We start from the raw sequence: 144,179 nt of genomic DNA, 5'->3' as shown, positions 1-144,179 counted from the left end.
AAAGTAAAAACTTCGATTGATCAGTGCTGATCCCAGTCCCTATGAAAGATGCCTAACATCTCATTTGGATTAACTTACGAATAAGATAACTAGGTTAGGATTGAGGATGCATAATTTAATTGGGCTCCAATTGCTCCTTTATAATTATATTATTTCGGACGAAGAGGCAACATCGTGCAGGCATGCTCCTTGTAGTCAGTCATGGGTGATATGCTGATGTGATATATTCTGACCATAATACTCGATCTCTGGAGCCAAGAAGGACTACACATTTCTGATCATGTGCTGCCATTAACACGGCTTGTACTATTTTGTGGGGTTTTTTCCAGAGCATACAACGTGAAACTAAACTCAATAACCGTTCTCAAGATAGTGATGTGGGGGGGGGGGGAGGCTGCCCCAGAAATTGCGAAGATTTGCATTTTTACTGAAAAAATATAATTGACCAAAAGTATGCACGGTATCTTTAAATTTCACTTTATAAAATGCAAAAGGGCTCCCATGATAAACTCAGAACATGCACCAGAAATTGTGTCCTTCTTGGCTCCAGAGATCGAGTAATTAATGGTCAGAATATATCACGAGTAATTAATGGTCAGAATATATCACATCAGCATAATGGACACCCATGACTACAATGAGCATGCCTGCACGATGTTGCCTCTTTGTCAGAAATAATATAACCGTCACACATAAGAATTAATTGAGGAGCAATTTAAGCCCATACTTGCACTTTTAAGGGATTTTAAGGGATTTTAAGGGCATAAGGGCTTGTCAAGTCGTCAATACCATGATACCACACTGAATGTATTCGACGCCTATCTCTGTTGATCTATTTTGTTCCTAAATATGTCTTCTTAGATAGAGACTTTTAAAAATAAAGAACCCACGAAAAATAAGACTTCTAAAATTCTAACCGCTTTTAGTGTATTTTGGCTTCCAATGAAAGTTTGTTGACCTTTTGACCTATCCCTGACCTTGTCTTGACCCTTTATATCTTCTGGATAAGGACTTCTGACGAATATCAAAATCGAAAATAAACAAGTACACACATGCATAAAAACACCGTAAAATGAGCTTGCTTAACACATTTAGCGTAATTTGCCATTTACTGAAAGTTCGTTGACCTTTTGACATTTCTGGTCATTACTTTTTAACGGGAGGTCAAGAGTATATGGTTGTGTACACTTTCTTGTTCAGTATATCAAGACAAACAATTTGATGTATGACTCAACACAATCACGGCAATTTCAAAAATTGACCCCTATTGACCCCATTTTGACCCCTAAAATGGTCAGGATGACCATTAGAAATTTGTCACCAAGTTGAAAGTTGTCCTTTGTGATATCATCAATCACATGAAAGTGAAAAATCAGACGTAGCCAATTTTTCGAAGTAGCTGGTAAATAATGACATATGCTGCCTTAGTATACATGGCATATCTGCATGTCAATGGCAACCTGAACCCAATGGGGTTATAGGCTTTATAATCTGCGAGTGAGGCATTTTCTTTACATTATGTTTTCTCTCCCCCTCATGCCTGTAGGCCTATTCTAAAATGATGTGTATTCGTGCGAATGATGTTTTATCATTGCACTATTTTTATATCAAAATTAAAGCCCCTTTCACAATTGTTGCCAAACAGACTACAACGGCTTGCGACTCGAAATTGTTCCCGTTGTACGACTCGTTGTAGCCGTTGTACCACTTATTGTACGATCCAGATGCGACAAAATGGTCGCATCTCGGTCGGGAAAAAAAACCGTGCTGCTCCGATATTTTGAGCGACTAACGCGATGAAAAATAATTGCACGACAGGCAGTACGAGTGTTGTGCGACTTTGCACGCACTCGTAAGACCCCGAACGAGTGTTGCACGAGTATTTTCATGTCGTACGATGATGCATCCTGTCGTACGAGTCCGTTGTACCACCCTAAGACTATTGGAAGACCTGTCTTGCCCCCTTTGCAACGTTGTACGATTTTTTTTTCACCCCCAATATAAGCTCGAGAACTCCTGAGCTTTCATCCCAAATGTCTGGACCATCCATACTGTAAACATGGCTGCTGCTCGACCAATAGCTCCTGGGAGGCTCTTGCATTTGCTTAGTCTGAGAAGGCAAATCCAAAACGTTCAAGACAGACATGTCATATTGATGGCCTTACTCATCCGTAGACGTCAAAGACATGCAAGGCAAAGAAGAAGGTGGTGGGTCAAACCCTGGATTGAGAGACGTGTGCTGTTTGGACAGTATGATAATCTGATGACGGAGTTGCAGAGAGAATGTCAGGGTGACTTCCTGAACTACATGAGGATGCCACCAGAAACGTTCCTGGAACTGTTGCAGCGCATCACTCCGAGGATAGAGAAGTCCTATCGATACCGGCAGCCACTGGATCCTGGGCTCAAACTGGCCATCACCTTGAGATATCTTGCGACCGGCAACAGCTACAAAACCCTGCAGTATGCCTTCCGTGTTGCCCATAATACCATCTCTCTGTTTATACCAGAGGTGTGCCAGGCCATCATCAGTGAATGCCAAGATGAAGTATTTTCCTGTCCAACTACCCCAGATGAATGGAGAGAAGTGGCACGGACTTACGCTGACAGATGGAACTTTCATCATGTCTGCGGAGCCTTGGACGGAAAACACGTGGCCATCAGAAATCCACCAGGCTCTGGTACGATCTACTACAACTACAAGGGTTTCTACAGCCTCATCCTCTTGGCCCTAGTTGATGGCAATTACAAGTTCCTCTGGGCTGACGTTGGTAATCCCGGTTCATCATCGGATGCCCAGGTCTTCAACCACAGCCCGCTGAGACGTGGACTGGAGAATGGTACTCTTGGCCTGACCGAGACACCCCTTACTTCTTAATTGGGGACGACGCCTTCCCTCTCAGGACATGGATGCAGAAGCCGTACTCCAACCGTGAGCAGACCGACGAGGAGAGAATCTTCAACTATCGTCTCTCGAGGGCTCGCCGTGTGGTGGAGAACAGCTTTGGCATCCTTGCCCATCGCTGGAGATGCTTGTTGAGTACCCTACAGCTTGATCCAGAAAAAGCCAGGACAGTCATTATGGCCTGCATGTGCCTCCACAACCTAATGAGAGATCGTTTTCCCGGGCTTCAGAACATTGACGTTGACCATTAAGATGAGTTGGGCAACCACATCCCTGGGGCATGGAGAAACGCAGTTCTGCAGGAACGAGTTGGCGGAGGCTACCAGGCAAACAAAGAGGGCAAGAAGCTGAGAACTTACCTGAAGCACTACTACAACAGTCCAGTTGGAAGCCTGCCCTGGCAACAACACATGATATAGACTGCCACTTGGCGCACTACTTGGGATACAGCACAGACTCTGCCATAAAAATGGCATGTAAACTTCGATCATGATTTTGTGGAATGAATCATTTCAAAGTAGAAATGAATGACCATGTCAACAGTTATTTTAAACATACATTACTTTTACATCGAAAGGTAGTTTGAAATTTAAAAAGTTAACTCTCCTTAATAACATGTGTTTGAAATAAAATAATGAAGGAGAACATGTTTGAAAAAATGTGATTTATGAGAATAAAAAAGATGTACAGATATAACATATTTTCTTTTGTCATTAATCATGTTGTTTTAAACATGATATATATTTTTCAAAGACATTTTATTAACGATAATTAATTTTATTGACCATGTTAATGTTTAAAATAAAGTTTGAAATAAATGTTCCAAAATGGGTCAGTTGTAAATTAAATTGAGAGAGTTCATCAAGTAACAATAACAATCCAAACAAAAGTTCACTGTTCATTTTCTTTATTTGACAAGTCTGACAAGTTCAAATGGATGATGATTGATGTGACGGCGCTGTTGCTGCCTCCTTGATTTAGTGGAATGAATCATTTCAAAGAAGAAATGAATGATCATGTCAACATTTATTTTAAACAAAAATTTCTTTGACAATGATAGCATGTATTTGAAAAAAAAAAGAAGAACATTTTTGAAAAAACGTGATTTATGAGAATAAAAAAGATGTACAGATATAACAAATTTTATATTGTCATTAATCATGTTGTTTTAAAAATTATATATTTTTTCCAAGACATTTTGTTAACGAAAATGAATTCTAATTCACCGAGTAAATGTTTAAAAAAGTTTGAATTAAATGTTCCAAAATAGTCAAATTATAATTTGAGTTGAGAGAGTTCGTCAAGTAACAATAAAAACAATCCTAACAAAAGTTCACTGTTCATCTTCTTCATCTGACAAGTTCAACTGGGTGATGATTGATGTGTTGGCGCTGTTGCTGCCTCCTTGCTGCTGCTGCTGAAAGGGGGCCTGCTGTTTTTGCTGGAAGTGGGGGTGCTGCTGCTGGAAGGGGGCACGCTGCTGCTGGAAGGGGGCCTGCTGCTGGAAGGGGGCCTGTAAATTGGGCTGCTGAAATCCTCCCTGATGGTTCTGAGGGGTCCAGGTGCTGCTTGGCCCGAGCATCCCAAGGAAGGAAGCAGGTGGAGCGTCCTGGGTGAAGCCGATCGGCGCTGACTGAGGCCTGAGTGGCTGGATCATCTGGGGAGTGCTGGGGCGAGATACTGGGGTGGTCCGCCCGATCCTGGTAGCGGCTCACCAAGTTGAAAGTGTCCCTGGTGAACTCTCGCCAGAGGGGTCTTGGGAGTGGGTGGACGGCCTGCAGCATCCATTCTAGCCAGGCCTGCCTCTCGTCAGCGCCTTGGGTGAGTGCCGCATCCACCTGGCTCCGGATGGCCGTCTGCTCGGTGGATGTTCTGATGAATTCCAGGAGGGCCTTGTCCACATCGGTGGGCGACCCCCTCTTCTGCCTCTTCTTGGGAGGTGCAGCCCCCTGGCTGGAGACTTGGTTGGAGCTGGGTGCTTGGCTGGCATCTGGACCCTCCTCATCTAAACCCTCTTCGTCGGAGGCGGCTACAGTAATTCGGCCACTGAGGTGGCCCAGTTGGCAGCCCTGTGACCGATGGTCTATGTGCTTCGTCAGAAAACCAAGGTTGTTATTGACCCATCTCTGCCTGGGGGTAAGGACGATGGCCTTCTGACCACTCTTCTTTCCAGCGGTCTTCATCTTCCCCAGGATGGTCCTCTGGCTTTTATACCATAGTCTGATGTCGGCCACTGAAAATATACAAAATGTAGAAGCAAGAAATTAGTCAACATCCAAAAAATTGGCATGTTTAACTAATAAACATCATCAATAAATCGGAATGTGCATATTTTTCAGTTACTACTTACCGGTGACTCCCAGCTTTTCCGCCATCTCCATGTACTTGCGCTCCTTCTTCTTAGAGTTTTTGAAGTCCACCTTGCTCTTGTCGTAGATGAACTCATTGTCAGCGAAACACTCGGCCAGCTCCTGCTCCATGGCTTTGGTGATACCGCAGGTAGCATGGCCATCTGTCACGTTGTTCTCATCATTGGCGGCGGCTGGTGGATCTTGGCCCCCTCCCTGCAGCATTTCATCATCCTCGGTCTGGTCTTCACCAAATTCATCACCCTCATCACCAGCTATGACAGAAGCAGTAGCTTACTCCTCGGCCACGGGTATAGGCTGGGGCCCTTCCTCCTCATCAGGCTGATTTTTCCTCTTTTTCCTTGACTTCTTTGGGGCCATGCCGATGCTTGTATTTTGGTTGTGTCTTGTTCACTGTAGCAGCGTCTCGTCAGGCATCAGCGGTTGTAATGAAGAAAGTCGCATCGCGTGTCGTATTTATAGGCCAACACCTCGCGCGACAGGTGGTGCGGTGTGTCGCACAATGGGTCGTAGCCTTGTACGATCGGTTGTAGTAGTCGTACAACGGGTCGCTAGGTCGCGCGACATATGGCGCTACAAAACGCATATGTCGTGCGACTTGGTCGCATCATCGTTCAACCGTTGCAGCCGTTGTACGACTGTTGCACCCGGAAACATGAAAATAATCGCACAATTACGTCTCACGACTGTTGTATCCTGGTGCAGTGGTCGTTCACCTTTCGTACGATTTTAGATATTGCTTGCGACTCAAAGACAACACTTCTACAACAGGACGGAAAAAAATATTTTCGAAAAAAAAAATATCGCACGAGTGAGGCGCCAATTGTGAAAGGGGCTTAAAGTTGAATTAAGAAGGGGGTGAGTTTCCATAAATATAGGTTCTACATACAATATATAGTATATCTAAGTTGTTCAAACACATAGCATGTCACAATAATCCTCTGCCTTCTCGATATTTTGCTTTGAAAGTCTATGAAATTAGCCACCTGTCAGAGCCCGAGAGACGAGTGTACAGAAAAGTCACTCGGAGTGTGACGTCACCGGGGGGAATTTAGTATAAGAGGTGCCTGAATGTCATACAGAAATGCTATGCAGAGAGAGAAAGATATTTTACTTTTTTTTTTCAAAGCAACTCAAATCAAACAAATAGGACTGATATGTACAAATCTTTACTTTCCCTGTATAAAAAACAGTATGAATAACCACCATGAACTCTTCAATCATGATGTAAGATAGCAAACAGTGAGTTATTGAATGATATTTTCACTATTTCTCATTTATTTTATCACGATGTTCAATCAAGTGAGTAGCTGGAAAGTAATTCCGGCGGCTAGCTCAGCGCGCGCTGAACGCATAATACTAATACACACAACACCCAGGCATTGAGTGTACTGGTATGTCGACTTAGTTCATGGCCGTGCAGCGATCCCCTGGCGTTTTTTCTTCTTTTCTTTTGTCTTTGACTCCACTTTTATATCCTCTGGATCATTTCCACTCATAGCTCATTCCACAGAACAATCTTGAACCAAACGTATAGTATTCTTTCTCGGCCTTCTGAGTTGTTTTCTATATTTAATTACGCTAGGGGTCACCGTCACACATACAAACGCAATTCGGAAGTGAGTTGAAGACAGAAAGATATATAGTAAAACATCTCTATGGTTGAAGACAACAAGAACGGTACGGTAGCTCGACAGCTAGCTGCGCCTGAGCGGGCGGCCGGTCGGCACAAAGCAATTCCGCAACCAACTGTGTTTTTTTGCAAGAGCCGCGTCACACGCGGATAAATATGTCATAATAACACGTCTGCTACGTTATCGACTGGTGAGAAGATCTCGATCAAATTTCATATTATTCACCTTGAAATTATTCCTTTAGGGTCTATGGTATCATTCTGAGGGAATTCACATATTTGGAATAATAGTACGGCCACAAATATTTTAATCATTTCCTCTTTGCAAGTTCTATGGCTCGCAGATACAACTTCAACTGCAGTTATTCCATATGAAGGAGTACGTGCATAGTACACAAAACGGCACTGCCTTGTTTACCGAATACCCCCCGGTGACGTCACACTCAAAGAACACCCGTCTCGGTAGGCATTGCAGGAGCGAACTCAGGGAAAATGGGTAGGGATAAATCGTTCAAATTCACTATTTTGAAAAAAGAAAATGGGGGGTCGAATCACCTATTAGTGTTTGGGGGATTGTAAGGTTGCTATTAATGTAAATATCTCAATATTTGGAATCGTCTTCTTAATTCAACTTTAAGGAAACGAAATGGAGGTGGACATGTATTGTGAAGTCAAAACAAAGTTTTACGTTATGTAAAAATATAAAGATGTAAAGACCACATCCAATTAGTTGACTTTCGATGTTGACATTCAACATTCGGGTTCATTGGGTTTCTGATTAGATTTTGCAATAGGAAATGGGGCGTATGTGAGCACAATATTTTCGACTTCTTTTGTGCCTCTTTCAAAAAGTGCATAGGGACGCATTTGGCAGTGATATGCGCTAGATATGTTGGTATTATTAGTATTATTATTATTAGACATGTCAGACGCTCCATCGAACGTACAGCCTTTCTTTTTGAACATCATGTTAAAAGTAAAACCTAAGACACATGATTGATATGAGAATGTGATCGTCATTCGATTATTTCTTCTTTTGCCTTGTGAAGGATTTACCTTGTTTGATGTAATAATTCTGATGTTCTTTTGATGTGTTTTCGTCAGTTGATCAATAGGTCACAACTCTAGAACATGACCAGGTCCCGGGGCCAGGTATTTTCGCCCACTCGGTTGCTAGCCCCTTGCTAATAGAAACAAACAAACCCTTCATTGCAATACCTTATTGAATTAGGTAACATACCATGTCTTTGTCGGAGGTTTGCACCGCCGCTAAATTTCATAGGTGACTTCCAAACTTTCAAACTTCCATTCACTTCAACATCCTATATCATATTATTTTTTTCTGGTTCATAACACAATGTTTCACCACTGAAACAGCCTCCCCCCCCCCCTCCTCAAAAAATAATAATATATAATGAAAATAATAATAATAACAATAACAAAAATGATACATTTCTTTGACTTAGAAATAAATATATCATCGAATTTTCGTTTTTATTTTCACGAATCTTTTGCTCATCGCTCATCACAAGCTGAAAGGCCCCTATCTTGATTGAAATGTTTTGAAGTTTTCATGGCTTGGTCTTGCCTTGATCTTGGAATTGGTTTGAAGGGCTTATGCATTGACTAGATACTCTGACATATATATGTGCCAGATAGAATGGGGGGTCTGAGATAGTTGTCATTATGACACGAAGTGTTGTAAAAATCTTTCATTTCAATTTAGATGAGAATTTATTTGGAATCATCGGTTACTCTCTATATATCTTGCTTGATCATTAATTGGTTTTACCCAGAATGATAAACAAAGACATTTACAAAGCATTGTTGGATATCATGAATGACGTAAAGGATTCATGGGTGATTGCCCAAAATACTAATATATAAATATTTCACCGCCCCACTTTGAACTTATTTATATTTCATTGTAATCTTCTTACACCATTAAAGATACCTTTCAAAATGTGAGTGTTCTTGAAATAATTAAATTCTTTCATTATTCAATTCATTTATTCTTTCATAATATTCTTTCATTATTTTTGTTTCTCATCTTAATGTTTCATGATTATATTTGTTTATTTATGTTTAAATGTATGATATTTGTATGTTTTTACATGTACATGTATATATTACTGAGAGAAATAACTCAACTCAAATCCTTGTCAGATCGATACACTCTTAAAAATGTTGGGCTACATACTGTCCACACTACAATTGGTTAAAACTTTATCCAATTCTGGGTAGTTTTAGATCAATAATGTGTGCTTTGGGTGAAAATACACAATATTGGTTGAAAACTACCCAGAGTTGGATAGATTTTTAACCAATTGCTGTGGACAGTATGTTGCCCAAAATTTTAAGAGTGTATATTTATCTCTACTATTATTTCTTTATAACTATACGAACCTGGTTTATCTGTATGTCAATGGCAACCTGTATGCAACGGGGTTATAGGCTTCATCATCTGTACGTGTAATCAGTGGGGTAAATACGGGGGCACGTGCCCCCCAAAAAAACGGGGAAAGGGGGAAAAGAGGGAGAAAGAAAGAGAAACGTAGTGGGGAAGAAGAATGATATTATATTATACTATATTATATTATAATAATATTATACTACACAAGAATTTTTCACCACTTTGTGAAACATCATTTGCTTAGGGTCTATGTGTTCATCATTCCTGGTGCTCACATTATCTGTTTAATGAGATATAAAATCCTGTTCATGCGTACCGTGGGTCACGGCATTGGGGGGACACCAGCAAAGATTTTGAGTCACTTAGTGAGCGCGCGAAGCGCGCTCAGTTGCCAGGCATACTGATCTAATAGACACATTTTAAGGACAGTGCCATATATTAAACAGATATGTATCTCACTGATCAAATAATGCAAGCGCGAAGCGCGAGGTGAAATTTTTGTATATATTGACCCCAAACAGGGAGATTTTAAGGACTATATTCAAGGAATCCATTACATATCTCACCACAGTCATCTAATGCGAGTGCTAAGCGCTTGCTGATTTTGTTAGAATTACACATGAAGCACTTGTAGTCATTGTAATCATGATTATTAACATACGCATCTCAATAATCAAATATTGCGAGCGCGAAATGCGAGCTGAAAATTTAGGAAATTCAGACCTGAAAAGGGGTATTCTAAAGCTTTTTTTTAGGAATTCACTAAGACCATACATATTTCATTAACCAAATGATGCGAGCGCGAAGCGCGAGCTGAAAATTTTTGATATTGAGATCAGAAAAAGTTTTATATTAAGACCTTAAAATGTGGCAATCACTTTAAGTAGTCATGAAAAAAAAGAATACTATTGTACATAAAACAATATCCTCGAAGTGCAAGGAAGAATATTGAAAACGGGAGGTTTTAGTACAACAGGATTGTATATCTCGTTAAAGTTTAACAGACAATGCGAGCACCAGGAACAATGAAGACATAGGCCCTAATCAAATCATGTTTCATAAAGTTATGAAGAGTGTGTCTTATGTAATATAACAGAATTATAGTATAATATAATATCATGATGAATAATAATTTCTTCTTTCCCATTATGTTTCTCTTCCCCTCTCCCTCTCTTTCTCATTTCCCCTGGCTTTTTTTGGTCAGCCGATGGGGGGGGGGGGGGCACGTGCCCCCCATGCCCCCCGTAGTTACGCACTAAAACATCCAGTTTTTAAGTCAATATACACCAAACATATTTCCTACGCACTTCTAGTTATTATTTTATGTAGTGACATATGCTTCTTTTCATGACTACTTTCAGTGATTCACCCCTTGAAAGGTCTGAATAAACAACATTTCTAGTCCGTGCTGACGTTCGCGTTAATGGATTGGCGAGATATGTCCTTAAAACAGTCATTAAGATGTCCCCTTTTCTGGTCTGAATAAAAAAAAATCAGCTCGGGCTTCGCACTCGCATCATTTGGTCAGCGAAATAAGTATGGCTTTAGTGAATTCCTACAAACAAGTCTTAGAATGCCCCTCTTCATGTCTGAATTTTAATAATTTCTCATTTCGAAACGGAAAAACCAAAAATGAAATATTGAGTGAAAATTGATTCTATTTTCGAGATTTAAAACAGAAGAACAGTAATTTTTCAATATTTTGATTCAAGAATGAAATATGTAAACACGGGAAACAGAAAAACGGTTCATTTTTGCGATATTGTAATTGTTAGTTTTTCATTTGAAAAACACAAAATTGAAATGAAATTTTCCTTTCCTTCTTCTGTTTCGCGTTCACGAAACAAAAAAATTGAATCGAAACTCTCGTTTCCTTTTTCTGCTTTGCGTTCACAAAATAGAAAATTGAATTGAAATCTCGTTTCCTTTTTCTGTTTCGCCTTCACAAAACAGAAAATTGACGGCGCCTTCTTGTTTCCTTTATCCATTTCGAAATCAGAAACACGAATTATCTTATCATACCGCCGTCAAGGTACGATTAGATAATTCCTTTTCCTTCGGCCAAAGGGAATAAACGGAAAATTTCAATTTAATTTTGTGTTTTTCAAAAGAAAAACTAACAATGAAAATATGTAAAAAACGGTAAAACGGCAAAATGCACCCCCCCCCCTCCGTTTGCACGTATGTCATTCTTGAATCAAAATACTGAAAAATAACCGTTTTTCTGTTTTAAATCTAAAAAATAGAATCAATTTTCACTGAATGTTTTGTTTTGCTCTTTCCGTTTCGAAATCAGAAAAACGAATTTTCTAACAGTACCTTGATTAATTTTTATTCCATTACAATTTTCCTTGTATTATTTTCTTTGGCCAACAAGAATGTTTTAAGTCTTAATGATATTCTGAAAAGATTTGGTAAACTTGAACACAATCTTCTATTGTGTCATATCCAAATGAGCTATGTGAATGGCATGATGAGCCAAAAATTTTAGGGGACAAGCATGGTATATAGAACAAAATTTCTGCCAAAAAGTTGAAAGGGATTGAAGCGAGCTAGCGAGCAAAATTTGTCACCCTCTTACTTTAAGAAAAGCTAATTTTGTGATACATCGTGACATGTTTAGAAAATAATATCACATTTTCTCCTTTTCCTTTCCTCTTTATTCTTGGTTGTGGAAATTCTTCTCTCTCTCTCTCTCTTTATTTATTTATTTATTCATTTATTTATTATTATTATTATTTTTTTTTTTTTGGGGGGGGGTCTAATATCTTTAAACAGGCGAGAAAGAGGAATGGGAAGAGAGAGAGGAGAAGGGGAGAAATATGTGAGGGCGTAAGAAAGATGGGAGTGACACATTTGGCTGGTTAGGAAGAATAAACTGCAAAATCAGTTAAGATGTTGATAGGCAGTACATCTTTTCTAATATTGTTTAGGGTCTAGTGTCTCAGACGACAAAACAGTAAAAAAAGTGTTGACTTCTTTTTAATCATAGTGACAGTGAATTTCATTTCACTACAGTTTCAAGTAAATAAACAAGGTATTTGTTTTTGTGTCAATATGGTTTAAGAGAGAACTTTATTATACTGTTTCAGGAAAATAATTAAGATTACCCGGGGACTTACCCTCCCCCGACTATAGTATATGTGATGTGCCCCGTTTATTTTAAATCCTTTTAAATATAACTTTATTTTGTTTGTGTTCTTTATTCCGGTTTTTTAGCTAAAAATAAGTGTAGAATATACAAGGAATGAGAATTGAAATCTAAAAGTGGTTTTAAGCAGGAAAAAACCCATGAAAACTAGAAAACTAACAATTAGGAGTCCTGAAAATGACCCATTCTCAGGTCAGCATTTGAAAATTTCAACTTGCACTTTGTGCTGTCTTGCCTTCCTCCCCCCTCCCGAAAAATTCCCATTTAGGAAAAAAATGCCCCTTTTCCAAAATCGAAAATGCCTTTTTTTCAGATGAAATATGCAATTTTTCAAAATGAAATTCCTTTTTTTATAGTAAAACATAATACATTTTAGGTTCGAAATTCACAAAATTTTGGATCGCGCTATAGCATTAATTATTGTTTAGTACGGTACTAATCCTGTTCATGGTTACAAAGATGTTTAGAATGTCCAGTTTTCAGGTTGGAATATCACAAATCTTTGGCTCGCATTCTGCACTCGCATTGTTTAGTACGGTACTCATTCTATTCCTGTTTCAAAAAAATACTTGTCCAGTTTTCAGGTTGAAATACCACAAAATTTTGAGCTCGCGCTTTGCGCTCGCATTATTGATTGGTGAGTAATATATCCTATTTATGGATCACTAAATGCAGTCCTAACAGCTTCCTTTTCTGGTCAGTATATTAAAAATTTCAGTTCGCGCTTCGAGCTCGCGTTAATTCTTTAGTTAGATACACATCTTTTCAGTCGGAATATCTAATATTCATGTCTAGTAATACGAAATGTCCATAAGTTTAAGCTCGTGATTCGCACGGGCAACATCTCGCAAGGATGCCCTTTTAACAGTGATTAGTGCCATAATTGACCCAAAATCGAGTTTTACAACTCAGAATTAATTTTTTTTTTCAAAACCGCTTCAAAAAAACGCTTTCTCGCAGAAAAGTAAAACCTAAATAAAATAATCACTCAAATAAGGCTTTGCTCAACTTATTTTCTACAAAACACACAATTACCATGACTACTTCACGCAGTTGATAATCTCATTTTGAAAATATCTGTTTGCACCAAAATGCCCATTTTGACATAAAAGTGCCCTTTTTGGATTTGACCCCCCCCCCCAACAAAAATACGTTCTGCCACCCCTGTCCCAGGGAGTGGAGAAAGACATACGTTGAGAATGGGCATGCCAGGATCAGATGACCGGGGTAGTAATAATTATTGCAATGTAAATCGCTTAGAAAAATAATGTATTAAATTTACAAAGGTAAATACTATTATTTTAATATTATGTCTAAATCTATCATGAAATTAGTTTTGTTTTGTTGCCCTGTGTGCCATGTTGTTGGCTCATTGTTCCATATATCTATATCAATAGTTTTCATGCCTTGGCCTTGGCCTAGGGCATTGAAGCCTTGGCTTTTGGGTATTAAAGCTTTGGCCTTGGCCTTGGAGGTTTGAGCCTTGACTTCAACACTGCTAGACATGTCAGTTGCAAACCATCTGACTACTGATCTAGTCAGTTTGACTGATTTGTTTTAAGGGTGAAGTTCACCCTGACCAAATTTTGTAAAAAAATAACAGAAAAAATATATTGATGAGGGGTTGAGGAAAATCCATCAAAGATAAAGAAAATCATTAATATTTAAAGTGTTTGACCTTTAACGTTATAAACGAGCAGCTGTACCATATTTATGCATTTTTTGTGGACTCTTCCATCTTTTAATGGTTTATGATGGCTAAAAACATTGTTCTTTAACGATCGGAGGTGAAATGATTGTCTGTTGATATACTGACGGTATAATAAAAACCATTTTCATTATTTTAAAGAAAATGACATTTAATTTTTTTTATTTCGGGATATATGACGCTCGCATATGACGTCCCCATTAAAAATGAAATTCTAACAATTCTTTTGAATTTTTGATGGATTTCCTCAAACATTCATCAATATTTTTTCAAATCTGATTATTTCTGCTATTATCTACAATAAGCTTTATGTCAGGTGAACCTCTCCTTTAATGAACTAATACAATACTTGGGAGCCAAAGTGTGCTTCAAATGTTAATATTTTGTAAAGCGATTTGACAAGAGAATGCCGTAAGTCCAGGGAAAAAATAAAATATACCAACCCAAGGGTTATCAGTTTGGTGCAGTCGTTCTATAATGATTTAAAAATATTAGTTCAAGTTCAAGTTTTTTTTAATTTCATTTCCATCATTAACGTTAAAAACAAATACAAGTAGAATTTCATGCAATTTGTACAGATTTCTGCAGTCCTCCCCCTTGAGTTTTTATCTTTTATGTTTGAATTGTATTTATATTTTTGTTTATCTATATATTTCTTGTTATAAATGAATTAAATTGAACATACAACCAAACACAAAATCAAATCAAATATGATTACAATGATATTACAAATAAACTATAAATTCCAAAACATTTGTGAAAAAATAAGATAATAAATAAATCAAACGATAATAAACTGGGGACTATTTGCATATGTAGGTATAAAGAAATAAAATATGTTAAATGAAATAATAGAAATTGAAAAAAAGATGATGAGTAATGGCGAGAGATGATAGTAAAATGACAGAAATACGGGAAGATACTAAAAGCGCACAAGAAGACAAAGACATGACGAAGAATAAATATGTTTAGTTTTCCCCAAAGGAATGGATGGAATATATCGTTAGGGAGGGAATTTCAAAATTTTGGGCCTGCGAAAATAATAATATTTTGAGCAAATCGAGTTCTTACCTGTGATAATAGTTATTTTGAAGAAAAAAAAACATATCATGAAATGCAGAAGGTACCATTTTGTTCTTATCCATGTACACAAACTGTCCTGTATAGCTGGAATTGGTATAAATCTTGAATTATGGGAATCGCTACATTGACGATGATAATCATTAATATTATCAATATCATTATTGTCATTAAAATTGTTTTTATTATCATTATTATTACTACGATGATGAAAATAATACAAAAATAATGATTATAATAATGATGATGATGATAATCATCATAATCCACATAATCCACATAATCGATGTGGATTTGGCGCTTTAGAAATACTCTGTATTATTATTATTATTATAATGATAATTGTATTGATATTAGTATTAAGGTCCTACTCGTTATATGATTCATTGTATCAAAATATGATGTTCGACCTTAAAAACACAGAGCATGCCCCATCTGAAATATGGGGGGATATATATACCCCCCTCCCCGATTGACGCCCAATGCATGTAAACGTTTTCTTGTTTTGTGAAAATACGCGAAAATTTAATGTGTTATGTATTTTTATCCGATTTTGATGATATGTTAGCATTACGTTTGTTAGATTTCTCTCCTTGTATTCAAATAATTTTTAGGGTGGACATTCCCTTTGAAATTCGATCGCAATTATTATCATCATCTGTAATTTTTCCTCTTCAGGGCTGGCAATTATCCTGCCACGTACACCTTTGACGATGACACAGATATGCCAGGTAAGGACATACTGGAAACATTCATCAAAACCAAGTTGCATCCTTGGAACGGCAGGACGGTACAATGGCCGACCTATACGATAGCCGTTTGCCGTATAACCAATCATGACGATACTCGCTCGGTTATTATAAGAAAAAATGAGAGCAGTGCCAACGAGCATGTCCATGCAGAAATGGTGCTGTTCAACGAAATCGAGAAAATGGCAAATCTATCCAAATCAGAAATCAAGATTTTCCTTACTTATTCGCCGTGCATCAACTGTTCCTTTAAACTGCTTGGTACCGACGAGAAACCAGGACGCCTAGTCGCACTACAACATACATTTCCGAAATTAAAGGGAGATCTGATCATGACGTTCAGTGGCTTTTATGAAATCAGATTACCAACTTGCGGTACAATGCGGCCTGACTGTAAGTGCCCCCTGGATAATAAAACATTAAGGAATCTGATGGATCTGGGTGCTTCACCTATGGAGAAGGAAGACTGGGATGAGCTGATAGAGCTACTGACCGAGTACGACAAGCAAAAGACAGCCGAGACGCATACCCTGACGGACCTGAAAGGCATTCGTTATGGAGATAATTACAAAGAGTGGCGTGACTTGGAAGATAAACGGATGATGGAGGATTACACGGAAATGAAAGGAAAGCTACAGCCATGCACACCTTCTGGTCGTCATCCTCCACAAACAGATCCACCCACGGGTCGTAAGGATAATTCTAAGGCATATCGAGGGAAAACAGCTGTCCGAAGGAATTTACTTGCAGAATTTGAAGAACAGGACCGTAACCAGGGAAGTTCCCGCGGAACCCCGCCGCCCCCAGCAAAAAAAGAAAAGAAAAGTGAATGAAACAAGGGGCCTATAAGATATCATGGCAGTATGCACAAATTATTCTGATCGCGATTTGAGTTTCATTAATTGTTATTTTTGTTTCAGCGAGATACGCAATTACGCATCCTGTTCATGATTGCAAATGGCTATAGCTAAAATTCAGCTTACGGTTCGCACTCCCACTGTTTGATTAGCGAAATGTGTATCCCATTCCTATATCCCAAACGGACGATGTTTGAAATATACTGTAGTCCTATACAAATTGACTTCAGGCTGAATATTATGTGATTTGAAAAAATAGAGAATTCAGCCAAGCAAAACAACGAAAATATGATCAAATCGGATAAGGAATAACAGAGTTATGCCATTCTATATGCAATATTTTTCGGTGCCCTCCCCCCAGACATTTTGAAAAAAAAATTGTGTTATGACTGCTGTCATAATCCTGTAAGCTGTGAGTGCTCCAAAATAGCATTTTCCAGTCTTCAGATTGTCCAAATTCTCTCGTCCGGTCATTGTTAGCTCGCAACAAAAGTCTAATGACTTGACTTTATCGAACTATGAGAACTATGTATTACGTTCAATGATGTGTCCGAGTCCGGCACATTTTGCAAATGTATTATTTAATCAATGAGAAACAAGTTTGTCATCAAGCAAAATATGTGTACTTTGATATATATAGTGCGTCCCAGAAAAACGAAACCGAGATTTAGCGATGATTTATCATAACTTAATCATAAATAAAATAGACAAATGACCTACCAATGTAAAGCTTAGAATCTCCTCTTTCATCTGATATTACGTAGATAATTCCTCATTCACGCATGAGTGAGCAAAAACAATTTGAAGAAAGGATACCAAAAATTCATTTGGCGGGGGGTATCTGAATTTCAAAGAGAAAATCACATGACTGAAAAGTTCAATATCTGCTCTTTTATTTGATACCTTAATCACAGAAAATGGTCAAGAAGTAAAAAAGTTATGATCCCTCGAAACAATGCTTGTATTTCCATAATTTCATTAAATAAACGTGTTTTCACTGGCTTCCCACAGAAGCTATCGCACGGTAACAAAAGACTTAATGCAAAACGGAATGTCGAGAGAGTTTGAACGCTAGCCTGTAAAACCTCTTCATTTTATGAAATTATTGAAATTCAAGCCTTATTTCAAATAACCAGAACTTTGTTATTTCTTGACCATTTTCTGTAATTGAGGTATCAAATTAAAGAACAGATATTGAACGTTTTAGTCATGTGGTTTTCTTTTTAAAACCCAGATACGGCCCGCCAAATGAGTTTTTGGTATCCTTTCTTCAAATTGTTTTTGCTCACTCATGCGTGAATGAGGAATTATCTAAGTAATACCAGATGAAAGAGGAGAATATAAGCTTTAAAATGGTAGGTCATTTGTCTGTTGTATTTGTGATTAAGTTATGATAAATCATCGATAAATCTCGGTTTCGTTTTTTTGTGGGACGCACTGTATATATATATATATATATATATATGTATATATATATGTATAAATTCACAAAATGATTATAAGACGAAACTTGGTATACTGTAAAAAATGAAATGCTAAATTAACACTTACAATGCAGTCGCTATACATATAGAACCACTGTAATTGCTAAATTAGCACTTCATTTTTTACAGTGTATGTAGTTGATTTTAATTTTAAAATCACATGTTGTTTATTGAGAAAGTACTTAGAAACATACCAAGATTAATTTTTCACTTGTTTCTCAGCACCCTCCCTGTCAAGCGTTAACAGACTCGAATCCAAGACCGGACTAGAGTCACACATCACTGATCATGTTCTAGGTTTAGAACTGCTTTATAAATTATAATGCTGAGTTATACCATAAACAATAACTAATCTCCTGCTCTAGCATATCTGGAGTACCAATCCCTTGTAGAAATGCAACTAAAATTACATTTTCGTATGTATGACATGTATGATGTGCCACAAGCTCCTTTTCCTGATTACCCGATGTTATAACATGATCTACATCAAAATCACAAAAGAAAATGTTCTGATGTATGGTTTGATTCATCCATGCAGGAAAAGTCAAATTACGATGGAAAAAATAAGTTTATTCATCTGGACTTACTTTGATTGAAACAGAGGGCAGTTTCACGTCCGATCCGGGACGCTTCTTCAGCTCTTCTGAATTGAAACTATCCTGTTTCAATCAAAGTAAGTCCAGATGAATAGATTTAGAAAATGTTGTGATCTAGTGGATATGACTATACCCGTGTTTCAATCAGAGGTACATGGTTCGAATCCCAACCATGGTGTGTTTTCCTTCAGCAAGAAATTTACCGACATTATGTTGCACTCAACCCAGGTGAAGTAAATGGCTACCCGGCATGATTAATCCCTTGAATGCACCAAGCACCTTTTAACAACTGGGGTTATTGCCGGGGTAACACATGTATGTAGTGCACCACAATCGTTGCCTGATACATGTTATTTATTATTTTATTATTTTTATATTCCCCGAGTTTTGGCGAGGGTATTTTTATAATGAAAGAAAGGATTAGTGGGCTTCACATATCGACTGAAACTACGTCATCTACGGTCAAGATGTATGAAGAAATACATGTATATGGTATGATGTTGCAGAATGCATTAAAAGTCTTCATAATGTATACATTTTTACAAAGGAATTGGGAGTTGATCCCCCTCCCCGATACTGCAATGGTACGTTACAAGGAAGAAAATAATAATTATAATAATATCATAACGTTTTGTTTTAAGATGTAGTTGTCTTTGAGATTAATATGAAATATTAACATGTCAATATCAATAGTGAATACTAGTCTTCTATACCTCAATTACTTTTAGAAATTGGTGAGTTTATAAGTCTATAAGCGTTATGCTGAATACATAATGATGTGATAACAAAAATGAACTAGACTTTATTATTTTTTATATGATTTGATAAAGAACAATATAGATTTATCTGAAATATTTATGAATTATTTGGTATATAGTAAATGCAATTTTGTATGCAAATACATTTTCCGTGTAATAGCTAAAATTTAATATTTGAAAGTACTTGAAATGTATGTATTTCAATGAAATTATATTTGACCGTAGAACTTGTACATGTATATAATACAGAATCGAACAATGTCTTATTATCATTGTATTTTTAACAGCTATATATTTACATATATATGTAGACCTAGGCCTGTACACAGTTGAAGATTCTAATAATGTCGATTAATCAATTTAATATTAAAAATATAATTTGTTCTTTTGTGTAGCATAAGGTCTTAATAAAGAAACTAGAAATTAGATTTTTCTTCATAAGTTTTAATAAAATATATGATTTTATCTAAGAAATCTATAAAAAAAAACATGTTTATGAATTATAGGCATTGTTTGCAGCCACGGTAGCATAACATGTTTCCAATACTCATTGCTGTTTGTAGCTGATGGAGGCAGGCCTGTAATGTATCAAGGAAACTAATAACATTAGAACAGAATGTACATATTTCAGAATTAGCTTCTCATATAAATGCACAATTGTTTTTGTTTTTTTAATTATTATTCAGTACAGAATCTGAATGATTCGTACTGGATTCCTTTGCATCAGGAAAGTGAGAGAGGGACCCTGTTTGCATAAAGAGAGGAAATAAAAAAACAACTCTAAAATTCAAACTCAATCTGATTTCCAACCAATCACAAGAGTGCATTCGGGACTCGATTTAAAATGTTCACTGGGCCTTATTCTAAAATCCGGTTTACCGGGCTAGCTCTGTGCAATAATTATGGAAATCCGGGGTTGTAAAAACACATTTACATTGAAATAAGATTGAATTCAATATTTTGAGGTTAGAGGAAGATCCATGAAAAAATACAAAAAGAAAGTTAATAGAATTTTAATTATTTGATTTATGATGTCATATGCGAGCAGTTTTCCTATACAAATCGTATGGCAAAATAAAGCAATGAAATGTCATTTTCTCAGAAATTCAAAAATGGTTTTCATTGTACCATCAGTATAACAACACAAAAATTATTTCACACCAGCTCCTAAAATGTAACTGAGGTGTTAGCTGCTGTTTCTAACCGTAATTGAACTGGGGGACACAACGACACCTCTTGATGTTTCGCGTCACCCCCCCCCCCCTCCTGAATCGCACCATGATAATGCCTTGCCAATGATACAATTTGCTACGCAGTCTAACACAACTTTTAAGATCGATTTTATTATATAGCTTCAAAACTTCACTGCACAAAAAGTTATAGATTCACATTTTTTTACCTCAATTACGAGTAGTGTATTCGTCTGCATTCATTTTTTATCACTGATATCAATTTAGTAGTACTAAGCGGATATTATTGTAATAAAATGTGTGAAATATATCCAAGAAATGTGAAAAGATGTGTTTTAAAGGTATACGTCTTTGCTTAGTTAATACAAATAAATCTTCTACTGATTAATAGAAGATGTTTCAACAAAATCCTTATTGCATTTGAGTCAGTTTAATGTATACATACTGCATTGCAGGCTGTATTATAATGGGCTCTTGAGGATGTGAAAATTATTCTGGAAAGTACACAGTGTATTCACAGTGTGTTCCAAGATAATTCAGACTGTGGATACCTTTACATTGTAGGTGTTCGCAGTGTGTTCATGTTTTGATTTCACTGTGTTCTTACAGTATATTCACAGTGTGTTCATAGTGTGTTTCAGTGTGTTCATGGTATATTCATAGTGTGTTCACAGTGTGTTCACAGTGTGTTCATAATGTGTTCACAGTGTGTTCATAGTGTGTTCATAGTGTGTTCACAGTGTGTTCATAGTGTGTTCATATTGTGTTCACAGTGTGTTCATAGTGTGTTCACAGTGTGTTCATAGTGTGTTCATAGTGTGTTCACAGTGTGTTCAGAGTGAGGTCCAGTGTGTAAATAGCGAGGTCCAGTGTGTCAATAGTGTGTTCTTCGTGTGTTCATAGTGTGTTCATAGTATAATCATAGTGTGTTCACAGTGTGTTCACAGTGTGTTCATAGTGAGGTCCAGTGTGTTCATAGAGTGTTCACAGTGTGTTCATAGTGAGGTCCAGTGTGTTAATAGTGTGTACTTAGTGTGTTCATAGTGTGTTCATAGTGTTCATAGTGAGGTCCAGTGTGTTAATAGTGTGTTCACAGTGTCTTCATATATATTCATAGTGTGTTAATAGTATGATAAGAATGAGAATGCAGATTTGTGCGGCACGTAACTAACATGCGGTCAGAAGTGCTCACGTGAATGAGTATGATGTGAATGTCACCGGCCAGCCCGTCGTACACATCGTCAGGCGATGCTGCGATTTCCATTGCCTATGTGCATCGCATCCGGTGTCCCGTGTTTTGGTTGTTCGACCAACTTGTTGCAGAAATTGTAGTCGTCTTATGAAAGGGGTATAATACCCCTTTCATAAACCTATCCTCCAATTAGCCGCCTAAGAGTAATGCGGATAATTCAATAAAAATTGCGTTCACAAACTCCGAAAATAATCCGCATTATTTTTACGAGCGCTCGTCCTGAAAAAGGCGGATAATCGTCAAGACAACTGGACACGCCCCCTCCGATGTGGTTGTGTTGGAAAAGGGTGACCTTGTGACCGCACCATGGCAATTATCCGCATTATTTGGAAATGCGTTCATAAACTCAAAATCTTGTCCCGATGCTGCTATTATGCGGATAATTGCAGCATCAAAATAATGCGGATAACTCTGGTCCTCCTCCGATTTTACGACCAAATTATGCTGCTATTAGCCGCATAATTGGGTTTATGAAAGGGGTATTATAATCTCTACAAAATATTCTCAGAACCTCAACGACACTTTTTTATGGATATCAAAACGAACTACAATAAAGACACACACACTATATATAAATGCATATATATAAGTCTGAGTGATGGCATTAGCGTAGCGTAGCTAAGTCTACAACAGATAATTACTCCAATTTCTCTGGCTCTAAACAAACCAGCTTTACGGCAGTGGCTGCTCGGCGTTTCCCCGGCCATGCTCCGGCGCTCACTCGCGGTGAAATTTGGATGCCAAGGCATTGCATGCATCGCGTGTAACCTAACGATAGCAGACGATGCGCGGAAGAATTTTATTTTCCAGTAAAGTGGATATCGGTCACGTGAAAAACAAATGCTCAGTCATGGACGAAAGTGGGCGCTGTGGAAAGTGACAATTTTTTAACATTGCGAATACGTAGATTAAGTAAGATTTTTTTTTAAATCCAGCCGAGGATGATGATTTCGTTTTCTGAGTTTATTTAAATTTTAGACATTTTCAAGTAGAAATTTTGCCACTCTCATATTGCATTATGATCAGTTCTTGTTATTCAATAGCCATGAACCATACAACTGGATTTTGTGAATCCTTCACCAAAACTATCCTCGAGCTTTAACAATTATTATTACCCGGTCACTGGATTCATAGCATTTCAAGCAGCTAGAACCAGAATCAAGGAATCAGATAGTTCAACCAGTGAATATCAATGAGGTTGAACCTTATCCTGAAGAGCATTGCTAACTGACTGTGATGTTATCTAAGCTCTTTTTAACATAAACACTTGATTGACGATCATATAGTTGCCAATCACATACCTAGCACTATTCCGCTTGACTTGTTCTACTTCCTTGATGTTTGTGGTGTAATTTTGTTCATGGCTTCATGTTTTGAACGCATTACAGGCACAATTTAGAATTTTAAAAGTTAAACAAGTCAATGTAACTGTAGTAAGTACATGAGGGCGACAGGCGATTTTGTCCTCATGACTTCTCAAATCGCCCGTAAAAAAAATTCCTCCAAAATGCATGATTTGGGGCGACCATTCTGTCAATAATCGCCCAAAGATCTGTCACAAACAACAGTCAAGTTTATTTTGAAAATCAATATTCTAAAGTACGGCAGAATAGTGATTTTTGCTTTTACTGCGTAATTGCCTGAGTGTTACTTCGAATAGGAAGCCCTTGAAATGAAAGAAATAACCCCAAAAATTCTGCAATAACCCAATTCGTAAAAAAAAAGGATAAAATAACATTATTTCTTACAATGCTTGCTATTGGTCTTGTTTATGTATTTGATTATTTAAAGGGGAATCCAGCCTTGGCCATAAAATTTTGTGTTGGGAAGGAGAAAAATAGATTAAACAGAATGGTGAAAGTTTGAAAGAAATCGGACAAACAATAAGAAAGTTATAGCTGCTTTAAAATTGAGATCACTAATAGTATGTAGATTTCAAATTGGCAACTGGGTAAGTAAATTATGACAAGGGGCTAGGACAACTTTCCCATAGGCCATGTACTTTATTATCAGGATTTGTGGTTTTCTGCTAAGTACCCATTCCCCTGGGGCAGTAATCTAAATATAACCCAGGTAGTATATTGTTTAATGTCCTCATGAAAGAAAAATATAATTTGAAATAAAACTTTTGGGAAAAATGACATTTTAGCCATAATATGTATTGGAGTACTTGGAAGAGTAGTCCTTGCCTTACATCACTATGACATCCCATATGCGGCCAATTTGAAGTCTCCATGGGTATAGTGATTACCAATATTTACAACTTTTAAAAATTCATAACTTTCTTGTTGTTTGTCCAATATTGTTCAAACTTTCACCTATCAACTTGTCTGAATTTTCATTTTCTTATAAAAACAAGTTTTTATTTGGGTTGGATTCCCCTTTAACTTTAGGTTGTAAGATGGAGACATGGTCTGGTAGAAATCATCCGAGCTGTTCACTATGAAGTTTATTTAGGGAGACAGTTGATGGCAGTCAAGCTAGGTCAAGAAGGAGAAGAACTTTATGACTGTCTCCTATTTGAATGTACTCACCACGTATGTCGCCCAAACACACCCTCTACTCCCCTACCACCAGGGTGACCAGATTTCTCAAAATGAAATACGGGACAGTTGAAAAGTAAAGATCAACAAAGAAGGCTACACAGTGTTAGACTTGTGAAAAAAAATATAAAGAATTGTAAGGGAGGGTGAACGAAAGAATGAAGGAGAGAAAGAAAAGACGAAAGAAAAGAGATGAATTGAGAAGAAAGAAAGAAAATATGAAGGGTAAAATTAAGGGGGAAAAAATTAGAATAAAAGAATAAAAGAGAGAAAAAAAGGTTTCCGTCATTCTTTGAAATGGATATCGGAAAGAAAGAAAAAGAAAGGAAAAAAAGATGAATAAATGTGTGAAAGACAAAATGAAAGAGAGAAAGGAAAAAAGAAAGTAAGCAAAAAGGAGGAGGAAAGAAAGAATGAATGAAGGAAATAAAAATGTTTCCTTCATTCTTTGACAGAAACAAACAAAGATAGAAGAAAACAGGGAGGAAAGAAGGAAGGAAGGGAAAGAAAGAATAAGGGAAAAGAATTAGAAGGAAAAAAAATAAAGAATGAAAGAAATGAGGAGAGAGGAAGGGAAGAATGAAGGGAGGAGCAGAATGAAAAAAAAAAAGAAAATAATGGAAGGAGAGAAAGAGCGAAAAGAAAAGGGAGACTGAGCACGGGAGAAGGAAGAAAGAGAGAAAAGTTTAAGGAAAGAAAGAATGAAGGAAATAAAAAGGAAATTTAATAAGTAAGAGAAAGAAGGAGAGAAAGAAAAATGAACAGAGAGAGAGATAGAAAGGTTCAGGAAAGAAAGATAGGAAATGAAGATAGTTGGAACAAAAAAGGGCTAGCAGGAAGGATAGAAGGATGAAGAACATGAAGAAAGAACGATAAAAAAGAAAGAGGAAAAAAGTTCGAACGTCAAGCAAAAAAAATCCTATCATCTAACAAAAATCATAATGATATTTGGTGTTATTTTAAATACATTTTTTAAATCTTAAAAAACTAAAATGTTTTAGAAATGAATAACATTTCAAAGTGAAACATTGTCAAACTTAAAATCTGCTCCGATCCATGACTGGCTATGGTAGCCTGGCCACACACAGGCAGTTAGTAGGCCAGTTCGTTTGCAGTGTATTTAATTGGGTTAGCAAGAAAATCACCGCGGAACTTGCAAAAGTTTACAGTAAACGATTTTATTGTTGTCTCTGCTTCGTCATCTGTTGGTTGTTTGATGAAAATTCGTCACTTTTAAATGTATTAACTACCCTTTGTTAAATATTCTGTAATACGGGACAAATAGGCGTCCTGGGGAGGGTTTGTCGGGACTCCGGGACAAAGGAGCGAAATACGGGACGATCCCGGGAAATACGGGACGTCTGGTCACCCTGCCTACCACACCCCTATCCACCTGTTCCATACACCTCACACCCCTCTATGTCTTCATAAACTGTTCATAATGAAGATAGTTTAGGGAGACAGTTGATGACAGTCAAGCTAGGTCAAGAAGGAGAAGAAGGAGAAGACCTTTATGACTGTCTCCTATTTGAATGTACATGTACTCACCAGGTATGTTCCCCAAACGTACATCCACCCCACACCCCATACCCTGTATGCTGTCCTACACCGCTTACTATGAATATATGTGAGAGATTCAGTTAATTATTTTTTTAGTGTACCATTATTAAAAGGTACATTACACAACATGAAATAGTTCTTGATAAATTAAACACACTGCCGGCTTTCCATAGTTCAGAGTGATTGGATCAATCACTCCCTTTCAGAAGACAACCTGGGGCTTGTAACACAAAGGGTAGTAATTCATTGTATGCTTGATTTTAACAATTGATTGTACACAGTAGTCAATGCAATCAATCATAAAGATATTCCTTTAACCCTAAAAAGACGGGGGGGGGGGGGCTGATTCAGCCCCCCCCCCCTCGACATTCTTCGCGATAAATCCGCTGCTTGAAATTTTTTGACCGCGTTGCTCGCTGACTTTTTACTTTCAAGTCTCGCGCAACTTTTGAGACCAAAATTGTGACCCCCGGGTACGCGGTTCTAAAATTACGCAACATTTCGTAAGTGCATGCAGACCCAAAATTACTCAAAAACGTGAATTTGTGTACAAATCCAATGCAAATAGTGTTTTTAGCCAAAATTCATACATGTATCATTATATTTCCTTTTAATGCTTAAAATCAATTAATTTTATCTCTTTTATGGTTAAAATAAAGTCCCCGACAATTTGCATTGAAAAAACAATAAAAAACTAAAAGTCGAAAAACACAGAAATACATAAGAAATTAAGAAAACAATAGAATACATAAGAAAATAAATGTGATGTTGAATTAAAAAAAAAAAAATTTGATCAGATGCCTATCTAGAGTATGTGAAACAAAAATTAGCGCTTTAGGGGCATTATTTTATCAATTAGAGCAAACTTATGATTTTACGCATAAATTAGCATAATTAATGAGCAATGAGATTTTTTGCAGAATTTGATTTTTTAGTTTTAGTAGATAATGCCATGGGTAATGCGCGTGCACAGCTGCCAAGTAGTAAGGATTTTCTGCATTTAGTACTGAAAAATGAGAAGAATACTGATGGTTTCATGCAAAAACTGATTTCTCAAGTTACAGTTTTGTGTTGTCCTATGGTATTTCTTTGAAAATACTGATTTCCTCACCAAAATACTGATTTTCAGCTTTATAAATACTGAAATGGTCTTGTTCAGGTTGGCAGCTCTGTGCGTGCCAATTTTCGTCGCGATCGAGCGGTCAACGGCCGAGATCCCCCCAGTCTTCTTAGGCGTCAAAATAGCCCAGTCTGTTTAGGGTTAAAGTGATTGCTGAACTTTGTGTTACAGTCCCCTGGTACTCTATATGCAGATTGATATCTTTCTAATAAGTCCAAGATCGAAGTTTACAAAATACCTTCAGGGCAGTTTGGATCAATTTTATCTCCATTATAGTTTGTTGGTATTTCTGTAAAGGTCATAGATGACTCATACTGCCTACCTGGAGAGTCTTTCGTGAAGCATCTTGTCACAGATTCTCACTGCCAAATTTGCTCTTAGCCAATCAGATGCAAGGATTTCAGTAGTTTATAACAGTGGTGTTCACATGCCTCGGGGATTTGCAGTGTTGGTGTGGCTGTGCCAAACCAAAGCTCAGAAAACTCTTTGTGTTTTTATTGGGTCACCATTTGACAGGTTGACTGTCAATGGATATTTCAACAAATTCAGAATAACCATCTTTTGATCACAAGTATATTTTTAGAGTACAACGATTTCAACAGTGATGATTATTCTGATGATAGGATATTAATAGTAGAATGAGGTAAAGATGTAAACATGAGATTATTGTGAAACCCCCCCCCCCGTTACTTTTTTTGCAAAGAATATTGCTTCGACTGTATATATTGTTTGAATATATTTTCTTGTTTCTTCACAATACCATAAGTTGCATAACTGAATATGAGTAAATGAACAAATGCACACATTATATGAAGATATGATGTGCTCTGTATTTGATCATCAGCTTGCAGCAAATTGATTTATTTACATTCTATCTTTTCTGTTTTTCCTCTCTTATGCAGCCCCAAGCAACACAGATTTGCAAGTGCCTTGAACTGCTATTCAATGCTGTGTGCCAGTTTACACCTCTGTGACACATCTTGACTCTTTCCTGAGGGTTACTAATTGTAATTTCAAGCTCGGTGTTTGTGATAACACCTGCTTCACCAATCCATGTCATCTTGCCCTACACTCATTTGTAGTGTAATAGCTGATGTTTAATATATCACCATCATCGGAGCCTTCTGTGACACCAATCCAGTTACACTATACTCCGATGTTAGTGTCAGATTCATTTTGTACCTTGACAAGACACCTCTATCTACTATGGTGTTCCTGGACATTTCAAGATTGGTGTTACATTAGTAAATTTCACTTCTTCCTTTAATAACACTCTGCTCTGGTGTTTGAGCCTGCTGATGTATTATTGAGGATCCTGACACGAACCAACTCATCTGACAATGCCAACACCAAGACTAACACCATAGAAAACAGTATTACTTGCGATACATGTAGCTTTATTTTATATTCCTTATTCTATCACCTCGTGTCTTAGCTCATCTTTAGTGCTTCCAACCAATTGCGCTTCCAGTTTCTGCATGTGCAGTAGAAAACACTTGATGATTCGATCTTCCATGTATGAGAAAAGTTTGATAATGTCATAAATAATTCATTTTAAGCATCACCCAATTATATGTGATGCGTCTATCAAACAGCCTGAATCTGGCTGCATGTATATGGTTTGTTCTATGTGTATTCATCATGCCTTTTACTTAAAAATCTCAGCCAAACCTTGCTCAATATAGGGGAGTGTTTCGTGATGTCATTTTCACTGACAGAATGTTTATAAGCTACTGTAACACTGTTGAAAATGGGTGATCACAAGAAACCAAGGGTAGTAGTAAGTAGTTACAATCATATAATGCTTTTAATTTGTGTTTCTAAATTCTGTACTTATTCAAAGTAAACTGAAATCTCAAATAATGGTTATTGTTAGGCAGTGTGACTATAATGCTTGACTTGCTGAAGTTAAATCTCATGTAGGAAGACCTCAGAAATTCTACCTGAAAAGATGTAATATCACATTTTACGTATTCTCGTCCAAAAAAAGTGTTTGACTTTGACGATTAATCAACCCAATGGCCCATATTCTGGAGTCGGGTTTAAATTAAACTCAGGTTTAAAATTGTGGTCTAAGTATGGGTAGCCAATTGTTACATAAATCACTAACAGTAGAGATAGCATACTTCAGCTCATTTGGCTCTCAAATCATTCATAATTGTCTAGCAAGTATAAATAGATGATTGTCTTCACCATCGATGAATCAGGAAAGAGCACAGTAAATATGAGAAACATACAACTTAATACAAATTTTGATACTTTTTGGCTTCCCATACTTAAACCACAACTTTAAACCTGAGTTTAAGTTAAACCTGCCATCAGAATACGGGCCAATAAGGTTATTTTCTGCAGACTCTGCTGAATATTGGAAAGTTGGACAATTTGTCTTCTGCTTAAGCAAATTTTTGCCCATTTAAATGAAGCAACATTGACAGTATAATGGGTACCTCTATCCTGTCACACAATGCAAAATATGAAAGAGCAATTTTGATTTGTCCCTGCTCGGTGTTGTCATCAATACTGGCATACAACACTGATTTTCATTGGCTAAGGCCATTATAGTGATAAGAACAGACCTTTGTGTTACAAGATCCTTGTTTATATTTGTAAGAATAATATGTACATGTACCCTTGAGTTTGGTGATCACGGGTAATTTGGAGATCAGCACAACACTAGACCTAAAATGTAGTTGGTTCTTGGATGAATCTCACAAGGTGTAAATTAAACCTTTCTGAACCTTCAGAAGTTTACACCGGCAGGGCAGTAGACTGTGTAACGCCAGGCTGCTCAGCTGTCATATTTTTCATGTCAGAATCCACTGACTTCCAAGATCCGATTATTCTTGGAAAGAATGTTTGTTGATTTATCATCAATGTACTTTGATGTGATGGGAACGTTGTGGTGTAGTGGTTATGATTCATCTTTCAATCTGAGGGATTTAGATTCGATTCCCAGCCTTTGCTTTTTTTCCTTCAGCAAGAAATTTACCCACATCATGCTGCAGTCAACCCAGGTGAGGTGAATGGGTACCCGGTAGGATTAATACCTTGAAAGCATTGAGCACTCGAAGGTAGCTCTAGACTAGCTAAATCCGGGGTAATAATGATAATAGAAATACTTCTTTGAACAGATTATTTTTTGATAGATTTGCCAACAAAATGCCTATTATTTTTATTTGGCTCAAGTGTTTTTTAGGGCATGTAAGGTGTTGATGCTAGGGAAGGGAGTGTTCTGTGCTTCTAACACCAATACTAACACTGAACTTGAAATCTCCCATTTACTTAGATGTCCCTTCACCTTGTATTTGTGTTGAGACTTGAAAAAGTGTAAATATGATCGAGAAGTACTCTAGTAAACTTGTAAATAGTTGTTCTTTATTGATTGAAATGTACATTGTAATCATGAATGCTACTTAAACATATTCAATTCACATAATATTCTTCTTTGTGAAAATATATTGGTAAATTATTACGTGTTGCTAGATATATCTTTATTTTTTATGAATATAGAACAATTTACTATGGTAGAATTGAATGTGTGCTTGATAGTTATTTGACAGAAAGTCTGAAATATTCAAGATAATTTAAAGGGGAAGTTCATCATGGAATTTTTTTTGGGTAAAAACAGCAGAAAATATAATGAAAAATATTGGTTAAGGTTTGAAGAAAATCCATCAATGATATCAAAAGTTATTAGAATGAGAATTTTTTGTATTTGTGACCTCCCATGTCATTTCCTCAACAAATTTAAAATGGTTTTATTTGTTCCTTCAATATGTCTGCAGCCAAATTTTTCACACCCACTCCAGAAAGAACAGAATTTTATAGTCTTCAACTGAAATTTATGCATTTTGTAAAATACACAACATACATGTATGGGGCAGCTGCTCGTATGTGACGTCACAAATCCAAATCTTAAAATTCTATTAACTTTATCTTTGCTGGATTTTCCTCAAACCTTCACCAATATCTTTGATCATTTTTTGGGGGGGTATTTTTACAATGTATTTTTCTTCCAGGTGAGCTTCCCGTACATTGTTTTAGGAGCTAGAATGGTGCTTTTATGCAGATGTAGTAGTTTGTATCCATTTTATTTTTGTACCCTTTTTGCCGAAGGCTCCCCTATCTACTCAGTGTGGCATATCTTAATGAAACAGTACCCATGATTTCATCATAGGAGGGCGCTGTTCTGTAAAATGTTTCTAAGCTACAGCCAGCTTCATGCATAACTGGCGTCACTTTCTTGTGCTAATATGAGATACACAAAATAAGGACATGGATTAATCATTCAAAGTGCCAAATCCATTTTCAATGAGGTATTCAAAAGGATGGGAAAACAGGGCTTTGGGACACCCATTATCATTAAAAAGGGCATCAATAATAAATGTTCGTCTCAATGGGACACATGCACTGGGTTACTGTACACTGGGTAGCATGGCCATAGGCAAAAACTGTACTTATTTTGGCTTTGAGTGTAAACATATTTGGAAGGGCATCAAGGAAATTTCTCAGGGCATCGAAGGCCTTTCCCTTAGGTGGTCTTCAGTTACTTTGAACCCCACTATTTTGCCCCTATTCTTAAGGACATAATTCCACAGTTGTTTGTGCGCATCATGATCGCATGATGCGCATATTTTACATGTGCTGACGTCACAATGGATGAACAGGTGATTAATCAGCTGTAGGTTTGAGCCGATTTTTCTCATTGTCTGCACTCTAACTGCAGATCCAATGTGTCATTTTATGAAGCTAATAAACTGGAATTGTTCCATGTTCACTTCTATTAATCTATTTTATATCTGATCATTGTGATAACGATATACATGTAGGTTACATGACATTCTTCAATTATATCAGGATGTGATCGTGCCAATTCAAATCACTTCCTGAATTTGTGATTCTGCAATTACATCATTTTTCAATCCATTATTTGATTGAGTAAAAAGAGTATGCATTCTTTCATTCAATGAAATGATTTATACTTGTATATTATTTTATACACTGCATAGCTAATTGTTGTGGAATCCAGCGAGTTACCAATTTGTTGTTTTACCAATTTTGAATTGCACTATTCAGTTTAAATGAATCTTATTGTGATATTATGTTACTATGAATGTCTGTATCAATGTCTTCCAAAGAATTGCCTTCCATCGGAGGGGGGGGGGGGTGTTTCACAAAGATTAATTGTGACTTAGAGTCATGCTTAAATGTCACCGCATTGGTCAAATCATGCCGAACGGACGCATGCTATTGTGTTGATGTCTTAAAGAGAAGTACATACAGAGGGGAAGTTCATTCTTCAATACTTGATATTGTTGTTAAAATTTAATTGAAGTACAAGGCCTTTTTAAACGTTGGATATTTTTAAATACCAACTTAAGGATTTCAGTGCCATCTAAAGTAGTTTTATACCAGTTAAAATTATTTCAAGTCTGTATTAAATGATAAAAGACACAAGAAATTAGTGTGTATTGTTAATTTATTTTAGTATTTTAGAATTATGCTTATTCAGAGTTTTTCCCCCAAACAGGAATGACTTAGTTTTATACCATGTTAGATAATTCTTGCTAAATTTATTTTGTTCCAAGGCAGATGTGTTCCTACACATGGCCATATGCAGCGGGGGCAGTTGCCCCCCCCCCAAAAAAAAAAAAAAAAAAAAAAAAAAAATATATATATATATATATAATCAGGATAATCAAAACAGCAATAAGTGTATTCCAGCATGACTGATCCTTAATAACGTTAGCCAAATTGTGTCAATTTAATAGTCACCTACACTAAAACCTCTCACACAATAAGAGCCCCAATTACCGTCATGAAGTGTGCCATGTTTTTACTTTTTGACACGGGCGTAAATCCCAGGGGGATGATGGAGGGGGGATACATCCCCTCCACTTTTCGGAGAGGGGGTGGCATGTACAATCATCCCCCCACTAGACAAAAATGATACTTTTTTAATCATCAAATAATGAATGCTACTGTTAATGCATGGATTTATCTTTAAATGTGGTCCGAAGTGCTTAAATTTGCCCGGGGGGGGGGGCAGTCAAATATATTGCCGTACACACGCGTGACCCCTCCCCCCCCCCAAAAAAAAAAAAAAAAAAAAAAAATCAAAAACGCGTTTAAAGGGGTATGTTTTCTTTCAGTTTTGGACGCGGGCCGCACGTGCACTCGTTAAGGGTATCAAAAACATCAATTTTCAAATATAAAGGAGGTTTTAAAAGACTGGTCAGTGGCAGGGTCAAACGTATTTAGTGTATGTTTTTTTTTCCAAAGCTTTTTTTTTTTTTCTAAGACTAGCCAAACCTATTAGGTTATGTTTTTTTCCCCAAGGTTTTTTCCCCGGGGCTTTTTCCTCCTCGTTTCTGAAAAGTTTTCCGGTTCTTCCTGATTGTGTATTTTAACCCTAACTGCACGGGGGGGGGGGGGGGGGGGGTATGCAATGCCCATAAATATAGTTTTGTCTTTTATATTTAAATATATTATTATCAAGAAGGCAAAATGTGTTTAGGGGTCATATTCTGGTTCTGGCGACAACTCGTTGGGCCAAAATGTGTTAATGAAGCTTGCGAAAAACTTGTTTAGGGGGTAGTTTTGCACACAGGAAAAAACTCGTTTAGGGGGTGTTTGGAAATAATTTGGTCATGCGTGTGTACAGTAATACATTTGGCTCCTCACCCCCACCCCCCCCCCCCTCCCTTCCCCCGGAAATATGCCCATTTTTGCATTCTAAAAATTTCTCGCGCGGTCGCTTCGCTCCTGCGCTCAATCTAATCTTACAAGATTTGGGCCATGACAAAGTGGTATGTTCCGCTTGCATCATGATAGTTTGGTTATAATACGTCCATTTATGAATTGTATGATACCAATGTCTTTTACATATGGTTATAACTTTGATCATAAACCAATAAAAAATCATTTGAATACACTGGCGTGAATGTACTATCCTAGCATCTTTGTGGACGCGGGGACTTTATATTACGTGTAAGAAGTTAGATGAGTTACTGAAGACAAAATGACAAAATCATTGCCGTTAATGAAACATAGAGGCAAAATATGACAGCAATATTTGCCCGACACTTTACATTTTCATCCGTTTATAGGGGACTTTAAATCACATATATTATTCCATAACAATCTAATAATTTTTTTCAAATATGAATTTCGTTCCAAATTTTGAATGATGCATCACCCCAAAATAATTTTATACTTTTCTTTTAATTTGCATCATTGTGCTATTACCACCTTTTTAGAAGTTTATATTGTTGCCTGTGATGACCTAAAATTATAATCCCGATAATGATGATTCAGATCATTAGATGGCTATCACCCCCCCCCCACATACACACATAGTGCTTGGCCCGATGTTAGGCCAGTGCGTTCAGCTTCAAAATAACCCTGGTAACAACTGGAAATAAATCTCACTACGCTCGCTCGTCGACATGTACACCTCATTTGCTCTTGCCTTTTGTATACCGTTTTACCGATTAAAATTGTCTGTTTCGCCCACTCAGTCGCTATATTGTCCCTTGCTAATTAACAAACTCCATTTCACTGTATTTCGTATTGAATTAGGCAACGGATCATGTCTTTGTCTTAGTTAAGTTTCATAGATGAGCTCTCACTCCAACAGTGGCGGACCGTGACCCGGAGGAGACAAAGCATTGGAGGGGCACAGCATTGTTCACAAAGAATACAGTGCCCCTCCAATCATATGTCTCCTTCAGGTCACGGTCCGCCACTGCACTCCAATATCCTATTTTAAATTATATTTTTGGGGTTCATAACGCGAAGTTTCACCATGCACTAAAAAGATCGAGCCCCCCCCCCTCCAAAAAAATATAGATAAAAAAAGATGTTACCTTCATTTGACTTGGGAATATATATCCCATCGGATGTTGGTTCATATTTTCATGAATCTGTTGCTCAGCACTCATCATTTTAATGTAGGCCTACAGGCCTATATCTTGATATTTAGAAATTTTGAGGTTTTCATGCCTTGGTCTTGTCTTGTGGTTAACATGTCTTGGACTTGGCTTGGATTTTCATTTCTTTGGACTTTGGACCTGGTCTCGAGGGCTACAGGCCTATATACCTTGATTGAGAGGTTTTAAGGTTTTCATCCCTTGGTCTTGACTGGTTGCTTTCATTTATTCATCTTTCCTTGGCCTTGGTCTTGCCTTGGATTTTCATCCCTCGGTCTTTCCTTGGCCTTGGTCTTGCCTTGGTCTTTGCCTTGGTCTTGGGAGCTTATATATTGACTATAACACTGACATAGGGCCTATAGGCCTATGCACTTAAAAAAATATTGGGTAAAAGTGCTCCAGGAGGGAAATTATATGTCCAACCAACCTTGGGCATTTCCTTTGGGCATTTTTATTTATCCAGTGTGATGAAAATTTTGCCCATTCTAAAGTAATTGCTGCTTATTTTTTAACCTTACTGAACAATATGCTTCCCACATTGGGTAAAATACTGCCCAAATTGGATGGACACATAATTACCATCGTGGTGGTAAAACTTTTACCAATATTTTTACAGTGTATGTGCCAAAGAGAAAGAGAAAGATAAAGAGGGGGAAGGGGGCAGTCTGAGAAAATTGTCATTATGACACTGAGTGTTGAAAAAACCTCTAATTTCAACTTTGATGAGAACCTTTTATATTGTTTATTCTTTATATTCGTTGTTTGGTTTTCCCCCAGACTGAACAAAAGACATTCCAAAGCATTGTGGGATGTCATGAATGACGTTTAGTATTCATGGGTGATTGCCCAAAACAATAACAAATATTTCACAGCCCAATTAGCCCAATTAGAGTATATAATTTTATATTGTGAATAGGTCTGTTATCTTACACCAAAAAAGAGACCTAACGATACATATTGTTTATACTATTCTTTCTTTTTTATTATTATATGAACCTGGTATACACGGTATATCTGCATGTCAATGGCAACCTGAGCGTAATGGGGTTATAGGCTTTATAATCTGCGAGTGAGGCATCTTCTTTACATTATATTTTCTCTCCCCGTCTTGCCTGTAGGCCTTTACTAAAATGATGTGTATTCGTGCGAATGTTTTATAATTGCACTATTTGATATCAAAATTAAGGAAACGAAATGGGGGTGGACATGCACTGTGAAGTCAAAACAAAGTCTTACATTATGTGAAAATATAAAGGCATAAAGAGGTGAGGACCACATCCAATTAATTTACTTTCGAGGTTTACTATGTTGACATTCGACATCCAGATTTATTTGGGTTCTAATTAGGTTTTACAATAGGAAATTGGGCGTAGGACCCTATGTGAGCACAATATTTTCGACTTCTTTTCTGTCTCCTTGAAAAAGTGCAAAGGGACGCATTTGGCAGTGATATGCGCTGTATATTAGGAGTGGGCTATAAATGGGTGATTTTTGGTTTTACTGTGGGAACAGTTATTTTGTGTTCCTTTTACCTTATCTCAACATGAAATGACAATATTTTTTTGTCTCGGGTCCGAGAAAAAAGTGTGCCGGGCCAAAATCCAAAATGGCCGCAAAGCCCCCCCCCCCCCCAAAAAAAAAAAAAAAAAAAAAAAAGTCACAGTTTTGACCACAACTTTTTTATTTGATGGTCAATTCCTCTGGTTTCGGTGTCTATTTATATGTTTTGGGGGGCAGGCAATTTGTTTTTCCTATAATTGATACTTTTAAACCATTATTTGTAGAGTTAAAAGGTAATTATACCAAAATTTTCCCGTTTTTGTAGCCTTTTTTCAACCAAAATGTAGGTTTTATCATCCTGGGGTTGGTACGAAGTCAACAATAGCAAGCAGCTTCATGTAGCTATATTGCTTTTATTCCTCCACTTTGGGTTTTACGGATATTTGTGAAATATATCTTATCAAATAAAAGAAAATGTCATCCATAGGGGCTATACGGTGTACAATGGACTGTACATACTACACTGCATATATCCATGCATTGACCACCATGGCATGTGACAAGGCCTGTATATAAACTATAGTGTCATAGAAATGAGCTTCAAATGCTTAGAATTAGATTGTGAATTTGATTCCGTGTAAGCTGATGTACATGATGAAACCAGCAACGTAAATTGCACTTAAATATCACATACATGTATATATCATATACGTACATCACATTTTTAGCCATATCTTCTTCATTTGGAGGCTTTTTTTACCTGGTTCTGGTGTCTAACTGGCCTATGTTTATGGGGTCGTGTTGCCTTGGTCACGACAAAACGTGTTTAGGGGTCATATTCTGGCGACAACTTGTTGGGCCAAAATGTGTTAATGAAGCTTGCGAAAAACTTGTTTAGGGGGTAGTTTTGCACACAGGAAAACTTGTTTAGGGGTCGTTTGGAAATGATTTGGTCATGCGTGTGTACAGTAATACATTTGGCTCCTCACCCCCCCCCCCCCCCCCTTCCCCCGGAAATTTGCCAATTTTTGCATTCTAAAAATTTCTCGCGCGGTCGCTTCGCTCCTGCGCTCAATCTAATCTTACAAGATTTGGGCCATGACAAATCAAACCCTAAGTTTAGCATTTTGCAAGTGGTATGTTCCGCCTGCATCATGAGAGTTTGATTATACGTCCATTTATGAATTGTATGATACCTGTTACGATACTGCAACAAATAACAAGTAAATAATTTGAAATTTAGATTTGATTTCCTCTTTTTTTATTACAGGAAATATAACACTCAAAAACTAATAAAACATAAATAAATATATATATTGGTCTTACATGTACATTTCTTGAAGTGCTAGAGGTAAAATTCCGAAGTGGTGATACTAAATCCAAGTAATAATCCAAATGATAGTATCCAGATAAAAGTCCACAATGATGGCGATGATGAAACTGATGTTGAAGCACGATGAATAACAAGAGTCACTGTAACGAGTTGAAATGTCCGTGAAGACGATGTTGATGATGATTAACAGTCAAATTCAGCAATCCATGGGTTGGAGAGTGTTCATTAAAAGAGGTTGATGATCTCGATGAGAACTGAGAATTCCTCTCTCAAAATAACTGCAAACAGTTCATTGATGGCGTGCAAATAATTCCACAGAAGATAAATATTCCACGTGGAAATAAACACTGCTCTGACATGAAGTCTGGCGTGAAACTCTAAGTTCTGATCTGATATGATGAAGTGATCTGATATGATCAAGTGATCTAATGTGATGAAGTCCTTGTAGTCCAGGATAGAAGGGGCCGAACCTTGTTTTTTTATATATACAATGTTTTATTATGGTTTCTTGTCAATTCGAGGGTGCTGATTCCGAATCTGAATGATGCCACTCGTGTAACCTTGAGCATTTTCTGCAAATTGGCAAAATCCAATATGACCGCCAAAATATTCAAATTACCCATGAAAATCATAAAATTGTCCACACATTGGCTGTAAAGTACATGCAATTGTGCTGCCGGAGTGAAATAATATCTGAAAAAATGATTTTTGTCAAAATATTTATTTTCTTGATATCAAAGTGGCCGCCATCATAGACCCCTGTACAATATGAATGGGGAAAATTAATTTGTACAAAATTGAGCACTGAAATGCAAGTAATTATGATCTATGAGTGAAGCAATGTCTGAAAACATGATTGCTAACGATATATATCATTTGTTATGTCAGTTATGTGATAAATCCTGTATTTTGATATTCAAAATGGCCTCCAAAAGCCCTAACCCTATTATGTACAATGTGAATGGTGACACAAAAAAATCACAAGAGTGAGCACTAAAATGCATTTTGTTAAGATAAACGAGTGGAATACTGACTAAAAACATTATTGTAAACGAAATTTATTATTTAACATGCCATGTATGTGATAAACCCTGTATTTTGATATTTAATATGGCCGCCAAAGGCCCTAAAATTATGATCTACGATGTGAGAGAGGACAAAAATAATCACAAGGTGAGCACTAAAAGAAATTTTTTGTGGTAAATTAGTGGAATACTGTCTTCAAATATAATTTGCAACGAAATATATTATTCTGGTTTCATATTTGTGTTAAATATTGTATTTTGACTTTCAAAATGGCCGCCAAAAGACATTGACTGTATTATGTACAATCGATCTGGGAAACCAATTTTCACAGGAGTCAGCACCATAACATGCATATAATTGTGATTTAAGATTAAAATATTGTCTGAAAACATAATTTCTAACAAGATGTATCATTCATTCTGCCAGGTAGGTGATAAATAATCTATTTTGAAAGTCAAAATGGCCGCTACAGGCCCTAACGGTAGGCATATTATGTACTTTGTGAATGGGAACATATAATTTTAACAGAATTTGGCTTTGCTTGACTAAATGGTGTTGCATGTATGAGTGAAATATCGTCTGAAAATATGATTTCTAACCAAATAGATAATTTCTTATGTTATTTAGGTAATAAATGCTATATTTAAATTTCAAAATGGCTGCAATATGTTTCTTTGTGGAAATTATCTTTCCCCATTCAAATTTTACATATTAAGATAAGGGACTATGGCGGCTATTTTTCATTTTTAAAAGGCATCATTCATCACCTTTATGACACAAGCTATGATATATTTCGTTAGAAATCATTGGGTTTAGACAATACTTAACACTTACATCAAAATTAAGCCATTTTCATAGTAAAAATTTTGTCAAAATTATCGGTCCCCAGTTACAATGTACATACTACTTTGGGCTATGGCAGCAATACCTTCTCAACCATTATGTGATGTATTTAGTCAGAAATCATGTTCAAGACCAAATTTTACCTACATCACATAGTTACGTGCGTTTTTGGTTCTCATTCTGGTGATTATTAGTTTCCCTATACGCATGTTACAGAATTTGTAGGGGCTTGTGCGGCCGTTTTGAAATTCAAAATACAGTATTTATCACCTACATGGGAGAGGAAATGTTATATTTCATTAAAAAAAACCACGTTTTCAAACAATATTTTCCTGATACAACAGAATTATATGGATTTCATAGTCAGGCAAATCCTAATTCTTTCAAAAGTATTTGTCCCCATTTACATTGTAGATAATACTGTGAGGGCCCATAGGGGCCATTTTGAATTTTACAATACAGCATTTATCTCATGCATGAAAAAGGAAATGATATGTTTCGCCAGAAAACATGTTTTTAGACAATATTTCACTCGTAGATTACAATTACATTCATTTTATTGTTTTTACTCTTGTGAAAATTAGTTTCTTCATTCGCTTTGTTCATAATACAGATAGGGCCTATGGCAGCCATTTTGAATGTCAACATGCAGCATAATTACCGAAATTGCAAGGGAAATGATATGTTTCGTTAGAAATCCTTGTTGTCAGACAGTGTTACACCAATATTTCGCGGTTATTGGCATTTTAAAGTCAAACAAATTCAAAGGTTGTGAAAATTATTTGTCCCCTTTTATATATTGTACACAGTATAAGGGGTCTATGACAGCCATTTTGAATATCATAATACAGTATATATCACATTAGATAGTATACAAATGACATAGTTTTGTTAATAGTCATGTTTTCAGACAGTAGTCCACTCGCAGGTCACAATCACATGCAATAATAGTGCTCTTGTTTGAAAAAAATATTTTTCCCCATTCATATTCTACATAATAAAGTATACAGGGGTTATGGCGGCCATTTTGAATATCAATAAAATAAATATTTTGTCAAATATCGCTTTTCCAATTGGTATTTCACTTTTGCACAACAACTACATGCATTCTATAGCTAATGTGTGGGCAATTTTATGATTTTCATGGGTAATTTGCATATATTGGCGGCCATATTGGATTTTGCCAATTTGCGGAAAATGCTCAAGGTTACAAAAGTGGCATCATTCAGATTCGGAATCAGCACCCTCGAATTGACAAGAAACCATCAAAAAATATTGTATATCTAAAAAAACAAGGTTCGACCCCTTGTCTATGGGGCCTATCCTGGACTATTTATAGAGACTTCTAGTATTCACTATTATTTAGAACATTCTCTTTCTTTCTGGAGCATTCTACATATCTAAAACATTCTTGAATGACCTCAGTGAAATCAAGAACATAGCTAATCATATTGTTCATTTCCACTACCACTGGAATCCTATTGTTTGATTTTCCTATTCAAAAATAAAATTCCTTGGCCTTTAAATAGGCAAGAGGCCTGCAGAACAAAAGCTTTTACAAACAAGTTCTCGAATGTTCTTTATCATTCTTGGCTATGGATATCCTTAAAGAGGAAATAACTAAATAAATTAATGTCATTGCTCTTACAATTCTTATATATAACACCTCCCCCACCGGGGAAAAGAAAGCTTTACCGTAGTAAAGGTTTCTTTAAGATTACATTTTTTTTTTAACTTTCCAAAATCATCTTGATAAATCATTTATATTATCGTGTACAAAGATATAATACTAACAAACATGTTTAAATAAATGGACATCAAAGACATTTTCTTCAAATGACACACTTGGTCAAAAGCATAGATAATTTCACTTTTTATACTCTTGAAAGAGCATCAGCAATTACATTATTCTTTCCCTTTATGTGTACAATTTTCAAAGGGAATGGTTGGAGCATAAGGCTCCATCTGTACAGTCTTTGATTCTTTGTTTTGAATTTCTCCAAAAACACAAGAGGGTTGTGGTCTGTATAGACTGTAATCTCTCCATTGGTTAGATACACCTCAAACTGCTGAAGGGCTAGTACGAGACTCAGGGCCTCTTTTTTCAATAGTTGAGTACTTCTTCTGAAACCGATTGAGTTTCTTAGAGAAGTAGCACACTGGTATTTCGATGTCTTCTTCATCTTCTTGGAGCAATACTGCTCCTACTCCAATATCACATGCGTCAATAGCTACTTTGAGCGGCTTTGTGAATTTTAGAGCAGCCAAAACAGGCTCATTCACCAAAATGGCCTTTAATTTCTCAAATGATCTCTGACATTCGTCAGACCAAACATACTTCACTTTTGCCTTCACCAGGTTTGTTAGAGGGCTAACCACTGTACTGTAATTTGGAACAAATTTACTGTAGAAGCCACTCATACCTAAGAATCTGAGCAATTCTTTCTTAGTTGTGGGAGTTGGGAAGTCTAAGATAGCTTGTATCTTGGCTTCTCTAGGTAGCGCTTGCCCTTGACCAACCACATGACCGAGATATGTGACCTTTGCCTTGGCAAATTCACTCTTCATCAGATTCACTACTAGATTGGCTTTGTCCAGCCTGTCAAACAGTGCTCTCAGATGATCCAGATGATCATTCCAAGTATCACTGTACACTAGGATGTCGTCTATGTATACGAAAAAATTGTCAAGTCCGGCAATCACTTGATTTGTTAACCTTTGGAAGGTTGCTGGTGCATTTTTCATTCCAAAAGGCATGACTTTGCATTGAAATAAGCCTTCAGGTGTATTTACAAAGGCTGATATATCTTTGGTTCGGTCAGTCAGTGGCACTTGCCAATATCCTTTAAGCAAGTCTATCTTTGTGATATAGGCAGAATTTCCAACCCTATCAATACAATCTTCTAACCTAGGAATTGGATACGAGTCAGTCTTAGTTACTGCATTTACCTTCCGGTAATCAATGCAAAATCTCTGAGAGCCGTCTGGCTTTGGAACCATTACAATTGGATAACTCCAGCTACTCTGACTCGGTTCGATTATGTCATTATCTAACATAAACTGTATTTCCTTATTCACCATTTCTAACTTGCTTGGATTGAGCCTATAAGGATTCTGTTTGACAGGTCTTACATCACCTACGTCTACATCATGTACAGTTAAAGGTGTACGACCTGGTTTGTCTTTACATATATTCTCATATTCTCTTAACAGGCCAGATATATAATTTCTCTGAACTTCAGGCAGGTGTTTCAATGCTAGCTCATCCATATTTCCTAACATCTCTGAGTTAGACAACTTTACACCACATGGTTCGTTCTTAGATACATCTGTATAAGACAATTCTTTATCTGTCTTTCCATAGCATTCTTCTTCATGTACATTTACATGTCTTACATGTCTTGTCTTCTTTGACCTGTGTTGTACCTATTGACTGACTAGCCTCTCGCTCAAAGGTTTGTTTCAACATGTTTACATGACAAACTCTTTGAGACTTTCTTCGATCAGGGGTACTGATCACATAGTTGACATCATTCAATTTCTTTTTGACTATGTAGGTACCACTAAACCTTGCTTTCAAGGACTGACCTTGCAAAGGCAACAACACTAACACTTTGTCTCCAGGCTTGAAACTTCGCTCTTTTGCATTTCTGTCAGCTTTCATTTTTCTCTGCGACACTTTCAAGTGTTCCTGAGCCACATCACAAGCTTTTGAGAGCCTTTCTCTAAAATTTGACACATAGTCTAGAAGGTTTACATCATCATCCTGAACCATAAACCTCTCTTTGATAAGCTTTAGGGGACCCCTAACCTCGTGACCATAGACCAATTCAAATGGACTGAAACCTGTGGACTCATTAGGGGAATCCCTAGTTGCAAACAGTAGGAATGAGATCCCTTTATCCCAATCATCGGGATAGTCTTCACAATAAGCCCTAATCATGGTCTCCAGGGTCTGATGATAGCGTTCTAACGCTCCTTGGGACTGTAGGTGATAAGCAGAGGACTTCATCTGCTTTATTCCCAACTCCTTCATAACTTGCTGAAATATTCCTGACATGAAATTTGACCCTTGATCAGACTGAATTTCCTTAGGCAGACCATACCGAGTGAAAAACTGCACTAACGCCTGTACCACTGTCTTTGCAGTGATACTCCTCAAATAGGTATCGCCTCTGGAAACCGTGTAGACAAGTCCATAATTGTCATGAGAAATCTGTGACCCAACCTCGTTCTGGGTAAGTGTCCAACACAATCAACAAGAACCCTTGTAAAAGGTTCATCAAATGCAGGAATGGGTACCAATGGAGCAGGCTTGATAGAAGGCTGTGCCTTACCAATAATCTGACATGTATGACATGTCTTACATAAATGCACAACATCTTTGTGCATCTTAGGCCAATAGAAATGCCTCATAATTCTATCTTCTGTCTTCCGAATACCGACATGACCTGCCATAGGTAACTCACGAGCCATTTTCAGAATATCCGTGCGGTAACAAGGAGGAACTACTACCTGGTGAATTATACACCAATCTTCATCAGCTGGTCTGCGGGGAGGTCTCCACTTCCTCATCAAAATGTCATCTTTGACATAAACGCACTCAGGAACCTTATCAGCCTCAGCCTCAGAACATGCTTTCTGTGACAAGCACTTCAACTCTGGGTCTGCCTGTTGTGCCTGTACAAGGGAGGACTTACTCAACAAACTATCATTGTTAGCAACAGAGCCTTCAACACTATCCCCATTCAAATCCTTGAAAAAGGTTTCAGCTAACCAGACATCAGTACTCTCCTCTACATCAGCAGATTCCGCATCATCCTTTTCAGCTCTACGAGTCTGAGACCTAGTAACAACACAATCCGGGAAAATCCCTGGAAAATCTTCCTGCAACAGTTCAGTTTCAGCTACCTCAATCGGCTTCTCCGAAACCACTGGAGATGCAACAACTCTATCTCCAGCCAAGTCGTTACCTAACAAGAAATCAACACCTTCCATTGGTAATTCTGGAACGACACCAACAGTCACAGGACCACTAACTAGGTCACACTTTAAGTCGACCTTATGCAAAGGAACCGACATGAAATTTGGGCCAATACCTTGAATTAAGACTTTGGCATTCTCTGAACTCTCCGGAGAAAGAGCCAAATCCCCTGGCACCATCAGGGACTGTGCAGCCCCTGTATCCCTAAGAATCACCACTGACATACCAGCAACACCAGTCGAACAAGGGGATACTTCACCATCATACAAAAAACTTCTAAAGGTTTCATCAACCTGCTTGACTTTATCAGCAAATACTAGAGAAACACTCTTAACATCTCGAATGGGCTCTGATGGAACAAACTCCATCGAGGGAACACTTGTTTGCTTGACAAAACCCATGTCTTTCTTAACCTTGGTTGGCATTCCAACCAATTTCCAACATAGTTCTTTCAAATGTCCCGATTTGTGACAATGAGTACAAATTTTGGAACTACGACTCTCAGACCTTTTGGTTGATTCTGTGCCCCCACTAGCCTGATTCTTGTTAGTGTCCTTGTCCTTGTTAGCATATTTTCCCTCACCAGGTTTATTGTGGGATTCAAATGACCCTTTACCTTTCTTTTTCCAATAATTCTTGAAAGGAGGCCTATCTCCACTCGTATACATTCGTAATTCCGAAGCTTCGTTATTCCAAAGGTTCGGATATCCGAAGGTTCGTTAATCCGAAAGCGAAATAAGGTTCATTGTTCCGAAGGTTCGACAATCCAAAAACGAAATGAGGTTCGTTGTTCCGAAGGTTCGTTAATCCGAAAGCGAAATAAGGTTCGTTGTTCCGAAGGTTTGTTTATCCGAAAACGAAATGAGGTTCGTTGTTCCTTTCGTTTTCGGACTAACGAACCTTCGGAATTACGACTCTCATTTCCTTTTCGGATTAACGAACCTTCGGAATTGCGCCACAAATGTTCGGATTAACGAACCCTTTTTCGTTTTCGGATTAACGAACATCGAGGTAGAGGCAATTTACGTGTTTCGGAATTACGAAGTGTAACCATCTCCACTATCCTTATGTGTGACCTCAAATTCATCAGCTACTATGGCTGCTTTACTGACTTCAGTAACTCTATGGTCATCTAGGTGGGATTTAATGCCAAAAGGAAGATTCTTTTTTAATTCTTCTAGGAGGACAACTTCCCTAAGGTGAACAAAATCTTTGTCAACTTTCAGTGATCTATACCACTTATCGAACATCATTTCTTGTTCCCTAGCAAGTTCAACATACGTCTGGCCTGATTGTCTTTGCATGTTCCTAAATTTATGTCTGTACGCTTCTGGTACCAACTCATATGCATTTAGAATTGTTTCTTTCACTCTAGCATAGTCACATGATTGCATTTCAGAGAGTGAAGAATAGACTTTTGCAGCCTTTCCAACAAAAACACTTTGGAGGAGGAGAGTCCAGTATTCCTCGGGCCAATTCAGTCTCTTGGCCACTTTTTCAAATGACACGAAATATGTATCAACTCCCTCTTCATCAAATTTTGGCACAAGGCGAATGTTTTTCGCCATATCAAAGCCTTGGGGAGATTAAATATTAGTACTTGCATGAGCTAACTCCATTTCTTTCAACTTTAACTGGTACTCCAATCTCATTTTCTCTTTTTCAATGTTTATTTTCTCCATTTCAAGTTTGATTTTCTCTTTCTCAACATTCTCTTTCATTTTCATTTCCATTTCAAACTTTGCCAGTTGAATCTGAGCATCATCTGAAACAACAGAAGTTTCAGACTCCTCTATACGCTTCATGTGACTAGCTAACAAGTCAATTATCTCTGCCATCTTTAAACCTGTGGCTAGAGATACATCCAAATGATCACACACTGTTATCAAATCATCTTTCTTCAGTGACTTCAAATGATCATATGACAATTCTGTCATTGCAAGAAATTCTTCAACATCAAATGAAGCCATGGTGGAATATACAGAAATACAAGCAAGTAATAACACAGTACAGTATATATTCTAGAACTTTCCAAAAATTTCCAAAATTTTTTCAATTCAAATTGGCTTTTGTTTTAAATTGACTTTCGTCTCAAATTGGGGTTTGATTTCAAATCGGCTTTCTGTGCAAATTGGCTTTCGTTTCCCGGACAAGCCCCCAAAATTATTAGTTACGATACTGCAACAAATAACAAGTAAATAATTTGAAATTAAGATTTGATTTACTCTTTTTTTATTACAGGAAATATAACACTCAAAAACTAATAAAACATAAATAAATATATATATTGGTCTTACATGTACATTTCTTGAAGTGCTAGAGGTAAAATTACGAAGTGGTGATACTATATCCAAGTAATAATCCAAATGATAGTATCCAGATAAAAGTCCACAATGATGGCGATGATGAAACTGATGTTGAAGCACGATGAATAACAAGAGTCCCTGTAACGAGTTGAAATGTCCGTGAAGACGATGTCGATGATGATTAACAGTCAAATTCAGCAATCCATGGGTTGGAGAGTGTTCATTAAAAGAGGTTGATGATCTCGATGAGAACTGAGAATTCCTCTCTCAAAATAACTGCAAACAGTTCATTGATGGCGTGCAAATAATTCCACAGAAGATAAATATTCCAGGTGGAAATAAACACTGCTCTGACACAAAGTCTGGCGTGAAACTTCAAGTTCTGATCTGATATGATGAAGTGATCTGATATGATCAAGTGATCTAATGAAATGAAGTCCTTGAAGAAACTGCAGTTTATAGAAGACTTCTAGTATTCCCTTTTATGTAGAACATTCTCTTTCTTTCTGGAGCATTCTACATTTCTAAAACATTCTTGAATGACCTCAGTGAAATCAAGAACATAGCTAATCCTATTGTACATTTCCACTACCACTGGAATCCTATTGTTTGCTTTTCCCTATTCAAAAATAAAACTCCTTGGCCTTTAAATAGGCAAGACGCCTGCAGAACAAAAGCTTTTACAAACAAGTTCTCGAATGTTCTTTATCATTCTTGGCACTAGCGTACCTACGGGGGGTGCAGGGGGGGGCAGTCTGCCCCCCCTGACGAGCAACAACCCATACAAAAGACATATACCTGCCCCCCCTGACGAGCTTAAAAGACCTTTTTTGCCCCCCCCCCCCCTGACGAGCTTAAAGACCTTTATTGCCCCCCTGACGAGCTTGAAGACCTTTTTTTTTTTTTTTTTTTTTTTTTTTTTGCTTGTCAAATTTTCTGGTACGAAAACCTATTTTATTTTATTGAAGACCTTTTTTTTTTTTTTTTTTTTTTTTTTTTGCTTGTCAATTTTTTTTCTGGTACGAAAACCTATATATTTTTATTGAAGACCTTTTTTTTTTTTTTTTTTTGCTTGTCAAATTTTTTGGCGGCCGATTTTGCCCCCCCTGTGGAAAATCCTAGGTACGCCACTGATTCTTGGCTATGGATATCCTTAAAGAGGAAATAACTAAATAAATGAATGTAATTGCTCTTACAATTCTTATATATATCATACAAATGTCTTTTAAATATGGTTATAACTTTGATCATAAACCAATGAAAAAATCATTTGAATACACTTGCGTGAATGTACTATCCTAGCATCTTTGTGGACGCGGGGACTATATATTACATGTTAGAAGTTAGATGAGTTACTGAAGACAAAATGACAAAATCATTGCCGTTAATGAAACATAGAGGCAAAATATGACAGCAATATTTGCCCGACACTTTACATTTTCATCCGTTTATAGGGGACTTTAAATCACATATATTATTCCATAACAATCTAATAATTTTTTTAAATATGAATTTCGTTCCAAATTTTGAATGATGCATCACCTCCAAAATAATTTTATACTTTTCTTTTAACTTGCTTCATTGTGCTATTTCCACCTTTTTAGAAGTTTATATTGTTGCCTGTGATCCCGAGAATAATGATTCAGATCATTAGATGGCTATCACCCCCCCCCCCCCACACACACACACACACACAGTGCTTGGCCCGGTGTTAGGTCAGTGCGTTCAGCTTCAAAATAACCCTGGTAACAACTGGAAATAATACTACGCTAGCTCGTCGACATGTACACCTCATTTGCTCTCGCCTTTTGTATACCGTTTTACCGATGAAAATTGTCTGTTTCGCCCACTCAGTCGCTATATTGTCCCTTGCTAATTAACAAACACCCTTTCACTGTATTTCGTATTGAATTAGGCAACGGACCATGTCTTTGTCTTAGTTTTGTAACCGCTAAGTTTCATAGATAAGCTCTCACTCCAACAGTGGCAGACCGTCCCGCCCCCCCCCCCCCACTCCGGGGTCGGAGGGACCGCATGCGTGTTCCCAAAATGTCCGGTAAAGGGGTACTTTTTCGCGGGACAAGTCCGGCCCGCGAATTGTAAAAAAAGGGGGTGTATTTGACTTTTCACCCGGAGATTTCTTTAAAAAGGGGGTGTTTTTTTTCTCTCTCTCTCTTTGGACTCCTGAGAAATTTAAAAAGGGGGTTATAAAATATCTTGAATATCATTGAAAAATTGATCAAATCCCGGGATCAAATTCCTGAAATTCCTGCTAGTTTTGAAAGCTCATGCATTCAGGATAATTTCATTTTGAAAAGTAAAAACATAGTCCCCACGATCGGGGGGGGGGGGGGGAGGTTGTCTGTCCTGAGATAGGGGGTTGGAATGAGAGCTCACCTGAGATAGGGGGGTACATTGAGCAGTGTTCCAGATTTAGGGGGGTCTCCAAGGCAGGAAAAGCCCGCGAAAGGGGGGTTCAGAAATTTTGGCAAACCTGAGATAGGGGGGTGCTTTCAAAGGGAGGGAACGAGCATAGGCGTACCCTATATAACACTGAGTGGGGGGGGGGCGGGCAGACCGTGACCCGGAGGAGACAAAGCATAGGAGGGGCACAGCATTGTTCACAAAGAATACAGTGCCCCTCCAATCATTTGTCTCCTTCGGGTCACGGTCCGCCACTCCACTCCAATATCCTATTTCAAATTATATTTTTTGGGGTTCATAACGCGAAGTTTCACCATGCACTAAAAAGATCGAGCCCCCCCCCCTCTAAAAAATATAGATAAAAAAGATGTTACCTTCATTTGACTTGGGAATATACATCCCATCGGATGTTGGTTCATATTTTCATGAATCTGTTGCTCAGCACTCATCATTTTAATGTAGGCCTACATGCCTATATCTTGATATTTAGAAGTTTTGAGGTTTTCATGCTTTGGTCTTTCTTGTGGTTAACATGTCTTGGACTTGGCTTGGATTTTCATTTCTTTGGCCTTTGGACCTGGTCTCGAGGGCTACAGGCCTATATACCTTGATTGAGAGGTTTTAAGGTTTTCATCCCTTGGTCTTGACTGGTTGCTTTCATTAATTTATTCATCTTTCCTTGGCCTTGCTCTTGCCTTGGTTTTTCATCCCTTGGTCTTTCCTTGGCCTTGGTCTTGCTTTGTTTTCATATCTTTGTCTTGTCTTGGTCTTGCCTTGGATTTTCGTCCCTCGGTCTTTCCTTGGCCTTGGTCCTGCTTTGTTTTCATATCTTTGTCTTGTCTTGGTCTTGCCTTGGATTTTCATCCCTTGGTCTTTCCTTGGCCTTGGTCTTGCTTTGTTTTCATATATTTGTCTTGTCTTGATCTTGCCTTGGATTTTCGTCCCTTGGTCTTTCCTTGGCCTTGGTCTTGCCTTGGATTTTCGTCCCTTGGTCTTTCCTTGGCCTTGGTCTTGTTTTGTTTTCATATCTTTGTCTTGTCTTGGTCTTGCCTTGGATTTTCATCCCTTGGTCTTTCCTTGGCCTTGGTCTTGCTTTGTTTTCATATCTTTGTCTTGTCTTGGTCTTGCCTTGGATTTTTGTCCCTTGGTCTTGCCTTGGATTTTCATCCCTTGGTCTTTCCTTGGCCTTGGTCTTGCTTTGTTTTCATATCTTTGTCTTGTCTTGGTCTTGCCTTGGATTTTCGTCCCTTGGTCTTTCCTTGGCCTTGGTCTTGCTTTGTTTTCATATCTTTGTCTTGTCTTGGTCTTGCCTTGGATTTTCATCCCTTGGTCTTTCCTTGGCCTTAATTGGTCTTGCTTTGTTTTCATATCTTTGTCTTGTCTTGGTCTTGCCTTGGATTTTCGTCCCTTGGTCTTTCCTTGGCCTTGGTCTTGCTTTGTTTTCATATCTTTGTCTTGTCTTGGTCTTGCCTTGGATTTTCATCCCTCGGTCTTTCCTTGGCCTTGGTCTTGCTTTGTTTTCATATCTTTGTCTTGTCTTGGTCTTGCCTTGGATTTTCATCCGTTGGTCTTTCCTTGGCCTCGGTCTTGCTTTGTTTTCATATCTTTGTCTTGTCTTGATCTTGCCTTGGATTTTCGTCCCTTGGTCTTTCCTTGGCCTTGGTCTTGCCTTGGATTTTCGTCCCTTGGTCTTTCCTTGGCCTTGGTCTTGTTTTGTTTTCATATCTTTGTCTTGTCTTGGTCTTGCCTTGGATTTTCATCCCTTGGTCTTTCCTTGGCCTTGGTCTTGCTTTGTTTTCATATCTTTGTCTTGTCTTGGTCTTGCCTTGGATTTTCATCTTTTGGTCTTTCCTTGGCCTTGGTCTTGCTTTGTTTTCATATCTTTGTCTTGTCTTGGTCTTGCCTTGGATTTTTGTCCCTTGGTCTTGCCTTGGATTTTCATCCCTTGGTCTTTCCTTGGCCTTGGTCTTGCTTTGTTTTCATATCTTTGTCTTGTCTTGGTCTTGCCTTGGATTTTCGTCCCTTGGTCTTTCCTTGGCCTTGGTCTTGCTTTGTTTCCATATCTTTGTCTTGTCTTGGTCTTGCCTTGGATTTTCATCCCTTGGTCTTTCCTTGCTGGCCTTGGTCTTGCTTTGTTTTCATATCTTTGTCTTGTCTTGGTCTTGCCTTGGATTTTCATCCGTTGGTCTTTCCTTGGCTAGCTTGGTCTTGCTTTGTTTTCATATCTTTGTCTTGTCTTGATCTTGCCTTGGATTTTCGTCCCTTGGTCTTTCCTTGGCCTTGGTCTTGCCTTGGACTTTCGTCCCTTGGTCTTAATTCCTTGGCCTTGGTCTTGTTTTGTTTTCATATCTTTGTCTTGTCTTGGTCTTGCCTTGGATTTTCATCTTTTGGTCTTTCCTTGGCCTTGGTCTTGCTTTGTTTTCATATCTTTGTCTTGTCTTGGTCTTGCCTTGGATTTTTGTCCCTTGGTCTTGCCTTGGATTTTCATCCCTTGGTCTTTCCTTGGCCTTGGTCTTGCTTTGTTTTCATATCTTTGTCTTGTCTTGGTCTTGCCTTGGATTTTCGTCCCTTGGTCTTTCCTTGGCCTTGATCTTGCTTTGTTTTCATATCTTTGTCTTGTCTTGGTCTTGCCTTGGATTTTCATCCCTTGGTCTTTCCTTGGCCTTGGTCTTGCTTTGTTTTCATATCTTTGTCTTGTCTTGGTCTTGCCTTGGATTTTTGTCCCTTGGTCTTGCCTTGGATTTTCATCCCTTGGTATTTCCTTGGCCTTGGTCTTGCTTTGTTTTCATATCTTTGTCTTGTCTTGGTCTTGCCTTGGATTTTCGTCCCTTGGTCTTTCCTTGGCCTTGGTCTTACCTTGGATTTTCATCCCTTGGTCTTTTCTTGGCCTTGGTCTTGCCTTGGTCTTGGGAGCTTATATATTGACTATAACACTGACATAGGGCCTATTATATTGGGTAAAAGTGCTCCAGGAGGGAAATTATATGTCCAACCAACCTTCGGCATTTCCTTTGGGCATTTTTATTTATCCAGTGTGATGAAAATGTTGCCCATTCTAAAGTAATTGCTGCTTATTTTTTAACCTTACTGAACAATATGCTTCCCACATTGGGTAAAATACTGCCCAAATTGGATGGACACATAATTACCATCGTGGTGGTAAAACTTTTACCAATATTTGTACAGTGTATGTGCCAAAGAGAAAGAGATAGAGAGGGGGAAGGGGGCGGTTTGAGATAATTGTCGTTATGACACTGAGTGTTGAAAAAAAACCTAATTTCAACTTTGATGAGAACCTTTTATATTGTTTATTCTTTATATTCGTTGTTTGGTTTTCCCCCAGACTGAACAAAAGACATTCCAAAGCATTGTGGGATGTCATGAATGACGTTTAGTATTCATGGGTGATTGCCCAAAACAATAACAAATATTTCACAGCCCAATTAGCCCAATTAGAGTATATAATTTTATATTGTGAATAGGTCTGTTATCTTACACCAAAAAGAGACCTAACGATACACATTGTTTATACTATTCTTTCTTTATTATCATTATTATATGAACCTGGTATACCGGTGTGTTGTCTCAGTCGGTAGAGCGTCCGTCTCACAACCGGGAGGTCGGGGTTCAAACCCCGGCCGCGTCAGACCAAAAGACGTTAAAAGATGGGAGTTGCTGCTACCCTGTTTGGCGTTCAACGTTTAAAGGGATAGAGCCTCGTCGATCTGGCGCTGCACAGTGGCTGCCGGGCCCACGATCAATTGGGCAAAGCAAATTTTCGGAGTATATCATTTCATGTCTATTTCGAACAATAAATTATGGATTTTCATTTTTTTTCATGGTATATCTGCAGGTCAATGGCAACCTGAGCGCAATGGGGTTATAGGCTTTATAATCTGCGAGCGAGGCATTTTCTTTACATTATATTTTCTCTCCCCGTCTTGCCTGTAGGCGTATACTAAAATGATGTGTATTCGTGCGAATGTTTTATAATTACACTATTTGATATCAAAATTAAGGAAACGAAATGGGGGTGGACATGCACTGTGAAGTCAAAACAAAGTCTTACATTATGTGAAAATATAAAGGCATAAAGAGGTGAGGACCACATCCAATTAATTTACTTTCGAGGTTTACTATGTTGACATTCGTCATCCGGATTTATTTGGGTTCTAATTAGGTTTTACAATAGGAAATGGGGCGTAGGACCCTATGTGAGCACAATATTTGCGACTTCTTTTCTGTCTCCTTGAAAAAGTGCAAAGGGACGCATTTGGCAGTGATATGCGCTTTATATAGGAGTGGGCTATAAATGGGTGATTTTTTGTTTTACTGTGGGAACAGTTTTTTTGTGTGTTCCTTTTACCTTATCTCAACATGAAATGACAATATTTTTTGTCTCGGGTCCGATAAAAAGTGTGCCGAGCCAAAATCCAAAATGGCCGCCAACCCCAGCCCACCCCCCCCCCACCCCAGTCACAGTTTTGGACACAACTTTTTCATTTGGTGGTCAATTCCTCTGGTTTCGGTGTCTATTCATATGTTTTGGGGGCAGGCAATTTGTTTTTCCTATAATTAGTACTTTTAAACCATTATTTGTAGAGTTAAAAGGTAATTATACCTAAATTTTCCCTTTTTTGTAGCCTTTTTCAGCCAAAAAGTAGGTTTTATCATCCTGGGGTTCTGGGATTTTAGATGGTACGAGGTCAACAATAGCAAGCAGCTTCGTATAGCTATATTGCTTTTATTCCTCCACTTTGGGTTTTGCGGATATTTGTGAAATATATCTTATTAAATAAAAGAAAATGTCATCCATAGGGGCTATACGGTGTACAATGCACTGTACATACTACACTGCATATATCCATACATTGACCACCATGGCATGTAACAAGGCCTGTATATAAAATATAGTGACATAGAAATGAGCTTCAAAGGCTTAGAATTAGATTGTGAATTTGATTCCTTGTAAGCTGATGTACATGATGAAACCAGCAACGTAAATTGCACTTACATATCACATACATGTACATGTTATATATATCATATATGTACATCACATTTTTAGCCATATCTTCTTCATTTGGAGGCTTTTTTTTTACCTGGTTCTGGTGTCTATAACTGGCCTATGTTTATGGGGTCAGGTAATTACTAGTATCATGGTAACGCTGATCAACATCCAATCAGAATAAAGGATTGCATGCAAGTTACCATTAAGTTAAGTTAACATGATGGTAAATTTTTATGCAACGGGGCCCAGAATAGCTACAGTGTAAATTACCTCTCTCCGCCCCCTGAATTAGCATATTTGACAAAAAATGTCCTCAATTTCTGAGACAAAACATATCTTCAATTTCTAAACCTGAGAGCTCATTTCTATGACACTTTATACACGCCTTGTTATCTGTCATGGTGGCCAATGCATTTACGCGGTGCAGTATGTATGTACAGTACATTGTATACTGTACAGCCCAAATGGATAATGGACATTTTTTTATTTAATAAGATATATTTCACAAATATCCGTAAAACCCAAAGTGGAGGAATAAAAGCAATATAGCTATATGAAGCTGCTTGCTATTGTTGACCTCGACCGTACCATCTAATATCCCAGAACCCCAGGATGATAAAACCTACTTTTTGACAGAAAAAAGGCTACAAAAATGGGAAAATTTAGGTATAATTACCTTTTAACTCTACAAATAATGGTTTAAAAGTACTAATTATAGGAAAAACGAATTGCCTGCCCCCCGAAACATATGAATAGACACCAAAACCAGAAAAATTGACCACCAAATAAAAAAAGTTGTGGCCAAAACTGTTTTTTGGGGGGTTTTGGGCGGCCATTTTGGATTTTGGCCCGGCGCACTTTTTTCTCGGACCCGAGACAAAAAATATTTTCATTTCATGTTGAGATACATTACAAGGAATAAAAAAAAAACTGCTGTCATATCAAAATTACAAAAAAAGTATTTTTGACCCATGTATAGCCCATTCCTATTTATATGTTGATATTATTATCATTCTTAGATATGTTAGACGCTTCATCGAACATAGCCCTCCTTTTTTAACATCATGTTAAAAGTGAAATCTCAGACACATGGATATGAGAATGTTCATCGTCATTCGATATTTCTTCCTTTGCCTTGTGAAGGATTTATCTTGTTTGATGTAATAATTCAAAATTCTGATGTTGTTTTGATGTGTTTTCGTCAGTTGATCATTAGGTCACAAGTCTAGCACATGGTCAGTTATTTTACCCCAGATTAGTCGCCTTATTTATAATATTAATTATCCCTTGCTAATCAACAAACAACCCTTCACTGCAATACCGTAAATACGTTATTGTATACCGCTAGTGTTCTCAGGTGAACTCATCAATCTTCCATTTACTTCAATATCTTATGTCATATAAATATATTTATTGTTCATAACGCAATGTTTCACCACTGAAAAGAGCCCCCCCCCCCTAAAAAAAAGAAGTATCACCTTATAATTGACTTGGGAATAAATACCTAATCGAATGTTAGTTTATATTTTCATGAATCTGTTGCTCAGCACTCATCATTACAATAGGCCTATATATCTTGATTTAGAAGTTTTGAGGTTTTCATCCCTTGGTCTTGACTTGTTGTTTTCATGTCTTGGTCTTTCCTTGTTCTTGGTCTTGCCTTTGATTTTCATGGCCTTGGTCTTGCTTTTGATTACCATGTCTTGGTCTTGGCCCTGGTCTTGAGAGTTTATATTGACTGTAACACCAACCATGCTAACATAGGGCCTGTTATGTGCCAGAAAGAAAGAACGAAAGAAAGAGAAAGATAGATAGGGGAAGGGGCTGGTCTGAGATAATTGTCATTATGACACAGAGTGTTGAAAACCTTTTAATTCAACTTTGATGATACCTTTTTGGAACCATTGTTTATTCATTTTATTCCTTGTTTGATCATTGGTTTTCCACAGACGCAAAAACAAAAGACCTTCCAATGCATTGTGGGATATCATGAATGACGTAAAATAATCATGGGTGATTGCCCAAAACAATAACAAATATTTTCACAGCCCCCACATTGAGCTTATTTATAATTTCATTTCCTCCCATTTCATTTTAATATCACCTTTGAAGAGGTACCTCTATCGTCCTGATAACCCGATTAGAGTTGCATACATCTCATTTTGTATTCATTGGGAACATCTTACACCATTTAAGATACCATTCAATATGTGAGTAATCTTGAAATTATTATATGACGATATAGACATTATTATTTTATACTATTCTTTCTTTATTATTATATGAATCTGATATATATGTATGTCAATGACAACCTATTATTGGTGCAGCTGAATATGGGTTATCCAGCCGTCTTTTGTCTTTTATCGTTTAACTTCTTTAGCTTGTTTAAAGCATTAATGATTTGTCAATGTTTAGAATTTATTTCATTGTGTATACATAATGTCTCTTTACGCAGGGGCCGCGGAAGCGGGGGGGGGGGGTGCTCAGCCCCCCTCCCCACTTTTTTCCAAAACCGTGTACAAAAACGTAAAAATGACCATATCATTGCGATTTCTTGCATGGTCAGCCCCCCCCCCCCCCACTTTGAAAACCGTTCCGCTGCCCCTTTTACGTGTGTATATTGTTATGTATGTCATATATTTTTGTTTTGTTCATAACGCAAAGTTTCACCACTGAAAAGAATCTCCCCCCCCCTAAAAAAAAAGACTAAAATGATACCTTTCTGTGACTCAGGAATATATATCTCCGGGGGGGGGGGGGCAGTCATATGTATTGCTGTACACACGCGTGGTCAAATTATTTTCCAAACCCCCCTGAACGAGTTTTTTTCTGTGTGCAAGATCACCCCCTAAACATGCTAAACAAGTTTCTCGCAGGATTTATTTTCATATTTTGGCCCCTAAACAAGTTGTCGCCAGAATGTGAACCCCAGGGAAAAAGCTTGGGGAAAAGAATGCCCTAAATACGTTTGACCCCGCGATTTACCATTGACCAGTCTTTCCAAGCTACCCCCTTTCTTTTTGAAAATCGGTGTTTTTGATACCCTTAACGAGTTTTTTATTTATTTCTCATTGCTCATCTTTTAATGTAGGCTAAAAGGCCTATTTATATCTTGATATAGATGTTTTTACCCCCCCCCCCCTTGGTCTTGCCCTGGATTTTCATCCTTTGATCTTTCCTGGGCCTTGCTGGGTCTTGTCTGTGATTTTAGTGTCTTAGTCATTCCTTAGCATTGGTCTTGGCTTTGATTTCCATGCCTTGGTCTTGGCCCTGGTCTTGATGGTTGATGCATAGCATGTGCCAGAAAGGAAGAGATAGAGGGGGCGGTCATTATGACACGGAGTGTTGGAAAACTATTTCAACTTTGATGAGAAGTTTTTTTGAACCGTCGGGTATTCAATATATTTCTTGTTTGATCATCGGTTTTCCCCAGACTCATAAACAAAAGGACTTTGCAAAGCATTATGGGATATCATGAATGACGTTAAGTATTCATGGGTGATTGCCCAAAACAATAACAAATATTTCACAGCCCCACATTGAGCTTATTAGGTGATCTGTCAATCGACAGATCAACTATTAATTTCGTACGAATTTACTTTTTCTTTATTATTTATTAAGTGATCTGTCAATCGACAGATCAACTATTAATTTCGTACGAATTTTCTTTCTTATTTATTTATTTTTCCGCCTTTTTCTTGTGACCATAAAATCTCCAAATCGACATGATCAACTTTCTTCAAAATATCATCAGATATGGGGTCTTATCTTGTCATCTGTGTAAGTTCGAGGTCAAAAGTCATGACGTCATCTAGACGCCATTTTGTAAATTCACATCATCAATCATATCTTCATTATCAATTATCAAAAATCAACCCAATATTTACATCACATTAACTTCAAGTCAAGGGTCAACTGTCCATGTCATCAAAGGTCATGTAAATGTCACGACATGCGCGTACGCGCGAGTCAAAATTTTAAAATGCTCAAAATCACTTTTTGACCAAAGTAGAGTATGATTCAGGTCATTTTAAGCAAAATTGGATTTGAGATCCTCTTGTTTTGCTTATGTGTAAAGTCTATGGGAAGTGTGTAGCTCAATGGGTAAGGCATGAGACTTGCATCCTTAGGGTCCAGGGTTCGAGTCCAGGGGGCAGGGGTGAACATGATAATTTTTTTCTTTTCTTTTCAACATGTCACAAATGATCCTTTATGACCATTACAATGTATATAAAATAAAACATTGGACAATAAAAGAGATTAAAATCCCTTTTAATGTACGATATGTATATGTACATGTACAATATGTGTATGACCTACACTTTTTCACAGAACTTTCTCATTTTCCTCTTTTTCAAGAGTATATTCAACATACTCTTTTAAGAGAATTTCAGTTTTCATCATAATGATCATATCTCAATAAACATTCTGATTGTCTTTGTGATCATGAAATCAGAGACAGATCACCTACATGACCTAATTCGCCCTCATGACGAATTAAAATTCTAGTTTATTTTTATTTTTCCGCCCTTTTCTTGTTCTACTAAAATCTCAAAATCTACATTTTCAATTTTCTTCAAAATATTATCAGTTATGGGGACATATCATGTCATAGGTACGAAACAAGTTAAAGGTCAAAAGGTCATCATGACGTCATTTAGACGCCATTTTGTAAATTCACATTATCAATCATATCTTCATTATCAATTATAAAAAATTAACCATATTTACATCACATTAACTTCAGGTCAAGGGTCAACTGTCCATGTCATCAAAGGTCATGTAAAGGTCGCGACGTGCGCGTACGCGCGCGTCAAAATGCACAAAATCACTTTTTGACCAAAGTAGAGTACGAATCAGTTTTCATCATGATGATCATATTGATCTCAATTAACATGCTGATTGTTTTCGTGATCATGAAATCAGAGACAGATCACCTAATTCGTCCTCATGACGAATTAAAATTCTAGTTTATAATTCAATTTCGTCCTTCCATTTCATTTCAATATCAACTCTAAAGAAGTACCGCTCTCGTCCTTATAACCATGGACCTATTAGGTCCATGGTTATAACCCAATTAGAGTATGTTATTTCATATTGTGAATAGGTCTGTCATCTTACACCCAAAAAAGAGACCTGACGACACATATTGTTTATACTATTCTTTCTTTATTATTATTATATGAACCAGGTATAGTCAGGCAGCATATGTCATCTACTTCGACAAATTGGCTAAGTCTGATTTGTCACTTTTATGTGATTGGTGACATCACAAGGAACAACTTCCAACTTGGTGACAAATTTATAATGGTCATCTTGACCATGTGAGTGGTCAAAATGGGGTCAATTTCTAAAATTGCCCCGATAGTGTCGAGTCATACATCAAATTGTTTTTTCTTGTTATACTAAACAAGAAGGTGTACACAATCATATTCTCTTGACCTCCCGTTAAAAAGTTATGACTGGAAATATCAAAAGGTCAACGAACTTTCGGTAAATGGCAAATTACACTGAAAGTGTTAATAAAGCATATTTTTTTGGTCTTTTCTTTTCTTTTGTATGTGTGTACTATTTAAATTACGATTTTGATAAGTTTATTTTCAGAAGTCCTTATCCAGAAGACAATTAAGATCAGGGAAAGGTCAAAAGGTCAACAAACTTTCATTGGTAGACAAAATACACTAATAGCGGTTAGAATCTTAGAAGTTGGTTCTTTATTTTGAAAAGTCTCTATCTAAGAAGACATCATCCACTAGCCTAAAAACAGGGGTAAAATGTGCTCACTTAGGAACAAAATAGATAAACAGAGATAGACGTCGAATACATTCAGCATGTCCAGTGTGGTAGTACTGCAGGAATACCTCGAAACGACTTGAAAAACCCTAATGCCCTTAAAAATCGATCGTATCATCTTCATGATGTTATCCCGGGGGGGGGGGGCACTCGACCCAAAAAATGGTGGGGGTGTGCCGCGGGCGAGACAAAAAACGGGGGCCTTGGAGCGGGCTTAATGTAAAAAGGAGGGTCCTCGGAACGGGCTTCGGAACTACAAATGTTTGTGAAAACAGGGATCCTTGGAACGGATCGCCAGCGTGTGAGTGCGTATGCATCCCTATGGAACGGTCATGCGTGCATGATGCAGCTAGCGCGGCCTCCACCGGGTGCACTCGCGCAGAGCTGAGGCGATGGTCGGACAGCGCTCTGTTGCCGCTTTTCACCAAAATTGCAGCTCATTGTAGCAGATCAATGCGATCGGAACGGCGTAACGAAAAATATGCGAAGCTTTGGAGCGGATTTCTTTCTTCTTTTTTCTCGATAAGAAGAAAATGCTATGCTTTGGAGCGGCTTTCTTTGTTCTTTTTCTCAATAAGACAAAAATGCTATGCCTTGGAACGGAAATTTGAGTGTAAAAATGGGGGTCCCCTCCGCGGCACATACCCACTATGCATTATATACTGAGTCCCCCCCCCCCCGGGGACGTTATAAGTGCAACCAGCTCTTTCCGAGTTTCTTGATTTAGGAATTCAGTTCAAATTCAATTCATTTTCAATTTACTATAGTCTTTGATACGTAAAGTAACATTTCATCAATTTGCTTAATTTTTACAGTATATTTTAATCAACATAATTTTTTGTAATATAGTGGGGTATAAATGTAATACTGTGTTAAAAGAGTAAAAACTTCGATTGATCAGTGCTGATCCCAGTCCCTATGAAAGATGCATAACATCTTATTTGGATTAACTTACGAATAAGATAACTAGGTGAGGATTGAGGATGATATAATTATTTGTGCTCCAATTGCTCCTTTATAATTATATTATTTCGGACGAAGAGGCGACATCGTGCAGACATGCTCATTGTAGTCAGTCATGGGTGATATGCTGATGTGATATATTCTGACCATAATACTCGATCTCTGGAGCCAAAAAGGACTACACGTTTCTGATCATGTGCTGCCATTAACACGGCTTGTACTATTTTGTGGGGTTTTTTCCAGAGCATACAACGTGAAACTAAACTCAATACCCGTTCTCAAGATAGTGATGGGGGGGGGGGGGGGGAAGCTGCCCCAGAAATTGCGAAGACTTGCATTTTTACTGAAAAAAATATAATTGACCAAAAGTATGCACGGTATCTTGAGATTTAACTTTACAAAATGCAAAAGGGCTCCAATGATAAACTCAGAACATGCACCAGAAATTGTGTCCTTCTTGGCTCCAGAGATCAAGTAATTAATGGTCAGAATATATCACGAGTAATTAATGGTCAGAATATATCACATCAGCATAATGGACACCCATGACTACAATGAGCATGCCTGCACGATGTTGCCTCTTTGTCAGAAATAATATAACCGTCACACATAAGAATTAATTGAGGAGCAATTGGAGCCCATACTTGCACTTATAAGATTTTAAGGGCATAAGGGCTTGTCAAGTCGTCAATACCATGATACCACACTGAATGTATTCGACGTCTATCTCTGTTGATCTATTTTGTTCCTAAATATGTCTTCTTAGATAGAGACTTTTAAAAATAAAGAACCCACGAAAAATAAGACTTCTAAAATTCTAACCGCTTTTAGTGTATTTTGGCTTCCAATGAAAGTTTGTTGACCTTTTGACCTATCCCTGACCTTGTCTTGACCCTTTATATCTTCTGGATAAGGACTTCTGACGAATATCGAAATCGAAAATAAATAGTACACACATGCATAAAAACACCGTAAAATGAGCTTGCTTAACACATTTAGCGTAATTTGCCATTTACCGAAAGTTCGTTGACCTTTTGACATTTCCGGTCATTACTTTTAACAGGAGGTCAAGAGTATATGGTTGTGTACACTTTCTTGTTCAGTATATCAAGACAAACAATTTGAGTGTAATATGACTCAACACAATCACGGCAATTTCAAAAATTGACCCCTATTGACCCCATTTTGACCCCTAAAATGGTCAAGATGACCATTAGAAATTTGTCACCAAGTTGAAAGTTGTCCTTTGTGATATCATCAATCACATGAAAGTGAAAAATCAGACGTAGCCAATTTTTCGAAGTAGCTGGTAAATAATGACATATGCTGCCTTGCTAGTATACATGGTATATCTGCATGTCAATGGCAACCTGAACCCAATGGGGTTATAGGATTTATAATCTGCGAGTGAGGCATTTTCTTTACATTATGTTTTCTCTCCCCCTCATGCCTGTAGGCATATTCTAAAATTATGTGTATTCGTGCGAATGATGTTCACTATTTTTATATCAAAATTAAGGAAACGAAATGGAGGTGGACATGTATTGTGAAGTCAAAACAAAGTTTTACGTTATGTAAAAATATAAAGATGTAAAGACCACATTCAATTAGTTGACTTTCGATGTTGACATTCAACATTCGGGTTCATTGGGTTTCTGATTAGATTTTGCAATATGAAATGGGTCGTATGTGAGCACAATATTTTCGACTTCTTTTGTGCCTCTTTCAAAAAGTGCATCGGGACGCATTTGGCAGTGATATGCGCTAGATATGTTGGTATTATTAGTATTATTATTATTAGACATGTTAGACGCTCCATCGAACGTACAGCCTTTCTTTTTTAACATCATGTTAAAAGTAAAACCTAAGACACATGATGGATATGATAATGTGATCGTCATTCGATTATTTCTTCCTTTGCCTTTTGAAGGATTTACCTTGTTTGATGTAATAATACTGATGTTCTTTTGATGTGTTTTCGTCAGTTGATAAATAGGTCACAACTCTAGAACATGGCCAGGTCCCGGGGCCAGGTATTTTCGCCCACTCGGTTGCTAGCCCCTTGCCAATAGAAACAAACAAACCCTTCACTGCAATACCTTATTGAATTAGGTAACATACCATGTCTTTGTCGGAGGTTTGCACCGCCGCTAAATTTCATAGGTGACCTCGTACAAACTTCCATTCACTTCAACATCCTATATCATATTATTTTTTTCCGGTTCATAACACAATGTTTCACCACTGAAACAGCCCCCCCACCCCTCCTCAAAAAATAATAATAGATAATGAAAATAATAATAAAATAATGATAATAACAATAACAAAAATGATACATTTCTTTGACTTAGAAATAAATATATCATCGAATGTTCGTTTTTATTTTCACGAATCTTTTGCTCATCGCTCATCACAAGCTGACAGGCCCCTATCTTGATTGAAAGGTTTTGAAGTTTTCATGGCTTGGTCTTGCCTTGATCTTGGAATTGGTCTGAAGGGCTTATGCATTGACTAGATACTCTGACATATATATGTGCCAGATAGAATGGGGGGGGGGTATGGGATAGTTGTTATTATGACACGAAGTGTTGTAAAAATCTTTCATTTCAATTTAGATGAGAATTTATTTGGAATCATCGGTTACTCTATATATATCTTGCTTGATCATTAATTGGTTTTACCCAGAATGATAAACAAAGACATTTACAAAGCATTGTTGGATATCATGAATGACGTAAAGGATTCATGGGTGATTGCCCAAAATACTAATATATAAATATTTCACCGCCCCACTTTGAACTTATTTATATTTCATTGTAATCTTCTTACACCATTAAAGATACCTTTCAAAATGTGAGTGTTCTTGAAATAATTAAACTCTTTCATTATTCAATTCATTTATTCTTTCATAATATTCTTTCATTATTTTTGTTTCTCATCTCAATGTTTCATGATTATATTTGTATATTTATTATAAAATGTATGATATTTGTATGTTTTTACATGTACATGTATATATTACTGAGAGAAATAACTCAACTCAAATCCTTGTCAGATCGATACACTCCTAAAAATGTTGGGCTACATACTGTCCACACTACAATTGGTTAAAACTTTATCAAATTCTGGGTAGTTTTAAATCGATAATGTGTGCTTTGGGTGAAAATACACAATATTGGTTGAAAACTACCCAGAGTTGGATAGATTTTTAACCAATTGCTGTGGACAGTGTGTTGCCCAAAATTTTAAGAGTGTATAGTTATCTCTACTATTATTTCTTTATAACTATACGAACCTGGTTTATCTGTATGTCAATGGCAACCTGTATGCAACGGGGTTATAGGCTTCATCATCTGTACGTGTAATCAGTGGGGTAAATACGGGGGCACGTGCCCCCCAAAAAAACGGGGAAAGGGGGAAAAGAGGGAGAAAGAAAGAGAAACGTAGTGGGGAAGAAGAATGATATTATATTATACTATATTATATTATAATAATATTATACTACACAAGAATTTTTCACCACTTTGTGAAACATCATTTGCCTAGGGTCTATGTGTTCATCATTCCTGGTGCTCGCATTATCTGTTTAATGAGATATAAAATCCTGTTCAGGCGTACCGTGGGTCACGGTATTGGGGGGACACCAGCAAAGATTTTGAGTCACTTAGTGAGCGCGCGAAGCGCGCCCAGTTGCCAGGCATACTGATCTAATAGACACATTTTAAGGACAGTGCCATATATTAAACAGATATGTATCTCACTGATCAAATAATGCAAGCGCGAAGCGCGAGGTGAAATTTTTGTATATATTGACCCAAAACAGGGAGATTTTAAGGACTATATTCAAGGAATCCATTACATATCTCACCACAGTCATCTAATGCGAGTGCTAAGCGCTTGCTGATTTTGTTAGAATTACACATGAAGCACTTGTAGTCATTGTAATCATGATTATTAACATACGCATCTCAATAATCAAATATTGCGAGCGCGAAGTGCGAGCTGAAAATTTAGGAAATTTAGACCTGAAAAGGGGTATTCTAAAGCTTTTTTTTAGGAATTCACTAAGACCATACATATTTCATTAACCAAATGATGCGAGCGCGAAGCGCGAGCTGAAAATTTTTGATATTGAGATCAGAAAAAGTTTTATATTAAGACCTTAAAATGTGGCAATCACTTTAAGTAGTCATGAAAAAAAAGCATACTATTGTACATAAAACAATATCCTCGAAGTGCAAGGAAGAATATTGAAAACGGGAGGTTTTAGTACAACAGGATTGTATATCTCGTTAAAGTTTAACAGACAATGCAAGCACCAGGAACAATGAAGACATAGGCCCTAATCAAATCATGTTTCATAAAGTTATGAAAAATGTGTCTTATGTAATATAACAGAATTATAGTATAATATAATATCATGATGAACAATAATTTCTTCTTTCCCATTATGTTTCTCTTCCCCTCTCCCTCTCTTTCTCATTTCCCCCGGCTTTTTTTGGTCAGCCGATGGGGGGGGGGGGGCGTGCCCCCCATGCCCCCCGTAGTTACGCACTAAAACATCCAGTTTTTAAGTCAATATACACCAAACATATTTCCTACGCACTTCTAGTTATTATTTTATGTAGTGACATATGCTTCTTTTCATGACTACTTTCAGTGATTCACCCCTTTAAAGGTATGAATAAAAAACATTTCTAGTCCGTGCTGACGTTCGCGTTAATGGATTGGCGAGATATGTCCTTAAAACAGTCATTAAGATGTCCCCTTTTCTGGTCTGAATAAAAAAAAATCAGCTCGGGCTTCGCACTCGCATCATTTGGTCAGCGAAATAAGTATGGCTTTAGTGAATTCCTACAAACAAGTTTTAGAATGCCCCTCTTCATGTCTGAATTTTAATAATTTCCACCTCGCGCTTCGCACTCGCAATATTTGATTAGTGAGATATGTATCATGTAAATGATTAATATGTCTTAAAAAAAGATGCTTCATGTGTTCAGGTGTAATTCTAACAAAATCAGCAAGCGCTTGGCGCTCGCATTCGATGACTATGGTGAGATATGTATACTATAGTACTCTTAATGAATTCCTAAGAATTTAAAGTGTCCCTAGATGGGGGTCAATATATATGTATATTATACAAAAATTTCAGCTCGCGATTCGTGCTCGCATTGTTTGTTTTGTGATACAGGTACGAATCATGATTTTAAAAAGTTTGCCTATAATATCCCTTTTTAGGTCTGTATATCAAAATATTTTTAGCTCGCGCTTCGCGTTCGCAATAGTTGATCAGTGAGATACATTTCCGTTTAGTGGCAGAGTCCTTGAAGTGTCTCCATTTGTTCAGTATACCTGGTATAAACTGAGCCAACTAAGTGACTAAAAAAATTGCAGGTGCCCCCATGCCATGACCCACTGTACGCCACTGCGTGTAATATAGGTATACTAAATAAATGTTTTATTACGTTTTGATGAAATTTTCAGCATCATTTTCTTGAATTTTGCTCAATTTATTTATTATTTTTAACCTGGAGTACCCCCGTTAAATGATTCACAAAATGGAACACACATATGATTATGAAAATGTCAATAAGAGTATTCCAATCAAGGTATTGTTAGATAATTCATTTTTCTCATTTCGAAACGGAAAAACAAAAAATGAAATATTGAGTGAAAATTGATTCTATTTTCGAGATTTAAAACAGAAGAACGGTAATTTTTCAATATTTTGATTCAAGAATGAAATATGTAATCACGGGAAACAGAAAAACGGTTCATTTTTGCGTTTTACAGTTTTTAACATATTGTAATTGTTAGTTTTTCCTTTGAAAAACACAAAATTGAAATGAAATTTTCCTTTCCTTCTTCTGTTTCGCATTCACGAAACAAAAAATGGAATAGAAACTCTCGTTTCCTTTTTCTGCTTTGCGTTCACAAAATAGAAAATTGAATTGAAATCTCGTTTCCTTTTTCTGTTTCGCCTTCACAAAACAGAAAATTTACGGCGCCTTCTTGTTTCCTTTATCCATTTAGAAATCAGAAACACGAATTATCTTATCATACCGCCGTCAAGGTACGATTAGATAATTCCTTTTCCTTCGGCCAAAGGGAATAAACGGAAAATTTCAATTTAATTTTGTGTTTTTCAAAAGAAAAACTAAGAATGAAAATATGTAAAAAACAGTAAAACGGCAAAATGCACCCCCCCCCCCGTTTTCACGTATGTCATTCTTGAATAAAAATACTGAAAAATTACCGTTTTTCTGTTTTAAATCTAAAAAATATAATCAATTTTCACTGAATGTTTTGTTTTTGCTCTTTCCGTTTCGAAATCAGAAAAACGAATTTTCTAACAGTACCTTGATTAATTTTTATTCCATTACAATTTTCCTTGTATTATTTTCTTTGGCCAACAAGAATGTTTTAAGTCTTAATGATATTCTGAAAAGATTTGGTAAACTTGAACACAATCTTCTATTGTGTCATATCCAAATGAGCTATGTGAATGGCATGATGAGCCAAAAATTTTAGGGGGCAAGCATGGTATATAGAGCAAAATTTCTGCCAAAAAGTTGAAAGGGATTGAAGCGAGCTAGCGAGCAAAATTTGTCACCCTCTTACTTTAAGAAAAGCTAATTTTGTGATACATCGTGACATGTTTAGAAAATAATATCACATTTTTCCTTTTCCTTTCCTTTTTTTTTCTTTATTCTTGGTTGTGGAAATTCTTCTCTCTCTCTCTTATTTATTTATTTATTCATTTATTGATTATTATTATTGGTTTTTTTTTTTTTTTTTGGGGGGGGGTCTAATATCTTTAAACAGGCGAGAAAGAGGAATGGGAAGAGAGAGGGTAGAAGGGGAGAAACATGTGAGGGCGTAAGAAAGATGGGAGTGACACATTTGGCTGGTTAGGAAGAATATACTGCAAAATCAGTTAATATGTTGATAGGCAGTACATCTTTTCTAATATTGTTTAGGGTCTAGTGTCTCAGACGACAAAACAGTAAAAAAAAGTGTCGACTTCTTTTTAATCATAGTGACAGTGAATTTCATTTCACTACAGTTTCAAGTAAATAAACAAGGTATTTGTTTTTGTGTCAATATGGTTTAAGAGAGAAATCTATTATACTGTTTCAAGAAAATAATCAAGATTACCCGGGGACTTACCCTCCCCCGACTATAGGATATGTGGTGTGCCCCGTTTATTTTAAATCCTTTTAAATATAACTTTATTTTGTTTGTGTTCTTTATTCCGGGTTTTTAGCTAAAAATAAGTGTAGAATATACAGGAAATGAGAACTGAAATCTAAAAGTGGTTTTAAGCAGGAAAAAACCCATGAAAACTAGAAAACTAACAATTAGGAGTCCTGAAAATGACCCATTCTCAGGTCAGCATTTGAAAATTTCAACTTGCACTTTGTGCTGTTTTGCCTTCCTCCCCCCCCCCCGAAAAAATCCCATTTAGGAAAAAAAATTCCCCTTTTCCAAAATCGAAAATGCTTTTTTCAGATGAAATATGCAATTTTTCAAAATGAAATTCCTTTTTTTATAGTAAAACATAATACATTTTAGGTTCGAAATTCACAAAATTTTGGATCGCGCAATAGCATCAATTATTTTTTAGTACGGTACTAATCCTGTTCATGGTTACAAAGATGTTTAGAATGTCTATTTTTCAGGTTGGAATATCACAAATCTTTGGCTTGCATTCTGCACTCGCATTGTTTAGTACGGTAATCATTCTATTCCTGTTTCAAAAAAATACTTGTCCAGTTTTCAGGTTGAAATACCACAAATTTTTTAGCTCGCGCTTTGCGCTAGCATTATTGATTGGTGAGTTATGTATCATATTTATGGATCACTAAATGCACTCCCTAACAGCTTCCTTTTCTGGTCAGTATATTAAAAATTTCAGCTCGCGCTTCGAGCTCGCGTTAATTCTTTAGTTAGATACACATCTTTTCAGTCGGAATATCTAATATTCATGTCTAGTAATACGAAATGTCGGTAAGTTTAAGCTCGTGATTCGCACGGGCAACATCTCGCAAGGATGCCCTTTTAACAGAGATTTGTGCCATAATTGACCCAAAATCGAGTTTTACAACTCAGAATTGATTTTTTTTCAAAACCGCTACAAAAAACGCTTTCTCGCAGAAAAGAAAAACCTAAATAAAAATAATCACTAAAATAAGGCTTTGCTCAACTTAATTTCTACAAAACATTCAACTACCATGACTACTTCACGCAGATGATAATCTCATTTTGAAAATATCTGTTTGCACCAAAATGCCCATTTTGACATAAAAAGGCCCTTTTTGGCTTTGACCCCCCCCCCCAACAAAAATACGTTCTGCCACCCCTGTCCCAGGGAGTGGAGAAGGACATACGTTGAGAATGGGCATGCCAGGATCAGATGACCGGGGTAGTAATAATTATTGCAATGTAAATCGCATAGAAAAATAATGTATTAAATTTACAAAGGTAAATACTATCATTTTAATATTATGTCTAAATCTATCATGAAATTAGTTTTGTTTTGTTGCCCTGTGTGCCATGTTGTTGGCTCATTGTTCCATATATCTATATCAATAGTTTTCATGCCTTGGCCTTGGCCTATATAGGGCATTGAAGCCTTGGCTTTTGGATATTAAAGCTTTGGCCTTGGCCTTGGAGGTTTGAGCCTTGACTTCAAAACTGCTAGACATATCAGTTGCAAACCAACTGATCTAGTCAGTTTGACTGATTTGTTTTAAGGGTGAAGTTCACCCTGACCAAATTTTGTAAAAAAATAACAGAAAAAATATATTGATGAGGGGTTGAGGAAAATCCATCAAAGATAAAGAAAATAATTAATATTTAAAGTTTTTGATCTTTAACGTTATAAACGAGCAGCTGCACCATATTCATGCATTTTTTGTGGACTCTTCCATCTTTTAATGGTTTATGATGGCTAAAAACATTGTTCTTTCACGATCGGAGGTGAAATGATTGTCTGTTGAAATACTGACAGTATAATAAAAACCATTTTCATTTTTTTAAAGAAAATGACATTTATTTTTTTTTATTTCGGGATATATGACGCTCGCATATGACGTCCCCATTAAAAATGAAATTCTAACAATTCTTTTAAATTTTTGATGGATTTCCTCAAACATTCATCAATATTTTTTCAAATCCTTATTTCTGCTATTATCTACAATAAGCTTTATGTCAGGTGAACCTCTCCTTTAATGAACTAATATAATACTTGGGAGCCAAAGTGTGCTTCAAATGTTAATATTTTGTAAAGCGATTTGACAAGAGAATGCCGTAAGTCCAGGGAAAAAATAAAATATACCAACCCAAGGGAAATCAGTTTGGTCCAGTCGTTATATAATAAATTAAAAATATTAGTTCAAATTCAATTTTTTTTTCATTTCCAAATACAGGTAGAATTTCATGCAATTTGAACAGATTTCTGCATTCCTCCCCCATTAGTTTTAACTTTTTCATATTTGAATTGTATTTATATTTTGTTTATCTTGTTATAAATGAATTGAATTGAACATATAACCAAACACAAAATCAAAGCAAATATGATTGCAATGATATTACAAAAAACTACAAATTCCAAAACATTTGTAAAAATAAGATAATAAATAAAACAAACAATAAAAAACTGGGGACCACTAGCGTACCTATACGGGGGGAGGGGAGGGGGGCAAGGGGCAGTCTGCACACCCTTGACGAGTCACAACCTATGCAAAGGACGTATCCCTGCCCCCCCCCCCCCCCTCCTGACGAGCTTGAAAAACTTTTTTTTGCTTGTCAATTTTTCTGGTACGAAATCATGTGATTGAAGACCTTTTTTTTGCTTGTCAATTTTTTTGGCGGACGGTTTTGCTCCCCCCCCCCCCTGTGGAAAATCCTATGTACGCTACTGCTGGGGACTATTTGCATATGAAGGTATAGAGAAATACAATATGTTAAATAAAATAATAGAAGAAAAAAAAGATGATGAGTAATGGCGAGAGATGATAGTAAAATGACAGATATACGGAACGATACTAAAAACGTACAAGAAGACATGACGAAGAATAGAGGGGAGAGAAAGGGAATAAAGTACATGTACTGAAGGAGCGAGAGATGAAGAGACCGAGAGGGCAATGATAAGTAGGGAGAGACAGGCATAGAGGGAGACACATACATATGGAGAGAGAAAGGGTAAGAAAGAGGGGGGGGGCAAGAAGGGGGTGCAAACGTGGATCAAAGAGAGTGTGACTTAATAGCGTGCTTAGACGATACTAAAAATATACCTTCTAATTAATTACTTTGGTAAAAGAGTAAAGTAAATATGTTTAGTTTTCTCCAAAGGAATGGATGGAGGGGGCCTATTGAATATCGCTAGGAAGTGAAATGAAAAATGTTGGACCTGTGAAAATTTTGAGCAAACCGAGTTCTTACCTGTGATAATAGTTATTTTGAAAAAAAAAAACATATCATGAAATGCAGAAGGTACCACTTTATTCTTATACATGTACATATATACTTTCCTAGCTGGAATTGGTATAAGTCTTGAATTATGGGAATCGCTACATTCACGATAACAGTCATTAATATTATTATTATTATCATTAAAATTGTTTTTATTAGCATTATTATGATGATGAAAATAATACAAATAATAATGATTATAATAATGATGATGATAATGATAATAGTATTGATATTATTATTAAGATCATACTCGTTATATGATTCATTGTATCAAAATATGATGTTCGACCTTGAAAACACAGACCATCCCCCACCTGAAATATGGGGGAATATAAACCCCCGGTTGATGACCAGTGCATGTAAATGTTTTCTTATTTTGTGAAAATAAGCGAAAATTAAATGTGGTATGTATTTTTAATCCGATTTTGACGAAATGTTAGCATTACGTTTGTTAGATTTCTCTCCTTTTATTCAAATCATTTTTAGGGTGAACATTCCATTTGAAATTCGATCGCTCTAATTATCATCTGTAATTTTTCCTCTTCAGGGCTAGTAATAATCCGGCCACTTACACCTTTGACGATGACACAGATATATCAGTCAAGGTCATACTGGAAACATTCATCGAAACCAAGTTGCATCCTTGGAAAGGTAGGATAGTAACATGGCCGTCCTGTACGATAGTCGTTTGCCGTATAACCAATCATGACGATACTTGCTCGGTTGTTATAAGAAGAAATGAGAGAAGTGACCATGCAGAAATGGTGCTGTTCAACGAAATCGAGAAGAAGGCAAATCTATCCAAATCAAAAATCAAGATTTTCCTTACTTATTCGCCGTGCGCCAGCTGTTCCTCTTCACTGCTTGGTACCGCCGAGAAACCAGGACGCCTAATCGCACTACAACATAAATTTCCGAAATTAAAGGAAGATCTGATCATGACGTTCAGTGGCTTTTATAAAATCAGATTACCAACTTGCGATGATAATGAGGTATCGCCGCCCTGTCATTGCATCTCGAATGATGAAGCATTAAGGAATCTGATGGATCTGGGTGCTTCACCTATGGAGGAGAAAGACTGGGATGAGCTGATAGAGCTACTGACCGAGTACGACAAAGAGAAGCAGAAGAGAGACGAAACGCACACCCTGACAGACCTGAAAGACTGTCGTTATGGAGATGAGTACGGAGATAGGCGTGACTGGGAGGATAAACGAATGATGGATGGATACCAAAAAATGAGAGATAAGCTACAGCTACGCACACCTCCTGGTCGTGATCTTCCACTAACTGTTCCAACCACGGATCGTGAGGATAATTCTAAGGCAAAAAGAAGGAAGATTGAACATGTTGAAGGTGCCTCGGCAAGGTATTTACTTCCAGAAATGGAAGAACAGGCCTGTAACCAGGGAGGTTCCAACAGCAACTAAAAAAGAAAAAAAAAGAAAAGGGATATGGAGAGGTGAAATGAATAATACAAAAAAAGTGAATGAAACAAGGGGCTTAAGATATCTTGTCTATAAGTCATGACTTATAAACATGATATCTTGTAATTTGCACAAACTATTCTGATCGCGATTCGAGTTTCATTGTTATTTTTGTTTCAGCGAGATACGCAATTACACATCCTGTTCATGATTGCAAATGGCTATAGCTAAAAGTCAGCTCACGGTTCGCACTCCCACTGTTTGATTAGCGAAATATGTATCCCATTCCTATATCCCAAACGGACGATGTTTGAAATATACAAATTGACATCAGTGCTGTGCAATCGCATATTATTCCAGGCTAAAAATGATGTGATTTGAAAAGATAAAGAAATCAGACAATTGAAAGAACGAAAATATGATCAAAATCGGATAAGGAATAACGGAGTTATGCCATTTTAAAGATTTGCATTAATTTTGGTGCAGCCCCTGTTGTCCCCCCCACCCCCACACAAATATTTTGAAAACTTAAAGGGATGGTCAATGCCGAACATTTCATCGAAATCGGATAACAAATAATAAAGTTATTGAAGCGTAAAGTTTAGCAATATTTTGTGAAAACAGCCATCATGAATAATCATTAGGTGGATTGATGATGTCACATCACCACTTACCGTTTTCTTATGTTATTACATAAAATCATAATCAGCACTGAACAGTGCAGTCACTATACAAGCCGAGTAATTAGCTAAATTGGCATTTTTTTAGAGTGTGTATAATATATGTATGTAATGTTACATAAATATTACATATATATATATATATATATATATATATATATGTATATATATATATATATGTATATACAGTGCGTCCCAGAAAAAACGAAACCGAAATTTAGCGATGATTTATCATGACTTAATCATAAATAAAATAGACAAATGACCTACCAATGTAAAGCTTAGAATCTCCTCTTTCATCTGCATGATATTACTAAGATAATTCCTCATTCACGCATGAGTGAGCAAAAACAATTTGAAGAAAAGATACCAAAATCTCATTTGGCGGGGGGTATCTGAATTTAAAAAAGAAAATCACATGACTAAAAAGTTCAATATCTGCTCTTTTCTTTGATACCTTAATCACAGAAAATGGTCAAGAAGTAAAAAAGTTATGATCCCTCGAAACAATGCGTGTATTTCCATAAGTTCAATAAATAAACGGGTTTTCACCCGTTTCCCACAGAAGCTATCGCACGGTAACAAAAGACTTAATGCATGGCTGATCGTCAACAAAACGGAATGTCGAGTGAGTTTGAACGCTCGCCTGTAAAACCTCTTCATTTTATGAAATTATTGAAATTCAAGCCTTATTTCAAATAACCAGAACTTTGTTATTTCTTGACCATTTTCTGTAATTGAGGTATCAAATTAAAGAGCAGATATTGAACGTTTTAGTCATGTGGTTTTCTTTTTAAAACCCAGATACGGCCCGCCAAATGAATTTTTGGTATCCTTTCTTCAAATTGTTTTTGCTCACTCATGCGTGAATGAGGAATTATCTAAATTATACCAGATAAAAGAGGAGATTCTAAGCTTTAAAATGGTAGGTCATTTGTCTATTTTATTTGTGATTAAGTTATGATAAATCATCGATAAATCTCGGTTTCGTTTTGTGTGGGACGCACTGTATATATATATATATATATATCCTTAGATGTGTAGATGCCGATGATTGTGCAAAGTGCTCAATGCTATATAAAGCAGAGCATATATTCGTACCTGTTAAACGTCTGCTACCGGCGGTTTCACGCCCGGACTTGCACTGTAAGTGTTAAATTAGCACTTCATTTTTTACAGTATACCAAGTTTCGTCTTATAATTATTTTGTGAGTATATATATATATATATATATATATATATATATATATATATATATATATATACTCACAAAATAATTATAAGACGAAACTTGGTATACTGTAAAAAATGAAGTGCTAATTTAACACTTACAGTGCAGTCACTATACATATAGAACCACTGTAATTGCTAAATTAGCACTTCATTTTTTACAGTGTATGTAGTTAATTTTAATTTTAAGATTAGATGTTGTTTATTGAGAAAGTACTTAGAAACATACCAAGATGAATTTTTCACTTGTTTCTCAGCACCCTCCCTGTCAAGCGTTAACAGACTCGAATCCAAGACCGGACTAGAGTCACACATCACTGATCATGTTCTAGGTTTAGAACTGCTTTATAAATTATAATGCTGAGTTATACCATAAACAATAACTAATTTCCTGCTCTAGCATATCTGGAGTACCAATTCCTTGTAGAAATGCAACTAAAATTACATTTTCGTATGTATGACATGTATGATGTGCCACAAGCTCCTTTTCCTGATTACCCGATGTTATACATGGTCTACATCAAAATCACAAAAGAAAATGTTCTGATGTATGGTTTGATTCATCCAGGAAAAGTCAAATGACGATGGAAAAAAATAAGTTTATTCATCTGGACTTACTTTGATTGAAACAGAGGGCAGTTTCACGTCTGATCCGGGACGCTTCTTCAGCTCTTCTGAATTGAAACTATCCTGTTTCAATCAAAGTAAGTCCAGATGAATAGATTAAGAAAATGTTGTGATCTAGTGGATATGACTATACCCGTGTTTCAATCAGAGGTACATGGTTCGAATCCCAACCATGGTGTGTTTTCCTTCAGCAAGAAATTTACCGACATTATGTTGCACTCAACCCAGGTGAAGTAAATGCCTACCCGGCATGATTAATCCCTTGAATGCACCAAGCACCTTTTAACAACTGGGGTTATTGCCGGGGTAACACATGTATGTAGTACACCACAATCGTTGCCTGATACATGTTATTTATTATTTTATTATTTTTATATTCCCCGAGTTTTGGCGAGGGTATTTTTATAATGAAAGAAATTATTAGTGGGCTTCACATATCGACTGAAACTACGCCATCTACGGTCAAGATGTATGAAGAAATACGATGTTGCAGAATGCATTACAAGTCTTCATAATGTATACATTTTTACAAAGGAATTGGGAGTTGATCCCCCTCCCCGATACTGCAATGGTACGTTACAAGGAAGAAAATAATAATAATAATAATATCATAACGTTTTGTTTTAAGATGTAGTTGTCTTTGAGATTAATATGAAATATTAACATGTCAATATCAATAGTGAATACTAGTCTTCTATACCTCAATTACTTTTAGAAATTGGTGAGTTTATAAGTCTATAAGCGTTATGCTGAATACATAATGATGTGATAACAAAAATGAACTAGACTTTATTATTTTTTATATGATTTGATAAAGAACAATTTAGATTTATCTGAAATATTTATGAATTATTTGGTATATAGTAAATGCAATTTTGTATGCAAATACATTTTCCGTGTAATAGCTAAAATTTAATATTTGAAAGTACTTGAAATGTATGTATTTCAATGAAATTATATTTGACCGTAGAACTTGTACATGTATATAATACAGAATCGAACAATGTCTTATTATCATTGTATTTTTAACAGCTATATATTTACATATATATGTAGACCTAGGCCTGTACACAGTTGAAGATTCTAATAATGTCGATTAATCAATTTAATATTAAAAATATAATTTGTTCTTTTGTGTAGCATAAGGTCTTAATAAAGAAACTAGAAATTAGATTTTTCTTCATAAGTTTTAATAAAATATATGATTTTATCTAAGAAATATATAAAAAAAAAACATGTTTATGAATTAAAGGCATTGTTTGCAGCCACGGTAGCATAAAATGTTTCCAATACTCATTGCTGTTTGTAGCTGATGGAGGCAGGCCTGTAATGCATCAAGGAAACTAATAACATTATAACAGAATGTACATATTTCAGAATTAGCTTCTCATATAAATGCACAATTGTTTTTTTTTTTATTCAGTACAGAATCTAAATGATTACTGGAGTCTTTTGCATCAGGAAAGTGAGAGGGGGACTCTGTTTGCATAAAGAGATGACATAAAGAACAACTCTAAAATTCAAACTCAATCTGATTTCCAACCAATCACAAGAGTGCATTCAGGACTCGATTTATAATGTTCACTGGGCCTTACTCTAAAATCCGGAAATCCGGGGTTTTAAAAGACACATTTACATATAATCATTGAATAAAATTGAATACAATATTTTGAGGTTAGAGGAAGATCCATGAAAAAATACAAGAAGAAAGTTAATAGAATTTTAATTATTTGATTTATGATGTCATATGCGAGCAGTTTTCCTACAAATCGTATGGCAAAATAAAGCAATGAAATGTCATTTTCTCAGAAATTCAAAAATGGTTTTCATTGTACCGTAAGTATAACAACACAAAAATGATTTCACACCAGCTCCTAAAATTGAGATACAAAAGGTCATCACAAACCATCACATTAAATTTATGTATTCTATATTAAATATCATATAGTGCAGCTTCTCTTTTATGATGTCATAAATCTGAATAAACTTTCTTAATCTTTAATAGACTTTCTCAAACCTTCACCAATATATTTTTTTCTGCTCTTTTTACAACAAATTTTTCATCGGGGTGAACTTCCCCTTTAAGAACTGGTTATATTGGATACCTGTATGAATACAATTTAGTATGTAAACAAAGCATAGACGTGTCCATTGTTTCGTAGGTTCATTGTATAAAGGGAAGCTTTGAATGATTAATACGGGATGTTTCGATATATGGTAATTATTTCATTGTCATTTGTACAATTTCAAGCTGCATAACTGTGGTATAATATGTGCGAAATCGGAAATTCACAGAATCCTATTGAACAATAATTTAATTCGCTTTTGTATTTTGTTATACCTCAGTCACATTTGCTCTGCGGCGGCCGTACGGCGAATCAAAAACAGCTTTTTGTTCATTTTTATTCAAACCACATTAAGTTATGTAGCCGTAGAGCAAGTGTGACTGAGGATTTTAGTTGTTGTTTTAGTCGTAATTGAACTGGGGGACACAACGACGCCCCTTGATATTTCACGTCACCCCCCTCCTGAAACGCACTATGATAATGATAGAGTATGTCGAGTTTAATCATGTAAAAAAATGAATCAATTACGAATTGTGTTTTCGTCTGCATTTATTTTTTTCGGGAATATAAATCTATTAGTACTAATCGGATATTATTGTACTAAAATGTGTGAAATATATCCAAGAAATGTGAAAAGAGGTGTTTTAAGGGTATATGTATTTGCTTACTTAATACAAATAAAGCTTCCACTGATTAATAGAAGATGTTTCAACAAAACCTTATTGTATTTGAGTCAGTTTAATGTAGACATACTGCATTTCAGGGCTGTATTATAATGGGCTCTGTGAACATCATTCTGGAAAGAACACAGTGTATTCACAGTGTGTTCCAAGATAATTCAGACTGTGGATAACTTAACATTGTAGGTGTTTGCAGTGTGTTAATGTTTTGATTTCACTGTGTTCTTACAGTATATTCACAGTGTGTTAATAGTGTGTTTCAGTGTGTTCATAGTGTGTTCACAGTGTGTTCATGGTATATTCATAGTGTGTTCACAGTGTGTTAATAGTTTGTTCACAGTGTGTTCACAGTGTGTTCATAGTGTGTTCACAGTGTGTTCTTAGTGTGTTCATAGTGTGTTCATTGTGTGCTCATAGTGTGTTCATAGTGTGTTCATAGTGTGTTCACAGTGTGTTCTTAGTGTGTTCATAGTGTGTTCAGTGTGTTCATAGTGTGTTCACAGTGTGTTCACAGTGTGTTCTTAGTGTGTTCAGTGTGTTCATAGTGTGTTCACAGTGTGTTCACAGTGTGTTCATAGTGTGTTCACAGTATGTTCACAGTGTGTTCATAGTGTGTTCATAGTGTGTTCATAGAGTGTGCACAGTGTGTTCACAGTGTGTTCTTAGTGTGTTCTTAGTGTGTTCATAGTGTGTTCTTAGTGTGTTCATAGAGTGTTCACAGTGTGTTCACAGTGTGTTCACAGTGTGTTCACAGTGTGTTCTTAGTGTGTTCACAGTGTGTTCACAGTGTGTTCTTAGTGTGTTCACAGTGTGTTCTTAGTGTGTTCACAGTGTGTTCATAGTGTGTTCATAGTGTGTTCACAGTGTGTTCACAGTGTGTTCACAGTGTGATCATAGTGTGTTCACAGTGTGTTCATAGTGTGTTCACAGTGTGTTCATATTGTGTTCACAGTGTGTTCATAGTGTGTTCACAGTGTGTTCATAGTGTGTTCATAGTGTGCTCATAGTGTGTTCATAGTGTGTTCACAGTGTGTTCACAGTGTGTTCATAGAGTGTTCATAGTGTGTTCATAGTGAGGTCCTGTGAGTTCTTAGTGTGTTCATAGTGAGGTCCTGTGTGTTCTTAATTTGTGTGTTCACAGTGTGTTCATAGAGTGTTCATAGTGTGTTCATAGTGAGGTCCTGTGTGTTCTTAGTGTGTTCATAGAGTGTGCACAGTGTGTTCACAGTGTGTTCTTAGTGTGTTCTTAGTGTGTTCATAGTGTGTTCATAGAGTGTTCACAGTGTGTTCACAGTGTGTTCACAGTGTGTTCACAGTGTGTTCTTAGTGTGTTCACAGTGTGTTCTTAGTGTGTTCATAGTGTGTTCACAGTGTGTTCACAGTGTGTTCATAGTGTGTTCATAGTGTGTTCACAGTGTGTTCACAGTGTGTTCATAGTGTGTTCACAGTGTGTTCATAGTGTGTTCACAGTGTGTTCACAGTGTGTTGATAGTGTGTTCACAGTGTGTTCATAGTGTGTTCACAGTGTGTTCATAGTGTGTTCACAGTGTGTTCATAGTGTGTTCACAGTGTGTTCATAGTGTGTTCGCAGTGTGTTCTTAGTATGTTCACAGTGTGTTCATAGTGTGTTCAGTGTGTGTTTATATTGTGTTCACAGTGTGTTCTTAGTGTGTTCACAGTGTGTTCATAGTGTGTTCATAGTGTGCTCATAGTGTGTTCTCAGTGTGGCTACTGTGTGTTCACAGTGTGTTCATAGTGTGTTCATAGTGTGCTCATAGTGTGTTCTCAGTGTGGCTACTGTGTGTTCACAGTGTGCTCATAGTGTGTTTATAGTGTGTTCACAGGGTTTTCCTAGTGTGTTCATAGTTCGTTTACAGGATGTTCAGAAATTGTTAAAGAGAAAAAAGGTAGAGGGGAAGCATGCTTTAGTATGGGTGCGATTAAAAATGAAACGGGATGAGTAAAGAATTCCGTCAACAATCAACATCATCATGGGCGGAAGTTCCAGGGGGACGCGTCCCTCCTACCCAAAATAGTAAGGGACATGATATCAAAATGCCCCCTTCTATTTGTGGCCTTTTATGACGAAGGGAAAAAACATCATTTACAGTCGAAATAATACATGTATTTTGGACTAATTGACCTTACATTTTGAGTAAACATCTTTCTTTGTTTTTTTGTTTGACTTTTTTGCTTGTCAATTTTTTTGGGGGTTAGAATGACCATGCATTTTCGGTTCCTTAATGGTAATATAGAAATAAAGATAAATTTACCACCAAACGTCCACACGTCCCATGATCTCCGGGGGACGAGTGACTGCTGTTCGTGCGTGGAGAATTTTTAGCATTTTGCGCTTGCGCATTAATGTAAAAAAGGCTTGCCCCATCGGATTAGGAGCCATGGTCGCCCATCCTTTTAAAAACCTTTGGGAGAAAACGGGAGACGGAGATTTTTTTCTCTCGAGCGTTAAGACTATGCATATTCCAGGAGACATAAGCGGCGTTTATATCAGGGGCGGTGGAACCGGGGGGCACTCCCCCCCCCCCCACCCCAAAAAAAAATCCCCGTAGGAAAATTCCAAAATTAAAATTGTCCGTTCTTCAAAATGAAATATGCCCTTGTTCAAAATGCAATACCCTTTTTTAAGTAAAACATAATACATTTTAGGTTAGGAAATTACCGAATTTTTGGCTCGCGCTTCACGCTCGCATCAATTAATGTTTGATAAGGCACTCATCCTGTTCATGGTTACAAGCATTGTTAGAATGTCCAGTGTTCAGGTTGGAATATCACCAAATTTGGGCTCACGTTTCGTGCTCGCAAACATAATACATTCTAGGCGCTCGTATCAACTATTGTTCTGTAAGGTACTCACTCTGTTTCTAGTTAAAAGAAATGCTTAGAATGGAACAGGCTCTTTTTGAAAGGAATGTGCCCTTTTTCATAATGAAATACCATTTTCGAAGTAAAACAATACATTTTAGGTGAGAAAATCACAAAATTTTTGGCTCGCGCTTCGCGCTCATATCAACAAAAATTATTGTTTATTAAGGTACTCATTCTGCTCTTGGTTTAAAAAAATACAATATCTAGTTTTCAGGTTGGAATATCACAAATTTTAAGCTCGTGCTTCGCGCGCGCATTATTTGAATCGTGAGATATGTATCCTATTCATGAGACATTAAATTCCGTCCTTAAAAGGTTAATTTTCTGGTCAGTATATAAAAAATATTTAATGTCTTATTACATGAAATGTCCAAAGTTTGAGATCGCGTTTCGCGCGTGCAACATCTCGCAAGGATGCCCTTTTAACATATTAGCACTATAAAAGGCCAAAGGCGAGTTTTACAACCTCAGATTTTATCCCCCCCCAAAAAAAAAAAAAAAACCGCTCGCTCGCTAGTGTATGAGCCATATTACATATCTTTTCAATCGGCAATCACTTCAAAATGGCTTTGCTCAACTTATTATATTACTGCAAAACACACATCTACCTCACGGAGATGATAATCTCATGGTGAAAAATCCGTTTGCACTAATATAAGTAGCCTTTTTTCTTTGCCCACCCCCCAACGAAATTACGTTCCGCCCCCACCCCTGGTTTAAAACTCTTTCTGAACTATTTTGCTCATCGTCGACATCGGGTTTGAAGGTAGCCTATAGGTCCTAATTGTAACAGAATGAGTGAATATTAACCATTCAAACACTTCAGAGATAGGGATGTCGAGACAATTGTAACTGAAAGCAATGCGTTTTAACCCTTTTAAAAATAATTATTTCATTTCATTTCATTTATTGGTTTTTGCAATCTTTTTTATTACAAGAATCTCGACAAGTAAATGTACACAGCAAAAACTGTGGTGTTAACCGGTGTACATAGAGGACCACACCAGTTGTTTTACACCGGTGTTAAAATGGTGGTGTTAGTTTTACAACCATAGGTGCTATTGCAACACCTTTGGTTGTTATATTTACACCCTTTGGTGTTATGTTCAATCTCTAGGGTGTAGTTTTAACACCTCAGGGTGTGGTCCTCTATTAACACCAACTGGTGTCAGTTTTAACACCACAGTTTTTACAGTGTACGTTTAGAATTAGACATAAAGAGAATGAACAAATAATGCTGTATTTAAATCATCAAATGTATAATGCATTAACAATTTAATTGGTATTTTCTGTTACACGTTGAATCAGGGTCGTCACAGAAGCAAAGCTTAAGGACGTTCCACAGTTAAAGTGAAATCCATGTCATTTTCACCAAACTTTGCACATAGATACTTTAGAACCTTAATATTCGAAATATGCAAAAAATAACATAGGTCCATGTGCTTGATTTTTTGCTATAGAGCTTCAAAGTTCACCCAAATTGATGTTGTTAAATATTGCGCATTCAAAAGAATTTGCCATTTTTAGACCTCGCAAGATTACTACAATGAGTTTAAACCTCTATTACTCAGTTAAAATACATGAAAAAGTCATCAAATTTCGCAAGAGAGTTAGTAATTGTATCATTAGAATGGAGAATCTATTTATAGTGCTATTTGTTTGCAGTTTTAAGTCTAACAGCACTGTCAGTTCTTAAAAATGGCGTAAAAGATAACAAAAACCCAATCTAAAAAAATTTGAAATTTCAATAACATACTACAAAAGTACAATAAATGCTGCACTTTATTCAAAATCCATGTCATTTTCACCAAAATTTGCAAAGTTGTAGAGGAAGGTATACCTAAGAGGTACAAACATTAAAGAATTGGGGTTCATGTGCTTGTTTTTAAACTATCAGCATTTTTATTAGAGCAAATGTGCTTTTTAAAACACCAAAAATGTGCCGAATGCTTTGTATCTATGTGAAGAAAAAATCAAAACCACTCTACCATTTATTCAAACTCGGGTACTTATTCGTGATTCTTGGCAGCACTGCAGAGTAAAGTATTTTGAAATTGTACAAATGTTTTTAAATATGGTCCATGGAATAATTCAATTTTTTAGCTTCATAAGATACCGCATCGGATCTGCAGTTAGAGTGTAGATGATGAGAAAAATCAGCTCATACCCAGAGCTAATTAATCACCTGTTCATCCAATGTGACGTCAGCGCGCAGAGTGTAAACTATGCGCAGATCATAATGCGCACAAACATATGGGACTTTATCCGACAGTTACTATAGGAACAGTGCCTTTCAGCCAATCAACATGCAGGGAAAGATGTCAGATCTGACAACTTGTCGGATGAAAATGTTGATGAAACACTCCCCTGGAAAATATCCAAAATAATTATCTACTGTCATAAAACGCGTAAGTGCATGAAGGGACTGGGAATGGGGAGGGGGGGGGGGGGGCAATGGAGGTTTTGTAGAAGACCCCAAGAATTAAGATTGAAAATAAAGGTAAACATAAGTTTTATGCTTTTTATTGCAAATTTTGTTACTATTGTACTTTGGGGCAATTCTCTACAAGCATTTTTTTCTTTGTACGTATTATCTATTGCATATGTACACTGTATGACTTTATATTGATATTTCATGGTTGAATAAATTGAAATTTAATTGATGATGATGATGATGATGCACAGCATTTGTATAGCGCCATATATCTGTCAAAGACATTCAAAGGCGCATTGGAGGAGCCAGCCAATCTGGATCGCCAAGAAGGGCGCGCACACAGAACTGTGACCCGCAGGTCTCTCCTCCCGATAACTGGTTGGGGAATGCAGGTGGACCACTACACCGGGTTTCCCTCTACTCTTATTCGAATAGTGCAGTGGGTTCTTTACGTGCAAAGGGGTGATTCTCCTCTCCATTTAACGTCCTATCCGAGGGACGCAGTGTTTTCCACTGTAACATAGCCTGCATCTATGAAACAGGGGAGAGACGTTTACACACAACGCACTATCTTCAGTCATCCGCCCGGGGTGGACTCGAACACACGATCTTTGGATCGACGGGCAGACGCGTTACCGACTGAGCCAACTTCGCTCTCTTGAGGTTTAACCAAAATGCGACAATTTCCCGCAAAGTAATAAGCATAAAATTAACTTCTAATTAGAATTGAATTTCAAGCGTCGATAATCATCACTAAATGTAGGCCCTGTTTGCCAAGCGGAGGTACGAATTAATTAGTAAAAACAAATCAAACAAGTTCGTACTGTGGTACTGAAATTAAAATGAAACATCAATCTTATGTGGTTTCCATTAAACATTCAGCTAATATCATGTTAATTTCCAATGACGAAAACGAGGAAATAATTTTTAAGGCAACTTGTCATTGGAGTACATGCAAGTTTACTGAGAGCCCGTGAACACTATACTATCTGCTGTACATCACCACTGTGGTGCCAATATATCACAACTTATTACTCTCTCGCTATTATCCCTCTCAACTCTTGCATGGAACATGCCCATTCAGAAATATTCCCGGGTCTACGGCGGATCATAATTCTATGATGTTCACATACAATAGCGGAACAGCTCGTGCAAAACTATAACAAAAAGGAAAACTCTATGCTCATGAAACTAAACAGTCACACCGAGAAAGAAAAAAAAACCGATCGATAGTATGTCATTGGTAATATAGCGTTGTAGTTTGGTCATGGATATGCGCTTTGGCTGATGTTACCGACCGTAGCAAACGTTTTATTAAATATGGTTGGAGGGTGCTGATGACGATCACGAGTTCCTTGTTGTCGGCATTGACAATGCCATTATTGCGCCTCTCTGATACATTACCTGGAGATCAATTACACTGAATTGAAACTTTTGGTACACCTATCCTCAGGACAACACCGAAAGTGAGTATGAAAATGAGAGGAAGATGAATGTATCTTGCTATTATTCTGTTAGTGATTTATCGGCAATGATTGAAAATGTTTTACATTTATAAGTCTCGTCAACCGAATGGAAATCGCAAAGGAAGTTTTCCTATTAAATTCTAGGGTTCGGTAAATTGTATTGTATTGGTTTGTTTGATATTGTACACTTAATGACCATATTACTACTGCTACAGCTGTTATTCTTCCTCCTCCTTTAATGAAATATGATAAAGGAAAAATAATATACTACTATTACTACTACTTCTACTACTGCCACCACCACTACTTCTACTACTATTAAAACTACTACTGCTACTCGTGCTACTGCTACTATTACTCCTACCCTACTACTACTACTACTACTACTACTACTACTACTACTACTACTACTACTACTACTACTACTACTACTGCTACTACTGCTACTATTACTACTACTACTACTACTACTACTACTACTACTACTACTACTACTACTGCTACTATTACTACTACTACTACTACTACTACTACTACTACTACTACTACTACTACTACTACTGCTACTACTACCACTACCACTACTACTACTACTACTACTACTACTACTACTACTACTACTACTGCTACTATTACTCCTACCATGCCTACTACTAGGCCTACCCCTACTTCTACTACTACTTTACTACTACTACTACTACTACTACTACTACTACTACTACTGCTTCTGCTACTACTACTACTACTACTACTACTTCTACTTCTACTACTAATACTACTTCTACTTCTACTACTACTACTACTACTACTACTACCACTACTACTACTACTACTACTACTACTACGATTAATAATAATAACAATAATATTAATAATAATATCGCAGATTCGTATACCAGCCAAGCTAATACATCTTTAAAAGAAAATAAGATAAATAGTTGAATATAATCTTCTTCTTTTTTTCATGTTAAAGTTTCCGAGATTATTTATACCCTTGTTTGTTTATATGAGAGTGCTAAAAGTACAAAAATAATAAACCAAACTTTTTGAATTCGGAGGATCAAACAGTAAAAACCTTTTTGAGTAAGACACCACGTTATACAAAAGGAACAAATGATTGTCAATAATTTCATGTTGCTAAGAAAAAGAGTTTTTAATCTTTTAATCTAGGTCCTGCAGTTGGGTAAAATGGAAACCTTATCGCTACGATCTGCTCTTTACATCGTCGTACTCATTGTCCTGATCAACTCAAATGATGTCGCTAGCAGTAAGTTTTTGTAAATTATTGTCCTTATTCAAAATGTTGAAGGAGAGGAAATGGAAGTAAAAGAAGAAGAAGATGATGAAGAAAAAGAAAAAGAAGAAGGAGGAGGAGGCGGAGAAGAAGAAGAAGAAAAAAAAATTAGTAGTAGTAGTAGTAGTAGTAGTAGTAGTAGTAGTAGTAGTAGTAGTAGTAGTAGTGGTAGGAGTAGTAGTAGAATAATGATGATAATGGTGATGATGATGATGATGATAATAATAATAATAACAACAACAACAAGAATGAGAAGAAGAAAAAGAATAACGAGAAGGCGAAGACGAAGGAGAATGGGACGATGAAGAAGAAAATAAAAGACAATTGAATAGTGGGAGGAGAAAGAGAAATGTGCTTACAACTCGGATTCTTTACTTTTATGCCTAAGATGTCTAAAGCCAATTCATTAAACTTGATGCTTGACACTATCTAATTAATTAATCTGTACATGTACATCTAGTAATAAAGTGAATCCGGCTAGGTTAATTGATAAGAATGCCATTAATAAATAACACCTTTCAATTCATGTCTGGGGATGTTTCATGAAAGGGTATGTCGGACATTTTATCCGACAGTTACCGTAGTAACACTGTTTCTCAGTCAATCAGAATGAAGAAAAAATGTCAGATCTGACAACTTGTTGGAAAATACAAACAAGTTGTAAACAAGTTGTTATATCACGTTCATACGAACACCATACGCAGTGGGAGGGGGTGGTGAAATCGCGCCATTTATCATAATCTTTGCAAGCATTCGGTCTTTGGTTCGAACAATCCTTACTGTCCCTTGTTCGTTGTATTCTTAACCTATTTTTGTCCTTTTTTGCGTAAATATCGATCGCTACATAAGGAAATTGAAATGTTACAGACATTAAACAGGTTGATGGAGAGACGCTAAATGGTAAAAAAAAACACAAACGTTGGATAACAGTAAATTTATTTTTGAAACACAGATCAAATGACCCACTTTAATGCCTCGTTACTTTTTTAACGGGGGGGGGGGGGGGGAGGGGGGCTCGCGGGTAAATTTTGGATTGTGACGGTATGAAGTTGAAGGCATGGAGTTGAAAGATGATTTGTCTTCTTCTTTTTTAAAAACATTTCGAATGAACTTACATCATTTGTGACGTTCTTTTATAATTCACATGAAACTTCAAAATATCAAAATCCGAATTCAGAGAAGCGGAAATTGATTTTTATTTCATTTTTGGGGTGGCCTGCTGGATATGTTTGAACTTTGAAGATTATGATTAAGGAACATTGCATGTGTAGTTGACACCTGAAAGACGATGCACGGCGGTGGTGCGTTGTTTACCAGTCACTTATCCATGTGATTCCATTGTATTCTATAATGCCTTTGTTTGAATAGCAAATATGAAAGGGAGAAAAATGTGAAATAATAAGATATTTGTATGTGCGGGTATTTCCCCTGACGTCAATAAGCTCACCATCTACCAGGCTAGATAAATACATTTTTTCCAGTATGTTTGCTTTTATTTTGGGGTAGGGGGTGTTGTACAGGGCAGCCAAAAGCGTTTTGGGAAAAGAGGAGTGTGTTTTTTTAGTAACTGATCGGCAAAAATATGAAAATGGGAACTTTCGTGCGCTGATAAACATTCAACTTGAATATCTCTTTGATATTTGCAAATTTTTTTTTTTTTTTGGGGGGGGGTGTTTGATAGAGCAGCCGAAAAGCGTTGTGGGAAATGGGAGATTGTTTTTTTTAGTAACCGATCGGCAAAAATATGACCATGACAACTTTCATGCGCGCGCTGATTAACATTTAACTTGAATATCTCTTTGATATTTGCTTTTTTTTTGGGGGGGGGGAGGGTGTTGTACAGGGAAGCTGAAAAGAGGAGATTTTTTTGGAACTGATCGGCAAAAATATGACCATGAGAACATTCATGCGCTGATAAACATTTAACTTGAATATCTCCTCAATTTTCTAAGGTCTGTCTCATGATGTATTAGGAAATGCTGATTATTTTTTTCCTCAAAAGCCTAGTCCTTAAAAAAGATAAAGGATTTGAGACAAAAAAAATATCATGGACCCATGAATGATTGACCTATCCTATGGTTGACCAATAGGTATGACGATACGGACATAAATGTCATGTCCACCCTAACTTCAGAACGGGCCCCAATAGAGAGAGAAAAATCAAACAATCATAATAATGATAACATCGAAAGTTTTATAAAAAATTGAGAAAAAAATGAAAAGGGGTATGACAATTAAATCAAAAGTGCATGGATGTCATGCAAATTAGGCTGCCAATGTTGTCAATACTCATGTATTTTTCTTATTGTATAGAATATGATTCATGTACATACATGATTATATATCATATAGAACATGTAGAATTGTAGATTTGACAAAAGGAAGGTCTTTGATCAAATAACAATAGGTTACAACTATGGCACTTCCACATGTCCAGTAAGGACTCACACTTTTTTTCAATGAAAAGTGAAGAAAAATAAATATTAAAAAACACAAAGGGAATAGTGATTGGGTGACGCCATCACTTCCTCATAAGACTGCTATCTATGTTTAATGTGAAATGGTAAAACACTGAAATTTTATGACTTTGTTTTATTCGTTTTGATTACTTTACAGCTGTACACCTTTGTGCTTTCTTTATTTTACTTTATTTTTCCAGTCAACATGTGAAGGGATCGGATTTCCATTCTTTATTGATTTCCATTAATTCCTTGATTGATACACAGAGTGACGTAATATATGCATAACAACGTGCTATCGTTAAATAATAAAACGCATACTATCTCCCCCCCCCCCCCCTCCCTCTAGCTGATAAATTATTCGTCGCTGACGGGTCTTTGGGTCAGATCTTTATAGCGGAGACTGATGGAGACTCGTTCCTTGCGTCGACTTTTACTCCTCTCAATCTCACCGTCAATGATTCACCGATAGGCATCGATTATGACTATCGACTTGATATGATATACTGGAGTGATCAAACCAACGGTACCATACATCGATCTACCTCTGACGGGTCGTTTGATGAAGTGATAGCGAATGACACCAGTGGTAAGAATCCTTGATTCATGATTATTATTTGAATACACGGAAAAAAATAAGACCGAACTTGTACATAGAAGGCATGCTTTTCTCATCGGTTCCCGATGCAACAGTCACATCCGTAAAACCGACCTCTGGACCTGTCTGACAAAGATTTGCAATCGATCCGATCAACCTAAATCTTATGGAAATTCATATTTGTCATAATTTGTTAACAAAGAGGAGCGCATGCAATTGTCAAGATAATTATAAGAATTTCCAAGTATGTATCATATATATATTTTTTGTGAAATAACCATTGCTGGTGTTCTTTATTCATCAAACAAAATATATTCACAGTGCTAACATTTGCCTCCATTTCTGGAGGGAAATACATGGTTTTCTGGATTTCACATTTTCTTCTATCTGTAAACAATATCTTAATAGGTAAAAACAGCCTTTGAATCGTTATTTTCCTTTTAGATTCTTTTCCAGTGAAACATTTATAAATGGTATATAAAGCATAATTCAAAATTATATCTACATCATTTTTTCTTTTGATCTAAATGAAATTCCTGATAATATATGACATGGCTGCAAATGAAAATTTGGCAAAATATATTTCTGTACATTTTCTTCAACTTTTTTTCCAAAATATTATCAATATGTTACAAGAGAAAAACATACGACTGCAATCACCTTTTTGATCACAGTAAAAACATTGGTAATTTTCTTTTAATTTCCATTTAAAAAGGTTAGCTGGTGTTGCCAAAATATTATACATGAACTTAAAATTAAAATTGACCAATACATTGTCCTTAACAAACTTTAACTTAAATAACCAAACATCTATCCAAACTGGTAAACAGTCAAATACCAAGGTATTACACCAAATGAAATTCCTGATAATATATAACATGGCTGGAAATGAAAATTTGGCAAAATATATTTCTGTACATTTTATTCAACTTTTTTTCCAAAATATTATCAATATGTTACAAGAGAAAAACATACGACTGCAATCACCTTTTTGATCACAGTAAAAACATTGGTAATTTTCTTTTAATTTCCATTTAAAAAGGTTAGCTGGTGTTGCCAAAATATCATACATGAACTTAAAATTAAAATTGACCAATACATTGTCCTTAACAAACTTTAACTTAAATAACCAAACATCTATCCAAACTGGTAAACAGTCAAATACCAAGGTATTACACCAAATGAAATTCCTGATAATATATAACATGGCTGGAAATGAAAATTTGGCAAAATATATTTCTGTACATTTTATTCAACTTTTTTTCCAAAATATTATCAATATGTTACAAGAGAAAAACATACGACTGCAATCACCTTTTTGATCACAGTAAAAACATTGGTAATTTTCTTTTAATTTCCATTTAAAAAGGTTAGCTGGTGTTGCCAAAATATCATACATGAACTTAAAATTAAAATTGACCAATACATTGTCCTTAACAAACTTTAACTTAAATAACCAAACATCTATCCAAACTGGTAAACAGTCAAATACCAAGGTATTACACCAAAATTCCTCTGCTCTAGATTCTTCGGTTTTTACTTGGATCAATTCATAATATATTTTCCTAACCAATCTAATATCATTATATACATTAACATTGGATCTAAATTCCGAATACTTCTTTTGTAATAAACTTGTATTAGAAAAAAAGACATGTTGCCACATAACTGAATAGCTTGTCGTATAGGAACATACTGACTGTACCACCTTCCATCCTTAACTACTATTTTAGCACTAATCTTATATACAGTGCGTATCAAAACAAGTTTACACTTAGAAATATCCTGTAAAAATTTACATTTGTAATATCCTGAAGATTTTTCACATTTTAGCATTGGTACAGGTCCATTTGAGCAAATGACGATATAACTGTCGAATAATATTTCCGCTTGAGTGAGCACCACTTACTTTTGAAAAGTTAGTGAAAAATTATTTGCGCAGAACTTTGATATAGTTATACGAATAAAAGTAGACCTTAAGAATTTAGCTAGTAAAATTGATTTGAAGATATCTTTTACCTTTTCAACTTGTTTCTTTGCCCAAAAAACTTCGAAGAGTGCATTGCGCCCCACCCCACCCCATCCCCCACACACCGAGGCCATCGTGACGATATTTGCTTTACACTGAGCTGTGATTTAAATGAAATGGCTTAGGCTTGATTTTCATTTTGTTAATCATTGTCAAGCTCGGGAAAAGTGTGGAGAAACATGTAATGAGTGAAAAATAAGATGCAATTCCACTCTAAATAATAAAACTTAGTGAAAAATTGCTGGAAATGTCTGACATAAAATTTTGATCAGATTAAGTTATGTCCTCAGATCCAGCTGGCACAAAAAGGGTAAAGATTGTGCTTACTAAGTGTTGAAATTTCAATTTGGGTGGCAAAATTGTTACAAAATGCTTGAATGTATCCGTTTTATTTCAATTGACTAAATGTGCAATGGAAATGTATGAGAAATGTTTCGCAGGGTAAGTTTGATTTCGCCCTTTCCCCTTGACACAGCGTAAAAACGAGCATTTCTGCGCAAACAGATTTCTGCGAGCTTTCCAAAAACGGAGAAGTGCTCACTCAAGTGTAACATTCTGTCAAAACTTTTACTTTCATTGGATAGATGAGACCCAAACCCAAGATTATATGTGAAAAAATTACCCACATGTTGCATATCTTTTAATTCCCAGGGCTTTTTCAAAGTGTAAACTTTTTTTTGATACGCACTGTATAGGTAGAAAACCCTTATCATCCATTAAATCCCCCCAAGCAAAATATCAGAGTTTATCCAATTCATACAAAATAACATTTTCCATTTGTATAGTATATCTTTATTTAGCCAAATCATTTGTTTGTGATAATTTTCCTGTATATCTGCTTGAATATTTCTTGAATAGTTATGCCCTTTTAATAAGAAAAACGTTGATATCAAGTTATAATAGAAATGAGGCATGTTTTCCAAAAAACCAAGTATGTATCATTCAACTTCATCTGCCCTTATTGAATTTATTCATTATTTATCTAATGCTGTTGACACCAAACAAACAACTATTAGCTTATTTCTCGATTTATCAAAAGCCTTTGACTGTCTTGACCATAAACTATTATTGTATAAACTTAACTGCTATGGAATAAGAGGTACAGCTTTAAAATGGGTTAACAGCTATCTGTCGGGGCGTAAACAATATACTATTTATAAAAAGCATAATTCTGAATCTAAGATCATAATGCATGGTGTTCCTCAAGGGTCAATCTTAGGTCCCCTTCTATTTTTAATATATATAGATGATATCAGATTTACTTCCAAAAAGTTGCATTTTACAATATTTGCTGACGATACAACAATTTCCTTGTCAAATGATAATGTAAATAAATTATGTGAAAATCTCAATCAAGAATTAGTTCATGTAGAAGAATGGTTAGTCAAGAATAAACTCATAATAAATATTTCTAAAACAGCATCAATGATATTTTCAAATCGCCACTTCAATCCCAACGATGTTAGGATATATCTCAGCAGTAAGGAAATTCAACACACATCCTATACAAAATTTCTTGGCATCCAACTTGACAATAAACTCTCCTGGTCTAATCACTTTAATTACTTATGTTCGATTATTTCAAGAAATATAGGTGTAATGAATAAATTAAATTTCCTTCCCCAAAACATATTAATCAACCTTTATTATACAATGGTTTATCCATATTTAACCTATTGTAATGTTGTATGGGCCACCGCAGCCACCAATAACCTAAATATGTTAAGATTATTCAAATTACAGAAAAGAGCAGTAAGAATAATATGTAAAACTTCATTTAATGCCCACACTAGTGTCCTTTTTAAAAGATTAAAAGTCCTGAGTGTATTTGACCTTTATAAACTATCCCTTGGATCATTTATGTATTCTTGTCACAAAAAGATAATTTGATTTTCACATGCCCTCCGTCCGTACTTCTTTTACTCAAAAAACTTTAATGTATTCAGGTCCCAAATTATGGAACTCTCTTCCCCCTACACTTAAAAATAGTTTATCCCTTAATAGTTTTCAACGTCAGTACAAAGAAATTCTGTTAACAACGTTCGCATCCAATAACAACTAAGTAATTGCGTAACATGACTATAATTTCTGTGTTTGCCCTTCTCCTACACTTATTCTCACTAATTTCACCTGTCGACTTTCTGTGACCCTCCACATACGCTAGTCCTTTACCTTTTTTCTATCATTTTCCTAGAAAGGCAAACACTTCATTTTAATTTTATTAATGCTTGTTTTTCCCTTGTATTCTTTTGTCTTTGCTTATTCTATTTTGTATCCCTTCTTTTTCTTTCTTTATTGGGCTGGAACTTCTAAGATCCAACAGATCTTTAATGCCAGTCCACACTCGAAGCCTATTTTGTACACTATTTACTGTATTATCATTTTTGTTACTTTGTTCTGTTCTTGTCATTATGTATATCTTATTTACCTGTATATATGTAATTTTTATCGAGTGAAATAAATGAATTGAATTGAATTGAATCATAAATATATAGATAACATTTTGAACAAACATGCGCCATGTTGGCATAAATTGATTACTTCCCGTAGTTGTTGTTGATCGGATCAATCGCAGCTATTTGTGAGACAGGACCCTGATTAACAAAATTCCGATGTTTTCAATGACATGACTTCGGGCAGATTGGAGTCGGTTTGTGTTCACATACAATAAAGTCGGTGGAGCCAAGAACCTCGATACAACAAAGCATGCGCAAGCGCGTATTACCACTACACTGCCTGTATATACTACCCAGACAATGGGGGGATGCAACATAGGAGTAATTATATGTCGTCATTTTATTCAATGGAGGGGATGAAACAATAGTTCATCCTCCTGAACAATAGAGTCCTTGCTTGGATCATGGACCTAAAAGAAATGGATGATTAACGAGCGCATTATTTTGATGCAATCTGATTGTGTGCATATTAATGATAACATAAGGTGCGGCTACCAAGGCGTATCTGATCTCCACAAAGGGATATTTTTCCAAGTCTTGGCGTTTGTTCGCTGATGTCCTATAGCTCTATCAGAATATACCTTTCATTCAACATGCTTTATATTTTGGAGCAGCAAACTTGAGAAGCAGACGATTTCTGTGATATTGTTATTATCGATTTGCACGCTTCTGCACACTCACAATGACTTCAATAACAACGAGAGAGACACGTCCCCGACAAACTATGTGCCATGTTTTTCTGGAATATTATGAGGAAAATTGTGATTACAAATTATCAACAATTAATCTCATTTCAGCCTATATCTTGAAATATGCAACCAGTTTTTCAAATAAAACCCATGGAACGTAGCGCATTTCACACGAGAATCTTGAATCATCATTGTATTCATGATTGCAATTCGTCTTTAAAATCATTGTACCATTCACCCGTTCACTCGAAAACTATGATTTGAATTCGAATTCCTGAGCGAAGGAGGTATTGTGTCCTTGGTGACTTATCAATCAAACCCAATCAAAGAACAACATCGCAACAAAGAAACTACGATGAGTGCATGAAAATTGTATTATCTGCGGAAGTGCTTGAAAGGACACGACAGCTCATCAGCCCCCCAAAAGATGTTTTGGAGGTCAACCCTTTTAGACGTAAAATTCGTACCGTAATTTGAGTGAAACTTATTTACTGGAATTCACCTTCAGAGTAGAATTTGAATTCGTGATTTTGATTAGCGTGCGTGATTCTAGTTTGGTTTCACACCTGCTAAAATTAGTCAATAGAATTATTTTTAACTGGAATCATTCAAATTACAATTTTGGTATCGTGTGAAAGGGCGGGTATTATCTTCTGCGCATACAATTTTTAAAATATTTATGTCTTATCACGGAACGCTTCTTGTAACTCATGGCCTTAATGACGGCGACCATAATGGGATCATAATATCTAAACATGAAGAGAATGTTATTCAGATGACAATGACAGTCAGATGTTAGTGAATTCATTAACTCACCGATGAATGTCAAGCTCTCATAGGTCGATGCTTGGATTTACGCGAGTGGAATACACGCCGTCCTAACAAACCGATGATATGTCAGGCACCATTTATTGAATAGGCAATGCTTAGTGTCTCAGAGGTGCTTCACTTCACCAAGTTTGTATGCGGTGAACACAAAGTAGACCGTTATTATATAATTATTTACATTGCTGTTTAGATCCTACTAATGAACTCTCCTATCGTAATAGCCCTAGGACGTGATATCATAAGTTCATAACATGACATCATTGCAATAGTATTGATTTGTTCAAATCAAAACAGAAACAGAAACAAATCATGTGAGTTATCGAATATTACAAAACGCTACAATATAAATTATCCAACACGAAGGCAATTCATAATACATACAAAAAATGTGTATTATTCCTATCAAACTAAAAAACGATCTGATAGCATCGCATACATGTAATTATGCATACTATAAAGATATGTGTCAACAAATTATTTTCATATCACATTCGTTCAATGGAATGACATTGGATGAGGCAATAAAAAAGGAATCAAAATTACATAACACATGAATGATTGATCGTCTAAGTGCTTGAATATCGTGATTTATCATTTTCTCTAAATGAATTGAAATGCTTTTACCGATTTGCAGTTCCACATGGCATCGCTCTTGATCTGGAAGAGAATAAAGTGTTTTGGTTGTCTGCCGGTAACGGTTCTCTCTATCGGTCAGATATAACCGGTTCTAATCTCCAGATACTACCTCCTGTATATTCCAGCCCACGTGGTATCACTATCTCCTACAACAGAAGGTATGAACAAATCCTTGCTTTAATAAGAAAGTCGTAATTATGGGGTAACACGACAATTGATCCAGGTGGGTGTTTCATAAAGCTGTTCGTAAGTTGAGCGACTTTAAGAACGACTGGTGATCCTTTCTTGTGGTAAATGATTTATTCATTGGCGATGGTTAAGCGCGTAAGAAAGGATCACCAGTCGTTCTTAAAGTCGCTCTTAACTTACGAACAGCTTTATGAAACGGCCCACATGATGTAGGCGCAGGGCTGCAATAGGGTTGTATATTAGGCCCGGGGGGCCACTTACATTGACGAGTGGATACCATACGCGACCCAAAAAACACGTAACAAGGATGTATTTTTCAAGATAGGGCACGTGTAACGTAATAAGGGTGTCAAAAACACTAAAATAATGAAAAAAGGGTGTCTATTTCGCATGAAAAGCTACGTGTTTAGGATCAGATCTGCGAGGGTATAAAAAATTAAGACTAAAATGATTTATAAAGGATGTACTTTTTGCCCCAACAGACAGTTAACACTACGTGTTTAGAGTACGATTTGCGCGAGGTGTGGGAGGTGGGCCGTACTATTAGTACTACTAAACCCAATTAATGATGTAGGTAAAGGTAAAACCGACGACCAACGTCCGTGACAAAACAATTACTTGTTTAGGGGTTAAATTCAGGGAATTCTTGCCAAGAGTATCGTTTTGTTTCTAATACTTGTTAAGGGTAGGGTTTCACATGCCAATACTTGTTAAGGGGTGCATTTTCAGAATGCAGAAAATACGTGTTTAGGGTGCTTTTCGAGACCCCATGGTCGCGCATGGTATCCACTCGTCAATGGAAGTGCCCCCCCCGGATATTAGGTGTAGAGTAAGGTTTAGGGTAGGGTATAGCGCTAAGTCCAGGGTTGAAGTTGGTCATTTCATTTACATGATTTAATCGGAGCAATTGTCAGAGAACGAATTAAGGAATATTATGAAGACTTCACTGTTTCTACAATCATTACTGAGTTTGTTTTTCCTTTCTTAAACCACAGTCCGGACTTTTTGCATTTACAAAGGGGAAAGTCTCTACAACGCACCGATTCCTTTTAAAATGCAAGTCAAATCACAATAGAGAGCTGAGAGGCTTTTGTCGAAAGTTCGTGGACTGGGACAGCATCGGAATCACTTGACTCTGGACAACGACATCTGTGCAGTTGTTCGTCCGGTGTAAATCTCTGGATGATCTGCCGTGCCAGTCCACCACAATTCGACAAAAGCCTCTCAGCTGTACATGGTGTCCATTTTCAAAGGAATAGATGCGTTGTAGAGAGTGTCTCCGTGGTAAATGCCAAAGGACACCAGTGAAACGAACTTCCTCCAGACCTACCAAAGAAGGTTATTTCAAATGACACACTGCCGATCGGTTCTGATTAGATTTTCTAGGTGTGACCATATCCCTGATCTAATGATTGGACTAGGATTCGGAGAAGTGAAAGATATCATGATTTTTTTTTTTTTGGGGGGGGGGTCTGATTGCCCTACATAGTTGGTAATTTTGAGAGCTGAAAAGGAAGGTCCATTGGCTTTTTATGTTAGAAACACTACCAATGATACTGATAAATGAAAATGTTTTTAGCATTTTAGGATTCTGTAATCCCCACTCCCCATAAACATGTCAGAGTTTCCCTCCAAAAAAGAGAGAAAATATGAGGCATATTCACATCTGTCATAAATATATTAAACCATTCCTAAAAGTTGGTGCAAAGGAAAACAATTTTAAGTAACTCAGATTATAATAACAACTAATATAAATGAATGAATCACAATAATAATAATAATATAGGATTCTTAGAGCGCACGTATTCATCTTGCTAGGTGCTCAAGGCGCTCCTCTGTTACCCCGGCTAAGCTAGTCTACCAATTCCAGTGCTCACATCCTTTTTAGGAATTACTTACTGCCGGTACCCATTTACCTCCTGGGTCGAGTGCAGCACAATGTAGACATTTTTTTTGCTGGAGGAGAACACGCCATGGCTGGGAATCGAAGCCACTTCCCTCAGACTAAAAGACGAGAGCCTTAACCACTAGACCACGACGTGGTATATAAGTTCATTTACAGGATATGAATGCATTTTTTCACCAGTAACCATAACATTGTTATCAATCTTTTATCACGTTTACCAGAAAGCTTTACATTACAACACGTGGCTCTCCAGCTATTAGAAGCGTAAATACAGATGGTACTGATGATGCCATTCTTATCGATACGGACATTGTATCACCAGGCGGTATTGCATTCGATTTCACAGGTTAATAGATTCATGATCCTTTTTATGTTCCATGAGTGTGTGGGGTGTGTGTGTGATGTAGCGTGGGGATGCGTTTTGAGTGAGTGTGGGGGAAGGGTATGCGTGTGCGTGTGTATGGTGAATGAAGGTTGAGGGTTTATTGGTAGATGTGCGGTTAGAAATACCGTAATTTTTTTCTTTTATTTCAAAATGATCTTGGCAGGGAAGACGAGCTGCAAATTCTTCGAAATGTGCAATTTACCAAAATATGCCGTAACAGGCTGCTTAAATGTCAACATGGCTGAGTGGTAGAATCCCAATTTTTTAAACTACAACTTTCCATGATTTGACGCACCATCGTTTAGATTTCCCAAATTAATCTAACAGACGAAAAAGGCGAGATAAAACTTAAAAATTGTGCTGCTAAATGCGCTAATCCCTTCCTCTCTGACTTTTTGAATCTATAATACAAGATAATTTTATTCATGTCCTGTGAAATTGCCGGTTAAGATTTTTGTTTAGAATAATCAAAGATATACTGCACTTAAAAACCTTTGGACGATGAAAATAAAAGAAATACCACTAAGTACCGAGCAAAAAAAAATGAATTTGATCGGCGAATCAGGTTAAATATATAACATACCATTATGTCGATCATGTTGATATCTAACGTGTTCTCCATATAAAGAGTACTTATTTAATGAATAGATTAGTAAACATGCTAATTAAATTGATAAATCATCATAGAAAGTTAGTTTTATTCTTATATCTATCTTCCACAGAGCAACGTTTATACTGGACTGATGATATCTTGGATAAAGTCGAGTTTGTTAATCCAGATGATACCAGCGATCGGACGATTGTTATCTCCATTACTCCAGGATCGGGGCTTGATCTGTTCCCATATGGCCTTGCTCTTCATGACAATGATATCTACTTTAGTGACATCACACATAGCATTATTGTATACTCTGATTCTACCACAGGGGCTGTTGATGTGTTGACTTCTGCATTTTCTTTGCCGGCTGAAATTCATATTTTTATGGGTACTCTATTTGCGTTCATTATTTCCTTAACTTCATTTTACATCGCCCACTGTGTGAGAGGGGGGGGGGGGTATGCTTGCTAGATTATGATCCCACACGATGTAAGACAAGTCAGATAATTAGTTAAAGTTTTAGCAAATCGACAGTTGTTGCAGTTCAGAATTCTTAGCTGAAAATTTCGTGCATCTATATTCCCTAAAGTCTAAATATTAAAACACTAAGGCATATTAATGTTAGCCCTGATTGGGCTGATTCTCGAGAGGTTATCCCACTATCACTCTTTTATTGTGTCGATTTATTTTTTTCGATTTGCCCACTCGTTCATTTATAGATGTATGTGCAAACCGTTGTCTTAATAATGGAAGATGTGTGAGGTCCTTAACATCTGTAAAATGTGAGTGCCCATTTGGATTCCTTGGTCAACGTTGTGAATTCGGTTAGTATGAACAGCATAACATTTTATAATAACCTTTTATTGAACATCTTTAAAGATTGTTACTGTATTTGTGATTGAAACAAGAAAATATATGCTTCTTCAGCGCTGTCAATACCTGTTACATGATAAAATTCCTTCACTAACCATAGGTCATCTGCGATAGAAGGAACATAAGTGTTGCAGGCAAGCAGAATTTCTTAAAATTGTTCATCAAAGTATCCAGATGATCTGAGATAGGTGTAATATAATACATACGAAGTATAAAATCACTATTCTTTTTCATATTGACTAAATCCCTACTCACGCCATATCTTAATTTATGCTAGACAGCTGCAATCACACCAACGAAACAACCTACGGGTTATCATGATTATACACCGTTCGACATAATGTAATTTTTTTGTAATTAAATTGATCGGAATGGGTCGGTTTCGTTGATGTAACTGAAGCACAAAATAGCGAGGTTACAAAAGTCCTGATTTCTGTTACTTGGCTGTGAAACGCATTTTTTTCACCATATGCTGTAAATGCGCTAGAAGAAACAAAGCATTTTCTCGTTATCTTGCGGGAAGGATCGGAACGAGATTTTTTTTTCGTCAGTATTTGTGCATCCGACGCGAGAGAGCAGTGGGAATGACGATATGAAAGGCCGTTTCGGAGGTTATGAATTACATTACAAATCTTGGACTTGTACTTTTTTAAGTCTTGACTCAATTTCAATTTTTAAAAGAATACTTTGGAAAATCGTTTCAGGTGAGAATCGAACCTGCGTACATGAACTCGACTATAGATTTGGCTTACTGAATGAGCCACCCCAGCTAGCAAGCTGACGTTGGGCCAATGTCGACAACATCGCTGTCAGTAAGGCCGACATTGAACTAACATCGCGCCAATGTCGGCATTATCGGCATTATGCAATGTTGGCAACGTGTCACAAAAGTTATGTTGGGCCAACTTAATTTTTTATAACCTGATTACAATATCGCAAACGTCACAATGTTGACAATAAGGAAAGGTTGGACAAGTTTCAACGTATGATATTGGGCCAACGTTGTAATTCGACTTCTTTATGATGTCGCAAAAGTATTGTTGGATCAACATCAATACAACATCAACAAGTCGTCAGTCGTGAAACGTTGGCAAACAGTCCAAAAATAATGTTGGGCCATTGTAATTACTTAGACCTGAAAAATTATATCGCGAAATTGATATCCGATCAATATCACGCCAACATTATCTGGGAAAGGTCGGAAAAGTGTCAAAAATATAAATATTAAGCCAACATTAAAATCTCGACTTTTTATGATGTCGCAAACGTAGTGTTTGGTTAACTTCAATACAACGTCAAGAATATCGTCAATCTTGAAGTGTTTGCATTTGGTAAAAATTATAACGTTGGGCCAATGTAAATATTTAACCTCATTTTGATATCGCAAAAATTGATATCCGTCCAACATCATGCCAACATCACAATATTGACAACAGGGAAAGGTTGGCAAAGACTCAACATATTATTATAAATATTGGACCGACGTTGTAACTTCTACTTCTTTAGGATATCGCAGAGGTAGTGTTAGATAACATCAATACAACATGAACAATGTCGTCAATCTTGAAACGTTGTCAAATAGTCTAAAAAATTACGTTGGGCCAATGTAATTACTTAGTCCTGAAAACGATATCGTGAAATTGATATCCGATCAACATCACGCCAACATCATTTGGAAAAGGTCGGAAAAGTGTCAAAATATAAATGTTGAGCTAACATTAAAATCTAGGCTTTTTATGAGGTCACAAAAGTGACGACTTTGTGATACTTGGAAAATTATAGTTAATAACATTTTTTTAAGTTTAACCTTGAAAATTTCGCCTATTATTTATTTTATGAAAATGATATGGTAATAAAGCTACACACTTTTTTGATTTTTTTTAGGGTGGAATAATTGCGTAAACTTAATTACGTTAATTGTTTTATCAATATTACCAAAAATTTTGGTCATTCACTAGCTAATGAATATTCAAGTATCGCAAAGTCGTCACATAAACAGGAATCACTGGCAGGATTTAGTGGACATGTGTAGGATGTTAGGATTAGGATTGTAGGACAGTATAAGGTGGTATGAATTAGGGAATAAAAGTGTAAACGTGGCCCTCACCTTGAAACTAATTGATATCTTTAATGATTGCCATATGTTGGGATGACATTGACCCAACGTCAAAGACTGATGTTCGGCCAATGTTGGAATTTACGCAGATCCAAGTTCATCCAACATTAAAATTTGATGTTGGCTCAATGTTTAAAAAAATTATCGACCGTTGGCGGGGCGGACATTTTAACATTAGCCTAACGTTAATAAATGATGTTGGGCCAATGTTGTAATCATACATAAGCCCAACATTATTATCTGATATTGGCCCAACGTTTTAAATTGACGTTGGCTCGTTGGACATGTCAACATTCGACCAACGTCAATAAATGATGTTGGGCCAATGTTGAAATTTTACAATGGTCCAACATTTCAATTTGATGTTGGTTCAATGTTTCAAAATGGACCGTTAGTGGCGGGTCGGACATTTTAATATTAGCACAACGTCAATAAATGATGTTGGGCCAATTTTGACATTTTACAAAGGTCCAACATTTCAATTTGATGTTGGTTCAATGTTTCAAAATGGACCGTTGGCGGGTCGGACATTTTAATATTAGCACAACGTCAATAAATGATGTTGTAGTGTGGTACGGTATGTCACTGACACAGCTCCCGTAGGACTTGCGTGCCAAAATTGATTTTTTGGTTGTTTTGGCTTCAGTAGGGTCCCTTTAGACCAAAAATGATGGGGTTCAAATTTTCAGCCCCCTCCTTCCCTTCGTGGGGGGTCCTTTTTGGCGCCATATTGGCCTGTACAAAGCCCAATAGGATAATCCATTGTTTTCAACCTTATTTCTCACTTTTCTTCGCCAATTTTATTTTGAAGTTGTCTGAGGTGTATGAGAATGAAAATTTGATGATGTTGTGATGTAAATGTTTTTTCACTTTTACCATATGGGGGCGGAATTTACGAAAAATGCCCCAAATTTGTAAAATATTACCCCTAATATATTATTTTCCCCCTTTTTTGGCACTAGAATTAGGACAAAAGGACTACAAAATGAAATGAATATGTCTTGTTATACAATCCAATAACAGAGGAATATATCACATGCAATTTATATCATTATTTTTGGTCAATTGATGTAAAAATCAACCCAATTTCAGGATTTTATGCAGTGAAAACCTTACTACAACACTAGAGGGCGCCATAACTTATGATAAACACTTCCTTTTAGAAAATCAAATTCTATGCACTGTAATTTTATCAATGAATTTGAAAGCTGACACATTTCAAGAGCAATTGTTTCCAATACCAATTCATAGTATGGGTATCTAATTTGTTTTTTATTCTCCCCCCGGGGGGTGGGGGAGAATAAAAAACAAATTAGCCATCCGGGATTTTTCAACATACCGGGACAGTCAGTGGTCCGGTATGTTGAAAAAATCCAAGATGGCTTCCAAAAATTGAGTTTGAAATTGCTGTTGCTGCTTGAAAAACAGATATAGTTTGTTCAATATCCGGAAATATGAATTTTTGTGTCTACCATGGTAAAATGGGTCAAATGATAAATTAGAATAAGTTACAAGGAGAGTCGTTGGTCGAGTATGTTAAACAATGGAGTATAAAATAGCCACTGTTATTTACAAATGGACATGTAATATCCATCAAGGATATGGTTTTGATGTCTAAACCGTGATTTTTAAAGTAAGAAAATTAGTTACGAGCGTTCAAGTGTTGTGGCCCAGTGGATTAGTCTTTTGACTTTGAAAGGGTCGTGGGTTCAAATCCCAGCCATGGCATAATTTCCTTCTGCAAAAAAATTATCCACATTGTGCTGCACTCAACCCAGGTTGGGTAAATGGGTACCCGGTAAGAAGAAATTCCTTGAATGCTTGAGCGCCTAGGCAGCCCATTTAAAGCAGGGATACTTATAATAGCTCGGCCCGCTGGGAGAACAGTTTTAGAACTGAAGGGGCTTCCCTAGGTAAATATACCTATATTATTAATATCATATTATAACAAGGACAGTCAGTGGTCTATGTCGAAAAATCCAAGGTGGCGTCAAGAAATCTGAGTCCAAAGTGACTGCTGTTACTTAAAAATGGACGTAGTTAATTTAAAATCCACCAAGGACATATGATTTTGGTTTCCACTCAATGGTTTCATGATGAAAATGATACTTTCGACTAGTTACAAAGATATGCACTGGTCCATTTTGCCTAAAAGTCCAAGAAAGTTTTCAAAATGGCATCTAAAATTATTCCTTATACTTACTTATATTAATAATGGTCAGAGTTTATACAATATTAATTTGTGAGGAATAATTTTGGTGTCTACATGGTGGTAAAAAGGGTCAGATAATACATTCGACAAATAACAAGGATATTTAGTTTTCCATTTGGTCCAAAATCCATGGTAGATTAAAAAAATTCATCAAATGGGTGCTTGTACAAACTCACGAATCAATATAACTTATCCCATACATTTAAGTGTAGGCACCAAAATATTTCTCACAGGTTGATACTGTATGAAAGATTTTCCCACTATACAATAGTCATTTTTAAAATCAGTTTTTGAAAGCCAACTTGGATTTTAAGGCAAAATGGATAACTGCATAATCATTGTAACCAGTCCTTAATAAGTATTTTTAACTCTTGAAATACTAGTGTAGACACCAAAATAATAGCCCCGGGTGTATGTTTAATGTTATATATCTACTTTTAAGTAACAGCTGGCATTGAAGCAATCTTGGATTTTTGACAAACTTGACACCCGACTGTTCTTTCAACTTGAAACAATATACTTGATCCTTTAAACTCTAGTGTAGACATCAAAATCAAATCCACAATGTGCGTTTCTAATGAACTATGTCTACTTTTAAGAACCACTGTCAATTTAGACTCGCATTTTGGCGACCATATTGCATTTTTTGACATACCAGACCACTGACTGCCCCTGTTAACTTGTCCTAATGTCTTATTTGACCCTTGAAACCATTGGTTTAGACACCAAAATTATATCTCCCAGGCCGATATGAAATGAACTATGTCCGCTTTAAGTGTCAGCAGCCATTTTAAGATCAATTTTTGGAATTCATCTTTGATTTATGGACATACCACACCACTGACTGTCCTTGTAACTTATCCTTATATACTTGACCCTAACCAGTGGTTTAAAGTTAAACATCGAAATCACATTTCCCTGGACGATATAAAATCAGCTATGTCTGCTTTAAGTTTAGCAGCCACTTCATAGTAATTTTTTTGAAGCCATCATGGATTTTTGGACCTACCAGACCACTCACTGTCCTTGTAACTTTTTCAAATTTACTACTTCACCCTTAAAATCATTGACTGGAAACCAAATTGTGGATTGTAGCCATTTTTTATGCCATCTTGGATATTCCAGGTATCCTGGGGTCCTTATATTCACTCTACCCCGTTTCGACAATTATTTTACCTCCTAGACCATGGAGTTTGAAACCAATTAGGATTCTCGGGTGGATAATGAGTGAGTCGTATTTATTAATTTCAGTGAATGGTGGCCATCTTGGATACTATTTTGAAAATAACCACTTTCCCTGATGCGGATTTTGGTAGATTTTTTAGTACATTATTCCTAACTTGGGTCAATTAGTACTAAAAACTGTTGAAAAACAATTTGTTGCAATTTTTCCGAGTAAGGGTATTTTTGGTCGTACATTGAATAGTCTATAGGCCCTACCTTAGAAATTGAGGCACAATGCATGTTTGTAAGTTCGGAAGTTCTCTAAATCTTGTGAAGGTCAAATAATAAAACATCACATATTATTTCAATAATGATTATGTGCATGTGGGTGTGCGTGTGTGTGTGTGGGGGGGGGGCACTATAAGAAATACTTTGTGTTTCTTTCTGTCAATCAGTAATTGGAAATTAGCCGAGATGTATGCAATTGACAATAAAATAGAAGTCCTTTAACTCGTAAATTGTACTCTAGCGAGTGGCTGAATGGTGAAAGTTGTATGCCAGTCAGTTGGGGGAGGGGGGGATATGGTTGCTAGGATGCTCGTCTAACTGGCAGTCTTCAGATATAAGCATTCTAGCTGTCTAGGGATGATAAAATACCATAAAATAATTCATTTTTTTAACCAGGCGCAAAATTGCTAATACACCTGATTTTAGGGGGTCTTGATATAGGTGACCCCCCTCGAGCAGTGGGTGAGGGTGGGGAAAATTGGAACCCTATCACTTCCTGATAGATTGGACCCAAGTGAATCCAAAATGAAAAAAAAAATGGCGCAAAAGTACTACAGGAGCTGTGTCATGACCATAGAGATGTACATCTCTATGGTCATGACATACCGTACCGCACTAATATCATCATGATAAGTTATGGCGCCCTCTAGTGTTGTAGTAAGGTTTTCACTGCATAAAATCCTGAAATGGGGTTGATTTTAATATCAATTGACCAAGAATAATCATATAAATTACATGTGATATATTCCTCTGTTATTGGACTATATAACAAGACATATGCATTTCATTTTGTAATCTTTTTGTCCTAATTCTAGTGCCAAAAAAGGGGAAAATTACATTTTTGGGGTAATATTTTACAATTTTGGGGCATTTTTCGCAAAATCCGCCCCCATATGGTAAAAGTGAAAAAGCATTGACATCGCAACATCATCAAATATTCATTCTCATTCACCTCAGACAACTTCAAAATAAAATTGGTGAAGAAAAGTGTGAAATAAGGTTGAAAACAATGGATTATCCTATTGGGCTTTGTACAGGCCAATATGGCGCCAAAAAGGACCCCCCACCAAGGGAAGGAGGGGGCTGAAAATTTGAACCCCATCATTTTTGGTCCAAAGGGACCCTATTGAAGCCAAAACAACCAAAAAATCAATTTTGGCAAACAAATCCTACGGGATAACACACCATACCGCACTATTGGGCCAATGTTGACATTTTACAAAGGTCCAACATTACAATTTGATGTTGGTTCAATGTTTCAAAATGGACCATTGGCGGGTCGGACATTTTAATATTAGCACAACGTCAATAAATGATGTTGGGCCAATGTTGACATTTTACAAAGGTCCAACATTAAAATTTGATGTTGGTTCAATGTTTCAAAATGGACCGTTGGCGGGTCCGACATTTTAATATTAGCACAACGTCAATAAATGATGTCAATGATTTCATTATGATCGAAATTGAAAGAAGTATGACTATTATGATTGGAACTGAACACCATTCATATTTGCCCTTCATTTGAAACCAAAAGCGAACTAATATGCAACATGAATCATACATCGTTATTTAGGAATCTTCTGGAAATTAGACAAAAGAGACATTCCTTTACATTTTTGGTTTTTTATTACAGATGTATGCACTGGAAGATGCGTGAACGGTGGGACATGTGTCCCTTTTGAGAGAGGCTCTATTTGCATCTGTCCCGATGGCTTCAGTGGATCCAAGTGTGATTCTAGTAGGTTATTTAATACTATTCTCACTTTTTATATAGGTTTAATCTCTATCGCATTCAATATATTTTTTAGATTTGAGTAGTGTATAAATTAATCCTCATGAAAACGGTATCGATTAAAAGATTCGGATATGGCATGTGATAAAATATTAAATTGGGGGATGAAAGGCCCAATTTCTGCATTCTGCTATGTCAGGCATGCTTACATAATATCTTTTTTTAAATATGCCAATTGTCTTTTTACATAAAAGATTGCAGCAAAAGCCTGGGTCACCAATTCCTCCTTGACTGAATGTCTTAAATCATTATCCCTTACCACCCATCTCTATATCTGTTACCCCCTCCCCGTCATTACCTCTTCTCATTCTACTAAAAGGATCGAAGTATGCACCCCTTATTTTCATCTGTGACGAGGAAGCCGGAGTCATCTTAGAGGGCAGTGCAGACACCTTGGAGTTTAGTCCTTTGCCGATCCCCAATGGACACAGACCCGTAGCAGTGGGGTATAGCCCCGAGGAAGACTTCATCTTCTGGGTGGATGCTCGAAATGGCACACTCAATCGAGCATTCCGAAACGGATCTGATCACGCCGTACTTGGGAATACATTTTCGGGTAATGATTCCATAGTGATGGAGATATTACTTTCGTTATAATTGCCTTCATCCAACGCTTTAGGTAGTTTTCGCATTTACTACGGGGAAACTCTCTACAACACATCATATCCTTTGAAACTGCAATTAAAATCACAATGGAAAGTGAAGAGTCTTTTGTCAATGGTTGGTGGACTGGGACAGCAGATCATCTGAAGATTTGCACTGGATGAACAATTGAAAATATGTTGTAGTTCAGTGTCAAGAGATTCTGATGCTGTACTGGTCCGCCAACTTTCGACAAAAGCTTAGCTCTATATTATGATTTTGACCGGCATTTTCAAAGAAATTGGTACGTTGGAGAGAGTTTCCCCATAGCAAATACGAAAAGTTCGGATGGCGCAATAAATATGGCGGATGAGCATCAGTCGGGGTAATACCAAATATATGGAGTATCAAGCGCAGGAGAGTATATGCATTTAGTAACTGTTCTATATACGTAAAAGCATATTTATTATTACCACATAGATGATAGCCTTCCTAGATATAGGAACTTTTTCTTGTTATATAGCGTAGTATATTTTTTTCCTTTGAAGTATCAATAGCCTTCATAATATCATCAACGCTATTCCTCCTTTCCCCTGAAGAAGGTCAGGACAAAATAGTCATTTTCAGAACAGATTGTTGAATATTTTATTCGTCTTTTATATTCAACAGAGTATATAGCCCTGTCAGTTATTACAATACTTTTATCATATATCTTGGCCTGCTACGGGGTCATCATGCATCACAAATTCTTCATAATGACAATACACCATCATATGACTTCAATTTCCATTAACTTTCTCAGTGGAAAGATCTAACTCCATGAACGTTGCTAATGATGAACACCTCTCATATTTCCTCTAGATATTACCGATCTTACGATCGATTATAATTCTCAAATACTTGGATACATCGCGACACAGACCAATTTAATACTCCAGCAAGGCTTCGATGTAGCTTCTACTAGTAAGGTTATCTACACTGGAGTTAGCGATCTGACGTCTGTGTGTTATCATCCTAACACGTTAGTATTTTTTCTGGTATCATTATCATTTAGATAAATATTATTGCAGTAAAGATCAATAAACTATGTTATCAGCCAAGATTAGGCTACTATGCAGGGGCCGCGGAACCGGGGGGGGGGTGGGGGGCTTCAGCCCCCCCCACCTTTTCCAAAAATCGTGTTCAAGAACCGAAACGTAAAAATGACCATATGATTGTGAGTTTTAGCATGGTCAGCCCCCCCCCCCCCCCCACTTTGAAAACCGTTCCGCGGCCCCTGCTATGTCATGACATATCACCAACACTACAAAGACACAGGGCAAAATTGGATCTTTAGAGCTCAGTCGGTAGAGCGGGGGACTCGTATTCCGGTGACCCGGGTTCGATTCCCACTTGGTGCGCTAGTGCCCTTTGGTAAGGCATTAATCCTCAGTACCAGGTCCTTCGGAGAGGACCTTAAGCCGTCGGTCCTCTGGTTGCTTGCTTACAAGCATTCATGCTTTCTTAGCAATCAGGTAAAAAATCACCAATACAATACACCAATACACCAATACCACACCAAATTTGACCCTGATTATGATAGGCTGAGAAGCATTCTTACTATGGTAACTGTCGGATAAAACAGGACTTGCCAGATGAAACGACCGACAAGTCCTTTCACGAAACAATCACGTGGTCTTCTATTCTAAACTTTTCTCTGTTTCATATTAAACACGGAGGCTTATAACTCTTTCAAATTGTTGATCTTTATTATTTTGATCTTCTAGAGACTTGTATGCATTAGACAATGGACTTGCACCAGCAATATTGAGGATCACACTGGCAGACAATTTCTCTTCTCTAGAGAGAATCGATAAATCGTCTGCAATGAATCTATCGACCATGACATTCGACCGGCATGGTAAGAAAGATTGAATGGTACCTTAATACCAGACACTTAGATGAAATTCGGTTACAGGCCTGTACATGAGAGGATTGTAAGAAAGGTGCCCCGTCTTACAATAGTTATGATTGATCCAATCAACTTCAACTTTATGGAAATCCATCCATGCCATTTTTTTTTACAGGAAATTTGCACAATCTCCCTAGTAAACAAAGAGAATCACAATTAATCTTCAAGAGAATAATGAGTGTACGAATAAACATCATATCTAAAAAATATTTTGAACAAATTTGCATTTTAGATGTTGATGTGCTGGCTGTACATACATATAATTGATCGGATCAATAGCAAATCTTTGTAAGACGGGGCCCGGGTATATCAGTGCTGTTTTAGTTAGGCCTATCTGATTGTGATCCATTTATTTGTAGAATGCTAGTGGGGCTTGTTTATCCACGATAACATTTCTCAATCAGTACTCCATTTTTGTTCCTCTTCCTTACTACTTATGTATAAGTAAACAATTTTTCTTTGTCAAAAGAAAGACCAATTTATTACAACAACATCCACGTGTACATGACACTGTCTTCCCCAACCTCTTTCTCCAGTGAAGTTACTTCTCTTTTTATTTGACCCCTAAAGGATCCCGTCTCTTCATGGTGGATGTGGTCAAAGGTACACTTGAGACCTGCGACCCGCTCGGTGAAGACCAAGATGTTCTCCTAACCTACCAGGATACACAGCCAGTTGATATAGAATGGTACCGAGGTTCGCCATTCTGGACGGATACAGGCTCGTACAAGGGTATCGGATTCATGGCGCAGAGAGGAGGCCCATCCACAGGGGTTACCAACTTACAACAGTTCCAGAGAGGAGCAGGGGTATATGCTTACCATGGTGCGTACTGTGTGCGCCATTAATTATTACTTCCGGGTGGTATGTCCCGTAAAAGTATCAAAAGAACACCAACCCCTAGATATTGATGTTTTAAACAGAATAAAGGTTTTCCTAATCAGGAACAAACGGCCCTTGCAATAAGAATGTGATCCCCTTGGCACTCACTTGTATTTCGTCATTTAGTTGGTTCGGCTAGTATTTTAGGCCTCACATAATTGTTGTAAAAGATCATTCAAACATGGAGTGATCTTACAAATCCGGAATTGTTCAGTTAACCTGGTAAAGGTAAATTTGTTAAACCCCCTTTCCGGGATTTGTCTTCATCTATTAGTGACCGACGAAATTGCTGACAGTTTTATTTCTTCACCATCAGGCATTGCCTATGAAAGACTTGGAGGGGATGATTGTCTGGAAGATGAATTCCCATGTAACGATACGCTCTGCATACCAATATCATGGAGATGTGATGGCCTTGTTGACTGTGAGGGCGAGATGGATGAAATAGACTGCTATTCTGAACCTGGTAAGTGACATCATTAGATTGTTAGAGCAATTAAACTTGTGCGATTCATCTTCTGTGACTTACTTTCATACATGTCTCGATGTAGCTGTCCAAAACACCTCCTTTGAGGCGGGTAAAGAGGCGCGGACGAAGTTGCGTCACATTATCTAAACCTGCTCATAAAGAAAAAAAATCGTAATCAGCGATAGCAAGCAAGTTCTGATATAAAATGAAAAGGCATTTTTAATGTTTGAAAACTGCGTTGCCATGGCAGAGGCACTTGAAATAATAAATGGGGTAAGATTAAAAAGATTAAAATAGACGTTATTTGAGTATTGGTCGAGGAATTTGGCACAACCATGGTCGTTGGATACGAAATGGAAAATGAGATGTCAACGGCAATAATAGATCTTACAGATACTAGATTTTTTTTCATGAACAGTTTTGTTTCATATTGACTGCTGAACATTCACCGGTCACATTCGAATTGTTCATCCAGTGGGAGCTGCTGAGCTAACAAAAAATGCGACCAATGTGTTATCATCAGGGGGGGGGGGTATTTATACATCAATCACATTTGAATTATGATATGCTTAAATAGTATCAATAATATCAACAGCAGGACATTTAGAATCAATCATGATCCGTGTCCTTAACATACTTATCATGCCTACTATCACTATGAGTGTTATATATATATCACTATATCATATATATATATATCACTATATATATCACTATGAGTGTTATATAATAATGGACATCAACATATCCCTGCAGATTCCATCGTGTTTGTAAGCGATCTAGACACCAGTGCAATTTTCATGGCAACGACTACAAACCTCAGCTTTACCAAACTACCCCTGACTGATCTACAAACACCAACAGCCGTTGATTATGACCCGGTCGATAGTATGATTTATTGGGCTGATAGTCGAGATGGTTCAATCAGCTCTGCCTACCTCGATGGGACGAATCAACAGAAAATTGTAACAGAGTTAGGAAGTAAGTTTGTCAACATTTATGAGGGTATCTTTTGTTTATTTAATTGCTATTTTGATTTGTTGTTTCACCTTCTTGGATTTATTTGTATTTCATCAGGTTCACAAGGCAGTATTTCTTGTCCAAATAAATAAATAAATATATAAATGGAAATTTGCATTTATATATGATATTGAACATACATAACATAGCATGGGATTTTTTTTACAGAAAATCAAACACATAATTTATAGACAGTTATGATATACGAATATACACGCGCATAACATTTGAAACAATTGACATTAAAATTGTGATTGAAATGGAAATTTGTGTGTGTTTGCGCGCGAGGGTGTGTGTGTGGGGGTGTGTTTATATGGAGGTGAAAAACTTCATCAGGAGGGGAGGGGTTCGAATAAAAAGTACTTCTCCAGTGCGGTACGACATGTCACTGACACAGCTTCCGTAGGATTATGTAAAAAATAAATAAATAAATAAAAATGGCCAAAAATATTGTACGGATAAACTTTGGACATTACAGACGGACCATTTCACAAACCTTAGGAACGAATAGAATAGCAACCCGATATGCTTTATGAAAACAGTAGGCCTTCTTATCATGCTTATCACGAATGTTTAAGCGAATGAATCCATACACTGAGGATCATGAACAAGACGACAAGGCAATTCCTTTAAGTTTTCATAGCTCTCTCTATAAACATCATAACTGAATAAATTAATGAAATCTGCTTTTTTTTATATTTTGTAATCGAAACGAGAAACTGTCGTCGACCTGCCTGTTGTACCCCTCTCTCACCACTCCTACAAAATTTTAAATTGCAATTCAGTTTCACAACAGCTTCATTTTTTTACAAACGGCTAACTACTGTATGTCTGTTTCGATTCTTTTTTTTATTAAAGCACCTGATGGACTTTTCTTTGATGTTCAAACCAAGATGATATACTGGACCGATGTCGGTCTTAGCAACTTGGGGTCGATGTATTCCAATGGTACTGGTAGGAGAGAGCTTCTTACTAACCTCGATAAACCGAGGGCGATAATCATCGTATCAATCAACAGGTTTCTATTATTTCTTAATAATAATGACAATAATAAGCATGATGATGATTATGATGATGATGATGATGATGATGATGATGATATGCAATATTATTAGCGCTACGTATTATATAATACCCCGGATTTAGCACGGTTACCCTAATCAGGTGCTCGAACGTTCAAGGAATTCTTTCCTACCGGGTGTCCGAATGGCAAATTCAGATAAACGTCTGGGTGGGATTCGATCCAGTGGGATTTGAGCCCCAGACCTTGTGGTTCGAAGTCTGAAGACTTTCCACTGAGCCATTTTACCTGTCGAGGTTTACGATTGACTGCAATTCAAAGTAGATTTAATTAATATCTGATCAGATGACCGAACGCTACCAGCTGTGATACTATGATCAAGTCAAGGTACACAGAAACCATCGAAAAATACCAGATTAATATAAAGCATACAAAGCACTGTTCCGACAAAAAAAGAAAGAATCCAATGATGGGTATATTTTGGTCAACGAAATTGTCATGAAATATTGGGATATATCACGCGAAATTTGATAGAACAGTCCATTATTAAACCCGGATTGATTATTTGCACGTTAATTAATTATACTGATTATGGAAGACAAATGAAATGGAAATAACATAACATATAAAATAAACCGCATGACTCTGTTCATCAGTGATTTTAGGCTGATGATAAGGTGTGAACCTAGTATTCATGATCCGTTTATTCAAGATGTTATGTTCTTTTTTATATCATGTCGTTCTCTTGGAAATACTTATTATTTTGGTTTCAAATGAATTATTTATATTTACCTTAAGAATGATTTACTGGACGGATTGGGGTGATATTCCTAAAATTGAACTGTGCGACCTCAACGGCGAGAATCGGCAAGTCGTTATCGGCAATGAGCTTGGATGGCCTAATGGACTTAGCTATGATAGAATAGGTGAGATATACATACTGGTTTAATTATTTCAAATAAAATTATAAGCCAAAGATAAAATCTGAAATTAATTGATTTGGTGTTATTAGATGCAAATATTGATTTCAAAGCGCATTTCTTTCTTTTTTTCATATTCAGTTTTGTTGACCATTGTATGTATTATTGCTTTGTTGTGTTATTATTTCTGTTGATACAGGTCTCCTTAGTCGAGCAGTTTTTATAACTGAAAGAGCTACCCTGTTAAAATAAAAATAAATTTCAGAAATATGAGTGTCATTTGTTGGAAATCATGCAACAAAATCAGTTTTGGAGGCGAATGTATCTTATTTATTCTCTTAGATTGCTTTCGTTTTCTTCTGCGTTCCAAATAAATTATATCCTATAAATTAAGTGGTGATTACACGGTTTATCACAAGTCGTGATTTGAACATAACAACAATGCAGAAATCTGATATAATAGTGATATGAAATAAATAATTCTTTCTACTAGTCATCTTTATGGAACTCATATGACAACTATTGACCAGAAATTGGCATTTTAAATTCCTCAAACATGTCCAAGATATGTAATTTTCACTTCGTATTTCTTTCCAGATTCACGCCTCTTCTGGTGTGACGCTCTCCTTGATAAGATCGAATCATCTGACCTCTATGGGAATGACCGGAAACTGCTCCTAGATATTTCCCACGGTGTTCTACATCCATTTGATATCATCTTCCACCATGGGGTTGTCATGTGGACAGATTGGAACTGTGATTGCATTGGTGTCCGTGAGGAGTCACCCCATGCATGGCCCAAGACATATCTCCTACCAGGGGGACCCTTTACACGGCCAGGGGGCTTCCATGTCTTTGAAGGTATGTGTGAGTTTGTATAGACCTTCTGAGGACATTCTCTTACATTTCACCTGTTAACCGAAGTCATCCTACAATCGGTGACGTCCCTGGCCCTTTAAAAAATATGACAACCGATTCCTCATCTCATTTTTAAACCTGTTCATGTAGTAAACGAATGATTTGTAAAAAGTTCATGTTCGGCAAGTTATTAAAGTCAAGTTTTTTGTATAGCCGGTAGGAAATGTCCTCGGAAAGCAAATTTTGCTAGTGTATGGAATGCCAAATCTCATTGTTTTCTACCTCAATAACGGCTATATTGTCCCCAAAATAATTCACAAATATTTATTGTATGCTCGCTCACAAAATATTTTTTCTCAGCTCATTAATAACGTACAACTTTCGCCGCACGATGATAGGCTAATCGGCACCCCATAAAAATGTTGGTTTTAGTATTGAGTTCGGGATAAATAAACCATTGCAATGATAATAGTCATAGTCATTGTTGGAAATTATTTTACTTTGTTGTTGTTCAGATGTTGATCAATCTAACTTCGCTAAACATGATGTTATGCAGCAAAGATTGAACTAGAGAATATGGAGACTACGAGTATTTTTTTACAGAGAATTACGATACAAATATTTTGTTTGTAATCTTGAAATCTCGAGCAGAACTTCCATTTGTCTTTTAAGTATTCTTGAATTATTCATTTACTAATTCTTTTATTCATTTAAATAGTTTGTTGTTTAAACACCTATTTTCTTTTCAATCTATTCACAATTGAAATACTGCAATCGTAATCCCTGCATAACATTACACGAATATACATGGTAAATTTCAATTTTATATTGAGATATGACATTTTTGTTCTTAGAAAAATTAGCTCCAAATCGTATTCTTCAATGTTATTTTTACTGCAGGAAAAGCAACATAAAATTTACCTGAATTAATACGAGATCTTGCAACATACTTTCTTTCATTGTAGATATAGACGGGTGTGAACCATACCCATGCCATGCCCGTATGAATGGTTTGATTGATTACGTTAACACACCCTACACCCTACACTTCAATGTACTAGTAATTGAAAAACAGAGAATAATGTAGAGTCAGACCCAATTGAAGAAGTTGTTACGATACTGCAACAAATAATTAAACGAATTAGCAAAAGAATTTTAGTTATTAAAGTATCTTCTCCTTTCTTATCTATTTACACACAACAAATGACAAAATAACAAAATACTGAGCTATCTTATCATCTTGAAGCTCCCCTCCCGCGTGTGAAAGAAGAATTCGGCGCCCCAGTTCAAACATCAAATTGGGGCACCAAAGGTCGAATATGAATTTGGCGCCCCTTCCCTAGGTTGAACATCAATGCGGCGCCACCTTTGTCGAACATCAACTCGCCCCCCCCCCCTTATGTCGAACATCAATTTGGCCCCCCCCCCAGGACGAGTATAAATTTGTCGCCGCTATATCGAACTTCAACCTCTCTATTTCTTTACCTTTTTTTTCTTTCTCTTTTTCTTTCCCTCCTTTTTTCTCTCTCCTTTTCTTTATCTCTCTTTTCTCCCTCTTTTTGGCGCCCCCTTTTCACTTGCCCTTGGGTCCGGGCGCCCCAGAGGGCCTTCGGAATACGCGCAGGAGTGTTATATCTGATTATCTTTTAAATCTGAGGGCTGCCCCAAACTTTTGGCCTGTACTGTATATTGTTTTAGTCCTACTGATGTTTGACTTGTTTAGGTCTTTATTTCAGTAATAATAGCAAAACGAATAATCCCTTGTTTCATATTATAGATATCGATGAATGTGCATCTGGTCCCTGTCAGAACAAAGGAAACTGCATGGATGGTATCAACTCTTATACATGCAAGTGTACGCAGGGATACAATGGACCGACTTGCGAAATTGGTAGGTCTACTTTTACTATTTCAAATACATGTATTATAATGTTTAAACATCTTTTAAGAATGCTAAAACCCTTATTCACGTTTACATATAACACTCGCATATCCTAAAATCCCTGGGTCAAACGTAAATTCTTCGCCCCCTATATCGAACTTCAATTCTCCGCGTCTAGGTCGAACAACAATTAGGCGCCCCCCCCCCTCCCTTGTCGAACATCGATTCGGCGCCCCCGTGTCGGAAATCAATTCGGCGACCCTAGGTCAAACATCAATTCGCCCCCGCCCCTTTCTTCTACTTTTCCCCTTTCTATTTCTTTACCCTCTTTACCCTCTTTTTCTATTTTTCTTCTTTTTTTCCTCCTTTTATTCTCCTCTTCTTATCCTCTCTTTTCTCCCACTTTTAGGCGCCACCCTTTTTGCTTACCTGGGCCACGAGGGCCCCCCCCCCCCCCGGAATACGCGCAGGTGTGTTATGTATGATTATCTTTTAAATCTGAGGGCTGCCCCCAAACTTTTGGCCTGTACGGTATATTGTTTTAGTCCTACTGATTTTTGACTTGTTTGGTCTATATTTCAGTAAGAGTAGCAAAACGAATAATCCCTTGTTTTAATTATAGATATCGATGAATGTGTATCTGGTCCCTGTCTGAACGAAGGAAACTGCATGGATGGTATCAACTCTTATACATGCAATTGTACGCTGGGATATATTGGATCGACCTGCGAAATTGGTAGGTCTACTATAATTATTTAAAATTCATGTATTGTAATGTTGAAACATCTCTTAGGAACGCTAAAACCATTGTTCACACTGCACACGCATTTCCTCAAACCAACGTCACTCCGGAGTCCAGAAACCGCTAATACGAAGAAGTGTATTTCGAGGAGGGGATACATAGTGGTTTCTATTGAATAACAAATGTTACTTTTGATTGAAATTAATAATCTTTCCTCATTGTAGATATTGATGAATGTGCATCTAGCCCGTGTCTGAACGGATGGACTTGCTTGGATGGTATCAATTATTATACTTGTAACTGTCCTCCTGGCTTTACTGGATTGTCTTGCGAAATAGGTAATATTGTCTTTAAAAGGATTTAATTTTTTGTTTTAGACTTCTGCAACCCTTGTTAACGATTTTACGTTAAACAGGCATATAATTGCTGGCAACTATATGATCATGATTTAACTGTTGATGAATAGTCAGTATGTATGTAACTGATATTTACTGCGAACGCCAAGCACGAAGAGAAATTTTTAATAAACGTTCTTGACTGATCGAAAAGCGACATGATAAAGACTGTTTGTGGTTTTTCCCATGAAGATGACACATATTGCATAAATTCATTGAAGCCCGAGCTGAAAATTTTTGACATTCCGACCTAAAAAATATCTTTCTAAGCACGTTTTGTAATCATGAAAGGGATATGTATGTAACTAAACAATAAATATGCGAAGTGCAAGCGGAAGATAATTTAGAATTCATTTATATTTGTAAATCTTGAATAGAAAAGGTAATTGGAATCGTGAAGCAAAAAAAAATAGCAGAAAATTATTGTTGTTTTGATCTGAAACTGAATAATTAAAGCACGTTTTCAATAAAGAACAAGCTACCTATCTCAATAAACAGGATCAGTAATGCGAGCTCAAAGAGCGAGCTGAAAACATTTGATATTTCGATCTGGAAAAAGGTCAATTTAACCACTTTTTTCAAAAACTGTGTAGAAAAATTGTGAAGTGGATGACGATCACACTTGATAAAGGATGTGTGTGAGAAGCGCGAGCTGATGTTTTTTTTAATTATTATTTTGACCTAGGACCGGAATATTCTAAGGACATTTTGCCATCATATGAACATGAGAATATCTTCCTATCATTATGATTATCTTTTGAATCTGAAAGCGGCCTCAAGCTTTTGACCTGTAAGGTATATTGTTTTAGTCCTATTGATTTTGTACCTGTTTAGGATTATATTTCAGTAAGAATGGCAATACGAATTATCTTTGTTTTAAATATAGATATCGATGAATGTGTATCTGGTCCCTGTCAGAACGGAGGAAACTGCATGGATGGCATCAACTCTTATACATGCATTTGTGCGCAGGGATATACTGGATCGAACTGCGAAATTAGTACGTCTACTCTTAATTATTTCAAATTTATGTATTGCAATGTTTAAACATCTCTTAGAAACGTTAAAACCATTGGTCACACTTATATATAACAAACGCATTTCCTAAAACCCACACCAATCTGCAGTCCAGAAACCGGTTATACGAAGAAGTGTCTTTCGAAGAGGGGATACATAGTGGTATTTATTGAATAACAAATATCACTTTTGATTAAAAACATCCATTTTTCCTCATTGTAGATATTGATGAATGTGCATCTAGCCCGTGTCTGAACGGATGGACTTGCTTGGATGGTATGAATTATTATACTTGTAACTGTGCTCCTGGCTTTACTGGATTGTCTTGCGAAATAGGTAATATTGTCTTTAAAAGGATTTAATTTTTTGTTTTAGACTTCTGCAACCCTTGTTAACGATTTTACGTAAAACAGGCATATAATTGCGGGCAACTATATAATCATGATTTTAACTGTTGATGAATAGTCAGTATGTATGTAACTGATATTTACTGCGAACGCCAAGCACGAGGATAAATTTTAAATAAACGTTCTTGACTGATCGAAAAGCGACATGATAAAGACTGTTTGCCGTATACCCATGAAGACGATACATATTTAAATAAATTAAGTAAAGTCCGAGATAAAAATTTTGACATTCCGACCTAAATAAAAAGAAGGTCTTTCTAAGCACGTTTTGTAATCATGAAAGGGATAGGTATGTAACTAAACAATAAGTATGCGAAGCGCAAGCGGAAGATAATATAGAATTCATTTATATTTGTAAATATTGAATAGAAAAGGTAATTGGAATCGTGAAGCAAAAAAAATAGCAGAAAATTATTGTTGTTTTGATCTGAAACTGAATAATTAAAGCACGTTTTCAATAAAGAACAAGCTACCTATCTCAATAAACAGGATCAGTAATGCGAGCTCAAAGAGCGAGCTGAAAACATTTGATATTTCGATCTGGAAAAAGGTCAATTTAGCCACTTTTTTCAAAAACTTTGTAGAAAAATTGTGAAGTGGATGACGATCACACTTGATAAATGATGTGTGTGAGAAGCGCGAGCTGATGTTTTTTTAATTATTATTTTGACCTAGGACCGGGATATTCTAAGGACATTTTGCCATCATATGAACATGAAAATATTTTCCTATCATTATGATTATCTTTTGAATCTGAAAGCGACCTCTAGCTTTTGACCTGTAAGGTATATTGTTTTAGTCCTATTGATTTTGTACCTGTTTAGGATTATATTTCAGTAAGAATGGCAATACGAATTATTCTTGTTTTATATATAGATATCGATGAATGTGTATCTGGTCCCTGTCAGAACGGAGGAAACTGCATGGATGGTATCAACTCTTATACATGCATTTGTGCGCAGGGATATACTGGATCGAACTGCGAAATTAGTACGTCTACTCTAATTATTTCAAATTCATGTATTGCAATGTTTAAACATCTCTTAGAAACGTTAAAACCATTGGTCACACTTAAATATAACAAACGCATTTCCTAAAACCCACACCAATCTGCAGTCCAGAAACCGGTTATACGAAGAAGTGTCTTTCGAAGAGGGGATACATAGTGGTATCTATTGAATAACAAATATCACTTTTGATTAAAAACATCCATTTTTCCTCATTGTAGATATTGATGAATGTGCATCTAGCCCGTGTCTGAACGGATGGACTTGCGTGGATGGTATGAATTATTATACATGTAACTGTCCTCCTGGCTTTACTGGATTGTCTTGCGAAATAGGTAATATTGTCTTTAAAAGGATTTAATTTTTTGTTTTAGACTTCTGCAACCCTTGTTAACGATTTTACGTAAAACAGGCATATAATTGCGGGCAACTATATGATCATGATTTTAACTGTGAATGAATAGTAAGTATGTATGTAACTGATGTTTATTGCAAACGCCAAGCACGAGGAGAAATTTTTAATAAACGTTCTTGACTGATCGAAAAGGGAAATGATAAGGACTGTTTGCAGTATACCCATGAAGACGATACATATTACATTAATTAAGTAAAGTCCGATATAAAAATTTTGACATTCCGACCTAAATAAAAAGAAGGTCTTTCTAAGCACGTTTTGTAATCATGAAATGGATAGGTATGTAACTAAACAATAAGTACGCGAAGCGCAAGCGGAAGAAAAATTTAGAATTCAGACCTTTAGACAATTCATTCATATCTTGTAAATCTTGAATATGGTGGGTAATTGGGAGCGTGAAGCAAAAAATAGCAGAAAATTATTGTTATTTTGATCTGAAACTGGATAATTTAAGCACATTTTAAATAAAGAACAAGCTCCCCATCTCATAAACAGGATCAGTAATGCGTGTCGAAGAGCGAACTGAAAACATTTGATATTTCGATCTCGGAAAGGGTCAATTTAACCACTTTTTTCAAATACTGTGTAGAAAAATTGTGAAGTGGCTGACGATCACACTTAATAAATGATGTGTGCGCGAAGCGCGAGCTTATGTTTTATTATTATTATTTTGACCTAGGAATGGGACATTCTAAGGAAATTTTGCCATCATATGAAGATGAGAATTTCTTCCTATTATCATGATTTTTTTTTAAATCTGAGTGCGCCTCAAGCTTTTGGCCTGTAAGGTATATTGTTTTAGTCCTATTGATTTTTTTACCTGTTTAGGACTATATTTCAGTAAGAGTAACAACACGAATAATCCCTTGTTTTTATTATAGATATCGATGAATGTGCATCTATCCCCTGTCAGAACGGAGGAAGCTGCATGAATGGTATCAACTCTTATACATGCATTTGTGCGCAGGGATATACTGGATCGAACTGCGAAATTAGTACGTCTACTCTTAATTATTTCAAATTTATGTATTGCAATGTTTAAACATCTCTTAAAAACGTTAAAACCATTGGTCACACTTATATATAACAAACGCATTTCCTAAAACCCACACCAATCTGCAGTCCAGAAACCGGTTATACGAAGAAGTGTCTTTCGAAGAGGGGATACATAGTGGTATTTATTGAATAACAAATATCACTTTTGATTAAAAACATCAATTTTTCCTCATTGTAGATATTGATGAATGTGCATCTAGCCCGTGTCTGAACGGATGGACTTGCTTGGATGGTATGAATTATTATACTTGTAACTGTGCTCCTGGCTTTACTGGATTGTCTTGCGAAATAGGTAATATTGTCTTTAAAAGGATTTAATTTTTTGTTTTAGACTTCTGCAACCCTTGTTAACGATTTTACGTAAAACAGGCATATAATTGCGGGCAACTATATAATCATGATTTTAACTGTTGATGAATAGTCAGTATGTATGTAACTGATATTTACTGCGAACGCCAAGCACGAGGATAAATTTTAAATAAACGTTCTTGACTGATCGAAAAGCGACATGATAAAGACTGTTTGCTGTATACCCATGAAGACGATACATATTTAAATAAATTAAGTAAAGTCCGAGATAAAAATTTTGACATTCCGACCTAAATAAAAAGAAGGTCTTTCTAAGCACGTTTTGTAATCATGAAAGGGATAGGTATGTAACTAAACAATAAGTATGCGAAGCGCAAGCGGAAGATAATATAGAATTCATTTATATTTGTAAATATTGAATAGAAAAGGTAATTGGAATCGTGAAGCAAAAAAAATAGCAGAAAATTATTGTTGTTTTGATCTGAAACTGAATAATTAAAGCACGTTTTCAATAAAGAACAAGCTACCTATCTCAATAAACAGGATCAGTAATGCGAGCTCAAAGAGCGAGCTGAAAACATTTGATATTTCGATCTGGAAAAAGGTCAATTTAGCCACTTTTTTCAAAAACTTTGTAGAAAAATTGTGAAGTGGATGACGATCACACTTGATAAATGATGTGTGTGAGAAGCGCGAGCTGATGTTTTTTTAATTATTATTTTGACCTAGGACCGGGATATTCTAAGGACATTTTGCCATCATATGAACATGAAAATATTTTCCTATCATTATGATTATCTTTTGAATCTGAAAGCGACCTCTAGCTTTTGACCTGTAAGGTATATTGTTTTAGTCCTATTGATTTTGTACCTGTTTAGGATTATATTTCAGTAAGAATGGCAATACGAATTATTCTTGTTTTATATATAGATATCGATGAATGTGTATCTGGTCCCTGTCAGAACGGAGGAAACTGCATGGATGGTATCAACTCTTATACATGCATTTGTGCGCAGGGATATACTGGATCGAACTGCGAAATTAGTACGTCTACTCTAATTATTTCAAATTCATGTATTGCAATGTTTAAACATCTCTTAGAAACGTTAAAACCATTGGTCACACTTAAATATAACAAACGCATTTCCTAAAACCCACACCAATCTGCAGTCCAGAAACCGGTTATACGAAGAAGTGTCTTTCGAAGAGGGGATACATAGTGGTATTTATTGAATAACAAATATCACTTTTGATTAAAAACATCCATTTTTCCTCATTGTAGATATTGATGAATGTGCATCTAGCCCGTGTCTGAACGGATGGACTTGCGTGGATGGTATGAATTATTATACATGTAACTGTCCTCCTGGCTTTACTGGATTGTCTTGCGAAATAGGTAATATTGTCTTTAAAAGGATTTAATTTTTTGTTTTAGACTTCTGCAACCCTTGTTAACGATTTTACGTAAAACAGGCATATAATTGCGGGCAACTATATGATCATGATTTTAACTGTGAATGAATAGTAAGTATGTATGTAACTGATGTTTATTGCAAACGCCAAGCACGAGGAGAAATTTTTAATAAACGTTCTTGACTGATCGAAAAGGGAAATGATAAGGACTGTTTGCAGTATACCCATGAAGACGATACATATTTCATTAATTAAGTAAAGTCCGATATAAAAATTTTGACATTCCGACCTAAATAAAAAGAAGGTCTTTCTAAGCACGTTTTGTAATCATGAAATGGATAGGTATGTAACTAAACAATAAGTACGCGAAGCGCAAGCGGAAGAAAAATTTAGAATTCAGACCTTTAGACAATTCATTCATATCTTGTAAATCTTGAATATGGTGGGTAATTGGGAGCGTGAAGCAAAAAATAGCAGAAAATTATTGTTATTTTGATCTGAAACTGGATAATTTAAGCACATTTTAAATAAAGAACAAGCTCCCCATCTCATAAACAGGATCAGTAATGCGTGTCGAAGAGCGAACTGAAAACATTTGATATTTCGATCTCGGAAAGGGTCAATTTAACCACTTTTTTCAAATACTGTGTAGAAAAATTGTGAAGTGGCTGACGATCACACTTAATAAATGATGTGTGCGCGAAGCGCGAGCTTATGTTTTATTATTATTATTTTGACCTAGGAATGGGACATTCTAAGGAAATTTTGCCATCATATGAAGATGAAAATTTCTTCCTATTATCATGATTTTTTTTTAAATCTGAGTGCGCCTCAAGCTTTTGGCCTGTAAGGTATATTGTTTTAGTCCTATTGATTTTTTTACCTGTTTAGGACTATATTTCAGTAAGAGTAACAACACGAATAATCCCTTGTTTTAATTATAGATATCGATGAATGTGCATCTATCCCCTGTCAGAACGGAGGAAGCTGCATGAATGGTATCAACTCTTATACATGCAATTGTACGCTGGGATATATTGGATCGACCTGCGAAATTGGTAGGTCTACTATAATTATTTTAAATTTATGTATTGCAATGTTTAAACATATCTTAGGAACGCTAAAACCATCGGTCACACTTATATATTACACTAGCATTTCCTAAAACCCACACCAATCCGCAGTCCAGAAACCGGTTATACGAAGAAGTGTCTTTCGAGGAGGGGATACATCTGTTTATAAATCCGCTCTGTAGAATGCCAAGGCACATAAAGAGCTAAGAGTTAAATAAAAAGTTTTTAGAAGATTTTTGAAAGTTTCGACTGACATGACAGAGGTATATGTTTTATGTCTTCAGGAAGGCTATTCCACAAAGTGAGGCATGCAAAAGCAAATGATCTTTCCCCCAGGTTTTTTAAAACGATGGACAGGCCTGTGAGGCCTGTGAAACAAGAAGATCTACCTTCATCATTTCAAATATATGATTTGTTTAAACGTTTAATCGTCTTTTAAGACTATTTTAGGCATAACACATGAATTTACTAAACCCACATCAATCCGGAGTCCAGAAGCCGGTTCTTAATGAAGAAGACAAGTATTTGTTTCGAGCACAGTGATTGCTGGGCTCATGATCAACTGGGCAATATAGATGTAAGGAGTATTTCTATTTACAGAGTCTATTTCGAACAATAAAATACGTAGTTTCATTTTTCGTTTCATAATGGTATCTTAGTTTTAATTAAAATCTGTTCACTTTTTCCCATCGTAGATATCAGTGAATGTGCATCTGGCCCGTGTCTGAACGGAGGGTCTTGTATGGATGATATCAACTTTTATACGTGCCTCTGTCCCATTGGTTATACGGGAGTGGATTGCTCTACTGGTAACCTACATGTATATTCATTTATTGGAATGAATATTTATTTTGAAGTTTTTGTTTTTGGAATATTTTTTTCTTATTTTATCCTTATCTGTTAGTAAGTCACTTTCGTTATTTCAGTCTTTTCTCAAATAGTTACTAAAAGAAAGGTATCGTATGGCTTTGACAACAAATAATCGCAAAAAGGGATTTTCTCTAGATAACTGCGGATGGTATGATTTTTACAAATTTTTTACAGTGCAGTATAATTCAAATTCCGTTTTTTAACAGCATTCAAAGCATTATACCGTCTTAAATGGAAATGGGAAAAGCAACCAAATTGACTTAATAGAAACGATAGAGATCTAGTGGTTTATCCTGACTACAACTGTTATATTTTCCTTCTATTATAATGTAAATTTAACTAAACTAATGATCTAGCAACCTAAGGAAGCTTGACGTACATCCGCAAAACAAAGAATTTCCATTGAAATCACTTATCAACTTGCCCTGTTAATGATCATGTGTTTTTTTTTGTTTTTGTTTTTTTTGCTACCAATTCAACGTTCACAGTAGGATACTTTTATGGAATGGGGGAGCGATGGCACAACCTAAAGATGATGCCACATTTTCTCAGTGTGAATTTTCTATTAAGGACCTATACCGTTCTGGTTATTTCTTTGCTTCCATCTTTATTTCCACATTTTCCACCTCTTTGAAAAGCAAAGCTGTCCCTGTTAGAGATTAGTCTCAATATTGGGCACTTCATTCTTTCCTTTTCGACAGAAATTTCGACCACCACGACCAATACACCAACAACATTGTCCACTACACCAACCACGGTACTTCCAGGTATGTTTGCACAAACATCGGTAATTTCAACTGCATTGAAAATTTATGTTCGCTTAGGATGACTAGATGACTTGCAATTATAGCAACTACGTCAGTGGTGTTTAACAGAGGAAACGTCCCGGGTAGGGGCAAAAATACGTGTACTGTTTGATATGTCAAGGGAGGGCGCGAAATGGCCGAGCCAATTCACGGTTTATTTCTTTTCTTATTTTATTTTCCTGGGAGATTTTTAGGTAATAGTTGCAAAATTTTTGTTTGTATTTCTCCTGGAAAAATAATAGCAATATATATATTTTTTCAAAGTCGTGGCAATGACTGTATAAATTATTTGAAAAATTCAGTTGTCAGGCAACTGCGCTTTAGATGAGCTCGGCTTCTCAATTCATGCATGAAATAAAAAATTGCTCTAATCAACTATCATACGGCCCCAAAACTGTTAATTTTATACTCACAAAAATTTGGCATCGCAATTTTTTTCTTGTGTTTTTTTTTTCTTCTTTGTTTTTCGAATTTTAGTTTTTTATTGTTTTTTCGATGGAAATTATTGCAGACTTAATTCTGATTATAAACAAGACAGAATTAATGAAGTCTATTCAGTAAAAGTAAAAATAATGATGCATTTATGAACTTTAGCTAAATACAGAATTTGCATTGGATTTGTACATGAATTCACGTTTTTGAACAGTTTTTTTATCTGACATGCACTTACATAATGTTGCGTAATTTCATAACCGCGTACTCGGGCATCGCAAATTTGGTCTCAAACGTTGTGCGAGATTTGAAAGTAAAAATTCAAGGAGCGGCGCGGTTGAGAAATTTCGCACGGCGGATTTATCGTGAAAAATGTAGAAGGGGGCGAAATCCGCCCCGGGCCTTTTAGGGTTAAAGATTCTAATCCCCATTCATCCTCACAATGGCAGATTTGAAATACATATATATTCCTAAAGAGGAGTTTTCGCTTCGCGATGTTCAGATGGTTCAAGAACACAGTAAACGTATTGAAAATGCCAGTCAAATAAGGGCTACAAAGGGCTGTGAGGTCTTTGTCGAAATTGGTGAACCGGAACAGCAGTTCGTCCTAAGTTTACGAGCTGACGAAACTTTGCAAATGATTCATGTGGGGGGAGGGGGGATTTCCAGATGCAAGGACGGAAGTGCTGTTTTGACTCACTGATTTCGAAAAATAAAACTCGGCTTTTCTTTGTCATGAAAGGCATTCAACATATTTTCTCTGTTATTGAATGCTCCCAACGATGCTGGATGAAAACTCTCTTGTGAATACATGTATACGAAAGACTCCCAAAACTCTTAAAAGCTAAGGTAGAATAGTAATATCAGAAGCATTACCTCTTTATCATGTCTCCTTATACTCCTCACCGGTGTTGAGCCATCCAGATCCAGAATCACGGCTGTTATTAATCAAGTTTCTGAATGTCATTTTGTCTTCCAGAGCTGATTCGTGTTGTATCTTCTCCTACCAGTCTTACAGTAAGCGCACTCGAACGCGTTGAGATGACGTGTGGTTTCGAGAACGCTGTTCGCTTCGAATGGCAAAAGGATAATGTCACGATCCCTGGAACTGAAAACCAGCCAGTTTACACCATTCTATCCATGACTCCTTCATATATTGGATACTTCCGCTGTAGGGGAGAAGGAAGAAATCATAATGGGGTGACTGAGATCTTTACGGACCAAGCCTCCATCTATATCACAGGTACATTTAATTTTATAAAACAAGCCCTGTTTTCAAGTTATCTCAACTCTCTGATATAATAAATTACATCAAGCAAATATAACGAAACTAAACAAAGTAAAGTTAGAATTAATGGATAATTAGCCAATACACACTAAAAGGAATGAGTAAAAAACCAACAATATTGAGTTAAATTGAAATTGTATGTTTGTTCGTTAACAAAAATAATATTTCATTGGTAGATTTTACACAACAATTTGTACATTTACAGATTAGGCCTTGTTACACACACACTCTCATATATATATATATATATATACTGTTTATGGGAGGGAGGGTGTGTGTGTGTATTTTAATCACTGGCGTAAATCCGTGTTGATGGGTGGGGGGGATGACTGAAATATTTTGGCATTTTTTTTGCAATCATGTTTTTAGATATGAAAGGAATTGCCATTGATATGTCCACAGTGGCGTACCGTGGGTCACGGCATTGGGGGGGGGGGCACCAGCAAAAATTTTGAATCACTGAGTGAGTGCGCTAGTGAGCGCGCTCAGTTGCCAGTTATACTGACCTAATAGAGACATTTTAAGGACGATGTCATTAAACTGATATGTATCTCACTGATCAAATAATGCGAGCGCGAAGCGCGAGCTGAATTTTTTTTATATTCACACCTAAAAAGGGACATTATAATCAAATTTGTGTAATCATGATAGGTACCTGTCTCGCTAAACAATGCGAGCGCGAAGCGCGAGCTGAAAATTTAGATAATTCAGACCTGAAGTGCGGCATTCTAAGGTTTTTTTGTAAGAATTAACTAGGACCATACGTATTTCATTAACCAAATGATGCGAGCGCGAAGCGCGAGCTGAAATTCGTTTGATATTCAGATCAGAAGGGACATTTTAAGGACTGATTTTAGGAATTTATGAAAAGCAGACATATCTCACCAATCCACTAATGCGAACGTAATCACGGACAGGAAATGTCTCATATCTACGACGAACTTAACATGGGGCAATCACTTTTTGAGTCGTGAAAAAGAAGCATATGTCACTACAGAAAACAATGATAACTCAAGTGCTAGGAAATATATTTGGTTTATATTGACTTGAAAACGGGATGTTTTAGTACAACAGGATTATATATCACGTTAAACAGACAATGCGAGCACCAGGAACAATGAAGACGTAGGCCCTGGGCAAATTATGTTTCATAAAGTTATGATAAATATGTTTCTTATGTAATGTAACATAACATAATTATAATATAATATAACATTAAAATGAATAATATTTTCTTCTTTCCCACTACGTTTCTCTTCCTTTCTCCCTCTTTTCTCTTCCTTTCTCCCTCTTTTCTCCTTTTCCCCTTTCCCCGTTTTTTTTTTGGTCAGCCGATGGGGGGGGGGGGGATGGGGGGGGGGGATGTGCCCCCCATGCTGTATGTCCATATGGCAAATACCCCTCCAATATTATTATCTTTTTTACCCCATGATGGTTTAATGGTTTTATTAGAGATTACATTTAAAAAAATTTGACATTCCATCTTAATCCCTTCCCAAAGACCCAAACATTGATGAATTGGAAGAAACGGGGTTTCTCTTCAATGTTATAATAAGGACATAAGTATTTCGTTTGGAAATGGTGAACTGGCTCTTTATTTGCATTTTATGATTCAATAATATTGTTTTATTTGTTAAGCGGTATTTTAGGAAGAATTTTCACCAATAAAACAATTATCTCTTGTGACTTTTTTTTCATTTCTTTCGTAAAAAATGGGGGGGGGGGATGTTTGTACAGGCCATCCCCCCCTCCTCGAAAAGTGGGGGGATATATCCCCCCCATCCCCCCGGGATTTACGCCGGTGATTTAAATATGTATAATTGTGATATTAGATAATGCATGGAACAATTATTAAATCAGGATGATCGATTACAGTAGTACTTATTTTTATTGTTTAAATCTACAGAGTTATCAAACGTGTTGATCCAGAACGCCAGGTTTAATATCAACGTCACTTCATCCGGGGATTTATCAGACATTACGTCACAGTATTACAGTGACGCATCGGGAATGATCGAAAACTATGTAAGAACTTTAAAAAAGTCAACGAATGCAAAATTTCTTTAAGCATCAGTAGTCATGGTAATGATGGTAGTAAAAAGGAATTGATGATGTTAACGTGAGAGATGAGAAAGGCAAAAAAAACACTATAGCATTTTACTCCTTAACATGACTAAGATATGTGACCCTGTGTTAGAAATATAATTAGTTTGGCGCATATCATCACACTGTCTTAACGCCCTTCAGGTTCGAGAATATAGAAGGAAGATATCAAGGAAAGGGGACGTTCATTTCCGATAATCATGATATTTGGAGAAAGCGCATTGTCCTGTAGAAATATCACTTATCCGAGAGAACTGTCGTATTTTCCTGTTGGCAGATTTATAATCCTTCCAATATCTACGCTGCTCATGTTTATTTCCAGGTCCAAACTGGCCTGATGGAGTTTGGTAACTTTGAAGAGAATTCTTTGTCTGTGGTATCATCCAATCTTCGAGAGGGAAGCATCATAGCTAACCTGAATATGTACGTCGTAGAAAACGCAACTTCATCTTTTGAGATTCATCAAAATGTGGAAGACTCTTTCCTAGCCTTGTCTGCCCAATCTGATGGAATACTTGACGCATCGACTGTCATGATTACAAGCACCTGTGAGTATCAACATTTTTTTTTATTCATTTATTTGGTTAATCAGACTGGTGATTAAGGCTAATTTACTTCTTATTTCCTTAACCAATCAGCGCTCATTTGAAGGCACACACCGTATTGTACCTTTCCTGTTTGATATTTCAGGATGATAATTTAAGTTAAATAAAAAAAAAACCGAGGTTCTCTGTTGATTGAACAGGCAATGTCCCCTGGTGTTCCCCAAGGCGCACCCTTGTCCCCATTACCCTTCATTCCCCCTCCCTACCCCAAACTCAAATCATCTTGCCTCTACACCATTTAGAACTTGTTTTTGCATAATCAATACTATTAAATTCAAGATTAAACTAAATAAATTACACATATAATTATGTTTTGAATACAATATTTCTATGTTCCTGTTGTTTCCTCTCACCTTCGCCTGTGCATATTGAGCATCTCTAATGAGATCGGTACGGCGCCTTATATAGTGCAGTTATCATTATTCATTAATAATTCCTTCACTGTTTGTGTCTCATTTCAACGCCAGCAATCTGTCCTACCTTCGCGTGGATGTCAAGGTTTGGTGAAACCGTTTTCGTGGCAGGAGAAGTGAATTCCAGATATAATTCAACAGGGCCAAAGTGTCCCTTTAATACGACAAACGGTAAGCATCCTAATGATATAAGGTATTACGAGTTTATAGCGGTAGAAACTCATTTGGTTTATAGTATTATAAACTCATTTGATAAGACTTATCTCTCAATTAAGGTCATAATGATAAAAACTAATTGTTATTAACAACAAGAGCATCAGCAATGTAAACATGAAAATTCTAACAGTTTTAATGATCTATAATGGTATAATCAAGATTATTTTAATTATAAAGAAATTAAACATGAAATCCATTTCTAACTGTACTTATTGGTCCATGTAACTACATTATTTCAAAAGTACAATGTGATGTAAAAGAAACATGCCATTAACATAGACACTTAGCGTATCCAGCATCAACTATGACAAAGAAATGTATGGGCCCATGCACGAGCATAATAGAGTCACTATTGTCCCCAGACAATTGGGTCCCATGAAATGCTTTGTAGGATCTGATGCTGGATACGCGCCTGATCGATGCAAATGCATTCGCATGGTAGTTAACCAGACATATCTCACAGTCTCAGTGCATGATTGAGGTGTTTTCTATTAAATTTGCACAAGACGAAAAAACAAAATTACCAAATGTAAACACATAGCAAACTAAATTTCTAATCAGTTTACCACTTTAAAAGAAGGGCAGTGTATGTTTCACTTTTGGTTACCTAACCTTCACTTTTTGCGAACCAAGAATGCAATGTTCAATTATGTTGTACAGTGTTCATGAAAAAATATATATGAGAAAAGACTAGACTACACTATAGTTTTCATAGTTTGTGAATTAATACCTTTTTAAATTCTCTTCTCTGGTTGGTATAGCTCATCAACCCGTTGCCACGGCATTGTGTTTCGGAGACAAGATCAGTAAACCAAAATGGATTCCAGATAATAATTGCGGTGTATTCAAGAATGTATCTGAGCTGCTTAAGGAAATTAGCAGTGTAAGTCAGGATCCCATTTACTGCTAAACGAAATAGAGGTTTCCATGGTAATCAATCGCAAGTCGACTAATAGTGTAACTTAATGGTGCAACTAGACATCGGAATTTGAGGATGTGATAGGCTTTTAAAAAATAGTCAAAATTCGAGGGAATTTTTTTAGAAATTGGGTAACATGGACAGTAAAAAGAATCATATTTTTTAAACTTTGAATGAATGGGTAAATCAGATATTTTACATAAATCGAACCTTGAAATAAAACTTTATCTGTAAATTCCTGAATAAGATCTTTAGATTTGATCCTTTTAAAGAACAATACGAAATACATGTAACATAAAACTTTACAAAACCATGAAGACGAAAGGCAAACTAGGTGATTATTTTTTAAATATTGTTTTATCATGTTAAATGTATGATTTTATCTTGGATGCAAATAAAATGCCATATCGGCCAATCAATCAATTTTCGTATGGAGATTTAATTTGATTCTAACTCTGATAGCTACCCGTTGGAGTGGCGTCATGAAAGGATTTCCACAGACTACGTTGATGTGAGGCAATAAAATGCAATGATTTTAGTAGTAACATTTATTTTGTTCGTAAAAATACTATTTTTATGAAATCTTCCGCTGGACTTCATCTACTCTATAATCTATATACTCTTCTTTCAACTTAAATGCATATATTTGCCTGATAATTAGGAGTGGTTTTTTAGGCCGGGGGAAGGGGTCGGGGTCTTAGTGTGTGTCTAATTGAATAATTATATCATTACATTTTTATCTGGGTTTCTTTTTGGTTGTAAGCCTTGTTTTCCTCAATATATGAAACTAAATTGTACAAGCGTATGACAAATAGCCCGAAACTTTAGTCTAGTTCTTGAAATAAGGAGACGATTATTTTTAAAAACTGTTTTCAGGTGGAGGTAACGGAGGATAATGCCGAGGAAATTGTTGAACAGGTGGCGATTGTTACAGAAAGCACAGAAGAATTAACATCCTCAGATATCAGTGAAATCTCAGGCCTTGTCTTAGATACAGTGAATCAGAACAATAGTGGACGGGAGGTAAGAAACCCGGTCCGGAGCGGGGTGGGGGAAGGGCCCTGGGAACTTTTTTTTTAACTAGAGGTGCTGATGTAAATTTTAGAAGCAAAAAGGGGGGTCACTAAAAAAAGGTCAATGTATAGTCCCAAGAAAGAGGGGGGTTTCACTACAAAATGAAGGTCGTTTGGTTTCATTACTCAGATCTTTTTAACACCTACCAGAATTCCAGGGGGTGCTGCCTTATTGAAAATAATGCACACAGCTCCCCTGCTTCCCAGGGCCATGTGGGGGAGGGCACTGTCGGTACAAGGTACACGTTGCGCGTACACAAAAACATGTAAGTGTCCAAGCATTATGTCCATAATTTCCATTTCTTTATCATGATACCCCCCCCCCCCTGCCCAGTCCACACACACTATACCTCCGGGTGATAATTAGCAGGTCTGTCATGCCCTTGCCCTAATTATTTGACATGATTTAAAATTCTATGTAGAAGATTTCGAGGAAGATGGGTTGTTTTGCCAGGATTACGAACTAAGAGTGGATACTGTTGACAATTTTAAAGTTAATTATAGTGATTGGGATTGGACCTATTATCGTTTACTATATAAATTATTATCCTACTTTTGTATCTTTAGTGTTGCATACAAAACTTGTAGGTTGTGGTGTAATCACTAAGAGCAATAAATGTTGTACATTTATCCTCGTTCTATTTTTTTTAAATAGAATTGTCGAACTTTGCAATATTGATGGAAAAAATTGTTTATTATATCTTGATTTTTGAACGTTTCTTTGTTTACAATGTTTTGGTTTATTTCTTTTGAGACAAGTGTTATCAACATCGCTTTGAATAAGCATTTTCACTATTTTCAATTGATTTTGAAAAAACATAACTTGTCAATTGTATCAATAACAATGGAATGAAAATGTTTATTTGAACTTACTTTTCCTTCTTTACAAAGTTTACTGCTTTTGTGGTGAGCATTGTGAACAACGTTGGTTCGGCTGACACCACCGATCTCCAAGAAGCTCAAGATTCCAGTAACGCCGTCTCGAACATGTTTGAGGCATACGAGACTCAACTCAACAAAGTCAACGTTGAAGAAGATCCATTTGATATCTCGGAGGAAAATCTCGCAGTTCAGGTAACCTAAACATTGAATACAGATAGAACCATTTTGTCTATTATTGGCACTGAATACAAAAGCTTTACAGCTCAATCTACTTAATTGGCCAAATGGCGAGGTGTTTTATTTCATCAGGTTGACTTGATTACGTAATCGACACACGCATATCTACTCACCCTCACACAAACACACACACCCGTGCACACACGGGCCTACATACACTTTTTTTTAATAATATATTTTTCTCCAGCTTTGTTGTACGCAATCATAGGATGTGACCTTTAACTGCTATTCCTTCAGTCTCACCAGCGTCTATGATTAAACTAGATAAGGCTGTTTGTGCTCTACCAGTTCCTAAATTGAATTGGAATGAAAGTCACAAATGACCTGACTTGAGATGAAAATGAACCACACTCTCTAAATTATTAATTTGTTTTTCCTTCCTTGGATCTAAGGTTCGGAATGTACTTCTTGAAGAACTGGATCAAGGGTTCGGATTTTTCCTCTCAGGAGAAAGTGCAACAGATCTTTCTAATGCTAACATCACTGCCACGATGGGAGAGGATTCAGAGGAACAACGCGTTGGTCTTATAGCCGAGGTAAAACGAATTCTAATGGAAATTCCACTCAGAAACTACGATTGGTTTAGATGTGGATTGATATCAGAAGTAATTTTTTTCCTTAAAGAAATCTATCAATTGACATTGATTTATGATGATCAGATGATGGAAAATACTGAGAACTATCAAAACTGACGTCACACCCATAACGTCGACAATATAGGGATTCCTCTCTCATTTAATCTACTTTAACACAATATAAATTCTTCGTGTCATTTAACAGGTAAGGTTTCCTCCTGAGATTGCTTCCCTAGTGGACACCAATGTCAAGGTCATCTTCAATGTCTTCGCTAACCCAGTGCTCTTTTCCTCACCATCGCTTCTTAACTCTAGCAGAGAGAATCCGGATGTAAATACCACCGTCAACACCCCTGTTGTTCTACTCAGCATTGGTGATGTGGAAGTAGAAGGACTGGGTCAATCAATCAACTTGACCTTTACAGCTTTGGTGGTGAGGGCTTGATAATCCAAAGCGTTCAGTTCCATGTATAGCCAATTAAGAGTTTTGTCAAATTTCAAATTACGCTATGTTCAAACATCATTGAAAATTATGACCAGATAAACAATTTCCACAATTCTTAAATCAAACTTTCATGCAAGTGCGAAATAATAGTATAGACGAAATTGAAATTTTTTATAATGTTGGTAATAACACAGTTCTTGTATAGCGCATATCACATGACGTCCCTATGCGATTCCAGTGATTTATTATTAACCTGGCAGCATTTAGACGATCTGGGCAATAATATAATAATATAATAATAATATAGGGTATTTATATTGCGCACATATCCACCTTGTTAGGTGCTCAAGGCGCTCCTATATTACCCGGCTAAGCTAGGCGTTCATAGCGCACACAGCTTTTTAAGGAATTACTTCCTACCGGTACCCATTTACCTCACCTGGGTTGAGTGCAGCACACTGTGGATTAGTTTCTTGCTGAAGGAAATTACGCCATGGCTGGGATTCGAACCCACGACCCTCTGTTTCAAAGTCCGAAGACTAATCCACTGGGCCACAACGCTCCACAATAGACTAAGTAGAATACTTGAGTTGGTATAACCCCAAGTGATGGTTGAACCGAATGACAATTACACCAGATTGACAGTAGAGAATAAGACAACACAATTTTTTTTTTTTTTTTACCTTGTTTTTAACTCAAAAATCCTTTATCGAAAACTCTTCATTGTAATCTAAAATCCAGTTGATATTTATACATCGGCATCCTCTTGGAAATCATTTTAATTTTTACTATTTCCACAGCCCGATTATGTGAACCAACAGTGTGTTTTCTGGGACCAGGAGAATTCATTGTGGTCTCCCGATGGTTGTCAGGTTGTCCCTTCCAAGTCTGGCACTTCGGTGCTGTCTGGTTCATCGAGCGGTGCAGGCGTCAACGGTTCTAACACTGATATTGAAAGCTCGATCTTGGAGACATACACCTGTGCATGCGACCACCTTACAAACTTTGCGATCCTAATGGTAATGAAGATCTCATACAGCGAAAGTAGAGGGTGTCTACACTCAGCTATGTACAACTCTGATGGGTCGACGCCCTCTACGTTACTGATCCAAATGTTTTGCCGGACTGATCGTACGTTTACTCATCTCAATGTGAATTTAGAATGAAACATGATGAGTTAAGAAAGATCATCATTTGTATGGAAGGCGAAGTGTTCCAGAATACCCCCCCCCCCAAAAAAAAAAAAAAAACCTCTGATCAGGGGTTTTGATGGTATTACGGAACACTTTGCCTTCCATACCTTTGTTTCTATTAAGAGCATGCAGCCCGAGGGATCAATCATAGCTGTATAAAATCGCATAAACGCTATCACCACAATTTTGTTAAAAACCATCCCAAACTATCAATCCTAGGCTGCTAAGTCTTTTAAAATTACCTCAACCATGTATTTCCACACGTTTTTTGTACATATTTTACCTCATCCCCTGTGTGATATTTATAAAACATGCTCCTTTAAAAATAAGAAGTGTTTCTGTTACAAAGTCAATACCAATGTTGACGGGGTGCCCTCAACCCTAAGTTGATTGAATCCAAAAACCCACTCGGTCTCTGATATAGGATCTCCCTAACCCTAAACCAAATTGATCGCACAGCCGTTCCAGGCTTGCCTACCTCGATAATTACATATAAAAATTACAAAGAATGCCAATATTTCGGACCCGACCGACACAAAGTTTGATTGGAGAACAGTCATTCGAGATTGAGAAAAGATCAAATATCCATGGATGTATGTTGTGGCACCTCGGCAAACAGGACCAACAAATTAAAGATAAATTCCAGTTGTGGGGACGATTTCAAAATGACTTTTTGCAGAATTTAATATCATGATCACCAAAGTGTCTGTTTGTATGAATAACATATATGGATTCTGGAAGAAATTGTGTAATTGCTGAGAAATAACCAAAATAAGCGCGGATTCTGTCACTTCCGTCGGGTCTTTATTCCAGCAATAATAATACACTGTCCCACGTGTGTCTATATGTGTTGGCGATCTTCAGTGTGATCGTTTTTTAGCTTAGATATTAGGATTTCACAAATTTCAGTTTATGTAACTGTACCAGATCTAGATCCACAATGATAAAGTAATACTTAACCTTGGTTTTACAGACTTTCTCACGAAATCAGTATTTTACTGCAACTACTGTCATTTAGCTTTAAGTACGCTTTCGCCATTCCAGCACTGATGTGGGAATTGTTCATATCATTTGTGTTGGGTCATTTTTAATTTCCACGCACAGCATAAAGCCAATAATGCCTAGGAATAGCATAATTTGGTTTGCTATCAAATTCATTTCCAAAGGCGCCAAAGGTGAAATAGTCGATTCGCTTTAGACTAAAAGGAATTTTATGATTTCCGAAAAAATCATAGATTATGATTTGACGTATCGGGTATGGAATCAATTTCACTGAGAATCCATTCGAAAGAAAAAAAATTAAAGAGGCACATATCCGTTTTCCTCGTTTACTTTGCTTGTTCATATTCATTACCTGAGATATTTCCTTTCATAATGTATACTTTCTATTTATTTGTTCATAAAGGATATCCACGGTGCGACCGGGGTTAAGACTGCGTATACCTACCTTAGTTTCATTGGATGTGCTATCTCAACGATCTGCCTTGTCATCTCCCTAGGGACATATCTATGGAATAAGTAAGCATCTCTTGCATTATGTGACGAATCATTTTTTTCTTTTTCTTGACTTGTTTTCCGGGAACGAGCAGCGTAAACAATGTGTGTGAGAGATGGGAAGGAGTGTTTGTGTGCGCTTTTATTTGCAAACATTTTTGAAAAATGGAAAAAGGGCATTTCTTTTATTACTTTAAGAATTTAACCCGGATGAGCAGCGTAGGCACGATTGTGAAGCGTAGTGGTCTTGTGTGGGTGGAAGTTTTCTATACTAATTTGTTTAAAAGAAAAAGGTAGTTGTGTCCTTGCCTTTAGTAAGAGTGAATTTGTTGGAGTATTAAGAATTTGTTCTAGTATTAAGAATTTGTTCTAGACCTTTGTGCTTGTCGATTAGAAAAACAGGTTACCTTTCTTCGAGGATGCTTTTCATGTATCATGTGTATCTATCTTGTCCTCAATCGTGTCGACAGAAAGCTGCGGAGTCGCCAGACGCACCAGATCTTCATCTGCCTGTGCGCCACCTTGCTTGGTCTCTACATCACATTCCTCACCATGCTCGCCCTGGACACAGCAGGGGACACTGTGAGGGTGAACCCTGGAGCGTGTAGCTTTCTAGCCGGTCTCATCCACTTCTTTGTGCTTTCATCTATTGCTTGGATGGGAGTGGAAGGTTTCAATACATACCTGGTTATCGTCAAGATCTTCAATACGTACATACCAAAGTTCATGGTCAAAGCCGGCCTTGCAGCCTGGGGTAAGCTCACATTCCTGCTGGAAAGCATACAGTGTTCCACAATGTGTCACACAATATTTTCCAGTGTCCCACAGTGTATTCACAGTAAATTCATAGTGTGTTCACAGTGTAATCATAGTGACTTCACAGTATGTTCCACATTATGTTCACAGTGTGTTCCACATTGTATCCCACACTGTATTCCACACAGTGTGTTCCTAGGTGCTTCCCACGGTGCGTTTCATAATGTGTTCCACAGTATAATCCACAGTGTGTTTACAGTGTCACTCAGTGTGTTCCAGAATGTGATCTGTGTCCACAGTACACATCGCCTTTTCACAGTGTACGAAGAGACGTGAATAGGCAGGCATGTAGAAAGCGGAATGATGAGATATCTTCATATATCGCTAACATGCTCCTATTTTACATTGTGAATCTTATGTTGACATATTCCACTATCATGACTAGGTGAAAAGATTGTGGGCACTACCGCTGGGGAGGCGTACTCAATGTATTTTTAACATGTATATAGCATCATACTATTCCACAGTGGGAAAATACCGAGAAAATAATGTGATATTGATTTTTCAAGCAGTGATAATTGCGGCATTAAAAAAAGCAATTACTTTCATGTGTGCAAATAACTTTGTAAGCATGAAATATTGTGATAAATATTGTATCCTCCTTCACTTCTAAAAAGAATTAAACTTTTTTTTCCAAAATGCTTAAGATTAAACAAAACATCATCAACATCAACTCGTTGAAATCAACTTCACCTTCAATACAAAAATAGTCCTCATGAAATTATAGTATTTTGGCAAATTTTGAGAGAATAACTAGTATGTAGTATTAATCATGAATACTAAGGTATGATTATGATGATGATGATGATGATTATGATAGATTGATAACAGTCTTACTAGGAGTAATATTGATGCTAAAGATAGTGATAAAGTGCGCAACAATTAAGAAAATAGATACTGCACCTGGTAAACATGATAAAGGGTAAAAATGTCGACTGCGCTTTTTAGTCAGAAAATCTCGATAAATTTTACATTTTCTATTGATATTTTCACAATTGATATAATTTTACAGGTATTCCTGCGATCATCGTAATCCTGACAGGTGGTATAGCAAATACGAAGTATGCAAGACAGGAAGTGTAAGTATATTCATGTAATACTATATAATATACATGAATGTTGGGCAATGACAATTCTTGTGTAGGCCTAAACTTATATCTATCTTCCAGGAGCAAATCTTTTTCAAATTCTTGTTTTCAATTTATCCAGGTAGAAAGAACTTCAGAGAAGGAAAAAACGAGTTATTAACCAAGACCATACGCCTATGAAATGTAAACATGAAAAATACTCAAGCGTCCATCTTCGGGGGCAACTTGACATAACTGAAAACATACCTGTTTAACAGTACTTTTTACAAACAACCATTTATCTATCATTGTTAATGTTCGGATCCTGTAATGTATTTTATCTTTCCATCCTCTAATTTGCTCTGAAGCGCCTTGAGCATCTAATAAAGCTGGGAAGTGGGCTATACACATTATTATTTACTATCATTATGATGAGTAACTGTACTCATGGGCGGAAATCCCAGGGGGGACACAATATCAAATGTCCCCCCTACTATTTGTGGTCTTTTATGATGGTAAGAAATACCTCATTCAAAATCGAAATAAAACATGTATTTTAGGACGAGGTGACCCTACTTTTGCGATGAGAACCTTTTTTTTTGGCTTGTCAAATTTATTTTTGTCGAAATGACCTTAAATTTGGGGTGATAACCTTTTTTTTTGGCTTGTCAAATTTTCCAGCCCCTTGCCCCCCCCTACCTATTTGGAGAGATTTCCGCCTCTGACTGTCCTACGTTTCTTCGATGATTAATAGATTACGATTACTCACCTCCCAACACAACACAGATGCTTCATTCGTCTGTGGTCTCAAGTCGGTGGTCTTCTGATACCAGTCGCCGTTGTCCTCGTCGCCAATGTGGTCATCTTCATCCTGGCCATTCGCCAGCTATCGAAATCATCTCAGATGGCTGGGAAAATAAAAAAGGACAGCGATGCGACTCGTGAGGAGACTATTGAACGCATCAAGAACGCAATCGCCATCTTGGTTTTGCTAGGGTTAACATGGATCACCGGTTATCTTTTGCTGATAGAAACATTCACTCTGGTAAAGCCTTACCATCATTTTTTCTTCTTATTAAATAAATATCTGTACACTTTGAATCGGGTGTTTTAAACATGTGCATAGCATTACTATACAAATAACAATATTAATTGAGAGAATAACATGCACAGGTAGGCCTACTTTCGAAAAATCAAACGCACCCGACGCGTAGCCGAGATCCCGAGATCATATGGACTATTTGAGAAGTAATTTGTATAACGCCCGGGAGAAAAACATCCACCGATACCCATTAATCGTATATCCTAGACATATTGAATAAATTTATGGATTATATAGGCCTATCTAACAAAACCCTTTGGTGGTGTTTTTGTTGCAGGTGGTGCAGGCTTTATTCATCCTGTTCAACTCTTTTCAAGGCCTGTTTATCTTCATCCTCTACTGCGTGCGGAAGCCACTGATACGTCAGCAATGGGGTTTGACCTGTTCTTGTTTCGAGGGAGACGTCAGCTATGGACGGCGGGTGTCCGCCGCATCGACTTCGGAGAGTCTCACGGCCATTTCGAAGTTCTTGACGAGTAGGAGGAAGAGGAAGTACAGCACAGGGGACGAGGTACTGACGGGAGTATCCAGCGGGACTGATCCTTTGCCATCACCGTCGATCTCCAATCCTGCTTACAGTGAAGGCGATGTTGCATTTGATGGGTATAGCGGCATGGATTATGGCAGTTACAAGGAAAGACCTGATGAAAGTAATATTTGATATTGCGGATTGAAAAAGTGATAGAAAATCAGCAAATGTTTGAAAATCAACCGAAAAAATAATTATACTTCAAGTTAAATCTCTGTCGATCCTACTTCTGTATCGAAATATGAAATAATTATTGTTTTGTGTTGATATACTCATCTCAAACAATAGCGGAAGGACTGGTTTAAAAATTGCCCCTTTCGAAGCCCCCCCCCCCAACAAAAAAGAAACAAAGTTGGGACCAGGTGCGGATCCAGGGGGGCACAGGGGGCACGTGCCCCCCCCCCCCCCTTTGAGAAGCAAAATTACATTTTTTTATTTTTTTTTGTCCTTATCCTTAATTTGTGGTTGAAACCCTTTTTGGGGGGCTTGTCAAAATTTTCCATCGAAAAATTTGCCCCACATTTTGAAAAATCCTGGATACGCCCCTGGTTGGGAGCAAGGGAAAGGGAAAATGAGTAAGAAAAAAAGGGCAAGCGAAAGAGGTGAAACGTGATTTACTTTCTGAATGGTAGGTTAAAATCTATCACAATATTCGATTTTTGTTATTAAAAAAAGGTCGAAATTTTGCTTGCTCGCTTCTCTCGCTTGCAAAGTTTAAGTATTTTCCTCACTACATCAATTCTAGCCCTCTCAAGTGTCTTGGATTATCACGCTACTAGCTTGAAGCTGTATCTCCAATAGAATTTTAAAAAAATAGAGTAGGTTCTTGTGGAAAGGAAATAAAGTGTTTCTTAAAGGAGAATGAAACTCTTGGAGCAAGTTAGCTTTTGTGAAAGCAGAAAAATCAAAGAATAAGATCAACAAAACTTTGAGTAAAATAGGACTAGCAATAAAAGAGTTATGAGCATTTGAATGTCGAGATCACTAATGCTATGGAGATCCTCCCATTGGCAATGCGACCAAGATCTGTGATGTCACACACGTACAACTCTCCCATTTGGACACTGAAAATATACCCCAAAACATCTCTTTTTGCTCATTCTAATCATATGACAAACGATTCATCAATGATATAATGTTGTGAAACCTCTGTACTTGTCATCTCATAAAGAGAACACCTCACCTTGTGATAGACTCTATAAAAGTGAGAATATAAGTGAAATAAGTACTAAAGTAATGAGGGAGTTGTACGTGTGTGATATCACAGATCTTGGTCGCATTGCCGTTGTGAGGATCTACATGGCACTAGTGATCTCAATATTCGAATGCTCATAACTTTCTTATTATTCATTCAATCTTCCTCAAACTTTCAACAGTATGTTTCTTTGATTTTTCTCTTTGATATGGATTCAGCTGGTTTCAAGGGTTTCATTCTCCTTTAATCATTTTTTAGTATAGTTGTATTCAGTTTATGAAAGTCGATTTATTCATATTTCCATGTCGTTGAAATTCTAAGAATGTTGTATCATATTATTTTTCTTCAATTCACTTTTATATTACACAGTAACGCTGTTTAAAAGTTAATAAGATGTTTACTACGTGAATCTTACAGTTAGTTGTTTTACAGTTTAAACAACCATGCTTGATTTACTTAGAATCATATGTTAAAAATTAAACTTTGTTGTTTAAGATTTTAAACGCATGATTAAACCGTTAAAAATTA

At 36.6% G+C, this 144,179-nt stretch overlaps 1 protein-coding gene and 1 long non-coding RNA gene across 3 annotated transcripts; both read left to right on the top strand.

Annotated features, from left to right (window-relative positions):
• Nucleotides 1–24,542: 24,542 nt before the first annotated feature.
• LOC129281032 (uncharacterized) lies at nt 24,543–31,536 on the top strand. The gene is made up of 2 exons (XR_010296271.1): nt 24,543–24,682; nt 28,271–31,536. It is a non-coding gene; the product is annotated as an uncharacterized LOC129281032 (long non-coding RNA).
• Nucleotides 31,537–85,218: 53,682 nt separating this feature from the next.
• On the top strand, nt 85,219–142,790 carry LOC129280480 (low-density lipoprotein receptor-related protein 1-like). 2 transcript variants are annotated; one of them, XM_064112183.1, is made up of 46 exons: nt 85,219–85,460; nt 86,631–86,727; nt 89,563–89,802; nt 96,448–96,607; nt 98,766–98,890; nt 99,652–99,915; nt 100,247–100,351; nt 107,814–107,918; nt 108,292–108,528; nt 109,416–109,575; nt 110,321–110,454; nt 111,076–111,330; nt 111,704–111,853; nt 112,613–112,837; nt 113,735–113,894; nt 114,696–114,823; nt 115,415–115,678; nt 117,453–117,566; nt 118,180–118,293; nt 118,524–118,637; nt 119,581–119,694; nt 119,934–120,047; nt 120,995–121,108; nt 121,347–121,460; nt 122,422–122,535; nt 122,775–122,888; nt 123,836–123,949; nt 124,188–124,301; nt 125,263–125,376; nt 126,087–126,200; nt 126,963–127,028; nt 128,479–128,742; nt 130,694–130,812; nt 131,213–131,438; nt 131,963–132,079; nt 132,886–133,007; nt 133,920–134,066; nt 135,008–135,190; nt 135,628–135,771; nt 136,016–136,243; nt 137,056–137,274; nt 138,854–138,966; nt 139,413–139,696; nt 140,771–140,837; nt 141,612–141,870; nt 142,205–142,790. In XM_064112183.1, the coding sequence occupies exons 2-46, from the start codon at nt 86,649–86,651 to the stop codon at nt 142,586–142,588; spliced, it is 7,215 nt and encodes a 2,404-aa protein (XP_063968253.1). In that variant the 5' UTR covers nt 85,219–85,460; nt 86,631–86,648; the 3' UTR covers nt 142,589–142,790. The 2 variants fall into 2 exon arrangements, with proteins under 2 accessions (XP_063968253.1, XP_063968254.1); XM_064112184.1 differs by lacking the exon at nt 118,524–118,637.
• Nucleotides 142,791–144,179: the final 1,389 nt, after the last annotated feature.

The sequence above is a fragment of the Lytechinus pictus genome, chromosome 17 (genome assembly GCF_037042905.1).
Source record: "Lytechinus pictus isolate F3 Inbred chromosome 17, Lp3.0, whole genome shotgun sequence".
Taxonomy (NCBI): domain Eukaryota; kingdom Metazoa; phylum Echinodermata; class Echinoidea; order Temnopleuroida; family Toxopneustidae; genus Lytechinus; species Lytechinus pictus.
The sequence above is the reverse complement of the archived record's forward strand: the minus strand, read 5'-3'. Positions and strand labels throughout refer to the sequence as shown.

Excerpts from the sequence above, each read along its gene's own strand:
- LOC129280480 (XM_064112183.1), top strand. The coding sequence starts at position 86,649 with ATGGAAACCTTATCGCTACGATCTGCTCTTTACATCGTCGTACTCATT. Across the intron at positions 86,728-89,562 it reads CTCAAATGATGTCGCTAGCA|CTGATAAATTATTCGTCGCT; the intron begins GTAAGTTTTTGT and ends CCCTCCCTCTAG. Across the intron at positions 128,743-130,693 it reads AGCCTCCATCTATATCACAG|AGTTATCAAACGTGTTGATC; the intron begins GTACATTTAATT and ends TTAAATCTACAG.